Source organism: Cimex lectularius, unplaced genomic scaffold (assembly GCF_000648675.2).
Source record: "Cimex lectularius strain Harlan isolate CLEC.00 unplaced genomic scaffold, Clec_2.1 scaffold26, whole genome shotgun sequence".
Classification (NCBI taxonomy): domain Eukaryota; kingdom Metazoa; phylum Arthropoda; class Insecta; order Hemiptera; family Cimicidae; genus Cimex; species Cimex lectularius.
Genome location: NW_019392721.1, coordinates 2705146 through 2843965, shown reverse-complemented (window position 1 = coordinate 2843965; position 138820 = coordinate 2705146). Strand labels below are relative to the sequence as shown.

Below are 138820 nucleotides of genomic sequence, written 5' to 3'. Positions count from 1 at the left end.
TTTTACACTAAAATTTTCTAGCATTGTATAAATTCATTTTTTTATCTAAAATTTTCTACCATTGTATAAATTTATCTTTTAATTTAAAATTTTCTAGCATTGCATAAATTCATTTTTTTATCTAAAATTTTCTACCATTGTATAAATTTATCTTTTAATTTAAAATTTTCTAGCATTGCATAAATTCATTTTTTTATCTAAAATTTTCTACCATTGTATAAATTTATCTTTTAATTTAAAATTTTCTAGCATTGCATAAATTCATCTTTTTAATCTAAAATTTTCTAGGGTTCAATCAATTCATTTTTTAATCTATAATTTTCTAGCATTGTATAAATGCATTTTTTAATCTAAAATTTTCTAGCATTGTATAAATTAATTTGTTTTTCTTTCACATCCTACATGTATTTCTAGAATTTAAATATTGTTTATAAATCCCAGGCCCTTAAGATGATCCAATAAAGGTCGAAACGTTGGACGACCTCCAAATAATCATCAAGTAACGTAAACATCACACATTTATTCATAAGATTCATCCTTAAGGAGTAAAGTTTATTGTTTAAAGTACTATTATAATTTTAAAATATTAAATTAAGTTTATAGTAGGTACCTCAAGTCCCATGACAATTTAGGTCGCTTGCGGGTAAGGAACCTATTATATTTTTTTCCAGTACAGCTGTAATTTTTATCCTCTATAATAATATAATAGATAAAGGTATCGTCAGCGTTTTAAGTTCTTTGAACGAGATATTTTGTTAACATACGCTAGGAACAGGATGGGTCTCAGGATAGAGCCTTGAGGGCCCCAGGGAAAGTACAATATGCACTGCAGTGCTTGTGAAATACTAACGCAAACCAACATCAGAATTAAAAATCGCTCAAACTCCACTTTTTTTCAATTTATTTTTGCCTTGCTGTTGAGATTGTTTGATGTTTATTTTTTATAAGACATTCTCCTAATAATAAACATTAATATCATATAAAAATCATATAAAGGCATGACAAAAATAATTGTAGTTATCTTGGAACCAAGTAAATAATTTTAAAGAAACATTTATAACAAAAGAAAGCAAAAATTCAGTAAAACATGAAAGACCTCAGGTCATCACCCCGCAGAAAACACGAGAATTCTCACAAAACATTTTATGTTAAAAAGTAGTACAATAACTTCGATCATAATGTATAATTGTTCTTAATGTGAATTAGCACATTATTTTTATATAGACTAATTAACCGCATTAAAGACAACGGTGTTCTTTTTATTTTGCTTCATCGTTCCCATGAGGATTTCAACTTGTTCATATTTTCGCATACATTTTCCAATATTAACTTAATTTTGTTTCCTCCCATATCCGAACGATGACTCATCAGTATATGCAACCACCAAAGCACAAATTTCACTTCCTGGAGAGAAAAACTAATATAAATATCATTTGAAATTGATTAGAAAAGCTATAAATAAATGTGTATTTTCAGAAGACCTATAGTATGTCAATTGGGCAGTTTTTGAATAAATGAAGGGCAATTTTTTTCCTTGTTCGGCAATCTGATCAGGTCATTCTCATGCTTAATAATAATGATCTCCCTGTTAACAAATTAATCACCACGTAAAATTATTCACTATTATTTTTTTTAATTCATTAAAAAAAGACAGACGTAAATTTGTATTCTTTTGTTTCGTGTTGATTTGAGAACCATTCAATCCGACCTTAACTTACATTCAGGAAAAAACTATGTTTTAAGAGGAAAAATGTGTTAAATTACACTGTTCGACCAGAATGGTCAACACGTCACCTACTGACACGAATTCTGATACACCCAGTATATGTGTGCACACTCACACTTACATCTTCCATTTCTCTATTATTCTAATTAGTCTTTTATAGGTCAGGATAGTTTTTCTCTTTGACTGAATAAACTAAATACTCAAGGAGATTTGTATTTATTTATGGTCTCACTCTCTTTCTCTCTTTCTCTCTCTCTCTCTCTCTCTACCTCTCTCTCTCTCTCTCTCTCTCTCTCTCTCTCTCACTCACTCTCTCACTTACAGTTAAGTAGGATCCACCAATTCTAAATTAATGGGCACAAAATCTGGGTTTAAGGATTAATCCTAGTATATGTTGTTATAACGATTGTTCACTAATAAGCCCCTAAACCAACAAGTTTTTGAGAAAAACGCAAAAAAGTCAAAAACATTTTAGTAGTTTTTTCGATATAAAACGATCTGCTGGGTCGATTGGAACAAGAATTACACTCGTAAACAACGTATTTTTGGGGGGGAAAAAACGAGAAAAATTTATATTCTTTTGCGATATAAAACATCCTGATGGGTCGATTGCAATAACAATTCAGTTCGTTCGCAAAGTTGTCGGTAAAAAATGAAAACAAAATGGAAAATATCGTCTTTTTTGATGTAAAACGAATTCCTGGGTCGATTAGAACAGGAATTATGCTCGTAAACGACATGGTTGAGTTTTTGAGAAAAAGGCAAAAGTTTGCTATATTTTTATTTATGTCTATATATCTATTTATTTATCTGATTATCTCATTAAAATTTTATTATTTCTCTCTCTCTTTTTCTCTCTTTCTTTCTCTCTCTTTCTCTCTCTCTCTCTCTCTCTCTCTCTCTCTCTCTCTCTCTCTCTCTCACTTACAGTTAAGCAGGATCCACCAAGTGAAATGAATGGGCACAAGATCTGGGTTTAAGGATTAATCCTAGTATATAACGATTGTTCACTAATAAGCTCCTAAACCAAGTAATTTTTGAGAAAAACGCAAAAAATTCAAAAACTTTTCAGTAGTTTTTTCGATATAAAACGATCTGCTGGGTCGATTGGAACAAGAATTACCCACGTAAACAACGTATTTTTTTAGAAAAAAACCCGCAAAAAACCGAGAAAAATTTCTTTCTTTTGCGATATATAACATCCTGATGGGTCGATTGCAATAACAATTCAGTTCGTTCGCAAAGTTTATCGTCTTTTTCGATGTAAAACGAATTCCTGGGTCGATTAGAACAAGAATTATGCTCGTAAAAGACGTGGTTGAGTTTTTGAGAAAAAGGCAAAAGTTACCTATATTTTTATTTAAGTCTATATATCTATTTATTTATCTGATTATCTCATTAAAATTTTATTATTTCTCCCTCTCTTTTTCTCTCTTTCTTTCTCTCTTTTCTCTCTCTCTCTCTCTCTCTCTCTCTCTCTCTCTCTCTGTCACTCACTCTCTCTTTCTCTTGCGGGCACTCTCTCTCTCTCTCTCACTCTCTCTCTCTCCTCGCTCTCTCTCTCTCACTCTCTCACTCTCTCTCTCTCTCTCTCTCTGTCTGTCACTCCCTCTCTCTCTCTCTGTCACTCACTCTCTCTTTCTCTTGCTCTCTCTCTCTCACGCTCTATCTATCTCTACCTCCCTATATTTTTCTTTCTATCTACCCATTGATTCATTTATTTTCCTGTCTATTTGTTTATCTTTCTCTCTTTTTCTCTATCAATTTTATAATTTTATTCTCTTATCTATATAATCAACTCTATCTCTTAGTAATTTTTTTTCTCGCTCTCTCTCTCTCCCTCTCTCTTTCTCTCTATTGCATCATTTTATAATTTCTGTCACTAAGGAGTAGATAGAGATGGGGAAGGCTGCAAAGCCTGCAAACAGCGAGATGTTCCGGACCAAAGTTAAAACTAATAATCAAACTGTAGACAATAATACAACATATTTCAAATATTTAAAAAAAAATTAACTCAGTTATAACTTGAGTTTAAATACGTGCAAATATTTTTTTCTGTATTCGAAATGAAATCTTTTTTATTGACATTATAACATTATTAAAAAAATTTTATAATTTTTATTTAAATTAATGCATTATAAGTACGTAAAAGTTGCAAGTTGACAAAGAATTGACCAACAAGTACGATTTTATAAATAAGTCACAATCTAACAATCGCAGTCTGATAAAAACGTAAATAAAAGCTGAAAAATAAAAGCGAGGTTATTTTTGATCTCTGAGCTATATTTTATTTATGTATCGCATGTGAATTAGCAAAAGTACAACATAACTAGTGAAAACGTAACGAATGAGAAATAAACTTATAAAAGACTATTTTTGTAAAGCCATTAATATTTTGTTAAGATTTGACATGCGAGACTCATTCAAACTACAAAAGATTTAATTCACGATAGGCAAATTGTAAAACACCCGTTGATTATTCTACATTTGGAAAAATATTTTTTATATTGATACATTTTTTTTCGCTGAGTGAGAACCATCAGACGTGGCTTTGGAATACGAATACGGAATTCCTAAGGATCGTTTTCGAAAGAACGGAGGAGCGCAAGGTTCCGCTTTCACGCCTGTTCGCGCGTACGGAATTTTCACGTAATTCAATCATTTCCCCGGGTCGTAACGTTTTTCCATCTTGTTAAATAAACCACCCGACTGCATTTTGACAACTCAACGGAATCAAATACGAAAACGGCGGACAAAACTATCATCACTGGTGAAACGCTTTTGGCCAAGTGATATAGGATGAGTTGGCTGATTTGATTTTGTTTTTTCGAGTACTTCTTAACTAAACGTTGCATAATAATGCTAATCCTTGTTTCAAGTGCCATCGAAAATCTCAAGACTTTTCTCTTGTCATCCTCTTTTCAAATGGCTTACTCTTGTAGGGACTTGATTAAGTTGTCATCACTCTCGCTTCCTGTCAGAGTACATCACTATTAGAAATTATTCCATTAGTTTAAAATTTTCTCATTTAAGTGATAATATAATTCAGGCTGTCTACTTACTTGTGTCTCTCATGCTTTTTACAAAAAAACAACTAAACACAAAGTAAACAGTATTTTTTAAGCAAAACCACATATTTATAAGAACTGAAAGTCTGTTTCATTCAAAATCATCTAATGGTCATGAGATTCCAGGACTAAACCTACGAATCAGCTGAGTGTTGGTGTTCAAAGAGAAGATACTCGAGTAGGATGTACTCTCATGACTGAGGTGCCTGGAGTCAAATCTGCAGCTAGGTAGAATAAGTAGGCATTCTTTCTTAGCCCACTGTGACTTAAGTTGGATATAAATCAAAGGGCAAGACATTTGAAAAATGGCAAAAAGGAGGGAAAATTCAAAAAGGTGGGGTTGGGATGAGAAGTTAGTGCCCAAGGGAATCGAAGTCACAATAGCTCAAGTGGTAGAGCAGCGGCGTATCAAGCCGAAGGTCGTCGGTTCGAATCCCGCTCGTGACACTGATTTTTTATCTCAACATAAAACCTTAATTAATTGAATAAATCAAAAGGTTGACAAATTACAGATTCTCTAGGTCAGGAATTGTACCTAACCTATGTCTCTTCTAGAGTGAGGTCTTTTTAACGATTGCATTAGCCATCTTATGTTTTGTTGATAAATGCCCTTGTACTCATCTAAACAACACTATTTTGATTTGCTGTCATTCTTTCCACTGAGGACTGGGTGGTACAGAAATCAAATGGTAGATGGGCTAATGATACTGGGAAAGAACTTTCTGTGGTACCACTGATTCGCAGACTATCTTCGGCAAAGGTTGATCGGGTATTGGAAAGAGGTGCTTTAAATATCCCCTCTGGAGTGACGACAGGGTTTACCAGTAAATCAGAAAGAGGCTCCAACACCTCTATGTTCCATTCCGGCTCGAGATAATTTTCTCTTTAATTGGTTGTTGGAAAAAGTCATCGTTTGTAATGTATGTATTTTACTAATCGGTTCTTTATGGATAAAAATAGTTGGGTGTTCCAACAGCAACCTTTCAGTCTACATTCTTTACTTGTTTCCACTTGTACACTGTTTAACCAGCGAATCAGTCACCTTATTCTACTATTGCTACATGCCATCGTTCCTAGGTCAGTCCTAATCTTTCTGTGCGCTGAGGAATAAAACTGAACAAAAATCAAACCTTGCTATAGAGCTTACTGTTCATCTGATAATGCTAGGAAGAACATGACAAAAGAATGTGGTTCATGTTCGCAGATCCTCTTCGGCGAGGCTTGATTAGGTGTTGGAACAGGATACTCTGGTATATATTCTCCAATGAGGTCTTGCGGTGTCTGTTTAGTCAGTGAGTAACTGCTAAAGCTATAGAACACCTATATGCTCCTTTCCAATTAATTTTCAGTTAATCAGTTTTGTAGGGATAAATATATTTGGGTGTTCTATCAGCAACCTTTCAGCCTACATTTTCCAGCGCTTTACTGGTTTCATCTTGTACACTAGGACTGTATAGCCAGCGAATAAAGTCCGTCTTATTCTTTCCATGTGCGTTGAAGAATAAAACTGAACAAAAATCGAACCTTGCTATAGAGCTTACTGTTAAGCTGATAATGCTAGGAAGAACATGACAAAAGAATGTGATTCATGTTCGCAGATCCTCTTCGGCGAGGCTTGATTAGGTGTTGGAACGTGATACCCTGATATATATTCTCCAATGAGGTCCTGCGGTGTCTGTTTAGTCAGGGAGTAAAACCTACAGCTAAAGAACACCTATATGCTCCATTCCAACTAATTTTCAATTTGTTCCAGACCCTAACCGAAGCCAATTGTTTGAACATCAGACGTTCAGCAGCTACTAATATTAGTAAAAAATTTCAGAGAAAATAATTTTTTTTAGCACTCACTTTTTAGATGAGTATATGTAGATGTATTAGTCGGGGTATTGACAGGTCGTACTTGGTATTGTCGCTTCTGTACAGGTACCTGCAGTTAGTCTCACGAGCAGGATTCCAACCCACGACCTTCGGCTAAATAGTCGCTGCTCTAACCACTTGAGCTATTCTAACTTTGATCAATACACCAACTTCCCATCTCAACGTTCAACCTTTCGAATTTTCCCTGTTTTTGGCAGGTTGAAATGGGAAGTTGATGTCCGAGTGGATCAAAGTCACGATAGCTCAAGTGGTAGAGTAGCGGAGTATTTATCCGAAGGTTGTGGGTTCGAATCCCGCTCGTGACACTAACTTTTTAATTGCAACCAAAACCTTCCATAAAAAGATGAAGTAATTGAAGAAGCAAGTTGGTCAATAACCACTAAATATAATGAACTTATTACTTGATTTACGACGTATTCTTTCAATTTTAAGTGGTGTGCTTTTAATGTACATGTTCTTTTATTATACCTAATTTTACCTTAATTACTTTTATATATTCACTTTCACGAAAAAATTTGAACCAATTACATTATTAAGATAAGTATTATTATTTTTTATAAAACTATTATTTTTTTCATTTAATTTACACAACTATTACAATTAATTAAGGTTTTTAGTTGAGATAAAAAAGTCAATGGCACGAGTGGGATTCGAACCCACGATCTTCGGCTAGATACGCCGCTGCTCTACCACTTGAGCTATCGTGACCTCGATCCACTTAGACTTCCGATTACCGCACCTCAATCCAATTCGATTACACGACATTTGAAAAATGGCAAAAAGGAGGGAAAATTCAAAAGGTGGGGTTGAGGTGGGAAGTTAGTGTCCGAGTGGATCGAGGTCATGATAGCTCAAGTGGTAGAGCAGCGGCGCATCTAGCCGAAGAACATGGGTTCAAATCCCGCTCGTGCCATTGACTTTTTATCTCAACTAAAACCCTTAATTAATTGTAATATATTAATTGGTCAAGCGGACCACGAAATTAGAGAATTACATAACTATTTTAAAATTGTTTTATCGTCGATTTTTATACATTTTTAATACATTTGACTAGTTGTATGTTAATATTATTGTTATTATTCTAAATTTATATTATCTTTTTCTAGTTCTATTATTGTAGCTTGGCATCATACTTTTCTTTACATAAAATCTTAACATCATCGAAATTAATTTCATGTTCAGTTTTTATTGCAAGTTTTTTCGCTTTTATTTTTTACATCTATTTTGTGTTGGTTAACTCTTTTATACAAAAACTATCGTTTTTCCAATGTATACCTTTTCGAAAAAGCATTGTAAATTATAAACTACTTTACATTGTTTTAATTTTATTATTGTCTCTTTTATAGAGGGTAAAATGTTATATACTTTTTCACTAATGTACATGTAGAAATTTTTTTTTAAATATTTCTCTTTTCCGATTGGAATTGAAAGAATACGTCACAATTCAAATAATAAGGGTAACCAGGGGGGTTGGTGACCGCAAAGGTTTAAGTGTTGACACGGCGCTCACCACTGTAAGGTAAAAATCCCGGGTTCGAATCCAGCGCCTTCCAAATGGGCTTTTGGGCCAATGACCTCTGCTATTGCGAATCTCGTGGGAAAAAAGGTAACTAGTAGAAATGGTACAACATGTGAACCTTCGTGTTTATGCGGTCCTAAAATTGAAGCCAGGTTATGTTTTGAAATGACTGTAAGTTCTTGAAAAAATATCTAATAAGATAAAGAAGTGGACAACCAAAAAGAAAGAAGAGAAGAACTGCTGCCCCATGCTGTTCCTCACAATAAAAGGATCAGCCTGCATAATTTCTAGATAGAGATAACGGACAATGATATGGTAAGTATGATATAATAAAAGGATATTTTGAAATGGTTGTAATGGTTGTAAGTTCTTGAAAAAACATCTAATAAGATAAAGAAATGGACAACCAAAAAGAAAGAAGAGAAGAACTGCTGCCTCATGCTGCTCCTCACAATAAAAGGATCAGCCTGCATAATTTCTAGGTAGAGTTAACGGACAAAGATGTGGTTGGTGTAAAAACACCTAAATTTTTCGTTTAAGACATTAGTGCAGCATTTCATCGTTTCCCAATTTAAAAGGCTTTCTAAATGCAGGAAATTCAGCATTAAGACCCTCGACGATCTATTTGACGTCTTAGGCAAGTCCGTGGAAGCGCCGCACGCAGTTTTGGACAATGGGCAATTGATTAAGCCGGTTACACACTCCAGCTCCGGGGAACCGAGTTCCATTCAAATCGGTTATCTCTGCTCATCTTTCCCATTCCGTTTCCCCGTAAAACCTCACGTGTGCAAACACGGCATGGGAGATTCGACTCGCAATTCGGGGATTTTGCCAGTTGCAAAACTTTAATTAACAAAACGGCCGCGACAGTGTTTTATTTATCATTGTCCGACGGGAAAAAACACGCATTAATCATACTCAAGGTGTTAAAAAACAACGTATCAGATAACTAAAAAACTAATTTTACAAAACTTTTAATTGCCTGCGAGAAAGGCTATAAGTTAAATCTCTTTTTATTGTGTCCCTGAACAAATAAAACCGTGTAAATTTTTAGCAACTACAACAAAACTTTAAAACGCAAAAACCTACTTTAATTTAACAATTACATTCTCCAAATAATACAGACCGCAAATTGGTATCTATTATCTAAAACCCTGCTGCTCGTCCAGGTGAAACCGTGAAATCCATTCGAAATGGTTCATAAAAGAGCATAACGTCTGGCAAGTAAAAGAACTAGGGCGAAAAACCCAAACCTAAACACGTCCAAAAACTAAGCGACGTTAAATTATGTTTATTGTTAATAAATAAATCAGTTTTTCATTTTGCATGATCTAAACAATTAATGATCATTATCGAATAATTCTTGATTTTTTCCATCATATTAAAAAACCAAAGATAAGGCTAATTTAAAAAAAAATATAAAAAAATTCCTTCATCCTTTCCAAATTTTTTTCTTTTGGCTGGATGTTGAATATTTAAAAAAACATACCCTCGCTTACTATACAATTTATTTGTATATTTGCCTATGTATTTAGGCCTGTACCCTCATCAGGGCTTTAAGGAGCTTCAATCGTACTCATAGTATACAGGGTGTCCCAGAAATGAAGTCAATGCAGTTGGATTAAAAACGTAAAAATTCTTAATTAATAGATAGATACTTTTATTTATAACAAAAGAAAAAGAACTAAAAAAAAAAATTGTAAGTATATACCTGCATGGATTAAAACCTTCTGCCAGAAGTTGTTGCTGGTATCATAAAAAAAGAACATAGAAATTCAAAAAAATATATATGTATAAAGAAAAGAAAAAAATAATTACTTAGAAAGCTAGTAGGTACAAAAAAAAAAAAAAAAAAAAAAAAAAAAAAAAAAAAAAAAAAAAAAAAAAACAATAAAAAGTACAAAGTAAAATTCTTCATTGTATTTGAGATATTCCATTTTTCAGGTTATTTCACTTCAACTTTTCACAACCTTATTTGATAAAGTCCGACGTCAAAAAATGTTAATTGTAAATTTTATTACACAAAATGGAAAGAGGATTGAAAACCGTATCAGATTCATTTGTTTCTATTATTGTAAGTTAAGACAACAAAACACAAAACCACTTATAAAATAAACTTTTACGAGTTTTCAAAGTTCTTGTTTAAAGTTTAAGAAAGGTTAATTAAAAATTTTAGTTGAGATAATAAAGTCAGCGTCACGAGCGGGATTCGAACCCACGATCTTTTGAATTTTCCCTCCTAGGTGGGGTTGAGATGGGAAGTTAGTGTCCGAGTGGATCGAGATCTGGATAGCTCAAGTGGTAGGGCAGCGGCGTATCTAGCCGAAGATCGTGGGTTCGAATCCCGCTCGTGACACTGACTTTTTTATCTTTATTAATCGAAAGGTATTAATTGATCAAGCGGACCACGAAAACTAGTTAATTTAAGAAAGATTTTGGGTTCAGACTGACAGACATAGCGTTTAGCAAAAAAGATGCCAAGCTGCCCTTCTTAATGAGCTATAAAATGACACACTTAATTTTAAAGGTATGTTACTGTTTAAAAAATAATCCATTAAAAAAATCATGAAAGCAGTACAAATTAAACAAAAAAATTTGGGTAAAAACATGGAACACGTAAAAAACAAAAAAGCCAGTTCAATGGCCAGCCCTGATGACAAATTTAAACCAGGTGAACTTCTACATATGGGAAACTCTCAATACTGAAGTCTTTTCCGTTTCTGTCCACAACTAAGGACCAGCTCATAAAAAAGTTGCAGAAATTTTGTGGTTTTATGAGAGAAGAGTAGCAAAAGAAGCTTGAGATCAGAGAAATCAGCAACTGAAAACAGAATTCACTAGTTTTCGTGGTCCGCTTGATCAATTAATATCTTTCGATTAATTAAAGTTGTTAGTTGAGATAAAAAAGTCAGGGTCACGAGCGGGATTCGAACCCACGACCTTCGGCTAGATACGCCGCTGCTCTACCACTTGAGATATCGTGACCTCGATCCACTCGGACACTAACTTTCCATCTCAACCCCACCTTTTGAATTTTCCCTCCTTTTTGCCAAATGATGTATGCCTTCACTAAAGCTCTCCGTGGCCTTTTCATTTGTAGCCGAGAATCAAATAGATTACACGACGTTTGAAAAATGGCAAAATGGGGTTGAGATGGAATCTGAATAGTCTCGGAGTTTTTTGAGTTTTTTCTAATTTTTTAAGATTTCACGACCTTGCTTAAAATAAAAAATGATAACTCCAAAACTAAAAGATGTTGTATAAATCCGTTGATACCATTGAAAATTACGTGAAATTTCCAATAAGATGTAATCGATACTAAACTTGAAAACGTTCGTTAAATAAGTGTTTTAGTAGCGAGAACTTTGGAAGGAAATTTTTTGAAATTCACTAATTTTCGTGGTCCGCGTGACCAATTAATATCTTTCAATTAATTAAGGTTTTTAGTTGAGATAAAAAGTCAGTGTACGAGCGGGATTCGAACCCACGACCTTCGGCTAGATGGTAGACCCTGCTCTACCACTTGAGCTATCGTGACCTCGATCCACTCGGACACACTAACTTCCCTTCTCAGCCCCACCTTTTGAATTTTCCCTCCTTTTTGCCATTTTTCAAATGTCGTGTGATCTGTTTCATTCTCGGCGGATCCTCCTCCCACTCGTGACATTGATTTTTTTATCTCAACTAAAAACCTTAATTAATTTTTTTAAGTTGAAAAACTTACTATGGTGATTCTAAACTACTATTTCCTAGAGACCAGAAAATTTCAGAAAATGTACTGCTTTTAATTTCCTTTTTAATGGTGCAATTGTTTTTTTAAAATTATTTTATTCAAAGATGACAATTGATGAAGAAAAAGAAAAACCGTGGCTGACGGATTGAATGGCAGAAAATTTTTAAAAAAACTTAAGGAAATTTTGAATGAATTTATTAAACGTTTTTTTTATTTATCAAAAAATCATCATTGTTTATTTGAAACAAGAACGTGAAATCTTAAAAAAATCAGATAAAGTGGAATAACTCCGAAACTGCTGTGATTCAGACCATAGTTAATTAGAACTTTTTTGTTCCTTTTTGGACGTAGAATCTACTGGCAAAGTATGTAACATGAGTACCGAACATCTTATATATATATACATATATTTTTTTTCTATATTTTCTATATTCTATATATATCTTTATGATGTAATTCGTCCCTGAAGTTCCTACGTCGCTTATTTGTGCCCCAGTCTGTATTTTTAAAACATAGGGTAAACAGTGTCAGTCTCAAAACTGATCCTGGTAGAATTACATAACAACATTCCTTTAACTTTAATATAACTAAGCGTACAGTAAAGGCCAATTTTTAAACACAAAACCTACACTTTTTTGTGCCACAGGAGAATTAATTTCCATCTTCAAATTTCACGCAAAAATAAGTTACCTTGGTTTTTTTAGTATACACGATTAATTAAGACTTTTTGGGTCTATTTTGAATGCAGAATCTACGGGCAAAGTTTGTAACACGAGCAGCCGAACACCCTGTATAATCTGCTGTATAAGCATAGTATGTTTAACTTAGGCTGAAATGTATAGGCAAATATAAAATATATCTCAAGGTTGATCTCTGACGAGTGTGTGTTTTTGGGAGAATATATTCCTTTCAGCACTATCTTAGTAACTATATGTAACAATTTACAAAATTGAAAAGTAAGTGTGGACGTCAATTTGCATTGGCTAAATAAAAACATAATTCAGAAATTTTGAGAGTAACTGTAAATTTTTGAGTGTTTATTGTAACGATAGTTTATTCAAGTTTCATCGTTTTTTTATCTAAACAATGAGAACAACCATAAAACCAGTTTGTAGATAAAATACATTAAAAAATTGAAGATAGTTGCCCAATAAGAATTCATCTCGATCTCCTTTACGTGGTAAAATAATAAAAACCTGCCGCAATCATATTTTCGCAAGGTAAAAAAATGGAAAAGTCATTGTTTCCGTTTTCCCCTTTGCATTGGTAACAGAATAGACGACTCTTTGGAAACTGTCAGCCTTGAGCCTAGCACAAAGAACGACTGTCATTTGGGCCTGGAAGTACAAGGTGTTTCTTTTCTTATGACCGCTGGAAATATCGACGAGCCAAACACATTGAATTGCAAAACCCCCGTTCAAATTGGACTCGATCCAATTTAGGCTACGATTACTTAAGTTAGACGGACTTAGTTCCAAACCGCGTAGCCGGAGAGCTCGTTACGGTGAAACTTCGCTGTTCTCGACGCCGTGAAATTTGTCTGGATGATGTGCAACTTGAGTAACCGTCGTCGTATGCTATTCACGCTTTTTATTCGTAGTCAGGCCCGTTTTGGTCAATCGTATTAGTTTACCTTCTTGCGATTTCTTACAATAAAGAAACTGCTGATAACGAACAGCCCATTAGCGTTATCGTCATTTTGCGATTTTTGATCTAGTTTCGCGTACAAAATATGGCAGTGGATTCTGAGGTAGTGACTGGGCCTGTTTCATAACTAAAATACTATTTATAACGCTGTACCTTTGTACCACCCACTATATGACAGTTTCTTCCGTCTAAGGCTTACAAACCAACTGGCAATGTTTTCTCGCATCGTCTTGTAAGTCTTCCAACTATCAATGGGAGAGCACTTGATAACCTCCTCAGGACTGTAAAATTCTAATCACAATGAACATACCTAACCATCTATATTTCTTCTGTAATAACCACAATTCATTAAATTGCCGTCATTGCAAAATCCCTAGAGCGTAAGCAGTTCTGAAGTTGTCTTCTAAGTACTCGATAGCTTCTGGTACCAGGGTGTACTGCTGAACCTCTAAGATCCTATCCTCTTTGTTTTACATCAAGCCAGGCTCATTAGTTTTCAGCATATACACGGTAGATTTTCTTCAATAAACAGCACACTACCTCTTGCCTTTTGCTGACAATTCAGAACTTCTGCAAACAAAATCCTGCTCTTGCAGTCCCTCCAAGGCCACCCCTTTACCTTCATCGCAACTTACCTAGAGCGTAAGCAGTTCTGCTCTATAGTTTTATAAGTCACCCATCCCCCCCAGTCTCGTACTAGAAGTAACTGGTGGACTGCTGAAACACCATTACTTTCTTCCTTATTTTCTTTTATTACCTACAATCTCACACTAAACTGTACTTTTTTGCCGTTCTATGTGACTTACCGAACTCCACCTCTAAGTTTTATTCTATGCACTTTGTTGTACCACAAGCATCCTAGATTTATTAATTTTTTGCTTATACACGACAGACTTATTTCACAGTACTTTCTTTTATATTTGCTGACGGTCCAGCAAGCTAGACCACATCCTTACCTTCGTTGCAATAGAGCGTTAGCAGATCTGCCTTGAAATCTTTGTAGACGTATCCCAGACGTTCGATCCTGTTTGGGCCGTACTCAAATTCCACCACCATCATCATCTTCATCCCTATATCCATAGAGCGTAAACAGTTCTGTCTTGCACTGCTTTAGACTTCTCCCAACCGTTCGTTCCCATTTGACCAAGGTCTACACTGGGGAAGTTCAAATTCCTCTAAGACCACCTCCTAGCCTTCATCGCCACATCACTAGAACAAAGGCAGTTCTGTCCTGCAATGATTTTGCCAAGGAATGTTTTATTCACTTAATTCTTCATTCAGCACTGCGAGCTATCTACATGATATGGTATGGTATGGGAAAAAAGTGGGGTTTGCGCTCCCCAGGCACTGCAGCCTGTAATAGTAGTCTATTTTACCTTCCTAGTTCCTTAGTTCAGTGCAATAAACTCTATCCTTCTCCTTAGAAGTATCAGGTATCATTGACTGTCGCAGCTGCAATTTTATTCCCTAAGTTTTTCCGTACGTTAGGTTGAATCTCCATTGAGCTGTTCCTTCGCGTTCGAAGATGATGGTTGTTTCCTCCTCCTCATTACATAATCTGCAGATGGGTTCTCTAGATGTTTTCTCAGATGCCAGTGACCGGTTAGTAGTCCTAACACCCCTCTGATTTTGGCCCTCTCCAATTGCAGCAATGGCTTTGCCAGTCTTGGTGAGGGTTGTTTCATCGTAAGTTTACTATGCATCGCCAGAGTTTATCTACTTCTCCTTTTTTTTTTTGGTTGGATCCATTCTGCGACTGAGGATTCTATATTTCGTTTTGTTATCCCAAGTATAGGTTCGGGGCCTATGTATGGTCTTGCAGATGCTTCTCTGGCCAGACTATCTGCTTTCTCGTTACCCAAAATTCTCCTGTGCCCTGGCAATACCCAAGATATCAGGTTGTTGCGTTTCCCAGATTTAGGAGATTTTAGATGCATTCACTGACTAATTTTGATGTGATTCTTTTACATGCTAATGGTTTAATGGCTCAGATCTTATGAGGATTTTTTTGCCAGTTTAACCTCTTTTAAGATTTTCCAGGGAACAAATATTGATGGCATGTATTTCTGCTTGAAAAACCGAAGTGTAACTTCCCTAATGAGTTTGATTGCTCATGTTTTGGGCTTGTACAGAAAACGCTTGATCCTTCGTTTGTTTTGGAGCCATCTGTATACCATATCATTGCATCTGAAGCTCTCCTGTGTTCTTCCTCTCCTTTATAGCCCGTTGAGACTTTGTAAGAAGTTGTGAAGAATGTTTCCGGGATCATATAATCAGTCCCCATTTCTAAGAATGGGTATCTGATTTGGTTCATTATGGTTGTAAGCCCGAATTGTTTAGTTCCTTTCCAATTTAATTGTTTCTGGAGCCTTAATGAGTTTTTTCTAGCTTCTCTTTTTATGAATATTTCCAATGGAGGTAGGTTTAGCAGAGTTTCTAATGCATTTGTAGAGGTTGTTCTCATTACCCCCCGGATACATAGGTTTGCTGTCTTTGTATGCTGCCTAATGCTTGGCTAGCTACTTTTTGTTCCACCAGATTAAAGATCCAGTGGTTATTCTTGGTCTTATTACTGCGGCGGGTAGTCAATATGCCATTACTTTAAGTACCCGTTTTAAACTCCATTGTTCCTCCAGGTTTAGTGCTCTTTGGGTGAGCTTTTTTAACGTTGAATCGAAGTACAAAAGTAAGCGAACGGAAACGGGTAGTGAATCGGTGTCTCTGTCTCGAGTATGCTTTGCATTGGTATGGTATGACCGCCGTGGTACCATTGGGGAAGCGAAGGATCGGACCACCTAGGCTGAGCCTATGGCGTCCCTCGAATGCGCATGGCAGGTGTAGGCTCGATAAGAGACTTTACCGTAGGCGGTGCTCATCTAGGGTGTGGTTAGCAATTCCACTTTAAACTAAGCCGCTGCCGGGGCGTTCCCGGAAGTTTCTACGCTAGAGGAGCCCCTATACTCAGGGAGATAGAGTGGCCTTCTCTATCTAGGGAGTACGCGGGAGAACAGGCTGATGTATTTCGGCCTGTTAGCCCTTTGCGTGCGGCATACGACCCGATGCACAATACGGGCCCGACCGTTCGGAGTGGACGAGCGGAGAGCGAGGTTGTCTCGGCCCTTCGGGGCTGGGGCGCCTCTACACCAATGCTGCGGCAGTAACACTACCCTGTCGTATGCGGAGGTGCGTCAGCTCTCATCTTGAGAATCAAAACGTCCGATAAGACCGAAAAGGCTAGGTGCGGACTCCAAAGATCCTCTTGTCTTGTTGACGATGAGTTCTCGGGAACGGAATGTTGCATCGAACGGTCTGATGCTTAACGCAGACTCAGCCACTTGGAATGGACAAGCGGGAAGCGAGGTTGTCTTGGCCCTTCGGGGCTGAGCTGCCTCTACACTAATGCTGCGGCAGTAACACAACTCTGTCGTATGCGGAGGTGCGTCAGCTCTCATCTTGAGAATCAAAACGTCCGATACGGCCGAATAAGCTAGGTGGGGACGTTAAAGATCCTCAGAGTCCTTTTTAGGATGACCGAGTATGCTAGAACCCAAATGTTGAATCGAATTTTCCCCTGACTGGTATGGCAATATCATCTGCGTAGCCTTGGGTGTAAATTCCGATTTCATTTAGTTTGCATATGAGGTCGTCCATTATCACATTCCACACCAGAGGGGAGAAGGACTTAAGGATCGAACAGTACAGGAAGGGTAAAGCATCAATCATATCCAATCCGATCACCGATTGATTTGTTAGTAATAATATTTTCAACTCAGACCTCAAAATTCCTTATTTACTGATTCCGATACCTCCAATTCTACTCATATTATCATTTCATTGCTCATTATTGACCTTTTCACTCTTAACCCAACTCCCGGCAAATATTCTTAGAGGGTTGAGACGTCCTTGTGGTCGAGACCAGTTGTTCACCATCTGCGATAGAAGATGTTGCCATTGGTCGACGAAGACGGCCCAAATCCACGTTGAACAAACCACTTTTTTAAATCTTAACCACTAATTGCATAAATCTTAGATTATTTGTAAAAAAAACTACAAAATTTTAACTTCAGATTGACCATCCTAGTATATGAGGAGCATTTCGGCATTTCACAATCTTCAGTGTGTAATTTTTGTAAAATCGTTTCTTTTAAAAGGTCGTGAGGATTAGCTGAGTGTGTTTGACAGACCAATGAAGCGAGAAGGACCAGGAGGGTCGGTAACGACCAAATTACATCTTCATCACCCGGCAGACCGCAGTGAGATATCTTAACGTAATGGTTGTTCATTTAGTCCTATTCGTGATGATGATGACAATATTAGCTACTGTAAGGTTTCCTCTTTGGGTCTGTAATGTAATGAACTTGTAGTTAGGTCGATTCAGATGATTTCGGTCATCCTTTCTACATCAGATGGTTGGTTTTACATCATCTAACGTAGTGGGTCTTTGGTTGTTGATATTTGGTTTTGACTGTAGATGTTGTCATTAACGATAATAGATGTAATTAATAATATTATAATTATTGTGATAATGATGAGGTTTTTAGGACTAAGGCAAAAAACAAGAGTTCGATGTAGTCGTTATTGAGTGCGATGATGGTGGAAATGGTTGCAAATCAACAATTTTAATTATGTTATTGTTTTTATTAATGTTGTTGCTATTCTAATTTATACATATATGATGTCAAAATTGACCACTTAATTTTTTCAATTCATTATTCTTTTTATCTAAGGTCTTGGTTGAAAAAAAAAGTTAGGGTCAAGAGCGGGATTCGAACCCACGACCTTCGGTCCAATACGCCGCTCCTCTAAACAATTGATCGTATTGAGCCGAAGGTCGTGGGTTCGAATCCCGCCCGTGACACTAAGTTTTTCGTCTTAACCAAGACCTTAGATCAAAAGAATAATTAATTTGAAATTCTAATTTATGTTTCTTGTTAGTAAGTGCAATTATGCGATGTTTTAACACAATCTTGATTTAATGAATGGTGACATCAGGACTGTACGATGAGTGTTATAATTATTTGCAATTCTAATTATTTGCAAGCTTTCAAGAACAATTAGGCAAATATTAAGTCATAATTAATTGAAAACAGAGTTGAAACTTTTTATTGCGTGTTACTTCATGTGCTTGTTTATTTTATTTTCGCTCTTTTCACTTCAAATACGAACTGTCAAATATTTGCTCGTACATTTTTTATTGAAAGGGTCCCAGTTTATGTTTATGCGTTGAATTAATAATTTTCGCTTTACAGGATAAACCCTGTAGGAAGTTGAAGGCTAAGCCGAGGGAGTGGACCGCTGGGAACTTGGAGTCCCTTTCCCCCGGGAGATCAAGTCCCCCGGGGGGCATTGGATAAGCCGTACCGCAAAATCGAAAACCGTTCTATCTGAACTAGTGGTGATAACAAATTTTTGAACCTCCGTCAAAAAATAAACTCGCCAATCGAACATATTCCAAAATTTTGGACAATTTATAAAAGCAAAAATTACTCACTAAATTTCTTAAAATTTAAAAGATAACAATCGTAATTGTTTTTTAATTAATTTCAACACAATTACAAAAACGTTTATCATCGATTCAATTTAAAACACGATAAAACTCGTATTATCAAATTGTGATTAAGCTTTTCAAGATAGGTTTATTTTATTATTTTTAAATTTTCAAGCTTATTCTTAATTATTGTTCTTACGCTATAAGTGGCAATATGTAGTAAACCTAATCATAAATTTTAAAACAAATTATCAGGTCATTTGCGCTAAGAAAAAGGTCGTAATAAAATTTTTATATCAGGAATAGTTAAATGTTATGTGGGCCTAAAACATAGAAAATATTATGCTGTCTTTATCGATTTAGAAAGAGCATTTGATAGTGTCAACCATACTAAAATATGGTACAAATTTTATAATTTTGGAATTAGAATTCCTACAGATCATTTGGGTTTTGCATAATGCTGTCATGTTCCTAGACGGAGAATCCTATTCCTCCCAAATTCCGGTATATGGATGGTTTTATAGGGCGACGTTTTAAGCCCCCTTTTATTTTTACTATTCTTGTACGACTTCGCACACATTTTTGCTAACTACATTACCATTATTTAGGGCTAAAGTTTTAAATTTATTGATGTACGCTGACGACTTTTTGTTAACAACTTCTTCCAGCAAAAAATTTCAAGGAAAGTTAAATTTACGTAATAAATACATGGCAAATAACTACTTTTTTTTTTATTTAAATTACCTGCTATCATTGTACATGTGACTTTAATTTAAATGAGCCATATTTTAGTATTAATATTGAAATTAACAAATTAAGACTCAATGCAAAAAAAAAAATTTGCAGTATTTATTTGAACAAAAAAAAATTTGACTTCAATTTCGACCAAATGTGTTTTTTATGTACCTCTCAGGCTCATATTGACTTAATAAACTTTTTTAATTAACTACCTTGTTTGGACTTTTTTGGACCAAAATATTTCTTGCATTCGGACTTAAAAAAAGCAATATTATTACTAGACTTAAATTCTGCTGACTTGAAAAACAAAATAACTGACAATTTTATGTTTTGTGTAGAAAGTTACAGATTATTGGGCTTCCCCACAGGTTAAAATTTAGTTGATTTATCGTTATATTTTTTTATTGCTACTTTATTATACACATATTTTACATACATTTATTAATAGTTATTTGTATTTCATCATTGTGATGAATCATCATAATTGTTATTTTATGTTTGCTTTAATTACATATTATTTTATATTTAACCAACTTCCTCTCTACGCCTTAATTGGATATAACGGAATAATTATAAATAAATATTTGCCTAAGGAAAGAAAAAACTTGTTTTTTGGTCAATCATGAAATTTCAGGGCTTAGGTAAGACTTTCATCTATCCAAGGATTTTTTTGAAATCATATTTTCCATACTATCTTTGAACTTGAATTAATTTTATATATAACCTGCACTTCAATTGAAAGTTTAAATAAACTTGAAGTTATAAGGTAACTTAACATCAATACCTTTCAAGTTGCCTCATCTGTAAGTCATGAGTTACAGTTTGATGAAGGCCCCCTTACGCATATTTTGTCCTTTTGCAACCGAAGGAACTTTGACAAACAAAATCAACACTGAATTTCCGGTAAAATAAATTCCAAACTTGTTACAAAGACAACTTTGATTTTTACTACGTTAATTATTTGTTTTTTTAAACATCAAACCAAGTCGTTGATTAAATACTGGTCTATTGCAATTTTTTTTTTTTTGTTATTGTTCTTTCTTATTGAAACCAAGTGAAAAAATTACATTGCATTTTACTTTAACAAAATTATTTAGCACCATTTTATTTTCATTCATTGATTTTTTTATTGAGATCGATGGTGATGTTCAAAAAAGGTAACACAATTACCATAAATTTAAGTGTCAAATTCAGCATCAAATTCGACTCCATATTTTCTCTTTTCTTCTTTCTTTTTTCTCCATTCTTCTGGTCTACATTATTCATTTCTGTTTCTGCATTTATATTGGCAAAGTTAGTTCTTTTCCTCTATGTACGAACTTTAAACTCATTTCCGCAATATTTTTCATTTTCTGTATTCCAAACTATTTTTTCTCCGGAATAATTTTCTCACTCCCTCTTTCTCTCCTCTATCTCTCCCTCTCCCTACCTCACCCTCTCTCCATTTCTCCCTATATCTCTCTCTCCCTTCCCCTCTCTCTCTCTCTCTCTCTCTTTCTTTCTCTCTCTCTCTCTCTCTCTCTCTCTCTCTCTCTCTCTCTCTCTCTCTCTCTCTCTCTCTCTCCCCATTAATTANATATATTCTCTTTTTTCTTTTACTTTTATAGCTTTCCATTAAAAACTTACATGGGTATAGCTAATTTGAAAGAAACGAAAAACACTTAGTTTCTACGTCAAGATTTCGAGTAATGCATATTACATCCCCTTCGACAAGAATTTAAAACTATTATTTATATTTCACAAGTGAAAAAATATCACAATTTACTTACAGTACTAAAAATTAGTGAAAAAACTTTAGCCATAGTGAATTTCCAATTTGATGGTGGAATAAGATCTAAAGCATGTCAGAATAATGGAATTTTTTAGCTTTACACTGATTGCAGTTGGAGAATGTGAGCATATGTGGTATGTTTGGTTGAATGATAATTTTTAAAAATTGGGGTTTTTTAATGTGGAATTTAAAAATTATGAATCGAAAATTGTCTAAGGAAATTCATTCTCAAAAAAAGCGCTTTGTGTTTAGTACGTACATATAGAAAAGCAACAACTGCTTCCACCAAGGAGGCGCAAATGAATCGAAAAATTATTTTTCTTACAATATTTGTTGTTATATCATTAATAATTGTTTTGCCCCGGAGGCTCCCCTCTCCGCCCGCGACGCCCCTCTACCACCCTCGACGTCTCCCGAGGTATATAACCATCCGGAGCCCACCTCCCCGCATATCTGTGAGTACCTTCTAGTGCACGTGATATCGCATCGTCGTCTCCATTATGAATTTAACAGTAAGTGACGAGAATATTCAACCATCGGCTAAGGAAATTGAAGAGAGGATTTTTTTTTCTTAATTTTGAAAGCGTAGCCTATTGACAAATCGACTCCTTTTGTTGAAAGACTGTGAAATTGGACGACTGGTAAATCCAACGGATTATGCTTTATTAACTTTGATTTTTAAACATGATATTTTTTTTATATTTATCAAACACAAATAAAAACAAAAAGTACTTTTTTACTATATTCCATATCATCTAATACTTCAAAGATGATATGTATTATTTATAAAAATTAACTTTTATTTATTTTGCATTCAATGTCTTCGTATCGCAAGTAATTTTTTTCTAAATTTCCCAATGTTATCTACTGCAGTGATTGAACGTTAAACGGAAACAAAATTATTTTTAACAATATGGAAAATCAACATTAAATCTTATGGTAAGTTAACAACAAAAAATAAGCAAAAGGTGCATGGAATCGAGAAACAAGTTACTGACAGACACTCTACACATATTACGATATTTTTATTTACTCTCGCTGTCAGTGTCGTTATTTAGATCTTTATGATATCGTCTCTTTAGTCTCTCTATCTATTTATCTCTCTCACTCTATTGGTCCTTTTCACATTCAAAATCGTTCTCTGTTTCCTTAAACCAAAATAAAATCAGTTTTAAAAATTTGGAAAATATACGATAAATTTCATGGCAAGTTAACAACAAAAAATAACAAAAGGTACATAGATTGGAGAAACTACCTGCTGATAGAGCTCCATGAGCAGACAAGCAGTCTTTTTTTAATTTACTGTCGCTGTCATTGTCATTTTTTAGACTGGTAAGACATCGTTTCTTTAGTCTCCTCTTTCTCCTCTCTCTCTCTCTCTCTCTCTCTCTCTCTCTCTTTCTCTTTATGGCAATCAACATTTCTCTCTGTTTCTATCTTTCCCGCTATATTTTCCTCTGACTTTCCTTCGATATATCTATCTGTAATTTTTCAAATATCCAATTTTAAAAATTTCTGCGCTATAGTGTTTGAATGTTAAACCTAAATAAAATAATTGTTAAAAGTACGGAAAATATACAATAACTTTTATGGCAAGTAAACAAACAAGGAAGTAAGCAAAACATACGTAGATTGGAGAAACTACCAGCTGATAAGGCTCTATGAGTAGACAAACACTCTTTTTTTAATTTACTCTCACCGTCGTTATCATTTTCATATTTTTCTCTCTATCTACCCACCGATTCATTTATTTTCCTGTCTATTTGTTTATCTTTCTTTCTCTTTTTCTATCAATTTTATAATTTTATTCTCTCTTCTATATAATCAACTCTATCTCTTACTAATTTCTCTCTCTCTCTCCCGCATTCAATATTTCTCTCTGTTTCTATTTATCTCACTAAATTTTCCTCTGACTATCCATGTATTCTTCGATATGCCTACTTGTAATTTTTCAAATTTATTTGTCATAGTGTTTGAATCTTAAACCGAAATAAAATATTTTTAAAAATGGGGAAATATACAATAAATTTTATGGCACGTAAACAACAATAAACAAGCAAAAATACATAGATTGCAGAAACTACCTGCTGATAGAATTACATGAGCAGACAAACACTCTATTATTTTATTTACTCTCGCTGTCATTGTCATTGTTTAGATTTGTAGGAAATGGTCTCTTTAGTCTCTGTCTGTCGGTCTCACACTCTCTCTCTCTCTCTCTCTCTCCTCTCTCTTTCTCTCTCTTTCATTCTCGCTCTTTCTCTTTATCTCTCATTCAATATTTCTCTCTGTTTCTATTTATCTCCTTATATTCTTCTCTTACTATACAACTATTATTCGCGATATGCCTAATGCCTACTTGTAATTTTTCAAATTTCTTTGTCATAGTGTTTGAATGTTAAACCGAAATAAAATAATTTTTAAAAATGTGGAAAATATACAATAAATTTTATGGCACGTAAATAACAATAACAAGCAAAAAAATACATAAATTGGAGAAACTACCTGCTGATAGCAGACAAACACTCTATTATTTTATTTAATCTCGCTGTCATTGTCATTGTTTAGATTTGTAGGAAATGATCTCTTTAGTCTCTGTTTGTCTGTCTCACTCACTCTCTCTCTCTCTCTCTCTCTCTCTCTCTCTCTTTATGGCATTCAACATTTCTCTCTCTTTCTATCTATCTCCCTATATTTTCCTCTCACTTTCCATCGATATATCTCTCAGTAATTTTTCAAATATACAATTTTTAAAATTTCTTTAGAATAGTGTTTAAATTGTCAACCTAAATACAATAATTTTTAATAATGTGAAAAATATACAATAAATTTTATGGCAATTAAACAACAATAAGTAAGCAAAACTTGATAGAGCTCCATGAGAAAACATTCTATTTTTTATTTTCTCTCGCTGTCTTTGTCATTGTTTAGATTTGTAGGACATGGTCTTTTTAGTCTCCGTCTGTCTATCTGTCTGTCTCTCTCTCTCAATTTATGGCAAGCAATGAAAATCATGATTCATTTTTTGATGAGTCCGATTCTTGCTTCTTTTAAACTTAATCTTTTATTCTTTTTATTGTACTAACAATCGATAAATATTTCTTGACATCCATTGTTTTTAGCTTAGGTTCTAATTGTTTGTTATTATTTTTTATTCACTAGTTTTCGTGGTCCGCTAGAACAATTAATGCCTTTCAATTAGTTAAGGTTTTTAGTTGAGATAAAAAAGTCAGAGTCACGAGCGGGATTCGAACCCACGATCTTCGGCTAGATACGCCGCTGCTCTACCACTTGAGCTATCCTGACCTCGATCCACTCGGGCACTAACTTCCCATCTCAACCCCACCTTTTGAATTTCCTCTCATTTTTGCCATTTTGTAATAATTAGCAGGTGTTAATGGGAGTTTCAACATATATTCTCTGAGACAAATGAATCCAGCAGCTTAGTGGGTCAAAGGGTGAAAAAAATCTGGTTGAATCATAGTCTCTGCAGTTGTGGGTTTCTATATATATGACTATTTCAATTAGGTTATTTATTATGGAAGTTTTAATTCTAAAAGTTTTAAACAATTTATTTATGTCCAATGTAAAATTTATGCTAGGGTGTAAAGAATTAATTAATTAGAAGAATTCTTTTAGATCATCTAAAGTTCCCGACCATATACATCGCCTGCATACCGTTTCCAAAATAGGACAGGTTCAATTAACTTGTTATTTGATTTGAAAAGATGTTTTCAAAATTAATGCTGACTATTTTAGCACAAATTGGAGAATGCCCGATTGTTAACAGGCTTGCTTTCATTTCATAAAATTTATTATTAAATTTACAAAAATTAGATAGTAAGCATATAATTAAGAGGTCTAAAATAACTTCTTTTTTTTCAAATTCGTTAGTTGTAATGAGAAGCTGAAAAATGTGCTAGACAAAGCATACTAGCTGTTCTATTCTTTCTTTTTCTTTTTTATTTTGTCTGTGTAAATTTATCTGTTTATTTATCATTCTTAATAGATATTTTTCTCATTCCATCTCTTCTTTAACATTCACTCAACTGTGAATGTTAGCCATTCAAAAATTGCTTGGCTGAATTTCTTTTCTATTCATTCTGTTTTAACTATCTTAAACTATCATTCACCTCTCTAATATTCACGGTGGCCGAGAGGTTGAGGCTTCCGATTCGTTTTTGCCACGCTAGAGGTTCGGGGATCGAATCCCGGCTTAGACATGGAATTTTATTTGAGAATAATGTGAAAAAATATATGTAAAGTGTTTGCATTGCTCGTCCGTTCTTCCGATCTGTCTTTTTGTATCAATTTTGTTTTTCTATGTATCTCTCTTCTCTCTCTATCTCTCTCTTTTTCTCTCTCCCTTCCTACCAGTCTTGCTCGCTTGCTCTCTCTCATTCTCCTTTGCCTCTTCCTTTACCTCACTCTTTCAACCTTTCCTGTGTACAATATTTTTTTTAATTTTCAAAAACGAATACAATTGTATGCACAGTGACCCCAGAACAATACCTTTATTCACCACGCAAATAATTGGCAATTTAATTGTCATTGGTAGTCTTATACAGGGTGTAGTCTAGTCTTTTTGGGTAGTCCGAGAGAATTTCTTTTGAGCAATTCTCTTTGAGCAAGCAAGAGTTTAATATTTTTTAGTCTAGTTTCCTATTTTTGCCTTTTTTGGAGAAAGATTATACAGGTTACCTCAAGCCCACTTCAACTTCAAAATTTCAAATACGACCCTAATCATCCTGACACAGGATTTTAAAAGTTTTTTTACGGTGAAAACAATGGTGCAATAGGATTTCAAAACGGTCAAAAAATGACAAAGTTATGGCAAAATGTTTGAAAAATTGCCATTATTTTCACTAATTTCGTGGTCCGCTTGACCAATTAAATCATTACAATTAATTAAGGTTTTTAGTTGAGATGAACAAAAGTCAATGGCACGAGCGGGATTCGAACCCACGCTCTTCGGCTAGATACGCCGCTGTTCTACCACTTGAGCTATCGTGACCTCGATCCACTCGGACATCAACCTCCTATCTCAACCCCACCTTATGAGTGAAAAATGGCAAAAAGGAGGGAAAACTCATAAGGTGGGGTTGAGATAGGAGGTTGATGTCCGAGTGGATCGAGGTCACGATAGCTCAGGTGGTAGAACAGCGGCGTATCTAGCCGAAGATCGTGGGTTCGAATCCCGCTCGTGCCATTGACTTTTTTTCATCTCAACTAAAAACCTTAATTAATTGTAATTGCCATTATTGTTTACATTCTGTCATTGTTCGTCAAACTCGCCCTATGAAGCAAATCTCAAGTCCTGGAAGTAAATAAATTTGGAAGTAGTACCTATTCGATAAATTTAGAATTCCATTCAAAATAAAGCTAAGAGTTAATTTTACCAATCCACAATTGCGCGTCAGCATCAGAATTGTACTTCCAAAATTCCCAGATAGCCCCAGAGTCAACATAAAACGTTTATTCGTGTTGTTGGCAATATGAGGAGTTACAGATCAGTAGCTGTTCCGTCACCAAGAAACTTGCTCTCATCTTGTTCAGGGACTTCGGGACTTCGATTATGACAGGGCTCTAACGTTCCTTGCACAAATGTTTATTTGGAAATCTGAAGAAGACGTTCTTCCATACATCCTATGGACTGATGAATCCAAGTTCACCTCTAATGACATACTAAACCGTTGGAATTTTAGAACGTGGGCAGAGGCAAATCCGAGAATTCCGTCCTCTTGTCATCATCAAGTGGTTCGCAGTATCAACGTTTGGTGCGGACTTCTCGGAAATAAAATAATTGGGCCTTATTTCTTCGAAAATAATTTCAATTGTGGTCAATTCCTCAATTTTTTGTTGGAAATGTTACGAACACTATTGATGATGTTCTTTTGCAACAACGAAAAGAATGATTGTCCAGTTTGATGGATGCCCCGAACACAATTTTTTGCAGGTGAGACGTCACACCTCGTTCACCCGATTTAAATCCACTTGACTATTTTCTGTGGGGCCATTTAAAAAACAGTGTCAACCTCAGGTGAAGTACTGCGGGAAAGAATAGAAAATTGCTTGTCAATCCATCTTCCTCGACTCTACCGCTCTGAGCACCGGTGAAGAGTGGTTAAAAAGAGCAAACCTTGTGCATCTTTATACAAGGAAAAAAGTTCGAACATGAAATGTAGTTAATAAATTACCAAAACCAAATGACCTTTTCTTCAAACTTTTGCCAAACCTTTTGCCATCTTTGACCAATTTAAAATCCGATTGCACCATTGTTTCAGCGTAAAAAATCCTTTAAAATGATGTGTCAGGATGTTTTTAAAATTTTGAAGTCGAATTGGGCCTGAAGTAACCTGTACAATTTTCCTCCAAAAAAGGTAAACATTTAAAAATAGTGTGTCTGATGATTAGTGACCGTTAGTCGATGATTATTCAGAAATCGTGAGATGTAGGTGTGATGTAGGTACAGGCACAATTACGCAGAAAACAAACACTTTGAGAGAGTAGAAATACTTTGATTGAATATAAAAAATATATTACAATTAATTAAGGTTTTTAGTTGAGATAAAAAAGTCAATGGCACGAGCGGGATTCGAGTGGGGTTGAGATGGGAAGTTAGTGTTCAAGTGGATCGAGGTCACGATAGCTCAAGTGGTAGAGCAGCGGCGTATCTAGCCGAAGATCGTGGGTTCGAATCCCGCTCGTGCCATTGACTTTTTATCTCAACTAAAAACCTTAATTAATTGTAATATATTAATTGGTAAAGCGGACCACTAAATTAGTGAATATAAAAAATATATTTTTTGCATTGTACAAATTCACTTTTTTCCACAGCCTACATGTATTTGCTAAATTTAAACAATGTTTGTAAATCCCAGGCCCTGAAGATGATCTCAATAAAGATCGAAACGTTGGCACGATAAAGAAAAAATTTTTCTGAAACCTACATCACACCATATCGCACCTCACGATTTCTAAATAATATTTTAAAAATAGAATAAAAAATATTAAACCCTTTTTTGATACCGTCATTGGTTCAAGAGAAATTCGGCCATATAAAAAGGACATCCTGTATATTGCACTACTGGAGAAAATTGAAAAAAAAACATACTACAAGTATATTTTTCTCTTTACAAAACTAGATCAGTACAAATTCCTTTATCCCTGTTTCTATTCACCTATATTTCTGTCTGATTGTTCATCTATTTCTCTACCAATTATCATAATTTTTATTTTTCATTTTATATAAATATATATAATTTCCATCTCTTTATTTATTGTCCTCAATGATTATTTCTCTCTCTCTCTCTCTCTCTCTCTCTCTCTCTCTCTCTCTCTCTCTCCTTCTCCTTCTCTCGTATATATGCATATACCTCTCTTAATATTTCTCTTTATATCTCTTATGTTTGACGAAAATTATCAGGAGTCTGGTTCTCCTTAAAATTTAAATTTTGAACAATATCTTTTATTGTGTGAACTTTATAAGATTAATAAAATACCTATAATAAAAATATCTCTTAACGAACTGCTCGAAAAACAAACCATTAAACTGGCCGGTTTTCTATTTCTGGCTTCACCTGAGTGAAAGCATCTTTTCAAAGCGCGTTTACTCTCGACTTCGCGTCGTCTTTTTCCCCTCGGAATGAAAAACACGAGCGTATCTGCATACAATCCTTTTCGGAAATAATCTTCAGAGTAATCAGAAAATGTGAGTCCGTATCTAAAAAATATGAAGCAGTTGTTAAAAAAAAGAACGTTCTTATTTCTTGTTGTCTTGTTTGGTTGTTTTCTATTTTCTTTGTGTTTCTTAAGCCAAGAAATATATTTAACGACAAATAAATAAATATGCAATTACTGTTGATTATATAGGACCTTGCAATTAATGTATACGTTTTGAAAATTCGTATAACTTTATTTTTAATAATATATTCTTACATTATACATTACGGACATAATCTTATCGGAAGAGATAATTATTTTTGTGGAAAGTTGAGTTTAACAAGCAGAATCTTTCCTAAATGGGTCAGTCTGAAAGTGTAGGTGTTTTCGTTAAAAAGTAACAACGATAACGTGAATTTAATTATTCAGAAATCGTGAGATGCTGTCTGGTGTGATGTAGGTTTCAGAAAAACTTCTTTATCGTGCCAACGTTTAGGCCATTATTGAGATCATCTTCAGGGCTCAAAGTGTTTGTCTTCTGTGTAATTGTGCCATTCGTGCGTGTCGTGTTGAGTGTGCCGGCACTCAACAAAACAAACACTTTGAACCCTGAAGATGATCTCAATAAAGCTCGAAACGTTGGCACGATAAAGAAAATTGTTTTCTGAAACCTACATCACACCAGACCGCATCTCACGATTTCTGAATAATAATTATCGATTAACGGTCACTAACCACCACAGATAACGTGAATGTTCGATAATTGAAAACAACCCCACGCACTAGTTTGACAAATTCAGTGAAAAAGAAAAATTCGTTTCGAACCTGATAATATTTTTTTTTAATTTTCTATTTTTATCATAGAAATTTGATGAGTATTATCAAGTTTTGTTCTTTAATAGTTGAAACATAAGAATATTTTTACAGCGAGGGGTTGGAAAATAATTACAAGAGAGGCCGAATCGCCAATTTGCGTCTTACAAAGTTACAAGTCCCTTCCTAAACTTCTAATTGGTCGGCGTAACTTCGGAAATTTCCCGGGAGCATTATCCGCGCACTAATTACAAACAAAAAGAAAAGGCTTACGGCGCTATTTAAAAAATAATTTGGAACAACAGGTCGTGTGAAAAAAAAAATCCAGGTCTAAGAAGTTTAACGATGACTCAACCGTCTTTACAATTATTTTCTTATCGTTAATTATTTCATGTAAATAATTATTCTGGCTTTGATTCACGCAAAAAAATTGCCTCTGTAACCGTCTTAAATATTATTTAGAAAATTAATTAATCTTTTGGTTGCGATAAAAAAGTCAGTGTCACAACGGGATTCGAACCCACGATCTTCGGCTAAATACGCCACTGCTCTACCACTTGAGCGATCGTGACTTGGATCCACTCTGACACTAATTTCCCATCTCAACCCCACCTTTTTGAATTTTCCCTCCTTTTTTGCCATTTTTCAAAATTCATTTTGGTCAATCGGACCACGAAACCTAATACATTATTCAGAAATCGTAAGATGCGTTCTGGTGTGATGTAGATTTCAGAAAAACATTTTCTTTATCGTGCCAACGTTTCGATCTTTATTGAGACCATCTTCAGAGAGCACTCCCAACACGACACGCAAGAATGGCACAATTACACAGAAGACAAACACTTTGAGCGCTGAAGATGATCTCAATAAAAATCGAAACGTTGGCACGATAAAGAAAATGTTTTTTCTGATACCTACATCACACCAGACCGCATCTCACGATTTCTGAACAATTATCGATAACGGTCACTAATCACCACACACTAATAAATTATTTTATATTTATAGTAAATTTATTTATACTAGAAAGACTTTCAATTACATTAAATTCCAATATAGAATGGACTGCTTTAGATCTTATTCCACTATCATTTCGGAAATTCACTAAATTTGAACCATAAGTTTCAAGAAGTACTCTGTGTTTTTTTTTCTTTCTTTTCAAATTGGTCATAGATATGTTTTGTAATACAAAACAGTACATTGTATTGTCAAGGGAGAGTTTAGATATGTTCTGTTGTAGCCTTCTAAATAATCTGTACCGTCAGTTCAGCTGTCCTTTTGAGTCTTGTATGGGTATTCTAGGTCTGTAGCTTGTCCAGGCAGGCTGATGGCGTTTTCGGTACGAAGGTTACATTAGAATAGATTGAAGGTAGAATCATGTGACGAAGGTTTAAGGTTATGTTTAGGAATTTTGTTTTCTTGTGTTTGGTTCGCCAGTTTTTCAACCATTGTTGATGACCACATAGGTGTGGATGGTCCAATAACCTATAATAAGTCGGAGGTGAGGGTTAAATATAGTAGCGTCGGAATGGGTAGAAGTACAATAACTGACTGAGGACGCCCAGTAAAAACGAGAGTGAAAAGATTCGAACCATATTCTAAAGTTGAGGATGAGAAAGTCTGTAGAGGGTAGTTGTTCGACCCCTGAGTAGCATTCCTTCTGTTCATCGACGTATAGTGAAATCGTGACGCCTAATTCAAAATCGACGGTCGGGAATTATATTCAAATATTCGAAGAAGGGGAGTATTTGCTTACAAAGTATTTTTTTCAAGGGGATTATAAGAATTGGCATCTGACGGGACGGTAGGAATTCTTAAAGTGGTGGGTTATTTTTTGGTTTTAGGGATTGGGTGAAGGAGTAAGGAAAATAAGGAAACGTCCAAGAACAGCCCTCAAACTTTCTTAATTACAGCAACTATCTCCATGAAAGGCAAAAATGCTACGTTAGCATAAAACAGAAAAAAATTATTTAGATCAATCTCCCGAAAGAAAATATGTAATAAATTGTAAAGTTCACCTAGAACTTTGCTTTAAGGACTAATTGTGTTCACACTCCTGAAAGAAAAAAAATGTTTAATAGAACTGTAACATACAGAAACCTTTATGAAATACTTTTTTATAGATAAAAAATACTAAGGTTGGCCAATTACGAAAACTTTTCTGTGACATCTTGCACAGATTTTATTACACCTTACGAATCTAAAAAAATATANGAACCTATGGAACTTGAAAAAAAGGTAGCATACAAGAACCTTTATGAACCACTTTTTTATATATAAAATATACTAGAGTTGGCCAATTACAAACAGCCCTCTGTGACATCTTTCGTAGATTTTATTGAACCTATGGAACCTGAAAAAAATGTGACATACATAGAATCTTTATGAAAGACTTTTTTTATAGATAAAGATACTACAGTTTGCCAATTACAGACAGCTCTCTCTGACATCATAGATTTTATTGACCTTATAGAACTTGAAAAACTAAACTTGGAATTCCTTTTGTAAAATGTAACCCATAACTAATCTAGAAACTCGCAAAAAGCCTTGTAATCTAAGTTAGTTCATGGCATATCACATGATAGTTGACTCGAAACTTATAAATATTTCCATAGGACCTGGAAATAAGCCGTCTTTAATACTATATATTGAACTGAGAAAAATAGTAATATTCAATGGTGTCTGAGCATTCAAGAACAGTACTCGAACTTTCTTCATGAAAGCAACCCTCTCTGAGAAAGCTGTTAGTCTGCTAGGTTCACATAAACTAGACAAAATACATTTCATAAAATCTCCTGGACGAGTGATCTGGGAATAATCGAGAAACTGGCCTATAAACTTTAAAATTATTTGATTAAAGCTATTCCGGGTTATGCATGGCATATCAGTTCTCTTAAAACTTACAAAAATTTTACCTAAAACCATGAAATAAAGCATCTAACTTGGAAACATTTCAGTGAGAGTTTCAATATTATGCAAGAAAGTTGGAATTTCATCAAATCATTCAAAACCTATTCTGAAAGTTATTTATTTAGGAGTAAAAGTTAAAACATTAAACAAACCTTCCTGAAAAATATTTAAAAATATGTGTGCAATAGTTGACTTCGACTTTCAAAAAGCCAACCTCAAACATTTTCAAGTAATTTGTTGTATTAGTGAGGAGAGATCAGGAATGAAGTATTTTAGAAAAACACCTTTTACATTTTTTTGTGCAGATGTTTCGACCTTTATTCGGGTTACTTAATGCTCTGAAGATGACTCGAATAAAGGTCGAAACATCGTCACAAAAAAATGTAAAAGGTGTTTTTCTAAAATACTTCATTCCTGATCGCTCCTTACTACTTCAACACATTATTGAACAATCGGTCACAAAAGAACAGATATTTTCAAATAAATTACACATTGCTTTGCTTAACATGGACCTTCCAGTCTTTCTTCCCAACCCTGTGAACTACCTTTGGCAAATTAACAAATATTGAACGGTACAAAAAAAAATTCTTGAATTTGTAGTATTACAAAAATGAAGTATGGACCTAGAATTTTTTTTTAGTTTCCGTTGTTTACTAAATATAGCTCTCACTTGAAACAATCAAACTAATAAGAAAGTTCATTTGGTACTTAAAAATTTGAGCTGAATTTCCCTTGAACCAATGACGTTATCAAAAAACAAACAAAAATTCACCTTTTTTGGAGCAAAATTATAGAGGATGGAAAATGCTTTTCAATCCATCTCCCCTGGCTATCGCCCTGAGCACCGGTGAAGAGTGATTAAAAAAAGAAAATTTTTGCATCTTGGTGGTTAATAAATAGCAAACCAAATGACTGATTTTTTAATTCATACTTTTTGCCAAAACTTTTGCCATTTTTTGACCCATTTAAAATCCAAACGCATCATTGTTTTCAGCACAAAAAAAATCCTTTAAAATTATGTGTCAGGATGTATACGGTCTGAAATTTTCAAGTTGAACTGGGCTTGATGTAGCATGTATAATTTTTCCCAAAAAAAGGAAAAAAATTGAAACTAAACTAAAACATATTAAACACTTATTTTTTTTATAGCATCATTGGTTCAAGAGAAATTCAGTTGGGCCATCTAAAAACGACACCCTGTATATAAAACTGATTTTATGATTATAAATGTTATTAAAAAGTTGCTGAACTTCTTCCACAAGGTCACAGTTGATTTGGTCGCTGAGGCAATACTTTAATTAAATAATATCTGAATGGGTCTTCTTAATTTGAAGTTGTATCTATTTTGTATCGTTTTATTAAGAAAATCCCAAGAAAATTTCAAAAGCGGCTCTAACATCCGAGGAAAAAGCCCACGGGAGCGGAACCCGTCCTCGGACGAAAGAAGAGCATGGGACCTTGGGCCTAACGGGACTTGATAGCCCTCTCTTCACTTTCCTGCTCCTCCTGTTCAAGCAGCCTTTTTATAGTCAAGTGCCTCGAGGACTTGGCCCGTTCTAGTGAAAGTGCCGGCTATCGCCCATTGACATCTCCTCGGCAGCACTGCCGTGAGAAATTAGACGTGAAATTATGAAGAGCCGCCGACGTCGGATTTGTTTCCGGCTCGGATCTTTCCCGTAAGAAGCGGTAACGCAGCAATTTCCCTTTTATATGCACCGAAATTATATTACTTCCGACAATTCCTGCAATTTTTATCTCATAACAAGTCTATCCATACGATTCCTAATCTTAAAATTTAATAATTGAATTTTTTTAAACAATATTAAGTCTTCTCGATAGAATAATCCCTATAAGATCATAATTGACCTATTTAATCATATCAAATATTTATACTTTCTGTCTAACGTCTTGATTGGATAAAAAAATTAATGTGACGAGCGGGATTCGAACTTACGACCTTCGTCTCAACACACCGCTGCTCAAACCACTTTAGCTATCGATCTTCGATCCACTCGGAGCCGAAGGTCCTGGGTTCGAATCCCGCTCGTGGCAATAATTTTTTTATCTAAAGCAAGACTTCAAATAAAAAATATAATTGATTGAAACGTTACAATCTTTGAAAAAAAAATTTCGATGTGCAATCATACGACTATTTATCATAGCGTAATTTTTACATTCATAAAAAGCATATCAAAGCTTTTTATTGAATAATTAACTATTAACCAGGTCTATTTTAAAGACTTACACAAAGCTGTATTAATTTGATCCAATTAGTGCTGCTAGTTTTTTATTTTCAAATGTTTTATTGTGTCTGTCAAGAATAGATGACTTTGTTCTCCGGGCCGTTATAATTAGCGAATTTACAAGGTGTTACGGCCATTATCTTTACCTTCTGTAATCAAACAACTCGGAATTAAGTTATAAAGTCGCCGCTTATCGCTGTCCCATCAAGAGAAAATTAGGCGTTAAATTTTAACAGCCTCTTCACCCGTCAGAAGTACTTCCGGCCCTTTTGTATAGACGGTTTACATTTTAAACAATTTTCGCGACGGGACGTCCTTGCGATTTGAAATTGAGGAGAAAAGACAGTGAGACAAATCACCGGACATAAACGGGAAGTCTGGGAGAAGAACCTATAGGAAATTGCCTTTGCCGGTCTAATTTCCTTGTAAAAGTTTGATGTAATATAAAGATTATAAACTGGTTATTACAACTTTACCTCTAGCTTGTTATATAAAACATAATTCTCATTTTTATAATTAAAATTAAATTAAAAATGGAAAAAAGGAGGGATAATTCAAAAGGTGGGGTTGAGATGGGAAGTTAGTGTCTGAGTGGATCGAGTTCACGATAGCTCAAGTGGTAGAGTAGCGGCGTATTAAGCCGAAGGTCGTGGGTTGGAATCCCACTCGTGACACTGACTTTTTTATCTCAACTAAAAACCTTAATTAATTGAAATATATTAATTGGTCGAGCGGACCACGAAACCTAATAAAATGTAATAAGCTAAATGAAGTATATGTAGTAAGTAAGTAGTAAGTGGTAGAGTAGCGGCGTATCTAGCCGAAGGTCATGGGTTCGAATCCCACTCGTGACACTGACTTTTTATCTCAACTAAAAACCTTAATTAATTGAAAGATATTAATAGGCCACGCGGACCACGAAAATTAGTGAATTTAGAATTAAATTAAGAAAATTTTACACAAGATGAAAAATTCCTGCACATCATTGTAGTTAATTTTAATTATTTTAGTACAAAGGAGTTTGACAAACGAGCTTAATACAATATAAACATTTTAAACTGATTATTTCACAATTTTATCTCTTGTTTCTTTTGGATGTAGATGTAAATTTCAGGGTGTAGTATACTGCGACCTTAAGAACTATTGTATCCCCCGTGCTCTGCCTAAAGCACATCAGTGAGTTCTATTTCATCAAGAAACTTGATTAATAGGCCCGGTTTCAGTGGTTGAAGCTCTTCTATGGTCACATTGTACATCCCAAAACACTTTCACGTGTGGTCTAGTGTAGCTCCGCAGTTTGTTAGTTGATGTGTTGGTGTCTGCCTCTTTGCAGAATGTGCATTCCAATCTTCTTTAAGTGTCCATTTAACTTGCAGTCTCCTGTTAGGAATCCTTTTAGTATTCGCAGTTTATTCCTGCTTTCTTTGAGATATTCTGTAATTTCTTTTCTTCCAAAATTGATTAGGAGATTCTTGGATTGTCTGTGTCCAATGAGTGAATTCCATAGATCCTTCATTTTCTTTTTGTCTTTCTGTCTGAGATAGTCTTTAATAGTGTGGGTTCCTATGCCACAGAAGGGTTCTGGTCCTGTCAGCGGTGTAGCAGCTCCTTGCAGGGGTTTCCGCTTTCTCGTTGCCTTCTACAAGGCCTTCTATGTCCTGGGACCAGCAGAGACTGACTTTGTTCTGCGCACCTAATATGTTTAGTTTGGTTCTGCAGTTCAGCACCATCTTTGGACTAATGATATTTGAGCTTTGATGGCCGCTTGGCTATCTAACATGATAGCTATATTCTTGATTTTGTACCCTTAGTCAGGTTGAGTTGGGTACATCTTTCGATTGCGTGAATCTCAGCTTGGAAGATACTGGTGTATTTTCCCATGGGTTCTGAGTATTTGGTTCCGGGTCCAAATACTCCTGCCCCTGTACCTTCTTGTGTTCTAGATCAGTCTGTGTACCAAAGGATATACATTATACAGGGTGGGCGAGGTTAAATGCCTGGGTAGACTCGTACCCCATCCCTAAAAGGTCCGGGACTTGGTAGGCTCACGTGTCCTGCATAAATCTCTTGGATTTGTTCACAAACCCCAAGATTTTGGACCATTTTATCTCGGGGAGTGATTTGGTGATGTCCTCACCTTCAAAGATTTCAAATCTGGACCTAGCATACCTATCACACTTTTTGAGGTAGTCCCTTGCCGTTTTTATTTTATTTCACAAAAACGGATCTGGTAAAATACAATTACGGAAGGTGTCTTCTCAGTGTGCTGTGGCCCGTCAGGATAACCTCCTAATTCTCTTCCCTGATAGCCATTTTGATTCTGCTGGTTTGATCACCATAACCAACTTTTTCGATTGCCTGTGTCCCGGGGATAGATTCCACTCCGTAAGGAATTGTTTCATGCCCCAGTTATTAATACTCTCTTTCGCTGTGCTCATAGAGTGAGGTAATACCGGTTGTAGTTCGACCATAGTGTCCTTTATGTGCTGGTAACCAAATAAGGGTTATCTTGTTCTCAAATCTGGAAGAGAGCCTATTGATAAGATGTTCCCTCCACCAGTCTTGAGGTTCACAAATCTTTTTGTGATGACCTAAGACTAACCTGACTGTCAGAAAAAATTCTAATATCCTTTCTCTTAATTTTATTTTCCATACGTGTTCTACAACACACTTTAATGGCCCAGATTTCCGCCGGAAAAACGGAGGTGTTATTACTAAGAGAGACTTTCGAGTAACTTATGTTATTGCACTTATGATTCCATGTTGAACTGGCACACGGGCACTACTGGGTCCGTCTTGACTTGCGGGTTTTTTTGTTTGAGTTATTCAAACGCGTTTCGGCATTACGCCATCTTCAGTGAAAAACTGTTTGTCATGTAGTCTGAGTAGGGTTTATATAGTATTGCGTCCGTCTCTTGTCGCTGGGGGCGTTGCGTTAGGGGGCGTGGTTTTCGTGCTCGTTGGTCGGTCTTGGTGGCGGTTTTTTCCATTGTCAAGTATTATTTGTGCGTTGTTGGTTTTTCGTTTTTTCCTGGTGTTGGGTGCGATGTTTTGTTCTTCTGAACGTTTTCGTTTTTTGTTATGAAGTGTTTTTAGTGGTGTGAAGGTGGTGTGTGATTGTGAGTTTGTTTGTGCGTTTATAAGTTTTCCGTCTTTAAGTGTTATTTGTTTGTATATCTCGAGGTTCTCCAGTATGTTTAGTTTTCGTCCTTTTTGTGCGTTGTGTATTAATGTCATGCTTGTTTCTATTGTGTTTGGTTCGTGGTTGTAGTGTATTAAGTGTGTGGCGTAATTTGATTTTCCGTCATTGTCTCTGAAGGATCTAAGATGTTCTTTGAATCGATCTCTTAGTTTCCTTCCAGTCTGTCCGATGTAAGTGTATCCGCATTGACATGTGATGCTATAAACACCGTTGTTGTCAAGCGGGTTAGTTGTGTCTATGTTTCTTTTTAGTAGTTTACCTGTGTTATTGTTGGTCCTTAGTGCTGTTTTCAGTCCGAGTTTGTTGAACAGATTTGTTAGTTTGTAGGTTTCTTTTCCTGTGTATGTGAATGTTGTCCATTTGTTGTTGATTTGTGTTTCGTTGTTTTGTTTTGTTTTTTAGAAGTTTCTGTATGGTGTTTGTTTTGTAACCGTTTTTTGTTGCAATGTTTGTTATTGTTTGCAGTTCTGTGTTGTAGTTTTCGGTGTTGAGTAGGATTGTTTTTAGTCTGTGTATCATGTGTCGCAGTGCTGAAAATTTGTCCTCCTTTGACATAACAAACCTGTACCCATCTATTTCAATCAAAGAGACCATGGATATACTAACAAGCACTCTACACAAAAACTGCGACAAAGAATACGCGACACAACTTGCGCGGACGGACGCAATACTATATAAGCCTTACTCAGACTACATGACAGACAGTTTTTCACTGAAGATGGCGCAATGCCGAAACGCGTTTGAATAACTCAAACAAAAAAACCCGCAAGTCAAGACAGGCCCACTAATGCCCGTGTGCCAGTTCAACATGAGTTCGCCAACTCGCAGACCAAACCCCATCATCTACTTATGATTCCAGCTGCCCTCGTTAATTAACCTGTAGCAGCTGATTTGTACTCTGACCTTAACCTCACTGTGAAAAGGTGTGGTATTGGTTATGATTTCAAGTGGTGGGTGTAGTTGAAAATGCTCCTGTCATCATCAAACAATCTAGTCTTTGCAATGACCATAATTTCTTTCTGTTCCCTTTATTTTCTAGGCCTTTCCACCATACTAAAGCTGCGAAAAATAATTTAGGTAGAATGTTTGCAGTATATAGCCATTTGGCTACCCATGGTTTGATACCCTATGTTTCACCGACAATTCTCCTCCATTGTACCAAAGGATGGTGCCATTCTTAAAAGAGGTGTTTCCCTCTCGTTCCCATTCTTTTTTGGCACCTAGATTTATTTAGAAGTTATGATTAAATTCCAACATTCTGTTCATGTCGTCTCTCGGAGCCATGAGTATCGGATGGTCTTTCCATAGTTTAGTTTTTTTTATGAAAAATAATTATCATTTTTATTCTTAAATTAATAAAAATTTGACACTTTAAGATAGAAGATTTCTAGTTAATTTTAATTATTATAATACAAAGGCGTACGATAAACGAATTTGATGTAATAAAAAAATTGTAAATTGGTATCATGATTTTATCTCCAGCTTCTTGTATAAAAAATTATCATTTTATAGTTAAATTAATTAAAATTTTACACTTCAAGGTGAAAAATTCGTACACATTATTGTAATTAATTTTAATTATTGTAATAAAAATGCCTCTTACAAATGAACACAGAGAGAATAGGCAGACAAAAACAGTAAGAGGTCAAACTGCTGATAAACGAGTGATTCTTTGTTTTAAGAATGCACTTGAAAAACAGAAGGACAAATTATATAAACATTACTCGTATAGGATCACCAAGAATATGCGAGAAAAAATAGACACGCTTATATTACTAAAAAGCAATCATAACGTAACAAATGAAAGAGTTAACTGATATAAAATTTGTCTGAGGAAAATATGCGGACATCCAGCGACACCCTAACGGCTTATTATGTAAGTTATATACAGGAAAAATCTTAAACCCAAGCTGATCTGAGGCTTATTTAGAAAATGCACCTTGAAACAATAAATTGGTTCAAAATATCGTTTGTGGAAAATATTACAGCTAATTGATAACTGACGTACAGCACGAATCGGTGAACCAGGATGATCAGAAGAGATCAAACTTCGGAAAAAAACAAGTGAGACTTTTTTTTACAACAGCACTTTAAAAACAGTTTGAGTAAAATATTCGGACATCCACCAACACCCTACACGAGAATTAGGAGATGTAAAGCGAGGATGACCACCAACGACTAAACTTCATGAAAACCAAGTGATTCTGAAGGTTTTGTGCAAAATTCAATTTAAAAACAGTTAAATGACCAGTTTGAAGTAAATACAAGGACATCCACCGACAGCCAAAGCGTGATAACTGACATACAGCAAGAATCGATGGACCAGGATGATCAGAGGAGTTTTAACATGTGACAAGTGATTCAGAAGCTTTTGTGCAAAATTCAATTTAAAAACAGTTAAATGACCAGTTTGAAGTAAATACAAGGACATCCACCGACAGCCAAAGCGTGATAACTGATATACAGCAAGAATCGATGGACCAGGATGATCAGAAGAGTTTTAACATCTGACAAGTGATTCTGAAGCCTTTGTGCAAAATTCAATTTAAAAACAGTTAAATGACCATTTGGAAGTAAATACAAGGACATCCACCGACAGCCAAAGCGTGATAACTGACATACAGCAAGAATCGATGGAACAGGATGATTAGAAGAGGTTTAACTTCTGACAAGTGATTCTGAAGCCTTTGTGCAAAATTCAATTTATTTATTTATTATAAAAATTTATTGACCAAGATGGCCAGAAAAGATCGAACATTCAGAAAAAAAACGAGTGATGAAGCTTTGGCAGAAAACGCATTTTAAAAACATTTAAAAATAGTTAATTAAGTAAAACTTGTTTGAGGAAACCTAGTGGGAAATTAAAGAGAGCAGATAAATAATTTTATGCTCTCTATCGTATATATTTATCTAAAACGCGAGAGTATCATGTGGACACACATCTAATTCCGCCTTAAATGTAACTTTCATAGTTTTAATGATTTTGACCAATGTAAGCACAAAAATGTCTTTTACTAACAATATGAAAAATTAATTCATTTATGTTTAGTGGTCTAATTTACAAAATTACTTAGTTCAATTAATTATTCTTTTTCTGTAAAGTCTTGGTTGAGATGAAAATGTTAGTGGCATGAGCGGGATTCGAACCCACGACCTTCAGCTCCGCTAGCTCAAGTGGTTAGAGCAGCGGCGTATTGAGCCGAAGGTCGTGGGTTCGAATCCCGTTCGTGACACTAATTTTTCATCCATCATAATTTATATGATCAAATAGATCAATTATGATAGTTTAATACGCTCCGCCGCTGCTCTAACTACTTGAGCTATCGTGACTTCGATCCACTTGTATACTAACTCCCGATTAAAGGTTCAAGGTTAAGTTTATTAACTGTTTTTAAAGTGCATTTTCTAAAAAAGCTTCAGAATCACTGGTCCAACTATCCTTGTTTGAAAAATTGCAAAAAGAGGGAAAATTCGGAAGATCGGTTGAGATGGGAAGTTGGTGTCCGAGTGGATCGAATTCACGAAAGCTCAAGTGGTTAGAGCAGCGGCGTCTTAAGCCGAAGGTCGTGGGTTCAAATCCCGCTCGTGACCAACTTTTTCATATAAACCAAGTTCTTACATAAAAAAAATAATTAATTGAAATATGAAAAATATAGAATTCAAAACATGCATGACTTCAGTTGTCCATGTCTATTTTTGATATGGCCAGAAACTGAAATTAAAACTTTACTCTTTTGACATTTTTTCAAAATTTATAATCAACAATCGTGTACAATTTTGAAATATGCTTAAATGGGATGACAATCATATTTTTTTATTTCTTGTTTGTGTAACTTACATTGATGATTAACATATTTTGTACAAATTGTTTTGTTAAATCACTTTTTTCTTTTTTTTCAGTTTGGTTTTATTTTACTACTATGCACGAGCGTTCTCGCTGAATCTGTCAACAAGACGAAACGAGACGGTAAGTCCTTTACGTAAAGTATTAACAAGATGATGCTTCGCTGCCTTTAAAAAACACTCCACGCCCGACGCCAATTATTTTCCCTTTCAACTGAACACAAAACACATCCGAGATTTCTTTTTTAAATCAATTTAATTGTGTACTTTTAAAGTCTTCGGTTTGTACAGCGATAAGTTGGTTCGTCTGTCGGAAAAATCCCTTAGCTTTCTCGGAAAAGCTCACTTGTCTCGATAAAGCTGCATCCTTTTCACCAAGTGACGTTACAAGGCAATGCTTTCAGAGCATGTCGCGACTAACAATTATGCAATTGAAGAATGGAACAATGGTAAAAACACGCAGTTTAACATTACCGAGAGTAAAAACTGTCAGGACGATTTTCAAAAACTAAATTAAACCAAAATAGACGTTATATACAGAAATATTGTTTAAAATTATATATATCTAAAACCTTTTCTTAAGCTAGATAAAATAAACTACTTAAAAAACAATAAAATCACTGAAATAAAAGTAAATGTTAATGCAAATTACGAAAGCCGGAACGTCTCACCCTCCCGACCGACCATCGCGATCAGGCCCTCTGACGCTAAACGAGCTGCACAAAAGATGATAAGGGATAAATGGCAGGGTCAGTGGGCAGGGTCATCCCAGATGCTTCTTCATGTTAAGTGCACGACATGCAGATACCCCCCACGCGAGGATCTGAGCCGTAAAGAAAGAATAGTTCTTACCAGATTAAGAATAGGTCATACTCGGCTGACACATGGGTACTTGCTGGTTCGCCAATCCCCCCGCAGGTGTTAATTATGCAGGGAAAGGTTGATCGATGTGTCCCACATAGTCGAAACGTGTCGAGCCTTGGCTCCCCATAGGGCGCGAGTAAGCATGCCGCCAGATTTAAAGGGGGTTCTCGGACAGCAGCGAGTTTCAGGGTCCCCTATTCCGCTTTTTAAGGGAATTGGGGAATTTTTTTTATATAGAAGTTGTGTGTTTTCTGTTTCTGTGTCTTGTATGAGTGAATGTATTTATTGGTGTGAATGGGGAGGGGCTGATGGCGAAGTAGCTTCTCCATCGCCTCTCAGGTTGTGTGTATGACTTGGGCCGACGGCGGAAAATTTATAAAAATATATCATTGACCCCAATTTAGATTATTTTATTGTAGTGAACAGGTAGATGGAGGACTATCGAGTACTCCATCTACCAAACGGAAAGAGTGTGATTAATGTATGTTGGAGTGAATGGGGAGGGACTGATGGTGACTAGCGTCTCCATGTCCCTCATGTTGAGTGCGACTTGGGTCTACGGCGGAAAACTTTTAAAGCACCCATCGACCCCAAATTAGAGTAGTTTATTGTAGTGAACAGGTAGATGGAGGACTATCGAGTACTCCATCTACCAAACGGAATGAGTGTGATCAATGTATGTTGGTGTGAATGGGGAGGGACTGATGGTGACGTAGCGTCTCCAAGTCCCTCATGTTGAGTGCGACTTGGGTCTACGGCGGAAAACTTTTAAAGATCCCATCGACCCCAAATTAGAGTAGTTTATTGTAGTGAACAGGTAGATGGAGGACTATCGAGTACCATCTACCAAACAGAATGAGTGTGATATATGTATGTTGGTGTGAATGTATTTATTGGTGTGAATGGGGAGGGGCTGATGGTGACGTAGCATCTCCAACGCCTTTCATGTTGCATGCGTAGATTTAATAAAACTAAATGTTAATGCAAATTAATAATGCTTTGTTATAAAACTAGACTTAAATAGAACCAAATCAAGCCTTTTACCACTAGATGAATTATTACTACTGAAATATTGAAATTTACGACGAGGTATATCATACAAAGACTTTATCTTACAAACTATGGATTATCGTAGGGTCGTTTGTGTAAAACATCGGTGTACCACGAGTTGTAGGATTGGGGTCAGTTGATGATGATCAATGGTCACCAATAAAACCGAGTTCTATTATTCTGGAAACGCTAAATCTCAAGATGCTTACTTAAACTGTAACAACAGATTGTCAAAAAACGTAGAATCAGCGTAAAGAACAACAAAATCAACCTTAAAACCGATTTTTATTATAAAAAAAACATAAAATAAGAAAAAAAAATCTTTAGCCGTTAAAAAATGGGTTAGTTGTAAAAGGCAAAAACGAATGAAAGTAATTTCAACGACTATCAAACAATTAGATTTCCCACATTTAACTTAATGTTGTATTCATTTTCTTTCCCGTATAGAAAGTTAAGTTGATTAATACAAAAACCGGCCTACTGCAGTAATTCTAGTTTTGTTGCAGTGTTCAAAAATCCGCAAAAGTATTTCATTCGGGGATACCAATTTGTAAGCCATGTTTTGCAAATTTAATCACATCTTAACTGACCCAAGGGGATCGTGTCCATTATCCTCCCTCCATGCTTATTTTGCATAATTTACACCTTCTAAAAATAAATTCAACAGTAAACCTCACGTTGTACAAGTTGATTTATTTGCATAAACAAATTGGCTATTTTTTTGTTTTAATATAGGTCTTCAGGTTGAAAGAGGCAATAAAGAGATATTAATTTGTTGCCATGGCGATTAACTAATTAAAGAATGAGTTTAATTAATGTAAATTTTCTTTCCTTATTTATTTCACTCATTCAATTTATGTATCGGTTTATTAGTTGTAAATTTTTCTATTATAGCGTTTGTTTTCTGATAAATATATTACTGCATTGATCTTCCTTTATTGTTTTTTATTTTCTTAAAGCAAGAAACAAGTCGTATATATATATATATANTATTATATATTTTTTACTACTATGAAATGTAAAATTTTGGTGAATTTTCTTCTTTTTTTCATACAATGCAGTTTTGAGGGCGGGATTTCAATTTATATTATTGCAAAATTAAATAAATTTCCAGTTAATCACAGTTTAACTGACCCGAAGGGATCGTTTCCATTTTTTCTCTCCATGCTTATTTTTTATGCAAATTATGATTTATACCTTAAAAAAATAACTTCAACAGTAAACCTCACGTTATACAAGCTGATTTATTTGCAAAAAAAGCTTTTCTTTTAATATGTCTTACAGATTAAAAGAAACAATAAAGAGCTGTTAATTTGTTACCATGGTGATTAACTAATTAAACAATGAGTTTAATTAATGTAAATTTTCTTTTCGTTTTTTTTTTATTTCACTCATTCAATTCATGTATCGGTTAATTATTTGTAAAATTTTCTATAATAGAGTAACAATTCCAATGTTTGTTCTTTAATAATTACATAAATTGCTTGATCTTTCTTTATTGCTTTTTATTTCAAAAAAGCAAGAAACAAGCATCTACTTGTGTTTAATAAAACATTTTTACGACTAAAAATGTGAAATTTTCTGTTTTTTTCAAATAATGCATTTTTGAGAGCGGAAAGTAAATTTATATTATTGTTAAATTACGTAAATTTCCAGTTAATCGCAGTTTAACTGACCCGAAGGGATCGTTTCCTTTTTTTCTCTCTCCATTCTTATTTTGCATAATTTACACCTTAAAAAAATAACTTCGACAGTAAACAGTAAACGTTATACAAGTTGATTTATTTGCATAAAAAAATTGCCTAATTTTTTTTTGTTTTAATGTAGGTCTTCAGATTGAAAGAAACAATAAAGAGATATTAATTTGTTACCATGGGGATTAAGCAATGAAACAGTGAGTTTAATTAGTGTAAATTTTCTTTTCAATTTTTTTTTTATTTCACTCATTCAATTCATGTATCGGTTAATTATTTGTAAATTTTTCTATAATCGCGTAATAATTCTAATGTTTGTTTTTTGATAAATATATAAATTCGTTGATATTCTTTTATTGATTTTTTATTTTATTAAAGCAAGAAACAAGTCTTGATTTATATTTATTATATATTTTTTACGACTATGAAATGTGAAATTTTGGTCAATTTTCTGTTTTCTCATAAAACACATTTTTGAGAGCGGAAAGTAAATTTATATTATTGTTAAATTACGTAAATTTCCAGTTAATCATAGTTTAACTGACCCGAAGGGATCGTTTCCATTTTTTTTCTCTCCATGCTTATTTTGCATAATTTACGCCTTACAAAATTATTTCAACCAGACGTTATGAAAGTGTATTTGTGTACACAAAAAATAGACTAATTTTTTTCTTAATATAGGACTTCAGGTTGAAAGAAACAATAAAGAGATATTAATGTGTTACCATGGTGATTAATTAATTAAAGAATGAGTTTAATTAATGTAAATTTTCTTTTCTTTTCTTTCACTCATTCAATTCATGTAATATAATGAAGTTTATTAGTTGAAAAAAATTTTATAACAGCCTAATAATTTCAATGTTTGTTCTTTGATAATTATATAAATTTCTTGATCTTCCGTTATTGCTATTTATTTCAAAAAAAGCAAGAAACAAGCCTCTACTTCTGTTTAATAAAAAAAATTTACGGCTAAAAATGTGAAATTTCCTGTTTTTTCAAATAATACATTTTTGAGAGCGGAATGTCAATTTGTATTATTGCAAAATTGAGTAAATTTCCAGTTAATCGCAGTTTAACTGACCCGAAGGGATCGGTTCCACTTTTTCTCTCCATGCTTATTTTTATTTACCTACACCTAAAAAAAACTTCAACGGTACACCACACGTTATACAAGTTTCTGTATTTGCACAAACAAAGGTCTCATTTTTTTAATATAAATAATTTAATATATACTTTTCAAGTTGAAAGTAACAAAAAAAAGATATTAATTTGTTACCATCGTGATTAACTAATTAAAGAATGAGTTTAATTAATGTAAATTTTCTTTCCTTTTTTTATTTTACTCATTCAATTCATGTATCGGTTTATTAGTTGAAAAATTTTCTCTAATAGCTTTATTGCTTTTTATTTCAAAAAAGCATAAAACAAGCCTGGATTTATGTTTAATAAATATTTAATCAATGTAAATTTTCTTTTTTTTATTTCACTCGTTCAAATCATTTACCCTTTTGTGAATTGTAATGTTTTTTATCATAGAGTAATAATTCCAATTGTTTTCTGATAAACATATAAATTTGTTGATCTTCCTTTACTGATTGTTTATTTTATTAAAGCAAGAAACAAGCCTTGATTTATATTTAATGTAATTTTTTTCACGACTATGAAATGTGAAATTTTCTGTTTTTTCAAATAATACATTTTTGAGAGCGGAATGTCAATTTATATTATTGCAAAATTAAGTAAATTTCCAGTTAATCTTTAACTGACCCGAAGGGATCGTTTCCATGTTTTTCTCTCCGTGTTTATTTTGCATAATTTACACCTTAAAAAAATAACTTCAACAGTTATTTAAAGTTATTTATTACACACGTTATACAAGTTTGTGTATTTGCACAAAAAAGGTCAATTTTATTTAATATAGGTCTTCAGGTTGGAAGTAACAAAAAAGAGATATTAATTGGTTACTATGGTGATTAACTAATTAAAGAATGAGTTTAATTAATGTACATTTTTGTTCCTTTTTTTTATTTCACTTATTCAATTCGTGTTTTGGTTTATTAGTTGAAAAATTTTCTATAATAGCATAATAATTTCAATGTTTGTTTTCTAAATAATTACATAAATTTGTTGATCTTCCTTTATTGGTTTTTTTTTTTTCAAAAAAGCAAGAAACAAGCCTCGATTTATGTTTAATAAATATTTTTTAGGACTCTCAAACTGTGAAATTGTCTGCATTCTCGTGAAATACAATTTTGAGAGCGGAATGTCAATTTATATTATTGCAAAATTAAGTAAATTTCCACTTAACACTTTAACTGACCCGAAGGGATCGTTTCCATTTTTTCTCTCTCCATGCTTATTTTTGCATAATTTACACTTTAAAAAAATAACTTCAACAGTACACCACACGTTATACAAGTTTGTGTATTTGCACAAAAAAGGTCTAATTTTTTTAAATATAGGTCTTCAGGTTGAAAGTAACAATAAAGAGATATTTATTGGTTACCATGGTGATTAAGTAATTAAAGAATGAGTTTAATTAATGTAAATTTTCTTTCCTTTGTTTTATTTTCATATATTCATGTATCGGTTTATTAGTTGAAAATTTTTCTATAATAGTCTTATCTTAAAAAATAATTCCAACAGTAAACCAAACCCATTACAGTTCGTAGTCCGATTGACCAATTAACATTTTTCAATTAATTAATATTTATGAAAGGTATTGGTCGAGATAAAAAAAGTCAGTGTCACGAGCGGGATTCGAACCCACGATCTTCGGCTAAATACGCCGCTGTTCTACCATTTGAGCTATCGTGACTTAGATCCGCTCGGACACTAACTTCCCAACTCAACCTGAAAAATGGCAAAAAGGAGGGAAAATTCGAGCGGTGAGGTTGAGATGGCAAGTTGCTGTCCGAACAAATCGAAGTCACGATAGCTCAAGTGGTAGAGCAGCGGCGTATCTAGCCAAAGATCGTGGGTTCGAATCCCGCTCGTGACACTGACTTTTTTTATCTCGACCAATACCTTTCATAAATATTAATTAATTGAGTAAACCAGACGTTATGCAAGTTTATTTATTTGTACAAAAAAGGTCTAATTTTTTTAATACAGGTCTTCAGGTTGAAAGAAACAATAAAGAGATGTTAATGTGTTACCATGGTGATTAATAAATTAAAGAATGAATTTAATTAATGTAAATTTTCTTTTTTTTTATTTCACTCGTTCAATTCATGTACCCGTTTATTAATTGTAAATTTTTCTCTTATTGATTTTTCATTTTATTAAAGCAAAAAAGTCTTGATTTATATTTAATATGTAAAATTTGTGAGAATTTTCTGTTTTCTAATATAATACATTTTTGAAAGCGCAAGGCCAATTTATTGTAAAATTAAGTAAATGTCCTGTCAAAGGAGGGCTTAACGTCAAGTACCAATTGGGTATCGCAGACGAGGGTTCATTTCAACTTTACAATACTTTGGCTATATTAATGTCAAGCTTCCATCTGCTACCCTCGTTGGGTCTGCGAGATTTTAATGAAGTCAAGTCTTTTTTAAAAGTTCGTGAAGGACGAGTGTAAATTTATGTAAATAAATCGAGGCAGATCATAAAGTATGATCAAATTAATCAACATCTTTAACGTGATTTTTCCATATTAACTAATAAGTGGCATTCATTTTTAATTAAATTTGATAATAATACATCACCGTAAACGAAAAAAAATTATTGCGTAAAAAGGACTTATAAAGACTTCTTCTTCGTATAAAAGCTGACAAAAGGCCACAATTACTAAGTCAATTATTAACTGATTAAGTGGCTCATCCAGGCTAACAAGTTGTTAACGTTACCGTTGAGATAGTGCATCGAATAAATTTTACCGACGGGTTGTTCCGTACATGCTTTGAAACTGAGATGCTTGGCATAAATTTTCGACGAGTTACTTTATCATATAAGCTTACCGCGTGTTATTTTTCAACGAGTAGAATTTTACCAAACACATCTTCATTTTTGTTGTCTTTTTTTTTCTTAAGGATAATCTGCTCTTTTACTCTCCCAGGACGTACAGGGTCTTTTTTTGTCTTTTCATGCTTTTTAACACCTTTACTGTGACCTTGAGTTGTTCTTAGTTTTGTTACGGAATAGCAACTCTCTTGTTAGACTGCAGTCAGACACAGAGTTCATAAAAAGATTATGACATGCCGAAAAATCAGAGTGAAGTAAAAAAGGAAATTACCATAGGGTTCCGTAAGAATGAAGATAAAAGTACAACATGATTAATGCGTTAATTTTTGTTAAGAATGGAATGACGTTGTTCGTGGGAAACGGCTTTAACTAGCAGCAAGGGAATGAAGGCAATTGAGTGAAAGTTACATTTCAGACAATTATATGACCGACCGACCTGATTGTTTTTTTGCTTTGAGTTAAACCTTGCGTTAAACTCGACCAACTTTCCAAAACTGATGTGCGATTATGTTCCAGCTCCACTGGCTGACGGTTATAACTACAACAGGCCGACAAATGGACTGCAATTGCCTGGAGGAGGCGGTGGAGGTGGTGCGATCCCGCCAGCAACGAGCTACGGAGTGCCAGACAGACCGGCTCCGGTTCCTACCGCGCCTTCGGGAAATTACGGAGCTCCGCAGTCCCCTTCGACGAATTACGGTGCTCCGCCGCAGCAAAGTTTTGGACCTACTCCTTCACCATCTGGTAGTTATGGCGCTCCGCAAGTAAACCGCCCTTCGCCGAATTATGGCGCACCTCAACAGCCATCGTCAAACTACGGTGCACCTGCACAAACGCCCTCGGTTAATTATGGAGCACCACAAAGGCCTTCATCCGGTTACGGCGCACCTTCTAGACCTTCGACATCATATGGAGTTCCATCCCAATCATCTGGTTATTCATCTCCAGCTAGACCCTCAAGTAATTATGGCGCACCATCACAGACCCCATCTTCGAATTATGGACCACCATCTCAAACTGGGACAACTTATAATGCGCCGGCTCAACGACCATCTTCAAATTATGGAGCACCTTCCCAAGGTCCCTCATCGAGCTATGGCGCTCCTTCCCAAAGTCCTTCATCGAGCTATGGAGCTCCTTCACAAGGACCTTCTTCTAGTTATGGGGCTCCATCACGGCCTTCCACAAATTACGGAGCGCCAAGCCAACAGTCTTCATCAGGCTTCGGAAGTCCCCAAGCCCCATCGACTTCTTATGGAACACCATCACAAAGACCTTCGAATAGCTATGGAGCTCCATCACCTGGTGTTTCTAATAGTTATGGAGCTCCGGTTTCTCAACCTTCTTTTGGCTATAACGCGCCATCTCGACCTTCAACAAGTTATAGTGCCCCTTCCCAACAACCGTCGACAAATTATGGAGCACCTTCTAAAGCACCATCTTCAACGTATGGTGCCCCTTCACAAGCTCCTTCTTCTAGCTATGGAGCGCCTACAAGACAGCCATCTTCCTCTTACGGAGCACCATCAGGAGGTCCTTCAAGCTTTGGAGGTCATTCTAACGCTCCTTCTTCTAGTTATGGAGCACCATCACAAGCACCATCTGTCAACTATGGTGCACCTTCCCAAGCCCCAACACGTCCCTTTTCTCCATCATCAAGTTATGGCGCTCCTCAGGCTCCGTCTTCGAGCTATGGTGCCCCTTCTCAAACACCATCTTCTAATTATGGGGCCCCGTCTAGACCGTCTGCTCCTCCGTCAACCAACTATGGTGCTCCTTCAAGACCGTCAGCGCCTTCGTCGAGTTATGGAGCTCCATCATCTGGAACCTCATCTAGTTATTCATCTTTTGTTAGACAAAGTTCTTCTTTAAGTAGTTCTTCAAGGCCTTCTTCCTCTTATGGTGCGCCAGCCCAGCAACCATCATCTAGCTACGGTGCACCATCTCAACCTTCCTTCAATTACGGAGCACCATCACAAACACCATCATCTAACTATGGACCACCTTCATCAAGACCATCAACAAGTTATGGCGCTCCAGCTCAAACACCGTCTTCTAGTTATGGAGCACCTTCTCAAAGGCCATCTACAAGTTATGGAGCTCCTGCTCAAGGACCTTCCTCTAGCTTTGGTACGCCGTCACAGGCTCCTTCCTCTAGCTATGGAGCTCCATCACAAGGTCCTTCTTCCAGCTATGGAGCTCCTTCCCAAGGTCCTTCTTCAAACTATGGCGCTCCTTCTCAAAGTCCATCGTCAAGTTATGGAGCTCCTTCACAAGCGCCTTCGTCTAGCTATGGCGCTCCCTCCCTGGGTCCTTCTTCAAGTTACAGAGTTCCTTCACAAGCGCCTACGTCTAGCTACGGAGCTCCTTCACAGGCTCCATCGTCTAGCTATGGAGCTCCTTCACAGGCTCCATCATCTAGCTATGGATCTCCTTCCCAAGGTGGTTCATCAAGCCACGGAGGTTCTTCACAAGGGCCTGCACCAAGCTACAGAGCTCCTTCACAGGGTCCATCTTCAAGTTATGGAGCTCCTACACAGGGCCCGTCAAGTTATAGTTCCCCCACACAGGGTCCATCTTCAAGTTATGGAGCTCCTACCCAAGGCCCATCTTCCAACTATGGAGCTCCTTCACAGGGGCCTTCGACTAGCTACGGAGCACCTTCACAGGCTCCTTCGTCTAGTTATGGAGCTCCATCGCAGGGACCTTCTACAAGCTATGGTGCTCCTTCACAAGGGCCGTCATCTAGCTTTGGAGCCCCTTCTCAGGTGCCATCTTCAAACTACGGAGCTCCTTCACAAGGACCTTCTTCAAGTTATGGAGCTCCATCCCCGACGCCGTCTTCTAGCTACGGAGCCCCTTCACAAGGATCGATTTCCAGCCTTGGAAATTCACACGTTCCTTCTTCCAGCTACAGAGCGCCTACAAGACAGCCATCTTCCTCTTACGGAGCACCATCAGCAGGTCCTTCAAGCTTTGGAAGTCATTCTAACGCTCCTTCTTCTAGCTACGGAGCACCATCACAAGCACCATCTTCATCCTACGGCGCGCCTTCCCAACCCCCATCAACCAGTTACGGCGCCCCTCAAAGCTCTTCTGGCGGTTCTTACAGCAGAGGCACCTCTCAGAGGAACCCTTTCGCAGGGCAGACTCACCAAGTATTTCCAGCAGTCCCTTCAATCAGTTTCGGCCTTCCGGCTCAATCTTCTCAAACCGGACAGTCATACGCCTCCAACGGAGGATATTCGTACTAACACTTAAACCACCTGATATTAACCTTTTAAGAACTGTGTTTAGAAAGCCATTTTTATTTATAAATACTACTTTAAAGGAAAATAATTTATAGATTTTTTTGATTACCATTGGATTACTTGTCAAACTTATTTATAAAGTTATGTAAGTTAAAGAATATTTTTACTGTAAATTATTTTTGTAACTAGCTTTATTTAGAGTATAAGATTAAACAATTAAACATGTAATATAAAGTTTTGTACTTTCATTTCTGTTTTTATTTTCACATCGACCCTGTGAAATCCAGTAGACATTTCTTATTTTTTCCTGTTTGAAGCATGAAAGAGATGAACCATATTTTATTTTATGGGTATACATGGATTAAATGAGACACATGTACAATTAGATTTTTTTTATTGCCATATTTTATCTGTAACACCATTTTTTTACTTCAATCTAAACCCTATGTCTTTTTTCATTAAATATATATATTTATACCGCTAATATTCAGATTACACACTTATGTACACTAGAAACTTATGTTTTAAGTAACACTTAGAATGATATGTTTGCGTTTACATTAGTCATTTTTGTTTTGTGGTCAAAAACTCCATTTATAAACATCGATTATATCAAGGACTTAAATTCAGCACTAAAATAAACGTACAATATACACTTTGTCTTAAAACCTTATATTATTTAACAAGCACAACAAGGACGACTACAACATTCATAAAACATATTTTTTATCAACAATGCTCAAAAAAGGTTTTAATTTATTATTTTTTTCTATAAATGATATCAAGGTTCAACATAGATTCCTAACTGTTTTTTCCAATTCATAACATTTTATCAATTTTAATTTTTTAACGTATTCTTAATTTATACAATTAATTAAGGTTTTTAGTTGAGATAAAAAAGTCAATGGCACGAGTGGGATTCGAACCCACGATCTTCGGCTTGATACGCCGCTGCTCTACCACTTGAGCTATCGTGACCTCGATCCACTCGGACACTAACTTCCCATCTCAACCCCACCTCTCGAATTTTCCCTCCTTTTTGCCATTTTTCAAATGTCGTGTAATCGGATTGGATTTTCGGCGACAAATGAAATGGCTCGTGCCATTGACTTTTTCATCTCAACTAAAAACCTTAATTAATTGTAATATATTGGACAAGTGGACCACAAAATTAGTGAACTTAATTTATACACTGAATTAATAAAGAACAATTTCCTCAATAAAAAATAATTATAAGCATCAACAAAAAATTTTTATTCTTACAAAGTAAAATATTATATTTTTTCAATGATAAACCTCTCTTCTAAATAACAAATCAATATATAACAAAATATGTACAACATGTACGAAATAATATCAAATTCTAGCGAGTTATGTGTGCGTTCTACATCTTCTGGACGACTATTGTGCCGTTCCGGCCTATTTCCAGTCGATATGACACGTTTTGGTGCGTACAGCATTATGTTTTCTGTTAACAGCATAAGATGTTGGCACATGTAAGGAGGAGAAATTGTTCTCGAACGACCAGGCTCCTTACCAAAAGAGAGAGGTGGTTTATGTACCATGGCAGCACTACTCTCGTCTAGATTACACTCTTTTTTTTTATACAGCTAAAACTATATACAAAAAGGTAACTAACGTGTTTTTTATTTTCTCACAGAAATGGAGTCAAGGAAAATACGTTAAAATAAAAGCTCCACATCTTTTTCCTATTTTTTTTTTCTTTTTTGAGGTATGGTATTGTCATTTTTAGATTTCCTTTACAAGAAATATATAATTTTTTGTTTTATAAAATATTCTATATAATAGATTTAAAATCATATAAATTCTTTGAAGAACCAGCGGTAACTATATACTATCTCCATTGCTTTTAACAACAGACTAAATTTTTTATACATTTTTAATAATTATTCGTTATATATACATTATTCTGAACTTTACATTATTTTAGAGGGCTCATAACAATAGAAGAAAAAAATAATTTCATCCCATAATCAACATAATTAAAACAATTTAACAGCGGACGGTAATAAATAAAAAATATCTTTTCTCAATAAATTGTGTGTTTAAACATTTAAATATATTTAATACTGATTCAAACACGTCTTGTTTACATGTAAGAAGCACAAAGTTACACATATAATATTAATAGTATTTTTTTTAGTAATTTTTTAAGAGGTAAGTACAACACCTAATATTTATAATCCGGATTTAGGCCTATCATGATATGTACGGTTACGATATATTGCATCAAATATAATCTAAACTCTCTGAAGAGTGTTATATCGAATAATCCTATCGATACATTCCTATCTGATTAAAATTTTCCAAATCACTTGGCAATAAACATGTTTTTACTGTGACTACTATTGAACATTTGCTAAAAAACATAACAGCTTGGTTTTTTTTTTTTAATTGATAGGCTTTGAAAGACCAACTGCGATTCAATAATAATAAAATTTTATTAACAATGTTTAACTATCAATAAGGAGGTAATGATCGATTAATTCTAGACGGGGATCAGGGATATGGTTCAATATACACTGATTGATTTTTTACCCATTTTTTGGACCACATCCCTGATCCTCTTCTAGAATTAACTTCGATCACTACATCCTTATTGTTTATCAACGCTGTGTTGCTTTCTTCTACCTCCATCATGACATTCTACTTGGACATACAACATTTTGGTAACTTATTATGTTTTTAACAATAAAAATTTGCTCAGTCGACTTCGTACGACAGTGAAAAAAAACCTTTCAAACAAAATTTTGACCAAATCCTGCCTCAAAATGTTAATTTCTATCAAAAAATTTTTTAATAAAAGTGATTGATTAATACAATAGTTGATCACGAAAAACGAAAATTTCTCATAAAGATCTAGATCGATTAGTCAATAGATTAATTAATAATTAACAAAATCATCAAAAACTTTTTTTTTAATTGAACCAATAATTTTTTGGTTTAAAATGTTTCGCCAAGGGCTGACAGAAAAAATTATGGATTTTGACAGTCCTCAGAATACATAATCATCAAATAATAACAACCAACATAAACTCCCAGTCAAATGTATTGCAACACCCTTAATTTTCTAGATTTTCTTGGTTTTGACCTTACTCCATACTTTGTTTATATTTACAGTATTATTATTTATTAAATGAGAGACAATAGAAATTAGACACATCAGTTATTTTGTTTATCAACAAACAATGGAATTTTTGTTTATTCATAACAAATTCCTTTCAGTCCATGTTTATCTTTCGTTTGCCTGAAGTCTTTTCTCTCTTTTGTCTCTTTAGTCTAGTTAGAACAACTAATTTTCACTATTAATTCACAATGAATCGTTTAAGCCATGATTCTGTCAGAATCATCGATCTCTCTGAAGAAGGCAAATTATTGCGTTGGGATTCATTATTATTCCGTTTAATTCCACTAGTTTTCGTGGTCCGCTTGATCAATTAACATCTTTCAATTAATTAAGGTTTTTAGTTGAGATAAAAAAGTCAGTGTCACGAGCGGGATTCGAAGCGGGATGCTCTACCACTTGAGCTATCGTGACCACTAGAGCCCGAGTGGATCGAAGTCACGATAGCTCAAGTGGTAGAGCAGCGGCGTATCTAGCCGAAGGTCGTGGGTTCGAATCCCGCTCGTGACACTGACTTTTTTATCTCAACTAAAAACCTTAATTAATTGAAAATTATTCCGTTTCAAGGACCATAAAAAAGTTCTGGGAGACTAGGAGTCATTTGAGTCCACCAACGTCAGGGCATCCCATAGATGACCGCTTCATTAAAACGCAAGCACTTCGGAAGCGTAATTCTACAGCTACTTCCGTTAAAAACTTGATCGCTGGTGTTCGAGGGATTCCGTTCGCGAGAACTCATCGTCAACAAGACAAGAGGATCGTTAGCGTCCGCACCTGGCCTATTCGGCCTTATCGGACGTTTTGATTCTCAAGATGAGAGCTGACGCACCTCCGCATACGACGGAATGGTGTTACCGCCGCAGCATGTCGCTCTCCGCTTGTCCACTCCGAATGGTCGGGCCCGCATTGTGCATCGGGTCGTATGCCTCACGCAAAGGGCTAACAGGCCGAAATACTTCAGCCTGATTCCCGCGTACTCCCTAGATAGAGAAGGCCACTCTATCTCCCTGAGCATAATCAACCTCGGGGTCAACGGTCATTAGAAGACTGAGAGAGTCAAACCTCAGCTCAAGAAGGCCAGTAAAAGGTCCCCTTCTCACCGCAGAACACCGCATAAAGAGATTGAAGTTTACAAGGGAACAACGATCTTGGACTGTGGGAAAAAATTTATTCACTGATGAGACGAGAGTGGACTTTAACAGTCCAGATGGCATGAAAGAGTTTGGACAAGGCCTGGAGAACGGTCAGTGCTGCACGTTAGAAACTGAGCCACTATCATGTTCTGGGGCGGCATATCTTGGGAGGCACGTACCGAATTAGTGCCAATGCTGTATGTAGAAATGATTCCTCAAGATCATGTAGTGCCTTTTATGTCGTTCATCTGAATCGTTGCTCATGCATGATAATGCCCGTCCTCACAAGGCAAGATGTGTTTCTGAGTACCTCAACCCCACAAGATTTTCCAGCAAGAATTCCTGACCTTAACCCAATCGAGCACGTTTGGGATTATCTCAAAAGAAAGGTTGACCCCCTACTACCCTTGAAATGCAAAAGGCAGTTGTATTGGAGGAGTGGGACGATATACCCCAAGATTTTCTCCAAAACCTTTTAAGTATGCCAAGACATGTGGAAGCAGTCATTAAAACCAGAGGGGGCAATACGTCTTATTAAATGTAAATTAAACATTTAATTTGTAATTTAAAAGTTAAAATTGTAAAAAAAGAAAATTTTAAAAAGTTAGTTTTCTAACTTTTTTGTTTATTGGTAGGAATGTTGTAATTTATTTTAGTAAAACTTGTTTATGTTTAGTTTAAAAATGTTTATTATGGCCTAACACTGTGTGAAAACTTACCAAAAAATGAATGACTTTTCAAGTTTTTCAAAAAACTAACATAAGAGGCCTTTATTGTATTGATAAGCGTGGATTATTAGAAAGACTGTATGTCGCAGGAGGTCGACTGTTTTTAAGCAAACTTTATCGTTTTACAATTTTATCAAGGACTAAAATCGCAAGACCCTTTTTGTTTTATTTTAATTCTGCCTAACACGTGCGCGTGAACCTAATCTATAAATGCAATTCGGTGTTTTGACTACCTTTCGGGTCGAGCACGGGGAACTTAGAGTTGAGTCTGAGAATTGGGCTGCTGCGACACGCTGCCGGCCCGTTTTTTCATATCGCCGAGGTCGAGGGCCGGATCGTCGTCGTCCGTCTCCAGGGCGGGGTTTATCCTGCCGTTCATCTCGTCCTTGCCGACAAGCGTGGCTTCAGTCGATGTGCCGTACAGGGGACCCATCGAGCCGGAGGTCATCACGGCCATCTCGCCCTCCGCAGGTTCCCCGACCCTAACCACGTCCTCGGGGATGTTGACGACGCATCTGAACAAATCGTAGCCAGGGCTCAAGTAACCAACCTCAAATACGTGCCTGAAAGTAGAAAACAAAATATAATCAAAGTTTTAACTTTGGCATAAAAACAACCATAGAAAGTAGCATGGAGTAGATTTAATCCACCCAGCCCATCCAGGACTATAGGTCATTTAATTTGAGCACACTCACTCATACATAAGTAGATTTTTTTTCACTCAGTAAGTCTATGGAGTATTAAATACACATCACATAACTCAATGTTTCACCATAGACTCACACTATGCATTCTCGCTAGTAAATACATTCAACCTCACGACCCATTTATCACAAACCTATTAATTATACAAAACAACTTTATACACTTACCAACACATCTCATATGAAGCAGCATGCCTACATGCTCCCTATATTGAACCACTCTTCAATTATGATAGATACACCGAGTATCACCAAAACACTTTCATTAAAATCGGTGATACCACTTGTACAGTCCCTTGTAAGTAAAGTTTGATAAAAATGTACTACAGACCCTCTCACACAAAACATTCACGCTAATAAATACATTCAACCTCAAGATTAATTCAAACCAAATTAATTAATCGTATAAAACAAATTTATAAAGTTCTCAACAGTTCGTGCATGAAGTAGCATGTCCTATATCGATCCAACGTTCAATTAGTGCACAAAGAGTATCACCCAAAAAAAGTTTCATTAGAATAAGTGATCACATGTCCTCATAAGTGAAGTTGCATAAATTGAATTATATAAAACAACTTTATACAGTTATCAACACATGTCATATGAAGCAGCATGCCTACATGCTCCCTATATTGAACCACTCTTCAATTATGATAGATACACCGAGTATCACCAAAAAAACCTTTATTAAAATCGGTGATAACACTTATATAGCCTCTTGTAAGTAAAGTTTGATAAAAATATTCCACTACAGACCCTCTCACAGAAAACATTCACGCTAATAAATACATTCAACCTCAAGATTAATTAAAACCAAACTAATTAATTGTACAAAACAAGTTGTTAAAGTTCTCAATTGGAGTAGCATGCCCTATATCGATCCAACTTTCAATTAGTGCACAGCGAGTATCACCCCAAAAAAATTTCATTAGAATCAGTGATCACACGTCCTCATAAGTGAAGTTTGATAAGAACCCAATATTTTACAATTAAAATTCTAGCACAACGCATTCGCGCTAATAAATATTTAATCTCATGAAACATTTAGCACAAATCTATGCAAAAAAAAAATTTATGCAGTTCTCATATGTAGTGGCTTGTCTTCTCGCTTCTTATATTGATCTACTCTTCATTCGCGCTAATAAATGCATACAAGTACATTCAATCTCACGAAAATTTAATAAAAATTCATTAATTATATAAAACAAATTTATACAGTTCTGGACAATATTGATATAGTATGGCATGCCTACTCGCTCCCTATATTGATCTACAATTCAATTACTAGTGGTCCAACTAGCAAAGTTTATATAGGTACTAGATATTACTTTAAATACCTTCTGCTAACTATCTGGTTTAAATCTAAAAATTATGAGCGACATAAGTCTGAAGTCCGTCAGGTCGATTTCTCCCAGTCCAATTGAACAAAACTTTGGTTGGATTTAACTACTATTTGGTGAAGTTTAATCTAATTATTCCCCCCCCCCGGTTATCTTACGAAACAAACTTTGAGAACGGGATCCTCCCAACTGATTAAACTTACAATTTGTTACACCTCTAAATGGTCAATAATTATTTGGAATCAACATTCATACATTTTTCAATTAATTAAGGTTTTTAGTTGAAATGAAAAAGATAGTGTCACGAGCGGGATTCGAACCCACGACCTTCGGCTTGATACGCCGCTGCTCTACCACTTGAGCCATCGTGACCTCGATCCATTCGGACACTAACTTCCCATCTCAACCCCACCTTTTGAATTTTCCCTCCTTTTTTCAAATGTCGTGTTATCTATTTGATTCTCGGCGACAATTGAAATGCCCACGGAGAGGTTTAGTGAAGATATATACTTTTTATCTCAACTAAAAACCTTAATTAATTGAAAGATGAATTCATACATTCGTTTGAAAAGTAGGCAACTTTTTTTTTAAATCATACAAAAAATGCATAAAAGTGCCAGGATTTCTGTGGCTTAGGTAGGTTTTTTCAAGTTGAAACCATTTTTATATTTTTATAAAACTTATCATCGTTTCTTGCTACCTTCATTGCTCTCCAAGATTTATAATTGTCTTTTACCTTTTTGTAGTTGTTTATAAGCTTTTGTTTCGTAATTAAGGTCCTGTTTATATGGTTACGTGAAAAATATGTTTGTTCTTACTTTGTTCCCCAGGAGACCCCGATAAGCGTAATTAGCGAGATGAGCATGGCCATGGTCCTGAAAGGGAAAAGCTGCCGTTCGCCGTCCCATCCTGGAAAATGTATAAGAGCGGGAAGTCCCAGCAAAGGTTCTCCTCCAGAGACCCTGACCAAAAGGGCCATGATGTACGCAGCCAAGGAACCGTAAGTATTGCAGTTGTCCTTAAAATGGACGACCATGAGCAGCTGTGGAAATAAAATGACGTAGACGAGATCGGAACACATCGACCTGGAAAAAAGTTTGGTTTATGTCGTCTTTCTATTAAAAATAAGATTATAAATACTCACCAAAGGCCGTAAATCGATGGTATTGTAAGAGCCATTATTGTAGCCAGGATGCCGACGACGAATATAGATATTCTCATCACCCAAATGATCTCCATCTCCGATGCCTGGAAAATCAGGATAGATTTAATATTTGTCCTACGAGGGAATGTTGGGGAAAAGCTCGAGAGCTTTTCTCTTTCAAGTAACAAGTTGTAATTTGATCGTCACGATAGGACACTTCCGGCTGGCCAACTTATAAAACAGGAAACTCCGACGGGTCGATGCACTAAATTACAAAGAAGAAATCTAAACTCACCCTTTGGCGGAATATGAGTTTGTAAACGTTCCTGGCGAACATGGAACTGGCGGAGAGAACGCTGGAGTCGGCGGACGACATGACGGCCGCCGAGACTGCTCCGAGGCCGAAGAAGGAAACGAAGTCCGGAGTCAGGTACTGAAGTACCATCGGCAGTATCATGCTAGTCTCAGTCGCCGTGAGCGGGTACGGCCCTTGATAAGCTGTTTCGTTCCATGCTGAAAACATTCAATTATAAAATTAATTCATTAATCTTTACGTAAGGTATTCGTTGAGATAAAAAATTCAATGTCACGAGGGGATTAGAACCCACGACCCTCGGTTCAACCCCACTTTTCGAATTGTGAGGTGGGAAGTTGGTGTTCGAGTGGGTCGAATCACGATAGCTCAAGTGGTGGAGCAGCGGCGTATTAAGCCGAAGGTCGTGGGTTCGAATCCCGCTCGTGACACTAACTTTTTTTTATCTCAACCAATACTTTACATAAACATTAATTAATTGAAAGAAGTTATTTGGTCAATCGGACCACGAAATCTAATGGATTTAATAGCATTAATACTAAAATTACCATTTCGTTATAAGTAATATTAATTAAAGTTTAACAAGTAACCAAAATATTGGTACAAAATTCAACCTGGAGCACAAAACATAAATGTAAACAAACTAAATTCAACTGTCTAACAAAGAAAATAGTGAGGAAAAGGACAACATTATAGACAAATTTAATAAAACACGAGAAATAATAAGCAAACAAATATCAAAGAAAGAAGAAGAAAAAATGCGAGAAAAAGATTAACAAACATAATAAACGAAACTAAGAATAAAAAGAACAAAGAACAAAGAGTTGACCATGAATAAAAACATGTAAAAAATAATTTCAAAAAATACCAAAAAAATAATTAGCAGTATAAACAGAAAGATTCAACAACCATCAAGAAAGCCTCGGAAAAATTGAAAGATAAAAACAACAAAAGCAATGTAGCAGAAGAATGGAAAAAAGAAAATCTAAAACAATAATGAAAGAATTAAGTCAACAACAGAAAAGCTCGGCCAGGATATGTTTTTGATCTGATACAGATTAATGAAAAAACATAATATTTTAATTGAAGGCAATTAACACAGTTTATAGATAGATTATACTAATCTGTACCATACAAAACATCCGGGTCGTCATCATACAGGATAACATTATAACATTAAAAACTGTTCGTAGTGCAATTAGAGATCACGCAAACGCAGTCTCGCACAGTTTGATCGATTTTAATTAACAAGGAACATGTAAAATTTAAACAACGCGAGGTAAAAATGGTAACCTGCTCACATTGTGGCTTCTTACATGATTAAAATTTATCATCCTTGGAATAATTTATGTTTGTTTTATAAAGTTCACTTTAAATCCTTAGAAACATAATTTGATGTAAAAACAAAAAGAGAAAAAATAAAATACAAAAATAAGGGTCTGAAGAACTTGAAAGAAAAACTTGAAAGAAGGAAAAAACAACAAAAAGTTGAAATAGGGTAAAATCAGCAAGTACAACAAATAAGAGTTTTAAAAAACAAGGACCTGAACGGCAAATAAAAGCAATTAGAAGTAAAGGAAGAGAAAAAATAATAAATAATAAGAAATATAGCAAGCAAGAAACAGTACAAGAAAAAAATATCATAACATATTAATTAAATCTGTGCTATAAATCAAAGTTCCACTAAAGGGAAAATGATTAACTTTAGATTATTTTATTACATTAAACATTAAAATCATCTTATATAGCCATATATAGCATTTTTCAGTCAAATGAAACTTTTTTTCAACCAAATGAAACTTTTTTCAACCAAATGAATCCTTTTTTCAATCAAATGAAACTTTTTTCAATCTAATGAAACCTTTTCTCAGTCAAATGAAACCATTTTTCAATCAAATGAAACCTTTTTTCAGTCAAATGAAACCATTTTTCAATCAAATGAAACCTTTTTTCAATCAAATGAAACTTTTTTCAGTCAAATAAAACTTTTTTCAACCAAATGAAACTTTTTTTCAATCAAATGAAGCTTTTTTTCAATCAAATGAAACTTTTTTCAATCTAATGAAACTTTTTTCAATCAAATGAAACTTTTTTCAATCAAATGAAACTTTTTTTCAATCAAATGAAACCATTTTTCAATCAAATGAAACCTTTTTTCAAGCAAATGAAACCTAAAACCTAATGAGAATAATTATCTACAGGAATAAATAAATGACATTATAGAATATTTCGTTATCTCGTAGGAGTGGAGTAATAGAAACCCCATTGGTAACCTTTTCATTACGTAAAATGTATTATTATTAATTTATTATTTATTATTAATAACTCACCGATGCTGAACCCAGCTGAACACGCCTTTTCAAAAATAAAAGCAAGTGCGAGAAGGATGTTAAGCGATTCTACCAACATCAACAATGATCTTCCAGAGATCATTAACTGCAGTGTCAACACATATATAAATATATACATTATATAACATTATATATTTATAATCTTCCTTTATTCATAATCTTCCTATATTGAATTTGTTGAATTATTGAATCGTAAATTATTGTAATATTAATATTCAATCCTCATAAAAATTATTATTAGTACTATAATATCATTTATTTATTCCTCTACATAATTATTATCATTGGGTTTTAGGTTTCATTTGCTTGAAAAAAGGTCTCATTTGACTGAAAAAAGGTTTCATTTGATTGAAAAAAAGTTTCATTTGATTGAAAAAAGTTTCATTTGGTTGAAAAAATGTTTCATTTGACTGAAAAATGCTATAAAATCAAACAATGGCAAACAAAGTCCTGGGCCAAAGCCAGCATAGGCCATGCCTTGGCTCCTTACAGAATGCGTGTAGGCATGTCGTCGAATATCGGAATGGTTCCCCGGCACAGTAACGAGTTTCTGAGTCCCCTTTTTTGCTTTTTGGAGTGGGGTTTTTTATCGAATATAGATATTTTATGTATTTTGGGTATTTAATGTGAGAAGTGTGGCTGATGGCGTTACTATCGCACTTCCAGCAGTGTGTGTTTATGTTTGATGGCGGAATATTTATAAAAACATCCCGTCGATCCTAATTTAGATTAGATTATTAATACTGTATGTCGAGAACTTCACCGACTAATCAGTGTGATGTACCTGCGTGTGAATGTATTTATTTGTGCGACTGTTTTATAGAATTTAGTGAGTTTTAAGCTGGATTTTATTTTGCATGCTTTGGGGCTGAAATGGTAGGTCATTTGGATTTCTTGGGCATCTTGGGAGATATTAGTGACCCAATAGCTTAGCCAGATATGTGAACATTCCTGAGGTGTAGACCCCGAAGGTCAGCACATCGCGGAGTAACAACCCTTCGGGATCAAATTATCCATAGCAAACAAGTTTGATGCAGGAGGTGTTATTTCTGGCTGATTATCCCATCTATTTTCAAAGAAATAGAGTCCTTGGGATAGCCGGGAACGAAGAACCATAAAGGGCGGCCAAAGAAGCAGCCAGAGCCCAGCCACGACGCTTCCCAACCTGTACACCCAGCGGTCTCAAGTTATTAATTTCAAATACGATAAAAGAAGGATGGAAAAACCGCTTGGCTCGGAAAAATAGAAATAATCCTGCCAAACTGTGGCAGATTAAGAAAAACGTCGGTCCCTTGGACGGAAAAATGGGTCAAAAATGGAAAAGGTCATATTGACAAGACTACGCATAGGTCATACAAGAATTCCTTCGCTAGCAGGAAAGCAACCACATAGGTGCCCATTATGCAAGGATAGAGTAAAAGTCGAGCATCTTTTCAATTGTAGAAGGCTCGATGTTTATAGGCAATATTTTGGAATATCATCAGAAGTGTGCGTAGTCTTGGGGCACGGCAGCGGGCACAAATCGCTGTACCAGTACCTCAGGGCTAAAGGGACTTTCAAATGTATATAGTTTATGTGTGTTTGTGCTGTGCTTGTGTTGTGTGTGAAGTGTTTGTGTCGTGTTTGTGTGGTGTTTATGTTAATATATTAGGATGAATGTAATTTATTAGCGTGAAAGGAAGGGGTTATNTAGATATAGAGAGAGAGAGAGAGAGAGTCCTTGGGAGGTATGGTAAATAATGGAACTTGTCAATCTTGAATAAATCAAAGGTTATGATTTTCAAAAACGGTTGAGATCAAAAGAGAAATAGTTTCCCGAGCGGAAATTGTAAAGGAATACACATACTTGGGTATGTTTATTAACTCTGCTGTTTTGATATTTTAAAATAGATAAAAACACTAGGCTTTTTTAAGTTTTTTCTTGGCTTGGAACTAACAATCACTGTCAATCGTTTGTAAGATCCAATTCGCAAATAGTAATCTAACTCAAACGAGATGGAAATCGCATGGCAACGTGTCACGTCGGCTGGAAAATTCAATCCTTCCAACATATTGCCTCGAAGTTCTGGAAGAACAATTCCAGCGGCGGATGAACGTTATAAAAGGGAACCAGCTCGCACAGTGGACATTCGGGCCAATGGCTAATTTCGATAAATACGCAATTGGTACGCTTCGAACCTATAAAAAAAAATTCCGGACCTAACCTTTGAAATGACCATACCCAGGCTTTCTTTCAACTCTAACGTAAAAAAAAATAATCCATTTATGTTTAGTGGTCTAATTGATCATATTAATTATTTAAATTTATTGTGTCCGTGTGGATCGAAATCACGGTAGCTCAAGTGGTTAGAGCAGCGGCGTGAGGTCGTGGGTTCGATCCCGCTCGTGACACTAACTTTTCAACTCAACCAAGACCTTACACAAAAAGAATAATTAGTAAAAAAATTAAGTACAGTACCTATTTTAGATCAAACGACCGAGTTATAATTTCAAAACCACACCACCCCCCTTGTAAAGATTTTAATATTTTTCTTTTGATGACTTAAAAACCTTTGAAATTCATTCAGGCTAAATCCGTTGCTGTCATGAACAATACAATTTTCCTGTTTTCCTTCTTACTGCCTTTTTTTTATATTCATACCAATTTTTTAAATGCCAACGCTTTCCCTGAACGTAGGACTTAAACTACACCGTTCATTTTCCGTAGGAAAATTGTTAAATCCTAACTCAAAGATTAATCCTTATTATTGGATACATTGACTAATCTCTCATTCAACTATGTAGCTGTGTACTACACTATTAATCAAACCGTGGAGTCCAAAGGTAACACTCCTAGGACATATTATATAGGAAAAGCTGGGCAACAAGAAAACTCCTTTTATTTTCCGAAAAATAATAAACACTTCCAGTAAAGTAAACAAAAAAAAATTCTACGACCAAACTACAAATATATATACTATATCTGGATATAAAAATAATCAACATTTTTAAGGTACAAATTAGCAACGAGAAAAATTTGTTTTTGACCAGAAAATTTTTCTAAAATGTTGGATGTTTTTACATTTCAACACACCTTTCCCTAAACTCTTTATCATATTGAAACGATCCTCTTTTCATTTTTTAGAGCAATAATAAACAAACAATCCAAGAGAGAGAGAGTTGATAAAGAACCAGCCAGATGCCAAGATATAGTTTAGATGCAATTTTTTTAAATTAATATTTGTTTTGCGCCAGTTATTGTTTTATCTATTTTAGTTGACAGCGACCTGGACCTACAAGATTCCAAGTTTTTACAGAGCTTAAAATAATTTTTGAAAATTGGTCTGTCATGCCTACATAAACATACAACCGTCTATCCATTATGCTAACATAGGACTCTTATCGTTTATGTATATTCTATGTTGAAAAACACCTATTTAACTAAAATATTGATCAACTTTCTACCACAAAAAAGAATTTTTTTTTAAGAGCAATAATCTATCCATTATGCTATCTTAGGACTCTTATAGTTCATGTATATTTTATGTTGAAAATACCTAATTTTTTTTTAAGTAAAAAACTACCCAGATGCCAAGATATAGTTTAGATGTAGGAAATGCAATTTTTTAGATTAATATTTGTTTGACGCTAGTTATTGCTTTATCTATTTAGATTGGCGACCTCGACCTACAAGATTCCAACTTATTACAGAGCTTAAAATAATTTTGGAATTTTGATAATAAAACGTTCTAGTCTATCTAACCTACATAAACATACAACCGTCTATCCATCATGCTTAGGACTCTTATCGTTTATGTATATTCTTTGCTGAAAATACCTAATTTTTTATATTAATTATTATTTTTTTAAGAGCAATAATCCTAGAGAAAGATACGGTAAAAACCACCCAGATGCAAAAATATAGTTTAGATGTACGAAATGCATTTTTTTAGATTAATATTTGTTTCGCGTTAGTTATTGCTTTATATATTTAAGTTGGCAGCGACCTGGACCTACAAGATACCAAGTTTGTACAGAGCTTAAAATAATTTTTGGAAATTTGGTAATAAAACCTTCTGGTCTATCTAGCCTGCATAAACATACAGCCGTCTATCCATTATGCTATCTTAGGACTCTTATCGTTTATGTATATTTTATGTTAAAAATACCTTTATATATATATAATTNTTTTTTTAGAGCAGTAATATGAAGGTGAGATGTGGGAAATAACCAGCCAGTTGCCAAGATACAGTTTAGATGTAGGAAATGAAATTTTTTTACATTAATATTTGTTGGCGTTAGTTATTGTTTGATCTAGTTAAGTCGGCAGCGACCTGACTTACAAGATCCCAAGTTTTTACAGAGCTTAAAATAATTTTTGAAAATTTGGTAATAAATCGCTCTGGTCTATCTAGCCTACATAAACATACTACCGTCTATCCATTATGCTATCTTAGGACTCTTATCATTTATGTATGTACTATGTTGAAAAATACCTATTTAACTGAAATATCATCGATCAACTCTCTACCGTATTTGTTTTTCTTTTTTTGAAGAGCAATAATCCTAGGGAAAGATTTGGTAAAGAACCACCCAGATGCCAAGATATAATTTTTTATTTAAAACAAAGGTGTGCAATTTTGTCACAAATATAAGTTGTAAAAAATTAACAAATTACGATTTCTATTGAACAGTTGCTGCGAATAGATTGGTTATATTATACCAAAGAGATTGGGGGAAACTGGTATGTAAATATGGCAACTTTTTGACCTTCTGTTGAACAACCAAATGATCTTAAAAAATTGCAAAAATTCTATGTTGAAAATACCTAATTTTTTATTTTTATTTTTTATTTTATTTTTATTATTTTAATTATTGTTTTATTTTTTTATTTTTTTTTTAAGAGAAAAAATCTTAAGGAGAGATGTGGTAAAAAAACCACCCAGAGGCCAAGATGTAGGAAATGCAATTTTTTAAATTAATATTTGTTTGGCGCTAGTTATTGTTTTATCTAGTTAAGTTGGCAGCGACCTGACCTACAAGATTCCAGATTTTTACAGAGCTTAACATAATTTTGGGAAATTTGGTAATAAATCGCCCTGGTCTATCTAGCCTGCATAAACATACGACCGTCTAGCCATCATGCTATCGTAGGAATCTGATCGTTTATGTATATTCTATGTTGACAAATACCTATTTAACTAAAATATCATCGATCAACTCTCTACCACAAAAAAAAAATTTTTTTAAGTGCAATAATCCAAGGGAGAGATTTGGTAAAAAACCACCTAGTTGCCTAGATATAGTTTAGATGTAGGAAATGCATTTTTTTAGGTTAATATTTGTTTGGCGTTAGTTATTGTTTTATCTAGTTAAGTTGGCAGCGACCTGACCTACAAGATTCCAGATTTTTACAGAGCTTAACATAATTTTGGGAAATTTGGTAATAAATCGCCCTGGTATATCTAGCCATCATGCTATCTTAGGAATCTGATCGTTTATGTATATTCTATGTTGAAAAATACCTATTTACCTAAAATATTATCGATCAACACTCTATCACAAAAGAGATTTTTTTATGAGCAATAATCTTAAGGAGAGATGTGGTAAAGAACCAGCCCGATGCCAAAATATAGTTTAGATGTAGGAAATGCAATTTTTTAGATTAATATTTGTTTGGCGTTAGTTGTTTTATCTACCGACCTGGACCTATAAGATTCCAAGGTTTTACAGAGCTTAACATAATTTTGGGAAATTTGGTAATAAAGCGTTCTGGTCTATTTTTAGTGCATAAACATACAACCGTCTTTTCATTATGCCATCTTAGGACTCGTATCGTTTATGTATGTTCTATTCTAGAGAGTCGGTACTTTCTTCTTAAGCATAAAATTTGAAAAACCGAATTTTAGCAATTGCTTAAGATCGTTTGGTTGTTCCAAAGAAGGCCAAAAAGTTGCTATATTTACGTTCCGTTTTCTCACAATCTCTTTGGTATAATATAACTAATCTTTCTTTATTTTATTTTTATTACTATACTTAACATTTGACAACATGTTTTTATGTGTTTTAAACCTTTGTTTTAAATAAAAAAATATATCTTGGTATCTGGATGGTTCTTTACCAAATCTCTCCCTAGGATTATTGCTCTTCAAAAAAAAATTTTTTTTTTTTTTTGTCGATTTGCTGTTTGCTATTTCAGTTTATTTTTTTTTTGAAGAGCAATAATCCTAGGGAGAGATTTGGTAAAGAACCATCCAGATACCAAGATATATTTTTTTATTTAAAACAAAGGTTTAAAACACATAAAAACATGTTGTCAAATGTTTAGTATAGTAATAAAAATAAAATAAAGAAAGATTAGTTATATTATACCAAAGAGATTGTGAGAAAACGGAACGTAAATATAGCAACTTTTTGGCCTTCTTTGGAACAACCAAACGATCTTAAGCAATTGCTAAAATTCGGTTTTTCAAATTTTATGCTTAAGAAGAAAGTACCGACTCTCTTGAAACGGAAATGAGTATGAAAATTATGTCTAAAGAGGAAATGGATTTTTTAAAATGAAAAATAGGATATGTGAGCTGTTCATCCGCAATAAATTTGATAAACCATTAACGATTTAAATCAAACTGTTTTTCTTTTTTTATCAAGCTTGACAGATTTCTATAAATAAGATTATCAGAAAAAATGTCTAAATAAAAAGTTCATTTAATTTATATTAGTTTGTAGGGGGGAAAAATATAATCGGCTTAAGTTGAAGGGAATTGCATATTCTAAGTTAGCCTCTCCCGTTTGAATAATGCTTCAGCAGCCAGTTTGAAAAGTTTTGTCATTTATTGAGATTTAAATTCCCCAGGCGAATTAAAGGTACCAACTTAGAAAAAACGCGGATGAAAGGGATGAAAAGTCACTGTGAAAAAGGGGTGGGAGGCACGAGCGAAACAGGTGGAACGAGGTACCACTGACTTAGCGAAATTTCCTCGTTTCCGACATAAATTCAAAATTATTATTCAGAAATCGTGAGATGCGGTCTGGTGTGATATAGGTTTCAGGAAAACATTTTCTTTATCGCGCCAACGTTTCGATCTTAATTGAGATCATCTTCAGGGCCTGGGATTTACAAACATTGTTTAAATTGAACAAAAACATGTAGGATGTGGAAAAAATCGAATTTATACAATGCAAAAATATTGTATAAATGCCCCCCCTGCAATATTTTTTTATATTCAGTCAAAGTATTTCTACTTACTCAAAGTGTTTGTGAGTAGAAATACTTGGATTGAATATAAAAAAATATTTTTTTGCATTGTATAAATTTGATTTTTCCCCATCCTACATGTTTTTGTTAAATTTAAACAATGTTTGTAAATCCCAGGCCCTGAAGATGATCTCAATAAAGATCGAAACGTTGGCATGATAAAGAAAATGTTTTTCTGAAACCTACATTACACCAGACCGCATCTCATGATTTCTGAATAATCATCGACTATCGGTCACTAATCACAACACATAAATTCAAAAATTCCACCCCCTGTCTAATTCAAAATGGCCATTGTTCGCCGGCAAACTAAAACGTTTCGCAGACGCGATGACCTTTACTGACCCATTTAAAGGTCAACGAAGGGCGTATTCGCAATTCATGCCCTCCTGTCGTTTTTCCGTGAAATAAGAAAAATTCCGTCTTCTAAATACCCGGTCTGCTCAAAAATTTATTTTTAGAAAAATACCTACAAGAAGAGAAAAATAGAAAAAGGCAGGATATTTTTTAGACCTTTATAAAGGCAGTAAATCCAATTTGTCATAATCTTTCTATTTTTTGTTTTGACAAGATAAAAGCGCCAATCGATTCGGGCTACATACAAAATTCAGTATTACCAGCAAGAAGATTAAGAACTTGCTGAATAAAACAAATCCTGAAAGGAACTCAGCTTAATCCGTTCGGTTAATCAACAAAATCGTATTTTAATCCCTCTATTACGCTCAGTTCATCGATTCAGTTGTATTAATAGAAACAAAAACAGAGGATTAAACAAAATTTTCCCATTTAATCCGTATATTTTTAAACGCAAATTTTATTGATAACACGGAAAAAAGCTACGAACGAAAAAACTTTGTTGAAGTTTAAAAATTAAAAATCACGTTTTGCAACCTTAGGAACATTTTTTTAATATTTCGTCAGGGTGACAATTTTACCGAGATTGTATTACATTTAGTCGCTTTTAATGGCTGGGTCCGCCTGCTTTCGCCGTTTCTTCCATTCACGCGACGACCGTCAGACACGGCAAGTTGCCCATTTTCTTAATGGACGGTTCGTCGCATCAATGAATGAAAATCCGTCTCACATACATTTCTACTTACTTCATTTCCCATTCGAATACCTCTTTCCATTTAATAAACTAACGTCATGACTTTTGTTAATTAATTAAAAATAAATTGGTGAGGATTTTCTATAGACATGAGAAAACGAAAACTAACAAACTCTTCTGTAAATACTGTCTGAACTGTTGCTATTAAAAGTGTTAAAAATTAACGCCATTACAATTCCATTGTGACTCATGATCAAGAAACAAATTTAATAAACTTTTAGAATGTTTAAAAACTCCTATTCAAAATTAGTGTTGAAATTCTTAAAGAAATAAGTTACGATAATTTAAAGTTTTTAAATAATATGTCGTTTAACTTAGTCCAATAAACGGCGAAGCGATTGCTTAAATGAAAAACAATAGGTGTCTTAGTATTTACCCTTGTGATATAAAACGAAAATAATGTCCAATAGTGAAAATAAATATTTCAAATAGTACTTCATAATCATAGACTAAGAAAAAATAGCAATCAATTCTGTGAAAACCCGTGTAAGTAGGAACTTCTGCAGTGGAGAGGTTCAACTCCTGCTGAATCCGATGAGGTTAGCGCAACCCGGAAGGTCAAGTGGTTCCCTTTTCCGCCGTTGAACCCAATGTGATGAAGGAAGCTAACTGAGGAGAGGCGGATATGGCTTGAAAAGGGGAACTTCTCTAGTAAAGTACCTATGCATCTTTCATAGAGCATTGGCTATTATTTTGGCAAAAGCGCCTTTACTTTTTGAGCCTTCTTCCCGTCTTCATCTCAATTCCCAATTACAAGTTGTCTTGGAAATAACACGTTAGCTATCTTTAGCGGCCCGGCGACTGCGTGGTTGGATCAAACGTGTAAGGAGCAATTGTTTTACGTGGTATGCAGATAATTGCCCGAGCCCAGGGCTTAGCGAGGACTTCTACTCTTAGGGAGCTTACGCTTAGCTTACTTCCAATATTGAATCCGCTAAACGATTTGATTCTGCTGAGAAGACTGGGCCATCGCTTATGCCAGCCGATATCTTTGGACTATGGTATGTTATGGCGGAAAGGATACTAGGAAGCGGGGTTTGTATTCCCCAGGCACTGCAGCCTTCTGGCTTATTGTACCTTCCTAGTTCCTTAGTTCAGTCAATAGACTCAATCCTTCTTCTAAGAAGTATCAGGTCATTGACTGTTGCTGCTGCAATTTGATTCCCTAAGTCTTTTCGGTACGTTAGGTTAAACCTCCATTGAGCTGTTGCTTCGCATTCGAAGATGATGTGAGTATTGAGCTCCTCCTCATTACATCGCTGTATATACCCATGTTGTGTAGATGTTTTCTCAGATACCAGTGACCGGTTAGTAGTCCTACGACTCCTCTGAGTTTGGCCCTCTCCAATTGCAGCAGTGTTTTTGCCAGTTTCGGTGAGGGTTGTTTCATCATATGTTTACTATGTCTAGCACCGCTAGAGTTTGTACACTTCTCCTTTTGTTTTGCTTCGATCCATTCTGCTTATATATTTGCTTTTGTTATCCCAAGGATAGGTTCGGGGCCTATGGTCTTGCAGATCCTCCTCTGACCAGACTGTCTGCTTTCCCGTTACCCAAAATTCCCCTGTGCTTTGGCACCCAAGGTATCATCAGGTTGTTGTGTTTCCCCAGGTTTTTGAGATTTTGGATGCATTCACTGGCTATTTTTGATGTGATTCTTTTACATGCTAATGCTTTAATAACTGCTTGGATGTCTGATCTTATGAGGATTTTTTGTCAGTGTACCTCTTTTAAAATTTTCCAGGGAACAAGCATTGATGGAATGTATTTCCGCTTGAAAGACCGAAGTGTACTTCCCTAATGAGTTTGATTGCTCATGTTTTGGGCTTGTTCAGAAAACGCCTGATCCGGTTCCTTCGTTTGTTTTGGAGCCATCTATGTACCATATTGTATCGGATGCTCTCCTATGTTCTTCCTCTCCTTTATAGTCCGTTGAGACTTTATAGGAAGTTGTGAACATTGTTTCCGGGATCATGTAGTCAGTCCTCATTTCTAATAATAGGTGTCTGATTTTGTTGATTATGGTTGTATGCCCGAATTGTTTAGTTCCTTTCTAATTTAATTGTTTCTGGAGCCTAAATGAGCTTTTCCTAGCCTTTCCTCGTATAAATATTTCCAGTGGAGGTAGGTTTAGCAAAGTTTCTAATGCGTTTGTAGAGGTTGTTCTCATCGCCCCTGTGATACATAGGTTTGCTAGTCTTTGTATGCTGCCTAATGTTTGGGTAGCTACTTTTTGTTGAGCTTTGTTCCAGATTAGTGATCCATAGGTTATTCTGGGTCTTATTACTGCCATGTATTCCCAAGATTTGCCTAAGGTCCTTCTTATGGTCATTAGAGATATTTTACCTTTTCCTATAGTATGTTGTAAGTGAGGATTCCAGGTTAATTTCTTATCAAAGATTATTCCAAGATATTTGACCTCATTTTTTAATAGCAGCATTTTGTTATAGAAGGTAATCCTTCTTGGTGAAAGCAATTAAGGTGGTTTTTGAAGGGTTTACTTTAAGTTCCCGTTTTAAACACCATTGTTCCACCAGGTTTAGTGCTCTTTGGGTGAGCTCTTTTAATGTTGAATCGAATTTTCCCCTGACTAGTATGACAATGTCATCTGCATAGCCTTGGTGTAAATTCCACTTTCATTTAGTTTGCATATGAGGTCGTCCACTACCACATTCCACAGCAGAGGCGAGAGTATTCCTCCTTGCTGACACCACCTCGCCACCACTGCTTCTACTTTTTCCCTTGGACTATGAAAATGGGTCAAATGCTTTGGGGATGCCAGGCTGGTGAGGGCGCGATGATCCATTTGACGTGAGGCTGGGAATAGACATGGCAAAGATCCCGACTCGGCGGCGTCTTTATCGAAGGTAGTTAAATGAACGAGGGTACTGTATTCCAAGGCGACGTGGAGGATTGGGTGAGATTTTGACATGGACCAGTGGTTTGTTAAGAGAACTAGTAGTAGCAATTTGGAATGGTGTTCTTATTAGGTCCGTCTGAAAAAAATGTATAGTAGTTCTTTATAGTTATTGTTGTAGGGGTACGTTGAGGATGCGACTAAAGACCTTGAGTGTTGTCAAATTCAGCTGAGCTCCACAGCTCCTAAAATTACTGCGGATTAAGGTCCAAGTGGGCATCTGAGTTGTTATTATCGTTGAGTGTCTTGTTAGACTAGTGTATGGGTTGTCACGAGAGTGCTCCGTACCCACAGCACACTGTAGACAAACACAAAGAGGACACACACAATTCATTCTTCCCGAAGAAGTGCGTCGAAAACCAAGAGATGCCCAACGGGCACAACCCTGACTCGATGGATGAACTGTCAAGGTCGAAAGATTTCGATGAACTTCAGGAATCAACTGAGCCAGCCGGCTCAGCAAAGATGTGAAGGAAACAAGAACCACCTCGGGAGTTGGATTCGCTTCCGCAGCAGAATTGACGTGTTTGACAACTCGAGGATATGCGACGCAAGCCATGAACCAAAACGAGGTAGCAATGAGTTGGGGGATGGAAGGTATGGAACAAAGTTCTAAACTGGACCGGAAGAGTAATGATCTACAGTAGAGTAGCGTACTGGGCCCATAACCCAGAGGTCCGTGGATCGAAACCACGCTCTGCTACCACGAGGCCCACTTCAAACGATACCACAGATATCGCATGGGGGGAGAACAACCTCGTGGCAGACGTTTGCCATGGTACCAACTCCTAGAGACGTTTTTCTACCTTCGAGGAGGGGGTGATGTCACGGAGGACCCTCATGACAAGAGGACTGAGCCCAGGATCGGCGGTACGGACAGGCGCGAATTGAGAGATTAGGAGTGTTTCTCTGGCCCTCTTACTGGAAGGAAGAATTTTTAAACTCAGATCGCGGTAAGGCCTATTGATTGTTGCTGCCATGTTTGAATGTTATTATTTTATTTTTTCCGCTCTGGAAAGCACTGGCTCAGTAAATATTTTTTCCCTTTTGGTAAATTTAAAACCTTTTTTTAAATCAGTAAATGTAATCTTAGACGTAAAACCGTTCCCCTTTTCAATCCAGATGGATACCACTTTTGTTTATTTCCCCTAAGTTTGTTGAAATTACCCAATGATTGTTTAAAATAAACACCTCTTAATGTCTTTGACTAATTTGTGTGTCCCAGTTTTCCCCTCAAAAAAACCCTTGTCTTTCCACAATAAAAGGACAGGCAATTAATGTGACCAAACTGAGTGGTCACAGGCTTCTAAGTCTACTGTCCAATAAATCCTAATCTAGCGGGTTAGGTTGAATTATAGGACCTTCGTTGAATTGGTTAACGTCACGTGATTACTCTTTTGTTCATTTTACTTTACTACAACAGTCTGTAATGAAATCATGATGTTCCATCTGCTATATTATGGCCTGGGTTTGATTAGAGCTGTTAAGGTGTATAGGCGTATCAGCGGTGTAAACTTTCTAAATGATTGGTCCTAGCATACTCCCTTGCGGAACGCCGACCTTGATAAGCTTCACGATCAAAAACTCTGAATTTATTCTCACCTTAAAGCCGCGATTTGAGATGAAGGACATTGAGATAAAGTAGAGCTGTGTGAGAGAATACTTTTTTTAATTTTACAAAGTAAAACGGAGAGCCAGATGCTGATTTTCTTAAACTGAAGATGTAATAGTTTGCCATTTTAATGATTCCAGGAAGAAACCTAGTTTAAGTATAAAACCAAATTCCATTGTTTCTCATTTTTTCCAGAGCATCTAAGGAATTTTCTCGTGGGCAGTTATAGAACTTGGTTATATATTAATTAAAAGACATAAAAAAAGTTTTCCTGTGGTTCATGCCAAAAGTTGTTCAACTTTCAACTTGCTGTACACATACTTAAAGTTTCTTATACGACATTAAGCATGAAAACTGAAAACTTTTGTATACTATTTTGTACTGTGTATAAAATGATAAATACGTTTATCAATTTACATTTTATTACTGCTACATACTTGTTACTACTACTAGTAGTACTTTTGTTACGGCACTAATTGTTCTGAGCAAGAAAAATAACGAAAAAGCATTCTTAAAGTTCATGACAGTAACTGCAAATCCATTGGCTTGAATTATATAAAAAGAAATATATATTTTCTCAGTTTCAGTAGAATTTGAAAGAAAAACACGATACTAAAATAAAAACCTTGATCTTTCCTAGTTTACCATGCAAATAAAATATTTCCACCCAGTCTAAAAATTAAATATAATCAAACAAGACTTTTTATTCAGTCCGTTTTATGTCGAATGGCTTGATAAAGTTTGAGTGAAGAAATTACAAAATTGTTGACTGTAATGGATTTCCATCTTGGTATCCGATGAAGCATGAGAGGCGAGAAGATATTCCCCATTTTGGATCGTATAACCGTCACGCCTGTTCATGTTAGACTGATACACTTCAGTACGACTTCAAAAGCGAAATAAAAACAATAAAAAGGTGTATCATTATTAAATGACTTCCTTTAGTGCTTTTTATAACCTTATCCTTACATATTTTCTGTCTTGTATTTTCTTTTATGGCCTTGGCTGTGAAAACGCTCCCACGGTGAGCATAAAGAACAGGAACTTCAGTTTGAGAGATTGGAGAAAAGCAGTGGAAAAGCCCGCATTAAAGAGCTAAGCGAATCCTGGTGATTTCTTGATTTACTGGAGCAAAAATATTTAACCTTTAACCGAACTTTACTGGTTACCTATTAAATGTTTATTTGTAACACTTCAGACGCCTCTCTCTCTCTCTCTCTCTCTCTCTCTCTCTCTCTCTCTCTCTCATTATCACTCTCATTTCTTTCTCTTTCTCTTTCTTTACTCTAAATACCATGCTACGGAGTGAAGAAAATGGGATGTCAGGCAGGCCAACATGTTTTAGGAGACACTTTTAAGAATCTGGACCAAGCAGTCGAAGCAGTGGAAGTCCGTAGAGTACTTTCAACTCTAATGGCTAAATACATTTCTCTCTCTCTCTCACCCTCTCTCCCTCTTTCTCTCTTTCTCTTTCTCTCTATTTTCTCTCTCTCTATCTTTCCCTTTCTCTCTCTCACCCTCTCTCCCTCTTTCTCTCTCTCTCTCTTTCTCTTTCTCTCTCTCTCTCTCACTCTCTCTCACTCTCTCTCACTCTCTCTCTCTCTCTCTCTCTCTCTCTCTCTCTCTCTCGTTGTTTCTTTCACGTGTGCACAGCCTTCTTCCCCTTCGCGTTCTTCACTGATTTTTACGATAAGATAAAATATTAACGTATGCTGATGTTCATATATAAATACGTTTTGCTTAAAAACGCCTTGATTGTTTCCTTCTTTTTTATCACATAGAGACCACTGAGAATCACGAAAAATTCATGCTCACCTCATCTTGATATATTGTTTTTAATATTTTTTGACTTTTGAGGCTTATAAAAGTAAATGTTTTAGTAGATACTCATAATTTTTGTACATGTGTTCGTGAATTTTTTGATTAATTTTATGGTTTTATTAGATATTATGGTGGAAATATGGGGTTCATTTTTTTAAATAAATAAATTTAAATGTAAAAGTTGATTATTCTGTTTTAGGACAAAAAACTTTCAACGTTTTTTAGTTATATAGCAATCTTAACTACATGAAATCATTTTAAATTCTTGTTTCTTCGATACACCTGGAAGTAGGTATCAAAGGTAGTTTTGCAAGAATAGTTGGCTCCGCTACCCGCCACCTCTTGCCAAAATCTATAATATCGACCGTTGACGTCAACCTAAAGGCCCAATGAAAATTCAGGCTAGGTCTTGTTTCAATGAGAAAGGAAAAACCGGAACAAAGCCGGAATTGGATGACGTTAAGAGAAAAGAGCGTAAACCCCCTGCACGTACTCCTCATTCATCCATTCCACAGCCCTGACCCTGATAAACTGACACGACGGCCATAAAAAAAACGATAAGGCTTTGTTTTTAATTAAGGGATTGATATGAGCGATCTTGGAAGTATAAACGTGTCTGGATGAATACAAACGAGAACGGACATGTCAAATTTAATCCAATCTGCATATCATCCCTGATAAGTTTAAAAAATAAGCTTTATTATTAAACAATGTCATTTGTAATTTTTTTGTAGCATAATATGTTTACTGAATGTACGACAATAAAATATATGTTAAAAACATTATTTTAACAAAACAGATTGAATATGAAAAGTATAATTGTTTAGTAATCTGAATTCATAAAATCCATTCATTTTTTTCTATTCTATTTTATTGTAAAGCGTCATAAACATGCAACATACACATAGAAGCATTCAATTAAAGGCTTTTTTAAAAAAATACATGAGCTATTTCCAGCTCGTCAAAATGCACGATAATCAAATGGCAAAAAATTAAGGTAAAAGATAAGAAATTTATGTTTATCAAAAGATTGTTAATGTTTGACTAGATTTTATAATCAAAAAAGAGCGTAGAGATGAAAATAAACTCTACAGATAACAAAGATTTTGGTCAACCCCTTCAACTCCTTGACCACGCCCAGCGATCAAACGGCGGATTTAGCCACGCCCACATGTGTCATGAAGCGATTTACATCGACCTAACGATAGAAAAAACTTCGCTTGTATCTGAAGTAGAAAAATGAATAATAAACTCAGTGACCAAAGTAATTCTTGGCTAATTATGGCATCTGTAAGACTATGTATTTCCCTGATATATAAATTTTCTTTTAAATTTGGCCAATGAAAACGTTTAAATTTTGATTTGATTTTGTTTTAATATATCATGGAGAAAAACTCTATAGGAAAAATATCGGATTGATATCAACAAAATTATTTTAAAGATTGGAGCAAATAGGAAAAGAAACGCCAAGAAAAATTTTTTGGAAAAATTAAAAAAAAAGCATTTCGTCCAAACTTCTCCCATTTCCCTGAGTCTCTGCGTAATTGCGTATTACACAGTATCTTTAAATTGTATACCAAATTCTGAAATTGTATGTCATCTACGTGTGCCAGGCAAAGCACATAATCTTGGATATTATTAACAGATGAAACAAGCGCTTCGGAAAATCTCGTTTTATTCAATCTTTTAATCCCAAGAAGATTAGAATCTGTTCTACAATAACAAAATTAAAATTTCCTTTTTTCCCGTCGAGATCAAAAGACTTCCTTGTAGAACGCATACACAATTTTACCTCTAGTCTCTCGTTTTTAATTAAAAAATAAAAACATTTAGGACAGAAAAAATATTAATTATATTTTTAATTCTAAATCTTTTTAAAATCGTTTAACTTATTTGCATAACAAAAGAAAAGTTTAGGTAAAATCTGATAACGCATTTCAATTCAACGATGTAGGCTTTTAAATTGTGATCCAATTTAACTTTTAGTTATCGCTGAAGAAAATTGGACATTTCTACCCCAAGGTAAGCATAATCTGGTTGAGAATAAATCTTTTGTTATATTTAAAAACCATTTTTAAAATAGATGCATTTTACTTGTAATGTAATTACTGTGTTTTTCGTATTTTGATAAATATGGGTTACGAGTCAGTTCAGTCAGTTGCATGGAACGGTAGAGCAAGAAGAAAAGGATGTCCGTTAGTACTTCTTAGATCTTCTTAGAGGAAACTTCCAAGGGTTTTCAGTTTTGTTTTGCGCTTGATTTGATTCAGTGCTTTTTGCACCGGATACACACCAAAACGGCCGCGATTCTTAACATCTTAAGATTTCGTCACGGCAAACATGCCCATCCAGCCCAGAAGAATAGTATTGCCAGCGGTTTCACCTTAAGGGAAATGACTTCGCCCTTGACCCACCTGCTCCTTCGCCCACCCCACACGAGCTACCGGCTAGTTCGAAATGGATCCAAATATAATAGGCACGATTGTTAGGGAGACTTTCGCGTGATAAATCCAGATCCAGTCAATCTTTCTGGATTAATAGACCTCTTTATGCGAAAAGTCGTGAGAAAAACATTCAAACCGGTATGCTTTGCCTATGAAATTTGAGCTACTTTTGCCATTTATAAATCATGCAAAACACTTTATCTTGGCTAGGTTGTATTGCTAACAAAATATTTTTTTGCGTTTCAAAGTGAAAAATATGGTGTTATCGGGGTAGCCAGTTCAGATGTTTTTCTAAAAGAACACTACCAAACTAAACTTTCAATGTTATAGTTTAAATTTCTTTTTATTGAAATAAAAGGTATAGCTAAATTATATAGCTTCATCATAGCTAAATTGCCATCCGAATTTCAAAAAATACATTAATGTTGTTGCCCGCTTCCGATCATCTGTACCAACCCATTCTGTTCTGGTCTGAGACGTGTGTTGGCTTCAGTCCTATTCAATTTTGTACTTGTTTAAAATTTTTGTCTTCAAATCATCAAATCGTGCCCCAGATCGTGGGTAAGCTAGTTGAGTAGTCATTAGAGGTAGCTAAGCTGTTTGTCGATCCGCAGGTCGTGCCTATGGTTTACAATTTGCTAGGCGATGCTAACAAAGCTTACTAATTTTACTAAGCAGAATAATCATTAGGCGTGGCTGGATTGGTTGACCAGTTTATGGATGTGACTAAGTTGGTGGTCGATTTGCTGGGCGTGACTAAACAACGTGACTAGTCATAGGGCGTGGCTATACTTGCAGATTAATCACTGGGCGTGGCTTTCTTGGTCGACAGACATTGAGCGTGGCTCTGTAAGAAAAGTTGGTTGACTAGTCGACGTGGAAAAGTTGTTTGGTCGTGTCTCACTTGGTTTACAATTTGTTGGCCGAGATAATTAAGTTTGCTCATTTTACGAAGCTGATTAATCATTAGGCGTGGCTACGTTGATTGATTGAAGTGACTTGGCAAAGTTGTTGGACGATTTGCTGGACATGGCTAACAAACTTGACTAGTCATTGGGCGTGTCTATATTTGCAGTCTAGTCATTGGGCGTGGCTATGTTTGGAGGTTAGCCATTGGGCGTGGCTATGTTTGCAGGTTAGGCATTGGGCGTGCCTATGTAAGATGAGTTGTTATTGGGCATGAATAAGATGGTTGTTCTTTGGACAAGGCTAAGTTGTTTGGCAATCCGCTGGTCGTGTCTCACTTGGCTTACAATTTGCTGCCCGATGCTAATTAAGCATACTAATTTTACTAAGCTGATTAATCATTAGTCGTGGCTACGTTGGTTGATAAGTCATTAGACTAGACAAAGTTGGTAAACGATTTGCTGGACGTAGCTGACCAACCTGACTAATCATAGGGCGTGGCTATGTTTGCAGGTTGGGCATTGGGCGTGGCTATGTTTGGAGGTTAGCCATTGGGCGTGGCTATGTAAGATGAGTTGTTATTGGACATGGATAATTCGGTTGACTAGTCATTGGACGTGGCTAAGTTTTTTGAACATCCGCTGGTCGCGTCTTACTTGGCTTACAATTTGCTAGCCGATGCTAATTAAGCTTACTAATTTTACTAAGTTGATTAATCATTAGTCTTGGTAAAGTTGGTGGACGATTTGCTGGACATCGCTAACAAACCTGACTAGTCATAGGGCGTGGCTATGTTTGGAGGTTAGCCATTGGGCGTGGCTATGTAAGATGAGTTGTTATTGGACATGGATAATTCTGTTGACTAGTCATTGGACGTGGCTAAGTTGTTTGAACATCCGCTGGTCGTGTCTTACTTGGCTTACAATTTGCTAGCCGATGCTAATTAAGCTTACTAATTTTACTAAGATGATTAATCATTAGTCTTGGCAAAGTTGGTGGACGATTTGCTGGACATCGCTAACAAACCTGACTAGTCATTGGGTGTGGCATTTTTTACAATTCGTTTACTCTTTGCTGGGGCCGGTTACGTTGATGACAACTTGCTGGTTGGCAACTTGGCTAACTTGATTGACAATTTGTGCGTGGCTAACTAAGCTGACCAGTCGGTCGGTCACGTGGGCACCTCTAAAGCCAAAACCACAATCAAAAAACAATAAGTCAGTTCGGTGTGGTCCCGTTACATGTCAATTGCTGGGCGTGGCTTTGCAAATTGACTAGCTATTGGCGGCCAAGTTGGTGGACGATTCGCTGGTCATGGCTAACTTGTTTGACTTTTTTGACGTGGCTATTAGCTAACTGGTCAATGGGTGTGACTTTGTTAGTTGTCTAGTCACAAATGAATTATCTTCTATTTTTATTTTCGATCTTTTTATATATAATTGAGCTATGAAATTTCGGAATTTAAACGTTTTCTATAATTTGGCCTTTGTGTAATGGCGTTTGAAATTGAGTCATAAACATGCAAACTTTCATTTTAGTGCTAATACGGTAACATCATCGTTGATCATGTTGAAGCCGATTCGCGAACGAATGAGATTTTTTTTAAATTGACATAGTCTCCGTCATAGTTTCGACTTGTAGAGTCAAGAGGAAAGCTGGGATATACGCGGGGCGTAGCTAAGTTGGTTGTCATTGTTCTAGGCGGGTCTAAGTTAGTTGACTATTGACGATTGAAACGTCTGGTATTTTTGTTTTTCATCCATCTCAGTGTAATTGGGCAGTTTCAGATTATAAGCGTTTCCCATATTATTTATTGGTCTTTGAAATTTCGTCATAACCACGAAAACATTCATTTTAGAATATTCTACGCTGGCAATTTTTATTTCTTTAAACCCGATTTGCGAGCCAATGAGATTTTTGGCAATTTCAAGTTGTGTTCATTATTTCAAATGAGTCTAATTGCAAAAATCCGGTTAAAAAACTTTTGATTTACAAGGTATGACTTGGTTAGTATATACGTTCATAGGCATAAAGATTGGTCTTTTTGTATTCTGTTTCCCTATTGATTTTTTTTTGTACTTATTCGATTTGTATGCTCTCCCTTGTTTTTCTTTTATAGAAACCAGTAGGATATTGTTTCTTTAGCCATTACATGCTTCTCGTTTTCTTTTGTATTAGATTTTTCACGTTTCTTATTTGTTCTGCTATTAAATAAAACGAGGTTTTCCATGCGCTGTCGATTTCTCGGGCTCATGCTTTTCTTGATAGCACGGGATGACGTAAAGTTTAAAAAGTTATTTACAATGCAACATAGTTTCATCGGAAAGCATTAATCATTGATAAATATTTTTCACTGAGAATATATGACTAGATCTGTAAGTTTTATATATTTCATTCGTTTTATCTATTAAATGAAATAGCGCATAAAAACCAAGATACAAAATTAAATGGAGGATGTCAAAATGAATGAATTTATTTTTTTTAAATTATTAAACTGAGAATAATATACCTGAAATGAGCAACGGAACTTCATTAAAGATTTACTGCCAATTACAAGTTTCTAGTCGTTAATTATGAAAAAGCTAGCTGTGATTTGGAAAATTCGTAGCGTCAATTAAGCTCGTTCAAACTCGATTAACCGAAACTTACGACTTTTGGTGGGCTTTAGTAGCGAAATTGCACCATTCTGAAGATTTAATGAGAAAAGGCGTGATCATCGGTGATAGTATCAGGTAAGACGCCAAGAATGACATCGATTGCAGGATTTACGATAAAGTGTAGCAAACATTAAACTGAGCTAAGAAAATAAACCTTCGAAATTTTTTTTGACCGGCCCAAAAAAACAATCCAAAACTTAAAATTCCTGTTTTCTTGACGTAAAATAATAAAATCTGAAATCAATAACTCTGCACCAAGTTCGTAATTTTTCTCAAATGTGAAAACTCCTTCCGTGTTAATTTTTAAAAAACAAATCCAATTTTATTTTCCTTACCTGTGGATCTGGCAATAGCTCCGATCAGGACTGGAGGGATGGCCATTATGACGCAGCCAAAAGCCGCGACGTACGACAAGATCTGAGCTCTGCTGGCCGATTTGCTGGACAGCACCCTTTGAAAATACACCTGCGAAAATAAATAATTATTCATACATATTTCTTCGAAAAAAAATATGTACGTTATTCTGAACTTGGAATTTACTAATTGTAAATATGGATTATCGCTGAAAAATTATTTTAAAAAATGCAAGATAAAAATTAAACTTCTATTTTAACCCCTAAATAACATGATTTAAAAAATATTAATATATTTAACTACCTACAGCGATATTTAAAACCAAAACGCTTTTTATTTATTTTTTTTCCTGTAAACGTATAGAAATCCAAAAATTACATTTTTACATTTTTTCCTTATTCACTTAGTACTTTTTTTAATAAGCTAGATACCAAGTATAAAATTCACGAAATGACGCGATTTGCCTTCTAAATTTGGGCGAGTTAACCATTGCAACACATCAACTGTGCTGGTTTGCCTAGTAGAAAGCAACAGAAAATGACTTTCTAGTTTTGTCATAAAAACTGGCCTTTTTTTAATTGTGTTTATTTTATTGATGATTTTCTTCTGAAACTTCCTTGGATTATCTTATGCCACGTTTTTCGGCGTAATTCGAGTTGTTTGTTTAATTTTTTATTTGTTTATCGCTATTTGTACAAAAATATACATTGAGCAGGTAGGAAATTTGCCAGACTATGAGGCGGTGGGAAATTAGCCAGCCTGTGCTTTAATTCTCTGTTTTGTCAAGGAAATTATCTATTTTCATCCTACAATTAATTATAATTTTAACCATGTTTTTATTGGACTTTTATCGTTAGAGGCCGGATCGCGGTGGTTAGGTTCGGAGGTTGGGCTTTAACCAACTCGTTCGCATTATCATTACTCATAGACCTATGTGCCATGTGCCAACCACCAAGGCGATGCAGTTCATGGTATGGTCCAGCAAAAGCACTACGAGAGGGTCGACGGAAAACCTGTCTCGGACAGCAGTAACCGCGCTGAAGGAGTGCAGATTAGGTAGGCAATCGAATCACCCCAAATTGCATACAGTCCTGCCGTCTAAACGCTGTTGTACGATCACGAAGTATATGCGGTACACACCACATTCGTAATTCTTAGACCGACTCTCTCTTTCGACACGAGCCGAAAACAAGGATGCCAAACTTAAGCTTCAAAAATTTAACTCGGTAAAAGTGGGGCGGAATACTTTCCGGAAGGGTACAGCCGGGAGGACACATGGCGGAGCAGCCTGTTGCCAAAGTATCATCGCTGTCCTCAGGTGACATCTACCCAGGGAGTCTTGGCTCGCTTAATGTGGAACTACGACGACTTCGGGTGGTACAATGTGGTTAAGACTCGGGACCCAAGAATGGTGTACCTCATCCACGTCACTTTCTCACTCTAGGTTCCTTCATTGGTCCCTGTGACCCCTCTCAACCCTTGTCTACAACCCTGTCTAGGCGCAAAATAATGGTTCAGCCCTTAGGGCGTGGAAACCTCTGTGAAACACAAGCTGTACTCGTGTTGGCCTTGGGTCGGCATGGAGCGGCAGGTACTTTACCAGAGGCACACGTGGGTTACGGTACCAGATCCAGTCTGCATATTCGGAGGAGGGTGCACAACCATCTGTACTACGGGGTAACAGAAATATACCAAGGTTCAGCCCCTGTTACAATGGGTATGGACTCGTAGTTGGACGTGGTGAGACCCCTGGCGGGTACTTAGAAAAGAGGCTGTCACGAAACTTGCGCATGACCATCGTTATACACCCGGCCTCATGGGATACGGCGGATCGGACGGCAGCGTATAAGCGTTGAGGACGCTATGATTATGCTGAAAAGTCTCTCGAATGCGTGAGTAGTGGCGGATGGGAACGGGTAATGAATCGGTTGCTCCTACTCAAGTATACTTGCACGTAGGTGAAGGCTGAGCTCGATGGGAGGCTTTTACCATAGGCGGTCTCCTCAGGGGGTGGTTAGCAATTCCACTATAAACCAAACCGTGACCGGAGCGGATCCGGTAGTTTTTACGCTGGGGAAGCCCTAATACTCTTGGGGGTAGAGTGGCCTTCTCTATCTAGGGAGCGCGCGGGAGACCAGGCTGATGTATTTCGGCTTAGGTAGGCAGTAACAACCTTCTGTCGTATGCGGAGGTGTGTCAGCTCTTATCTTGAGAATCAAAACATCCGATAGGGCCGAATAGACTAGGTGCGGACGTTAAAGATCCTCATTGCCCTTTTTAGGACGACCGAGTATACAGGAAGCAATGTACTACGGGGTAGCAGAAATGTTCCAAAAGTCTAGCTCCTGCTACCATGGAAACGGACTCGTAGTGGCTTAGTGGTGGGGCTCCTGGTGGGAACATAGAGAAGACGCTGTTCTTTTAGGTGACCTCCGCCCAAGCACTTACGTATGACCTTCGTTGCAACCCCGGCCTCACGGGAGACGAAAGATCGGACCATCGAAGCGTATAGCGTTGAGGACGCTCAGACTACTCTGACGGAGTCCCTCGAATGCATGAGAAGTGGCGGATGGGAACGGATAGTGGTCGGTAGTGCCTACACGAATGGCGTCCTATCCCGAAGGCGTCCGGTATGGCCAAAATGAGCAAGGTACGGACGTTAAAAAGTTCCTCATTGTCCTTTTCAGGACGACCGAGTATATACGAGAACCTTATGCCCTCAGCTTCGCCGAAGCAAAGTCGCGTCCTGGCCTGTCTAAAGTTCCGACTTTGGAGGAAACAGGGTTGTTTTATTGTATATGATAATGATAATTTTGTGTTAAGAGTAAATGTATTTATTAGCGTAAATGTATAGTGTATACGTTGATCCTCAATTAGGTTAGTTATATAATAGGTGTAAAGGGTCGTGGAGGAGTAGACGATATTCCTCCACCACCCTGAGTAAATGTTATGTAAATAAGAAAGAATGTATTTAAGAAGAATAAATGCATAAAAGGAAGGTGTTAGGTGTTGGTGGCTGAAGTTACCTAGTTGTTGGTAGCCCAGAGGCCAACCTGGGCGTCTGGATGGATAAGATCGATTTCTGACATCCAAAACCCAAAGTGAGTGATTCTCAAAGCCTACCGGTAGTTTATTGTAAATTACAAAATCTGGAATTGCCGGTGGACTGCGAGAAGTGATAGGCTCAACTGGGTACATTTGTGTACATATGTGCATGTGCAGATTTGAACATAGTCAGATGAGTCAATAATCAATAATAAAACCAAATAAAATCAGGCTTGGTTTAGTGTGATTAAATTATAAATTAAGGCTTACCTGCCATGGAATCCCACCGAGAATGAGGAGGAGGCCGTAGTCGAGGTAGAAGCCGTACTCCTCAGGCTTCACCGCTCCGATCCAGTCGACTTCCTGACTAGAAAGAGGCTTGACGTGCTCATTTGCCCACGCGAACGGGACGCACATCCACTGAAATAACAAAAAAAAATTTAATTAAAAATACATTAAACAAGAAAAATCGAGTTGGGAAAAATCTTTTTGCATCGATTCAGAAAATGTAAATATTCAATTTAACTAAAAGGTTATGCTATTTTTGTTTCCATCTCATTTAGTTGTAATTGGATGTGGAAAGTTGAATCTAAACATTTTTCTTATATTTGTTTATTTGCCTTTGAAATATTTTCATAACCACGCAAAACTTTCATTGCAAATATAAAACGTGGTCAAATTGGTTTATGTTGAACGATTTCAAGACAAAATGAGATTTTTCGACATTAGAGGATTGACATGGTTTCGAATCGATCTTAAGAGTCGAATAGAATCAAGAAAAAAGCCGGGAAAATAAATTATGATTGGTTTTTTTCGTATAAAAGAGACCTATTTTCAATCAAACAGAAATATTCGAAAAAAAAAATTCAAAAATAAATAAAAAACAGGGAAAACATGCCTGAGATATATATATATACTTTTATTTTTTATTTCTCCCGCAATATCTGGAAATTATCCTTTGATATTTGAAGCACCGCATAATATACAGAGAAAAACGTTTACGAGAATTTTTCAAAAGAAACATTACTCTATTATTTTATATATATTCCTTTTTCCCCTTATTAAGTTTGCTTCTCTTTAATAATATTTTATTATCAAACCGCTTATACTAGAAAAAAAGTTAAGCAAATTTTAATTTAAAAATGGCAAAAAGGATGAAAATTCAAAAGGTGGGGTTGAGATGGGAAGTTAGTGTCCGAGTGGATCGAGGTCACGACAGCTCAAGTGGTAGAGCAGCGGCGTATCTAGCCGAAGATCGTGGGTTCGAATCCCGCTCGTGCCATTGATTTTTTTATCTCAACTAAAAACTTTAATTAATTGTAATACCAGGAAATTAGTGAATTTTTATTTAAATTTGCATAAACTGCTTGTAGAGACCTCTCAGGTTTCTTACTGGCAAAGAAACAGGATTAATTTCGGCCAATATCTTAAGATGTAAACCTTAGGACGATAGATCCAAGTAAGTGAGTCATTTATTTTAATTTTGGAAGTGTGATAGACGGTCCATGATAGATAATCCACGTCTTTTAAAAAATCCGTTTCAGATTTTTTCGGAACAGTCGCCTGCGGTTGGGGTCCTTCACTAAGTCCTGGAAGATTGCGGAAATCGTCATGCTCCAAAAGCCTGGACAGGACCCAAAGTCGGTACAAAGCTACTGACCGATAAGCCTATTTCCTATTTTAAGCAAACTTTTTGAGAGCTGCTTAAAAAACCGAATCCTTCCTTACGCGGTAGACGTTATACCGCTACACCAGTTTGGCACTGCGAACTCTACATGCCACCTTGATTACATGAAGATATGGTCCGAGGATTCGAACAAAAGAAGCACACAGTGGCAGCTTTTTAGGCCTAAAGCAGGCTTTTGACGTCGGGTCTGGCATGACGGTCTACCGTTTATGCAAGTCCCTAGGCCTGCGCAATACTTATACGAGGCGCTAAGTTGCTTTCTAACAAACAGGGAGTTCAGAGTAAAGGTCAACAACGATGTATCTGCCAACAAGCCTATATTATCAGGTACGCCTCAAGGGTCGGTTCTATCACCGATACTCTTCAATATCTTCATGCACAATTTCCCCACCCCAGAAAATGTCAATGTTGCAACAAATGAAGATATTGATGAGTCGCATGACTGTGTTCAAGCAGCGTCACAATCACTTCTTTCTGTATAGAGTGGAAGCTGGTCATCAATCCCTCCAAATGTGAGGCGAAAGTTTTCACGCTAAAAAGACCCAATATCCCCCCCGTACTCTCCATAGAAGAAACAAGCATTTCATGGAACCCGCCTGGCAGCCATCAAGTTCTTGGGTGTACATAGATAGAAAACTCAAATGGAATTTTCACATCAACAAGAAGCTATCGGAGGTGTACGCTCGATTGGCCATGCTCTACTGCATGATAAAGTCCAAACTAAAGCCAGAAATGGAACTCCTGCTCTTCAAGTCCCTAAGACATAAGACCTTTAATGCTCTACGGTAGCGAGGTCTGAGGAGCGGTTTCCACATCAAAACTAAAAAAGATCCAAATCCTGCATACTCCTAGGTCGCTACGGATGCACAGTGATTTGTCCGGAATGCCCAGTTTCACCGCGAGTTTCAACTGGAGCGCATCGAGGTGGCCCCAGGTCAGTCCACTTAACCTAGGCAGCAGGGTGGCCTCCCGTCTAAGACCAAGAACATTGCTAGACGTCTTCAGGTGATATGTGAAAATTTCCGTCATATGTGATATTTCCTGTGAAATGCGATATGTTCTGTGATATTTAAATTTATATTTAAATAGTAGTATAAGTGTTTAAGCTGTTACAAAAGCTGCCAATGCCAATGGGTTCCTGTGGACCAATATCACTAACACATGCCATTATAAATCTCTTCAATCTCAGAAACACTAAGATAATTGTTGGGCTAGTGAAAATTAAATTTAAGAAAAAATTAAACAAGATTTTTTCGAAAATCACGCTCAACCGATCCACAAGAAACTTTAACTGGGCTTACAACAATATAAACTACACGTAGTGACATAAAAATGAACTTCGAAAATAAATGAAAAGCGGGGACATAAAATAAAACGTTTAAAGAGTTTTTGTTCATTTCATTCTTAATTTTAAAATAATCCAGTTTTTCAACAGTTGTTATAACCATTTAGTGGTCAATTGATCAAGTTACTTCTTTCAATTAATTTATTCTTTTTATGAAAGGTCTTGGTTGAGATAAAAAAGTCAGTGTCACGAGCGGGATTCGAACCCACGACCTTCGGCTTAATACGTCGCTGCTCTACCACTTGAGCTATCGTGATTTCGATCCTCTCGAACACTTCCCACTTTTTGCCTTTGCTTTGTCGTTGAGAATCCAATCCTGATTACGTAAGTTTGAGATGGAGAGTAGGTATCAGCCGAAGGTCGTGGGTTCGAATCCCGCTCGTGACTCTGACTATTTTATCTCAAACAAGACATTACATAAAAAGAATAATTAACCGAAAGATTGTTATAACGTTGATTTTGAATAAAAATTTATGGATTTTTAAGGGGAACACCAGTTATGGCGGAACGAAATTGTCCCCGGAAAACCAGCCGAAAAAATTTGTCCTTTTATTGGAGAAAATGGTGCTCGAACTAATTCGTATAGTTTTTTTCTCAAACAAGAAATTTTATTGTTCTACTTAAGCTTCTTTCGACGACTTTTGTAATTTTTTATATTTTATATTTATATTTTTTATAAATATTTTCAAGTTCAGGTAATATAATCCTGCATATTATATTTTTATCCTACGTAATAAATTATTATTTGGAAATCGTGAAATCCGGTCTGGTGTGACGTAAGTTTTAAAAAAATATTTTCTTTATCGTACCTACGTTTCGATCTTTATTGAGATCATCTTCAGAGCTCAAAGTGTTTGTTTTCCGTGTAGATGTGTCATTCTTGTCTGTAGTGCTGAAAGAGCCACTACGTAAAAAAATTGACTGATATNATATATATATAATCGCCTTGAAATACATGAACCGGCTGAAAACCATATTAAAATTTATGTTTTAATTTTTGAACTATTGAAATAAACTTTTCTCCGAGTCTTTTTGTTTTATCATTTGTTTTTCTTAAGCCACTTATCTTTCCTTGACCAGCCCTAATAAAATCGACAAAATGCCATCATCCCATTTGGAGTTTTGATCGTCTCATCGTAGAAAATGTAATTAAAAATATAACTCGTAAAGCTTAAGCGTAAAATAAGTTTGCTTACCAGGCCGATGAAAATGCAGAACAGCTGGATGACATCGGTGTAGGCGACACTGTAAAGTCCGCCGAAAAGGGTGTAAAAAACCGCTATGCACGAACTCAGGATGACGCTCGTCCTGTGGTCCATGTCAATGATGACGCTCAGGGTAGCTCCTACGATCAAACAGAGTCATCATAAACACTTGCCATAATTGTTTTCAATATAATCCTCGAGCCCGGCTTGTAAATATTTAATAACAGTGTCTAGTCTAGCTAAAACGCAAAGTGCTTTTTATGTCTAGACAAAGGAAATAACATTCAATGAATTAAGGTTTTTAGTTGAGATAAAAAAGTCAGTGTCACGAGCGGGATTCGAACCCAGTATCTCAACGATGCACTCGGAGACTCTTTATCTCAACTAAAAACCTTAATTAATTGAAATATATTAATTGGTCAAGCGGACTACGAAAACTAGTGAATTTAATAAGTAAAAATGATGTATACCTTCACTAAAGCTCTCCTTGGCCATTTCATTTGTCGCCGAGAATCAAATAGATTACACGACATTTGAAAAATGGCAAAAAGGAGGGAAAATTCAAGATGGGAAGTTCAAAAGGTGGGGTTGAGATGGGAAGTTAGTGTCCAAGTGGATCAAGGTCACGTTAGCTCAAGTGGTAGAGCAGCGGCGTATCTTTTTATCTCAACTAAAAACCTTAATTAATTGAAAGATATTAATTGGTCAAGCGGACCAAAAACTAGTGAAAGGAAATAACTTTTTTTTAATTCAAGACGGAAGACAACTTTGTAATTAAGTCAATTTAAGGTTTTTAACTATGTATTATTGTTGTCATTAAAGGTCTGGGATTCATCGAAATATTGCATATTTTCATCCGATAGTGGTTTTTTAATATAATTCCAGCATATAAATAAAACATAAATAACTAATACCCTCTCATCGCCCAATTAAGAACAGGACCTAAAACCCTTCAAGAAATTTTTTTTAAATGCTGTTGAATTTAACGTTTCTCGGGCAATTTGGATTCTGTTGCTTGTATTTCTTTAATAATACATTTTTCTTCTCTTTACTCCTGAAGACAATTCTTAGGGGTTTTCCTAGATATAGCTTTTTTTTATCGGTTATTAGTCCGATCGGAAAGTTTCTTATCCAGCGTATTTATTTAAGTTGAACTGATATTTTTTGCTAGGTCTATGCTCGCTGGTGTTCTGAAAAACGAGAGAGAATGTACGGACCTAGAAAAGTGATGTGCCAATTAGTTCAACATATCTATATACTCGACAAAACAAACTCACTATTTTTCTTATTTTTTTTTAATTTTACGAGGGTTCATATAAACCCTCAGGATGCCGGTGTTTTTGAAAAATAAACCATTTGTAAGTAATTCGGGTTCCAATGCAGGGACGGTGGATTCGAACCCGGGACTTTCACCTTACAGTGATGAGCGCCATGTCAACGCCTAAACCGTTGCGGCCACCGACGCCCCTAATTTTTTTTTCTATGCACTTTTTGATTTCGTACATTTGTACATTTCAGCAATTATACAAAAAAACTGTATATGAATTTCTCTGAACCAATGGCGCTATAAAAAATAGTGTTTAATATTTTGTTTTAGATTAGTTTCAAATTTTTACCTTTTTTATGGAGAAAAACTATTCAGGGTACCTCAGATACAATTCAACTTTAAAATTTCAAATACGACAGGATACACATCATTTTGACGGATTTTGTACCCTGAAAATAGTAGTGCAAAATTTAAATTTGTCAAAAAATGACAAAGTTATGACAAACGTTTTTCTCCAAAAAAGGTAAAAATTTGAAACTACACTAATATTAAATTAATTAAGGTTTTTAGTTGAGATAAAAAAGTCAGTGTCACGAGCGGAATTCGAACCCACGACCTTCGGCTAAATACGCCGCTGCTCTACCACTTGAGCTAACGTGACCTTGATCCGCTTTGACACTAACTTCCCATCTCAACCCCACCTTTTGAACTTCCCATCTTGAATTTTCCCTCCTTTTTGCCATTTTTCAAATGTCGTGTAATCTATTTGCTTCTCGGCGACAAATGAAATGGCATGGAGAGCTTTAGTGAAGTATACTTCATTTTAACTTATTAAATTCACTAGTTTTCGTGGTCCCCTTGACCAATAATATCTTTCAATTAATTAAGGTTTTTAGTTGAGATAAAAAAGTCAGTGTCACAAACGAGATTCGAACCCACGACCTTCGGCTAGATACTCCGCTGCTCTACCACTTGATCTATCGTGACTTCGATCCACTCTGACACTAACTTCCCATCTCAACCTCACCTTTTGAATTTTCCCTCCTTTTTGCCATTTTCCAAACGTCGTGTAATCTATTTGATTCTCGGCGACAAATGAAATGGCCGTGGCTCGTGACATTGACTTTTTATCTCAACTAAAAACCTTAATTAATTGATAGATATTAATTGGTCAAGCGCACTACGAAAACTAGTGAACTAATATTAAACACTTTTCTTTTTTCTTTTCTTTTTTTATAGCGTCATTGGTTCAAGAGAATTTCTGCCGGGCTATCTAAAAAAGACACCCTGTATAGGTATATAAAAGAAAAACAATTAGATTTCATTAGAACATGAAATATCACAGTTCATTGTGGTTGTTGGTCGAGTGTTTCAGGGAGTTCAACCAAAATCAAACAAAAATGAACTTAGCTCAACGGCCACATCGTTCAGGGCTAAACAGATAAAATGAGTTTAATCTAAAAGGTCAATTAGTTTGGAAATTTCCTCCTTCGGTAGTTTGGAAATCCCTAGGGTCAAGTGGACAATAGCGAAGTACCTTAGAGATCGATAAGTATCAATCTAGCTGTAATTGCAGCCTGACAGATAAGTATCGATCTATCACCTGTGTCCCAATGGAGTGGAAGACCGAACAACCCAAAGGTACATCTTGGATGTGATTAATTAAACGGTTTGAGGATCAAAATGTGATTAAGTTCTAATAAACTCAGAGATCAAACGTAAACTTTATACTGGTGTTAATAAAAGACGCGCAATTTGTTCCACTTCAGTTAAAACTCGTTCTCTATCGAAGATTGATTGCACGTTGAAACGGTCAATAGGCGCTCTCGAGTTGTCTGGGATAATTGAAAACTCACCCAAAGCTGCGAGAATCCCAGCAGCCCAGAAGACCTCCCCGCACAGAGCGGGAAGGAAAAGCAGACCGCCCATCCGACCTCCGAAGTTGTCCTGGAGAGGATCCAGCATGGTGACATAACCCTGCTGCCTCATCTGATTAGCGAAGAACACACCGCCTGAAAAAAAATCCTTGTTTATAAATATTGCAGGGTCCACTCCGCTAAAAATTAATACAAAGTCTTAAAATCTAGAGCATATCTTTTATTTTTCCCAACTTTTTAAAGCCCATATTAACTTCTATTTATTTAAAAAAAGGTAAAATAAAATGAGTTTAAAGAAAAGAAATTCAGCTTTCTATTCATGGTGAATCCACAGGGGTTCTAAATCGAAATTTTGAACTTTTGCATAACGATAACCATAATTCTTATGTAAGACTCTTTTCGACCCTAACTCCAGAAAAAGATACGCCCTCCTGAGTACCCGTACGAGGCCGCTGGCCTAAGAGCCGAGGAAAAATTAGCGTGGGGAGTAGAGCTGAACCAGGGGGGCAGAAAAGCTACCTGAAACGTCGAACAGTGGGATATGGCCGAGGACACCCTAATACATAAGGTAAAAGAACAGTTAAAAAGGATCGCAATTGAGAAGAAGGTCGTGTTGGCATGGGCTCCCGTCCACATAGGAATAGCCGAAACGAAGAAGCAGACAGGGTTGCCAAAGAAGCCGCCGAAAGCCCCTCGACTCTTCCCAACCTGTACTCCTAGCGGAACTAAAACTATTAATTTTAAATAGTTCAGTAAAAAGAGAATGGAAAAACCGCTTGCCTCGTAGGTTAAGAAAGACGTCGGTCCTGGTTCGAAAAGGGAAAAGGCCATGCAGATAAGACTAGGCATAGGCCATACAAGAATAACGCACGGGCACCTCTCAAGCGACGGGGTGCCCGTAATGCTAGGGTAGAACAACGGTCGAGCACCGTTCCAATTGTAGAAGGCTTGACGTATATAAACAATATTTTGGCATATCATCGGGGAGTACCTCAAGGCTACATGGATTTTGGATTTTTAAATGTGTGTTTGTGTTGTGTCTATGTTAATTCGTTAACGTTATTAAATGTTTTTGTAATAATAGGTCGAAAATATCAGAGACGTGTTCATGCATTTTTGCCGATCGAAGTCAAGCTCAAGTGATTTGAGCGTATTGAGCCGAAGGCCGTGTGTTCGAATCCCGATCGTGACACTAATTTTTCATCTCAACCAAAAACTTTAGATTATAAAAATAATTAATCGGAATAATTAAACAGTCAATTATAACCAATAAGGCAAATATGAAGTAATGAAAAGAGTTCACTAAGCATTAATTTTAATAACGTCCTTACTGGTCTGGGGACAATCTGCATCTGCTAAAAATTTCTTTGAATTTTTGGTCTTAACAATCTTGGGTATCAAAAAAATGAAAAACGTTTTGTTAAATTACGACAGCTCACCCTATTATGCATTTATATTTGTTATTGAGTAATTTATTTACATAAAAATGGGGCTAAATTTGACAATTTAAATAATAAAAAACCTTCTACTCGTTTCATACCATTGACACAGTCAGAAAATTGTACCAATTACTGGATGCCCAAACTTTACAATTGTTTGACCAAATTCAAATCCTTGTCTTTTAATATATTGTTAAAAAAATGTTTTTAACATGTCGATCAGGTTTCGTGGTACGATTGACCAATTATTGAAAAATGGCAAAATTCAAAAGGTTGGATTGAGATGACATGCTGGTGTCCGAGTGGATCGAAGTCACGATGACTCAAGTGGTAGAGCAGTGGCGTATTTAGCCGAAGGTCGTGGGTTCGAATCCCGATCGTGACACTTACTTTTTATCTCAACCAATACCTTACTTAAAGAATAAGTAATTAATGACCTTAAAATACTTGCTTTTCGCTCAATAATTATAGTACTTAACCGGTTCAATTTTTATGATTATTATTTTTAGTATAATTTTGTAACGTCAATTTTTTCTATGTACATATAGTAAAGTGTATAAATAGAGATTCAGGTTTAATTTTAGAAATAGAAGAATAATTAGTAAAAACTAATTATTGATCTTAAAATACTTGCTTTTAACTTGATAATTATAGTAATTAAGTGGTTCAATTTTTTTGATTATTATTTTTAGTATCTTTTTTAGCGTCAATTTTTTTTCTATTATGTTTTTTTTTTCTAGGCGTGTATTATATTATTTTTAAACAGATATTCAGATTTAATTTTAAAAACAGAAGGATAATTGGTAAAAACTAATTAATCACCTTAAAATACTTGCTATTCACTTGATAATTATAATAATTTACTGGTTTAATTTTCATGATTATCACTTTTAGTATAATTTTTTTAACTTCTACTTTCTTAGCGTCAATTTTTTTCTATGTATGTATAGTATAACGTATAAACAGAGATTCAGGTTTAATTTGAAAAATAGAAGGATAATTGATAAAACTAATTAATGACCTTAAAATACTTGTTTTCACTTGATAATTATAGTAATTTACTGGTTCAATTTTTATGATTATTACTTTTAGTATAATTTTTTTAACTTCTATTTTCTTAGCGTCAATTTTTTTCTATGTATGTATAGTATAATGTATAAACAGAGATTCAGATTTAATTTGAAAAATAGAAGGATAATTGGTAAAACTAATTTATGACCTTAAAATGCTTTCCACCTTACTTAAAGATTTAATTGAAAAGTTTTTAATATGTTGGTAACCCAGGCTTTTATGTCTGTTAATGAATTTAGTAAAATAGATTTTCTGATTTAGATAAAATAATAAAACAAAATAGATTTTACAATATTCTTAAAAACTGAAATTTTTAAGAATTAAATTCACGAATTTTCTGGTACGCTTGACTAATTAATATATTACAATTAATCAAGGTTTTTAGTTGTGATAAAGAAGTCAATGGCTCGAGCGGGATTCGAACCCACGATCTTCGGCTAGATACGCCGCTGCTGTACCACTTGAGCTATCGTGCCCTCGATCCACTCGGACATCAACTTCCCATCTCAACCGCAAGGCGTATCAAGCCGAAGATCGTGGGTTCGAATCCCGCTCGTGCCATTGACTTTTTTATCTCAACTAAAAACCTTGATTAATTGTAATTTTTAAGAATATTGTAAATATTCTACTAGTACTAATAGTGGGTTTTAAAACATGCATTGAAAATTTCTTTTGCCCCTAAAAAAAGAAAAGTTTTATTTTTATATGTAATACCCCGATATGACATATCCTTAGGACGTATCTGTACCTACAACATGAAATGTAAATTCTGTGATATATCTTGAAAAATTATTTTAAATTGATAGTCGTATAGGAAAATTTATTATATTATTTGTCCACATTTCTCTTCAAATGAAAACCTTTGGTGTTGTTTTTTTCAAATATACACTACGCAAAATCGACATTTTAAGGAGTGGATTGTGTGGATAAATGAAAATATTTCAGTATTAACATTTTTGCGAGATTCTACGAGTAGATGAACCTGTATTTTCGCCGTTATCAATCCATCAGAGGCACCGAGAAAAAAAGATAACGAAGACAGATGCACCCTAGTCATCAAAATCTTATAAAAGAGATGCTACTTTACAAAAATCACATAGATTATCACTGAAGATGACGAAAGACTGAAATGCGTCTCACAAACCAACGCAGCAGGATAGGCAGACGAGAATTGTTTTTAACGACCAAATTACACGTTTATTACCCTGCAGGCCACATGGAGGTATCCCACAATTTAAGCACGAAACGTTTTCATGGCACATTTATTAGCCTAATTAAGAATATAACAATGAAAATACCACAACTAATCGGTCAAAATAAAAGAAAAGTTCGTAAATCTACAGTTTGCAAAAATATCGAAGTGGCATTGAAAAACCTTTCGGGTTGCTCAACGTCCTCACACAGTAGCAAAGCAATGGCAAACAATCCTTAATAAATAATAGCACAGTTAGAGACTTCGTGAAAAAGCTCATTCAAGTTACATGGAACAATAAAGGCGTTAAGCACCTCGAGCTTGTTCCGTATCGCCAAGTTACTGAGTCAGAACTTTATACTCGGCAACATAGAGTTTTAAAAGCAAAATAGTTTCGTTTGAACAAACAAAAGTTGGAACTGTGCCTTTGTGGTTTAAAGGGGCTTAACGAATACTTTGCCAAACGGAGAAAAAAGACAAAAATTGATAAAGAAAGTCACGCCAAACACAATTTATATCACTTTTTTATTCGGAGATCGTGATATGAGGTCTGAAAAACATTTTCTTTTTCGTGCCAACGTTTCGATCTTTATTGAGATCATCTTCAGAGCCAGGGATTTATAAATATTGTTTAAATTTTACAAATACATGTAGGATGTGAAAAAATGAATTTATACAATATTAGAAATTTTAGATTAAAAAAATGAATTTATACAATGCTAGCAATTTTTTCACATCCTACATGTATTTGTAAAATTTAAACCATGTTTTTAAATCTCAGGCCCAGAAGATGATCTCAATAAAGTCCGAAACGTTGGCATGGTAAAGAAAATGTTTTTCTAAAACGTACGTCACATCAGACCGCATCTCACGATCTCCAAATCATAAATCATTGACTAACGGTCACTAAACACCACACATTTACATCTCTTTACTGCATTTTTTCTATATCGTCATCATCATATCGCCATTTGCAGATTCGAAGTATAAGTGTGGAAAATTATTGATGATTTGTTTAAAAATACCCATGAAACCGGAATCTAATTATTTATCAAAACGGTTTTTATGTTCAAGAACTTTTCGTAACAAACTAGTATCTATTTTTCCATCTTAAATTTTATAGTTTTTCCTTATTATATGATCTTTCAAAACTGATAAATTTTATTGTTTTGCAGTTGTTCTTATTGATTTCCGTTCTACTTTTTTTGTTATGTTAATTTTTTTACGAGGGTTCGCAACAGCAGAGGTTCAACCCTCTGGGTGCCGATGTTATTGAGAAAAGCGACCCTGCATTCGAACCCGGGACCTTTACCGTACAGTGCTGAGCGCTGTGTCAACGCTTAAACCGTCGCGGTTACCGATGCCCGAGTATGTTAATTTTGTTAAAGAATTTTTATTTCTTTTTCACGCTCGTTATTGTTGGTCCATGTTGATATTGTATTAGGATTAGTTAGTTGATAAAAGGAATTGTTATGGATAGTAAAGTTAGTGTTGTAGTAAGGAACTACGATAATTTCTGTGAGGATTTGGAATTATTAAATGCCCTGGATATTGTTGTAGGTTGCTTGAATACGATTTGTTGGCTTGCGGTTTCAACCTCCAGTGTGTTAAGATGAATGGAAAAGTGAGGAATATAAATGGTATAAAGGATGGGACAAAGAATGTTCCCTTGTGATACACCAGTTGTGATTGAAAATTCCACCTGTATGCCGCAAGGCTTGTCAGACCATGAGTTGAGTTTGGTCGGTCAAAACAGATGTCGATCCTAAAAGTCTTCGTAGTTATCCAAGTCTTTTATTTAAGTTTCCTCTTAAGTCTCGTGAAGCTATTCGTAGTGGAAGTAGCTCCTTGTTGATCTTCAGTAGATGGCAAGTGTAAATGTACAATGGGTACAATTTCCTCTTTTGCTCTTGTCCTCCTCTTTTGGCAGTAGTCTTTTATAAGCTCAGGGTGTTCTTTCATGTTGGAGGTTGGTTGAATACGATTTGTGTTAGGAGTCTTGCTGTTTTAACCCCATAGTGTTCTGATGTATGGAAAAGTGAGAAGTATAAATGGTATACAGGATGGGACAAAGAATGTTCCCTTGTGATACACCACTTGGCTTGATTGGATTGCTTGGCTGCATTCCAAAATTCCACCTGTATGCCGCAAGGTTTGTCAGACCTTGAGTTGAGTTTTGTCGGTCAAAACAGATTTCGATCCTAAAAGTCTTCGTAATTATCCAAGTCTTTTATTAAATTGTCTCTTAAGTCTTTAAAGCTATTCGTAGCTGTCTAAGTCGTAAGTATCTAACTCTAGTGGAAGTAGCTCCTTATAAATGGTATACAGGATGGGACAAAGAATGTTCCCTTGTGATACACCAGCTTGTATTGGACTTTATATCTAAATATTAAAGCTTAAAGGCGATCCTCAGTTATATAAATATTATTCAGGTTAAGGTATGTTCATAAAGGACCCTATCAAAATCCCAGGCAACATCCAGAAACATACCCAATGATATTTTTTGTTTTTTAGAGTCAGCTACTAATGGGGTCAACTACTCTGAAATTAAATAATAAAATATAATGAAGTGGTGCTTACCAAAAACGAGACTTAGGGCATAACCGAACGGGGCTTGGCACCATATGAGACCGGATGTGTATATGGCTTCTGCGGTGCCGTTTATATATCCACCACCAACCCATGTTGCTGAAAAAATTAAAATATATTTATTAATTGTTTTTAATTTTAATTATTAAATATTTTCTTATTAGATTGTTAAACTGCCTAGAAATAACTTGGAATTCCGTAAGTAAACCAAAAGAAAAATAATCATGTAAAATGTAACGGATTATTTTAATTTATATTTGATTAATTAAAAATCGACTTTATAGCGGATTTTTTTAATCAATTTAAGTTTGTTCTTTTAGGCTCGACCGGAGTCCAAACAATTGAAAATGATCGTTAAATTTACCTGTCATCGTGAATATCCCGACGAAAAGGCCGATGCTCCTTCCCGCGAGCATGACCTCCTCTTCCGAGTCATTTCCGGCCTGTTTTTTCCTCGCCGCCCAAATCCCAACACCCAAAATGAGCAAGTAGAAGAGTACGACGGAAACCACGCCGCTTATGTTAATCATGATCTGAAAATTTAAAAAAAAACATGAATAAATACGAGCTGTGTCCTTTCGAAAAAACTTTACAGACATCAGAAGCAAGCCTGAAAATTGAAGCTTTCATACAATAAATCAAAAGTTTGAATGTTGTTAAATAAAACAAATACTAAAGATTCTTCAAATAAAAAGTAGTGAAAAACAATTTTTGATTCCAACAAAATTTTCCTCCTAGGATAATAAACCATTATTTAAACGTTTGGTACATCCCATAGACCAATAATTTAGGAATGGTTAGGTTTAAGGTTAGGTTAGGTTTAGGTTTAATGTGGAACTACAACGTCGACGGGTGGTACAATGTGGTTAAGGCTCGGGCCCAAGAAAGGTGTACCTCGTGTCCTCATCCTCGCCCCTCCCTCACTCGATTTCCTTCAGTGTTCTCTGTGACCCCTCCCAACACTTGGCTACAGGAGGGGGGTGTCCTGGCGCAAAATAATGGTGCAGTCCTGAGGGCGTGGCATCCTCTCTAAAGCACAAGCTGTACTCGTGTCGGCATTGGGCGGCGGGTGCTTTATCAGAGGCACACGTGGGTTACTGTACCTGATCCTGTCTGCCTAGACAGGGGAGGGTGCCTAACCATCTGTACTACGGGGTAACAGAAATGTTCCAAGGTTCAGCCCCTGTTACGCTGGGAATGGACTCGTAGTGGTACGAGGTGACGCCCGTAGCGGGAACATAGAGAAGAGGCTGACTTCTATCTGTAACCTTCGCACAAAACTTGCCTATGACAATCGTTATAAACCCGGCCTCATGGGATACGGCGGATCGGACGGCAGCGTATAAGCGTTGAGGACGCTATGATTATGCTGAAAAGTCCCTCGAATGGGAACGGGTAGTGAATCGGTTGCTCCATTGGTACAAGGGGGGTATCCGGGCGCAAAATAATGGTGTAGCCTGAGGGCGTGGCAACCTCTGTGAAGCACAAGCTGTACTCGTGTCGGCCTTGGGTCGGCATGGGGCGGCGGGTGCTTTATCAGAGGCACACGTGGGTTACGGTACCTGATCCTGTCTGCCTAGACGGGGGAGGGTGCATAACCATCTGTACTACGGGGTAACAGAAATGTACCAAGGTTCAGCCCCTGTTACAATGGGAATGTACTCGTAGTTGGCCGTGGTGAGACCCCTGGCGGGTACTTAGAGAAGAGGCTGTGAGACCATCGTTATACACCCGGACTCACAGGATACGGCGGATCGGACGGCAGCGTATAAGCGTTGAGGACGCTATGATTATGCTGAAAAGTCTCTCGAATGCGTGAGTAGTGGGGGATGGGAACGGGTAGTGAATCGGTTGCTCCTACGTGTATACTTGCACGTAGTGTGTAGGCTGAGCTCGATTGGAGGGTTTAACCACAGGCGGTCTCCTCAGGGAGTGGTTCGCAATTCCACTACAAACCAAACCGCGGCCGGAGCAGATCCGGTAGTTTCTACGCTGGGGAAGCCCTAATACTCTTGGAGATAAAGTGGCCTTCTCTATCTAGGGAGCGCGCGGGAGACCAGGCTGATGTATTTCGGCTTAGGTAGCCCTGTGCGCGCGGCGTACGGTTCGTTGCTTAATGCGGGCCCGACCACTCGGAATGGGCAATCGGAGAGCGAGGTTGTCTTGGCACATCGAGGCTGAGCTGCCTCTACACCAACGTTGCGGCAGTAACACCCTTCTGTTCTATGCGGAGGTGCGTCAGGTCTGAACTTATACATCAAAACGTCCGATAAGGCCGAATAGGCCAGATGCGGGCGTTAAAGATTCTCATAGACCTTTTTAGGACGAACATAACAACAATTTAATATATATAGATATGAAAATTTATTGTAAATCTAAAAGATCTTAGTTATTATTTAAAATTGTTTAATATAATTATGTTTAATTTTTTGCAAGATTAAGTCGGTTTCAGTGTGAGGGATGAATAAATTGCCTAGGTGGAAATCAATTATTCTACTATTTCAATCGTGTCTAAATGGCCTATAACTAATTATAATTGAATAACTAGTTTATCTTCAGGATTTTCATATGTCACAATTGAAAATTTTCAAGGATTTAAAATTCGTAAAATTGGGTAAACATTTTTTTTAAATTTCATCAGCCGTGAAAGACGGCGTATTTTTCTTTTTTGGCGTGTTTTAACATATCATTTATCGGTTAATGAATAGGGGAAAAAATAAACAAAACCGCGTGTACTTAATTGTCCATCGGTTCGAATGTCGAACGGAATCATTGGCACCAATTGTCCCGTTTAAAAGCAAAGCATAACTGAAATCACTTGGAAATAAACAACCTTCGAATCGATTTCAAATCATTTGCAGATTCATAAAATCCAGTTCGATTCAATTTTTTAAATCGAAATTTAGAAAATCGAAGGATAATTGGTAAAAAAAATTAACTATTAACCTTAAAATACATGCTTTTCACTCGGTACTTATCGTAATTATCTAATTCAATTTTTACGATTATTTTTAGTATAATTTTTTAATGTACATTGTTTTCTATGCATCTGTAGTAGAGTTTGTAAATAGACATTCAGTATTAATTTTAAAAATAGAAGGGTAATTAGTCAAAATAATTATTCGTCTTAAAACACATGCTTTTCCCTTCATAATTATAGTAATTAACTTGTTCAGTTTTTCATAATTATGATTTTTAGAATAATTTTTTTAACGTCTATTTTTTCTTTGCGTGTATAGTGTAGTTTATAAAGACTAATTCAGGTTTAATTATAAAAAATAGTAGGATAGTTGGTAAAAACTAATTAATGACTCAAATAGGTTTCGCGATCAGATTGACCAAATTAAATTATTTTCAATTAATTAATCTTTAAATAAGGTATTGGTTGAGATCAAGTGGTAGAGCAGCGGCGTATTTCTTCGAATGAGTTCGAATCCCGCTCGTGACACTGACATGTTTATCTCAACCAATACCTTACTTAAAGAATATATAATTAATGACCTTAAAATACTTGCTTTTAACTTAATAAGTATAGTACTTAAACGGTTAAATTTTTTTGATTATTATTTTTAGTATAATTTTTTTTAGCGTCAATTTTTTTCTATGTATGTTTTTTTCTAGGCATGTATAGTATTATTTTTAAACAGATATTCAGATTTAATTTTAAAAACAGAAGGATAATTAGTAAAAACTAATTAATGACCTTAAAATACTTGCTATTCACTTGATAGTTATAATAATTAACTGGTTCAATTTTTCTGATTATTATTTTAAGTATAATTTTTTTTAATGTCAATTTTTCTAAGTATGTATAGTATAGCCTATAAACAGAAATTTAGGTTTAATTTTAAAACCGAAGGATAATTGGTAAAACCTAATTAATGACCTCAAAATACTTGCTATTCACTTGATAATTATAATAATTAACTGGTTCAATTTTTCTGATTATTATTTTTAGTATAATTTTTTTAATGTCAATTTTTTCTATGTATGTATAGTATAGTCTATAAACAGAAATTTAGGTTTAATTTTAAAAACAGAAGGATAATTGGTAAAAACTAATTAATGACCATAAAATACTTGCTATTCACTTGATAATTATAATAATTAACTGGTACAATTTTTCTGATTATTATTTTTAGTATAATTTTTTTAATGTCAATTTTTTCAATGTATGTATAGTATAGTCTAGAAACAGAAATTTAGGTTTAATTTTGAAAATATAACAATATTTGATAAAAATCAATTAATGTTCAATTCACTAATTTCGTGGTCCGCTTGACCAATTAACAAATTACAATTAATTAAGGTTTTTAGTTGAGATAAAAAAGTCAATGGCACGAGCGGGATTCGAACCCACAATCTTCGGCTTGATACGCCGCTGCTCTACCACTTGAGCTATCGTGACCTCGATCCACTCGGACACCAACCTTCCTTCTCAATTCAAAAAGTGCGGTTGAGGTGGGAGGTTGGTGTCCGAGTGGATCGAGGTCACGATAGCTCAAGTATTAGAGCAGCGGCGTATCAAGCCGAAGATCGTGGGTTCGAATCCCGCTCATGCCATTGACTTTTTTATCTCAACTAAAAACTTTAATTAATATTAATTAATGTCCTTAAAATTCTTCCTTTTCAATTGATAAACATAATAATTAACTGGTTCAATTTTTATGATTATTATTTTTAGTATAATTGTTTTAACTTCTACTTTTTAGCGTCAATATTTTTTCTATATATGTATAGTATGAGATTCAGATTTAATTTTAAAAATAGAAGTATAATTGTAAAACTAATTAATGATCTTAAAATAGATTTTTATTAGATAATTATAGTAATGAATTGTCCAATTGTTCGTAATTGTGATTTTAGCATAACTTTTTTTAATGTCTATTTTTTCTATGTATGTATAATATAGTTTATAAACAGATATTCAGATTTAAGTTTAAAAATGGAAGGTTATGTGATAATTGTAGTAATCAACTTGTTCAATTTTTCAGGATTATGATATTTAACATAAATTTTTTTAATGTATATTTTCTTCCAAGTATGTATACTATAGTTTATAAACAGACGTTCCGATTTAATTTTAAAATAGAAGGATTTTTGAAAATTGTAGTAATTAACTTGTTCAATTTTTCATAATTAAAATTTTAAAAAAAATTTTATATGCATGTATATTATGCTATTTTATATTATTACTACTTATTTCTATATTATTATACTATATTATATGTATCGTATATTAGTTTATAAACAGACAATCAGGTTAAATTTTAAAAATAGAAGATTGGTGAAAACAAATTATTGACCTTAAAATACTTGCTTAATTATAGAAATAATTATTTTAATCAATTAATCCTTTCGTGAAGTTAATGTTAAAAAGTTATATCGTTTGAACATCGAACAAGTTGAAATCGATTTAGTTTAATGTATTTTTATTAACGAAGACCTTAAAATATTGTAAGGTCATACGTTAAAATATTTTACCATACGTAGGTTGTTTTTAAAGCTTTTATCAGTTTTTAAAGTAATTTTTTAAATGTCATATTTTCCTGTGTATTTTTTATAATTATAATTTTGAACATATAAACGTGTAATTTTTTTTCACTAACTTTCAAACTTAATAGGATTTTTTTTTAAATATTCATCTAATGGAGTTATTTATATTCAGTTTTTAAAAAAAAATATGATAAAGTCCGTTTATATTTTAAATTTAAAACAAAATACATTTAAAGACTATGTTTTAAAGTCAATTTAAAGTCTAAGAAAATTAATTTATAACCATGTGATTATTTTACAAATCCTTTGGGGAAAATTATCGTAACCAAGAATAATTTTGTTTGACAGATATAAAGGTTTCGTTTTAGGCCAATTTAGGAATTTACAATAAAATTGAATAAGTCAAATTTACAAAATGGAAGCATTCCTGTGCTAGGATTTTCTTAAGGCTAACCTTGATGAACACCGGGTCGTCCCAGTCGTAAGTGAAATTTCCGTACATGTTGTATCCTTCCAGGTGCAAGGACGGCCAAAAGGAAGAAAAAAACAACCGACACTACATAACAACCGGACAAAGGAGGCACACTGCCTCGGATTGAACGGCGACAAATTGATTCATGGCTAGGGGGTCAATGAGTTTGACATTGTCATAGAACAGTAGTCCGCTTCTCCCTTGGCTCGTGTTTCTACGAAAATGATTAATGAAGAATTATTGGTCCTAGAACGTGGGACAATAATCAAGAAATCTTGCACCAGGACCTTTTCGAAAGAGGATTATCACCGTCATCAAAGAAATTAAAACAATCTAAATAAAAAACAGTACATTGTTATTTAATTCCCTAGCTTTCGTGGTCCGCTTGAACAATTAATATCTTTCAATTAATTAAGGTTTTTAGTTGAGATATCAAAAGTTAGTGTCACGAGCGGGATTCGAACTTACGATCTTCGGTTCAACACGCCGCTGCTCTACCACTTGAGCTATCGTGACCTCGATCCACTCGGACACTAATTTTCCTTCTCAACCCCACCTTTTGAAATTTCCCTCCTTTTTGCCATTTTTCTAACGTCGTGTAATCAATTTGATTCTCGGCGACAAATGAAATGGCCACGGAGAGCTTTAGTGAGGTATACTTCATTTAAAATTATTAAATTCACTAGTAGTCGTGGTCCGCTTGACCAATTAATATCTTTCAAATAATTAAAGTTTTTAGTTGAGAGTTAGTGTCACGAGCGGGATTCGAACCCACGATCTTCGGCTCAACACGCCGCTGCTCTACCACTTGAGCTATCGTGACCTCGATCCACTCGGACACTAACTTCCCATCTCAGCCCCACCTTTTGAATGTAGGAAATGAACACCAAAAAAAAGATGAATACAAGTTAACAGAATCATCAGAAGCAGCAAAAAGACGAGCGTCGAAACTAGCAGCGTATTTTATAATAAAAAACCATTATTCAAAGTAAATATATAATAGAAACCTTAGCATAATTCAACGAAACGATTTATTGGAGAGAATTGATATATGAATGAAAATCTTTTTGTTTAAAAAATCTCGCAAATTTAGGTCGCGAACGACCACCCTTCCAAACGAGAATTAACGAGAAAAGAAAAAGAATGAGAGAGAGAGAAACATACAGAAAGGCAGACATATTAAAAAATAAATTAACAGCCAATAAGTGAAATTATGCAAAGTAAGAAACCTAGCCCCTTCTGGTTTTTTTTTTTTTTTTTTTTTTTACAAATTGTAAAAATTGTTCTTTTTAATAAGAGTTTATATGTTTATTTTTACTTATTGAACTCAAAGAGATTCTAAAGTTTTAACATGTTAACGGAGCCCCGGCCCCAGTTTAATGCCCATAAAACAGTATAAACTTTCCAGTATCTTCGAGCGATCGAGCTTCCAGTCGGTTTGCAACTAAGTTGTCACGCCGTTCGGAAACGCCAGCGTATGAAAAGGCCTTGACCTACGTCTTTTGTTATTTTGAAGGGATTATCGATTATACTGTCAGTTACCTGAAGGCCATGCCGAACCGGCAAACTGTACCACCGTGAAGACAATAACGAAAGGATGAACCTGAAAAAGCCTGGATAACGATGTCTTGAAATCACCGAAGTAACAAAGCTTCATCATCACTACAGAAAATCTACTGGCCATTCATGTTCTTGGAGGTCTTCAGCAGCGTTTTTATATATAACAGAAAGTTCAAAAAAATTTAAAAATAATTAATAAAAACAATTTATATTTTATTGAATCAATAGTTCTAATTAGTACGATTGCTTGTAATTATGTTCCTATAGTGAAATTAAATTAAACTCATTAAATCGAAGAATTTTTTAATAAAAAAAATATTTTAAACATAATAATTGGTTTACTAGTTTTCGTGGTCCGCTTGACCAATTAATATTTTTCAATTAATTAAGGTTTTTAGTTGAGGTAAAAAAGTCAGTATCACGAGCGGGATTCGAACCCACGACCTTCAACAAGGCTTTTGAAATAGATTACACGACATTTGAAAAATGGCAAAAAGGATGAAAATTCAAAAGGTGGGGTTGAGACGGGAAGTTAGTGTTCAAGCGGATCAAGGTCACGATAGCTCAAGTGGTAGAGCAGCGACGTATCTAGCCGAAGGTCGTGGGTTCGAATCCCGCTTGTGACACTGACTTTTTATCTCAAATAAAACCTTAATTAATTGAAAAATAATAATTGGTTTTAATCAATTTTAGAATGTTTCGTTTTCCAACGTTACTAATTATTATTTTCAATCACTTCCCAGATATTCGTATAATTGGCCTTCAAATTTAAATTTTCTTTCATTCTTACTATATTAACGACATTGAAAAGAATGGTTTGAGAAATTTTAAGTTTTAATGAGGCAGGAATTGCCTTAGAACTTTATTAGAAAATATAATTTTTTCCAACTCAAATTGAGATATTTTTGGTTATAAATTTTTTTGACATTAAAAAAACATTTATATATTTATTAAAAGATTGGTTGTATGCTGATGATATTTGACATCTTGCATGACTAAGACAGTTTAATGTGATTTATAATTAAATACGAAATTTTTTTGACTTACTTATAAATTTTTTTTTTAAATTATTACTGTTAAATTTCTCCTGGTCTGTCTACGCTCGCTGTGTTGGTCTTTTTTTTTATTTCTCGTGTTAGGACTTGGTGAATTCTGTCACTTGAGACAAAAATCACACAGGTTTAATACTGACGATGTAAAAATATAGAAAATGGTCTGACAGGCCAACCCAGCGAGGATAGGCAGGTAGAAATAATCAATAACGAACAAATAACATGTTAATTCTATTATAATTACATTCTTAAATTATTACTTATTAGATTCAGCTATCAATTGCTTTGAATAAAGTGTGCTGTAAAATCTCAAAATATAAAATGTGATAGAAGAAATCAAAACCTAAAAGAATTTAAACACTTGGGCCTTTTCTCTTCCATCACATTCTGTATTATTACAACTAAAATTATATCAAATAACATAAATAATTTCAATTAATTCTTCTTTTTCTGTAAGGTCTTGGTTGAGAAGAAAAAGCTAGTGTTACGAGCGGGATTCGAACCCAGGACCTTCGGCTAAATACGCCGCTGCTCTACCACTTGAACTATCGTGACTTCGATCCACTCGGACACCAACTCTCCATCTCAGTCTCAAATGCGAAAGGTTGAGGTTCTCAATCAAGACGTTAAATAAAAAGAATAATTATTTGAAATAATTAATACGGTCAATTAGATTACTAAGCATAAATGGATTAGCATAAATAATGTTGCGAATGAAAAAAAATGTCAAACTTATAGACTAATAGTGAGCAAATTTTTATAAAAATATAGTTTACAGTAGTGAAACCGCAGTTGCCACGTGGTTAGAGTAGTCTTGTACTAGCCAACCTAGCGGTCCTGGGTTCGAATCTCGCATATGCATTGCTATTTTCAAATCTCTACAATAAACCTTTAAGGTGGAATAAAATAAAGTTTTATTGCGCTCTAACTTTCTATTAGCATTTTATTTTAACATTATTTACAAAAACCACATAACATGTTTTGTTGTTTTTTTTGTGTTTTTTTTTTAATGAAAACATTAGATTAAACGTCAGGCATTAAAGTTTATGTTTTGATAAAAAGCGATTTGTTTATATTTCTTAAGTACGGTGACATAAATTTATATTTTGAAGGAGTTGAGTCTAAATTTCATCTCAAATTACAGTTTAAGTAGAAACTTGATTAGAAAACTTTTTTAAATTTAATTAGGATTAATTTTCTATAAAAACCAGGTGTAAGGTAAACTGAAAAAAGAAAAGAAGAAAAACATTCAGTTGCTTCTCATGTTTTTGATAAATATATCCTTTTCAACAGGACTTTTAAACTATTATTAATAATTCACAAGTTTAACAAATATGAACATACATTTAGAATCCATTATATTTCGAGGTCTGATTTACCAAATAATTTTTTTTAATTAATTAAGATTTTTATGTAAGTTATTGATTGAAATAGAAAAGTTTTTTTAATTTTTAAAATTCACTTATAGTATTGAAGCATAACTGATGTGAATGATCAGTAATTATGATTATTAAAAGTTATGTTGATTAAAGTTATATTAAAAGTTATATTAGTTGATCTCTCAAAAATATTTTTTTTAATTTATATCGCTTTCGTTTATGTCCGTCGGGTAGAAAGAATTCTTTTTTTTTTGCCCTTCTATTGATTTTTAAATTATAAAGATTATAATTTTTCGTTGTTTAAGAAAATCCACTGAAATTGTAACTGCGTAAGGATTCAATTTCATCCTTTTGCCTAATCAAACCACTTTTAAAGGGTAGCGGGATAAAACCGTCGGCGAAGCCGGTTTCGCCGGATCTTTCCACCCGGCATGTCAAAGTAAATCTTCCGACCGTAGCTCACGGCGATGCCGGGTCATTTATGCTTTAACGCTAGAGTCGGAAACGAATTATTTTTCGATTGGAAAAACACTGTTTAGTACAGATGACGATGAAATTCAATATCGTTCAGTTCTTTAAATGGATTTTTTTTTGTCCGAATTAAGCATTTTTATATCTTTCAGGGGTTCACGGTGATGACCTTACTTTAAAATGTATTTCATATAGAACGGTTTAATTATTGTCTAAAATTACTACTAAGTCACTCTAAAAGAGAGAGAGAGAGAAAGAGAGAGGAAGAGCTATTATTTGGCTAGAAAGGTAGAAACATTGAAATAGAAGAGAAAAAGTAAATGTTTGGCTAATTTACAGTTTTTATAGCTGCCATTTATAAACGAGCCAACTTATAGAGCACAATTGACTCGAAAAATTGAAAAACCAACGTAATTGTACTAAACAAATAGCTTTTGTATGTAATACTTCGAATTTTACAACTTTATTTCGATACCGTTTAGTCCAACTACCTAGCAATATTGAAGTTTAATTTTTTTTGTAAAATATGAGTGATAAATGCACATATATAATTTTTACACTGTGTTCAAAAAAAGGGGTCAACGCTGACCAAGCAATTTTTACAAAAAACGCATATTTTCAAAAAAGTGACTAGAATGTCGATTCCCACCGTCGCCTCTGGCCCTTTTTTTCCCGATAACCCCCAATTTGAACACACAAGAATTCGTACCATGGCTAATATGCAAGATCATAAGGCCAATAATAAAAAAAATTTAAAAAAATAAAAAAATAAAAACTTCATTGAGCAACCCAAATTGCTCAGTTTCAATGTTCAATTTATCATAAACAAAATTGATTTTTTCTAGATTGGGAAGGTTCTGAAAAAATCAGGGGGATGTTGAAAAAATAGATGTGTATGTCAATATGTAGATATATGAAAGACAGAGAGAGAGAAAGAGAGAGCGAGAGTGAGAGAGTGAGAGAGTGAGAGAGAGAGAGAGAGAGAGAGAGAGCTATTATTTGGCCTAGAAAGGCAGAAACTTTGAAATAGGAAAGTAAGAGTGAATCTTTGTCAAATGTTATGCTAATTTATAGTTTTTATATTTACGTATCTATAAACGAGTCAACTTTTAGAGTACAATTGACATGAAAAATTGAAAAGTAATGTCATTTTATTAAAGAATAGTTTTTTTTAATTTTACAAGTTTATTAATGTACGGTTTAACCGATTACCTAGCAATATTGAAGTTTATTTATTTATTTTTTTTTTTTTTTAATAAAACATGGAATGATAAATGCACTACAAATAACTTTGGCACTGTTAATATTTTTTTATATACTGAATCCGAGGACTACGTAATCTCGACATTTGTACACGAAGTTTAAAAAAAAAAAAGAAAAAGAGGTCAACGCTGACGAAGCAATTTTCACAAAAAAACGCACATTTTCAAAAAAGATACTAAAATGTTGAGAAACTTCATTGATCAACCCAAATTACTTAGTTTCAATGTTCAACTTGCCTTAAATAAAATTAATTTTTTTCTATATCGAAACGTTTTTGATCAAACCAGGAGGCTGGACAGTCGTAAGTTTACACCCGATACATGGGTATGTAGTGTATGTGAACAAGAGAGACAAAAAGGTAGATAGAGAGGGAAAGAAAGAAAGAAAGAAATNAAAATTTGTTTTGTACAGATTGAAGAATTTTTTGATAATTTAGATAGAATGGGTTCCAAACAGGTGTAGCATATTCTAGTATGGGTTGTACAAAAGTTTTATAAAGATGGACAAAACAGAGGATTTTTAAATTCATAGGTGTTCCGAATGATGAAACCTAGCATCTTCATAGATCTATTTTTTATTGAAGAAATATGTTCTTTAAATATGCAGAACATATGCAAAAGAGTGACAACAGAAAAAAATAGATGATTTAAAAATCATAATCAGCAAGGATAAGTAAACCAAAAAAGAAGGTGTTGACCTACAGTTATTGTTCATGAAAATGTTTTTATAGATGTAGATGCTGTGCCATTTCAAAGCTTATCGTCTGTTCTGAACCTGCAGCACCTGTAACTGCTAGAAATCTGACTTGGTTTCAATGGTTGAATTTTTTCCTCGCTTACGACGTACATCTCAAAGCACTTCGTCCTTGCAGAATGTATAGAGCAAGAGCGTTGATGGTGAAATGTCAAGTACCTATCGACCCTCAATTAGACAAGTCAGTGTATGTCTAGTTAATTGCTATAAGTGTAACGGGTACTTGAGTGAATGCTATGTAAATAAGAAAGAACGCTTTTAAAATTGAGTTAGTGTGTTTAGGTTAAAACTGCTTATTATGTTGAAATGATCTTGTTGATAACCTAAATTTACCGGTAGCAAGGATATAAGGAGTTACCTTCTCGTCTTCCAAGCTGAAGTTCACGCAATCGAGAGATTTACTCAATTCAACTTGACTAAAGGGTACAAAATCAAGGACGTAGCTATCATCTCAGATAGCCAAGGAGCCATCGAAGTCTGCTGGGTCCCAGGACGCTTGGGAGTAGAAAGCAACGAGAAAGCGGACACCCTTGCAAGAAAAGGGGCTGCTACACTGCTGATAGGACCTGAACCCTTCTGTGGCATAGGAATCCACAGGACACATGGGAGTAGAAGGCAACGAGAAAGCGGACACCCTTGCAAGAAAAGGGGCTGCTACACTGCTGATAGGACCTGAACCCTTCTGTGGCATAGGAATCCACAGGACACATGGGAGTAGAAGGCAACGAGAAAGCGGACACCCTTGCAAGAAAAGGGGCTGCTACACTGCTGATAGGACCTGAACCCTTCTGTGGCATAGGAATCCACAGGACACATGGGAGTAGAAGGCAACGAGAAAGCGGACACCCTTGCAAGAAAAGGGGCTGCTACATTGCTGATAGGACCTGAACCCTTCTGTGGCATAGAAATCCACAGGACACATGGGAGTAGAAGGCAACGAGAAAGCGGACACCCTTGCAAGAAAAGGGGCTGCTATACCGCTGACAAGACCAGAACCCTTCTGTGGCATAGGAATCCACAGGACGTGGGAGTAGAAGGCAACGAGAGAGCCGACACCCTTGCAAGAATAGGGGCTGCTATACTGCTGATAAGACCTGAACCCTTCTGTGGCATAGGAACCCACACTATTACCGAGTATCTCAGACAGAAGGACAAAAAGAAAATGAAGGAACGATGGAATTCACTCATTGGACTCAAATCCAAGAACCTCCTAAAAAATTTCGGAAGGAAAGAAATAATACAATGTATCAAAGGAACCACGAAAAACTGCGGACTCTTGACTCTAAGTGGACTCTTGACAAGGCATTGCAAACTAAATGGACATTTGAAGAAAATTGGTATAATCCAAGACAGCTCATGCAGATCCTGTAAAGAGGCAGAGAAGACACCAACACATCTATTAACCAACTGTAGTGCCATACTTGACCGCATGAGGAAGTGTTTTGGGATGTCCAATGTGGCTGTAGAAGAAAAAAAGCTAAAACCGGGCTTAATCAAGTTCCTTGATGAAATAGGACTTACCGGTGTGCCATAGGCACAGAACGGGATACAATAGCTCCTAAAAGGGTACAGTACATTACACCCTGACTAATACATCTACATCATACAACTAAGGATATCAGACCGAGGTCTGACTCCAGCATGGCAAATGATCGCATTTGCAGATTATGTAATGAGGAGGAGGAAACAGCCACTCATATCATCTTCGAATGCGAAGCAACAGCTCAATGGAGGTTTAACCTAACGTACGAAAAAAACTCAAGGAACAAAATTGCAGCAATAACAGTCAATGACCTGATACTTATGAGAAGAAGGATTGAGTCTATTGACTAAACTAGGGAACTGGGAAGGTACAATAAGCCAGAAGGCTGCAGTGCCTGGGGAATACAAGCCCCGCTTCCCAGCATCCCTTCCACCATACCATACCATACCAGCATGGCAAAACAACAAATCGGGCAATGCTCGCAGCAGGTTTGATTCTGCAGATATGTATGCAACCAATCAATAATTTAATAATTAAGCCGGAAATGAACGGTCCTTCGACGTAATAACAACACATTTATCATCTATTAATAATTAAGTCACTTATTAACAATGTAATTAATTAATGCCCTCATGGTCAGCAGGTGGCAATCAGAGGGTCATTCGAAGGATCCTAACTCGACTCAGAATCGGCCATACGCGGTTGACACAAAAACTTATTTTTGAGCCGAATCCAACATGTTTTCAGCATGAAAAAAAGCTTGCTCGATGGTATAATTCCAGGATGTGATTCCTAGATTCCTAGGCTCCAGATAGAGAGGGGGTAAAACTGCCACCCCATACGATAACTGAGCTCAAGTCCGGTAGTAAATCTTTAATTTCTGTCTTCTGATTCTCGGTAGAAACTGTGGTACGTTTGTACTTAAAGCGTTTTTTATTGCAATAAATCTTATTCACTATTTTTCGTGGTCCGCCTGGCCAATTAATAACATTCAATTAATTAAGGTTTTAAGTTGAGATAAAATAAATTCAAAAGGTAGGGTTGAGATGGGAAGTTAGTGCCCGACGGGATCGAAGTACGATAGCTCAAGTGGTTAGAGCGGCGTATCAAGCCAAAGGTTGTGGGTTCGAATCCCGCTAGTGACAATGACTTTTTAATCTCAACTTAAAACCTTAATTAATAAATCTTATTATTGTATATATAACAAGTTTGATGAAAGATTTATTCGATTAATATTTCTTGAGAATGTATTTATAAGCGTAAATGTTGTTTGTATAGAGTACTCCTCATCACTCGAGTAAATAATACATAAACAAGACAAAAATGTATTTAAGAACGAATAAAAGAGTAAGTGCGATTCTGTAAAATCAAATCTCTTTTATCAGGAAGTGAGGGAACCAAATAAAATCACATAGACACACTGAAGATGGTAAAGTGTCGAAAAGTGTCTCTGTCATACTTTATAACGCTATATAATAGCCCATCAATTATTATTACCAATAAAATTTCAAATTTTATAGTTGATAACTTTGATAAAAATCTGACCATGAAATTTAATGTTCAATCTGTTCTCCCAAGCCGCTTTTTAAAGCTGAAAGGATTGGGAAATAAATAATCATCTCTGAGAAAAGCTTCAACCTTCATCGCTTTATAAGTATTATAAAACTAAGCTGAATTTTTTTTTTCATAAAAAAATAGAAATTTATTCAGATACTTACTTAGTCCTGTTTAACGGCGATTCTTCTCCGAAGGTATGGAAGAACTATTTGGGCAATAGACTAAGTCGCTAAATTATTTTTGTTAATTTGCTTAACAAAGACATTAAAGAGTGAATCAGATTAATTTAAATCTTGACTAATAAATACTTTTTTAAATCCTCTCTTGTTAATATAGTGTCCTCAACAAAAAATATATCTATCAATGCAATAACAATGAGTTTAACAGTCGTCGTTGGCTATTTATCACACTAATTGTGGCTTAAAAGAGCTCGGAAACAGCAGTCGCCCCACCTGAGTGAAGTCTTTTGTGAAGGGCTGTTTCGGGTTTTAAATGCCAAGCTGTACATGAGTGACCGTTTTAAGAACCATGAAAGCGAGCGAGAACCCCGAACTAAGGCCCCCGAAAAATCACTACAGCACCTGAAACAAACAAAAAACCAATAGGTTTAAAAAAATGGTGAAAAATTCAAAAACATATTTCAAAAATGTCAGGAGGTTATGCTGACGAGCGTTTACATGAAAGGAATTGATGGGGGTTTTTCAGACCTCGACGCGACAATTTTTTCTCATAACACCTGACAAGCCTCTTGTAAAATGTCGCACAAATATGTTCGATACGTTTTACGATGTTTGACAACATATCATTATTTTAAATATTACTTATCAAAAGGAGGGTAACGACATGAGTTCATCTAATTCAATAAAACTTTTGTTTTTTACTAAAAAATATTTTAAACTGCACGTAATGACTTGAACTTGGCCTCCATAAACAAATGGAAACCGGAGAAATGAAATCAAAATATTTTCAATTTTTTATTGGTTCTGTCCTTTTTTAGAGAACAAGCTTTAAAACGGTTTAATAACTTTCAATTAATTAATCCTTTAAATAAGGTTGAGATAAAAAAGTCAGTGTCAAGAGCGAGATTCGAACCCACGACCTTGAACTCATGTGGTAGAGCAGTGGCGTATTAAGCCGAAGGTCGTGGGTTCGAATCCCGCTCGTGACACTGACTTTTTTATCTCAACCAATACCTTACATAAAGATTAATTAATTGAAAGCATTTATTTGGTCAATCGGACCACGAAACCTAATGAAGGTTTTTAATAACGTTGAATTTAGGTAAAATTTAAAGGAATTATGAATGTCTAAGTGCAAAACGGACGCGGCTAGAAAATAATTACCACGGCTGATCCGGTTCAAAAATGTACATTTTTTTGTTACAAATAGTACGTAGATGAGTCAAAGAGTATGAAAACAAATCATATAACATATAATTTTGCCTTAACTATGGCGTAGTTTAAGTGCACCTGGATGTGAAAACACAAAAACGTCTTTTACTAACAATATGGACAATTAATCCATTTATGTTCTAATTGACAAAATTACTTATTTCAATTAATTATTCTTTTTATGTAAGGTCTTGGTTGAGATGAAAAAGTTAGTGTCATGAGCGGGATTCGAGCCCACGACCTTCGGTTTATACGCCGCACCGCTTTTCTAACCGCTTTTTTCGACCCACTAAGATACCAACTCCACATTTCAACCTGAAGGTTCAAGGTTAAGTTTATTAACTGTTTTTAAAGTGCATTTTCTAAAAATTCAGAATCACTTGACCATCCTGGTCCAACGTTCTTTGTTTGAAAAATGGCAAAAAGAGAGAAAATTCGCAAGGTTGTAAGTTGAGATGGGAAGTTGGCGTCCAAGTGGATCGAAGTCACGATAGCTCAAGTGTTAGAACAGCGGCGTATTAAGCCGCAGGTCGTGGGTTCGAATCCCGCTCGTGACACTGACTTTTTTATCTCAATCAATACCTTATTTAAAAGATTAATTAATTGAAAGAATTTATTTGGTCAATCGGACCACGAAACCTAATGAAGGTTTTAATAACGTGTGGTGATTAGTTTTAATAATGTTGAATTTAGGTAAAATTTAAAGGATTTATGAACGTCTAAGTGCGGAAAGGACCGCAGCTCGAAAATAATTGCCCCGGCTGATCCAGTTCAAAAATGGACGTTTTTTCTTTGCTAAAAATGTTACGTAGATGAGTTAATGAGTATGTAAAAAAATCAAACTTACTTTTTTAATAAATTCGCTTTTTATCTCAATTTATTGAAACCATGTTTTGCTTCTTGTAAATTTTTATCTGCTTAATCTCATTTATTGTAATAACTAGGCTTTACGTAAGGTTACAGGTTGAGATTAAAAAAATCAGCGTCACGAGCGGGATTCGAACCCACGACATTCGGCTCAATACGCCGCTGCTCTACCACTTGAGCTATCGTGACCTCGATCCACTCGGACACTAACTTCCCATCTCAACCCCACCGTTTGAATTTTCCCTCTATTTTGCCATTTTTCAAGAATTAATTAAAAGATGTTATTTGCTCAATCGGACGACGAAATCTAATGAATTTAATATTACAATAACATACAATCTAAATCGTGTTGACATGGCCTGAAATAAGACAATTGTTTAACTTAATAGAGTTTCATTGCAGAAGTAACAGTCGGATAAAATCAATAAGAGTTGTGATTTTGATTGAATTTAGTAAAGAGTTGTGAAATTCCGGATATCGGAAAAAAATTAGTCGAGCCAAAAAATGTGGATTAATGTTTGATCTAAAAATGGTTATTTATTGGCTAAAAAATGAGCCTGAGATGTTTTTATCAAAAATATTTTTGACTTATTTTACGTCTTTTTCTAACTTTTTATACAATTTATTTGAAATTATACGTAATCTCATTTAATATGATCTTACATATTATTTTCTTATCGTATATTTTTTAAAAAATCTACTGATATACGATAACTTTGAAATATATGCACCACAAAGACAGAAAATTACATTAAAAAATTATGTAAATTACTTAAAATATGTTTTTTCTACGGTTTTAGTGCTCATTGGCAAGAACACCCGAATGAATTTAATATATTTTGGCCAAGCATCATCAAAAAATATTTTATTAAATTCGGTAAACCCATGTCCTCTTGATAAGTAATATTTAAAATAATGATATGTCTTCAAACATCTTAAAATGTATAAAACATATTTGTGCGACATTTTCCAAGAGGTTTGGCAGGGGTTATGAGAAAAAATTAATATGCCGAGATCAGAAAAAAGCCCATATACTTTTATGTAAAACATGCTTGTTGGATTAACTAGGTTTTCTTGATATTTATTTTCTACTTGTGATATTAATTATTAATTAAATATTATTTCTAAAAAGAAAGAAAAGTAAATTTTTTTTAATAGTGTATTTTTACTGTTAGGACCAACGTTTATGGTCGGTCCTGGAGAGGTAAGCATTGTCGACAAACTTTCCAGCAAACTCCTCCTTGTAATTGAATAAAGTTCAGGTTCAGACAATTTACCCGATTGTCTTCAATTCAAACAAAATTGTTTAATAATATTTAACTTAAATGCTTATAAACATGCTTTATTGAATCATGCTATATGTTAAATACATATTATACACGGTGTCCCGTGAATCAATACTTCAGGAGGTCATCCTAAGCGTCAAATTGGACTAAAAAGCCCCTATTGTTCAAAACCTGATTCAAAATTGTAATCGAGATATTTCACTTTTCAGGTAATTTCAATCTTCTATATCTTTATTCTATAAAGTCCCTCGAGTCTCATCAAATGTAAATCCCTCGGTAAATTTAATTATATCAATAGAAAGAGTATGTAAACCCCTATAACATTCAGTTGTGATTTTATTGTAATCTTAAGCAAACAGAATACAAAATTCCTTAAAAGATAAACTTTTACTAATGTCTAATTTTTTTTAAAGTTTAAATAAGATTTTTTAATTATGTAAGTATTGGCAGATATGCTTACACAAAAGTTACCCCTAATATTGAGCTGTAAATACATACAGATATGTCCTCAAAAAACAAAAACATTTAATGTTTAATTGTTAATTATTATATCACAACCGGTTCAAAAAAATATTAGTCATGTAACTTCAATTAAAAAATAATGAAAGTATAAAAGATAAGTTAGTACAAAAGTGAACTTAAGAAAAAATATAAAGGTTCAAAGCAGTAAAATCTGTCAGGGAAAGTTGACATTTTGAACATTTAATTTAATCTTTTGAAGCTTTGTGTTTTTTATTCAATTTTGTACGAAAGCACCATTTTTGTTTATTTTTCAAAACTGTCTGTCTAGTTCATTGCATTGGTGTAATCAAATTTACAATAGGATTGACATTTTAAGAGCTTAGAACTTTGTGGAATAAATTTGTTGGAAAAGTGAAATACGTCCATTACAATTCAAAATCGGACTATGGACAATTGGTATGTTTTAGTTCAATTTGACATATAGGAAAACATCCTGAAATATTGATGTGAATTCACGGGTATCAAATATGTAATATATACTTTATTATTTTTCTCTATTTATTTACGTTAAAATTGTCTGAAATTATATTACAAAAATAACTTGACGTAATTTATCTACATAAATTAAAATTTAAATAATTATTTGACCGAAATTGACCACGTTTTGTCGGGTCACACAGACAACTTCAAAAAAACAATAACGGGAAAATATTAGGTTCTGAAATATAAACATTTATTATTTTATCCACCTTGCATTTCCCGCTATGTTTTTCCACAACGTTCAATTCTTTCATTTTGTTTTTGACAAGTTGTTAATTAAAGTAAACTGAAAAAAATATTAACTGGAAAAAGGGGAATATGTAAATTTAAGGTACACTTTGTTACAGTTATAAGAAGAATCTGCCAGCCCCAATACCCCTTTCCTAAATAGGCAGCTTGCAACTTTTAATAGTAAAGGTAAATTATTGATCTTTTATTATTGACAAGAACGAATTCACTTCCCTAGTAAATAGTAAAAGTTTGTAAGATTTGTTAAACAAAATTATGTTAACTCACTCAATCATTACTAACATTAGATCCAGAACCCGTAATTCTTCAACAACAACATTTGTTAGTACATAAACTCGAGTTAACAAACAAAGTAAAATCGATCAAAGTTTTTTTTATTTTTTATTTGCGGACTTCGATCTGTTTTAAGAGCTTAGCCAGTGTAAACCCGGTAAATCTAGTCAAGTCGTTTCCGTAAATAGAACGGTCAATTTTACTGTTCAATAAAACGGACTTTGTATTGTAATTTTATGTTAAAATAACGAAAATTATTCTTTTATTAGCCGTGTAATTATGCAGTAAAATTTCTATCAAGCTTATTTCGACTTTATTTCATTATTATTGATTGTTTTCTACCGTTTTATTCAATAATTGAGTTTTGAAATGGTTCTGAATTAAGAACAAATCGTTCATTGATTAAATTTTTAATTAAGTTAATTATTAGATCAAATTAAACGGCTAAAACGAATAAAATTTAAGAAATATTAGAACATTTGTACGGCGCTACGAATGCTAAACCAGCAAGAACGTTGAGTCGTGCGGGTCGGTCACGCCTTAACTTAACCCTAAACTACCTATTGTATATATTTTTCTCTAATTATTTCTTTTTTTTTATTTTTTTATTAATTTGACTAACAATTAACTTTTTGAGAGACATCCGTTTTAAAGTCAATTACAGATACACCGGTATGGAAGATTTATTTTCTTATTATTATGTTTACTATAACAAACACTTCGACCCGCCAAAGATCGGTTTTTTACCTTTATCCTATGGTATCCGGCCACTGTAATTTTACAAGGACGACGGCCGCCGTGACCCCAGCCCCCGACCGTGACCGCCCGCTGCCGGAGGAGAAGGGGACACTATAAAAAACATTGTAACCTTATTTTTATACTGTGACCCCTTTGGGGATGTGGAAAAAAACCATTACAACTAGATTGGCACACAGTCAACATCCCACAGGTCATAGGGGTTAACATGCCTCTCGTCCAGGCCCAGGTGACCACTTCGATTCGTCCCCACATGCGAGGTGACTGAGATATCCTGTACACTCTCTCAAAAATCTAAGGATATACTGATACGCTGATAAATTGCCTGAAGCGACAATTGTGTTAAAACTGTTAAGTTTTATATCTCCTTACATAGCACTAAAGATTTGAAAAGTCGTTGCCTTTGTTCATCATGTTACGCACACAGAAAAAATTAATATCATAATATTCATTTCATTTGGGTGACTGGCGATAAGTGTCGAAAATTTCAGATGTTTCTACTCACTATACAAAAAACTTCCTATAAATCCCTATCCAAATCTCAACTTTAAAGAAGCAATTTAAGGTTTTGGGGTTTTATTTGATTTTTCGACTTAGGTCCACTAAATTGCTTATAAACCTCCGAATTACTGGCTGTAGAAAAATCTGGTTTGTACCACCTGAAAGAACGTTAAAGTTTCTGTAAGAAAACTTATTTACATTCCAAAATTGACGGAAAAGTTCTGCACGAAAAATTCAGACTTTTTCCAACAAAATGCAACATTTTTTGGCCTTCCAAAAGCGCAATCAAAAAAGTTGTACCGCTGGAAGCGAATGGAATGGGAAACTTTTAAGGGAATTTGCAAAGATCCAGGAGTATGTAGTTATTAAGTTACCAATCTAACATTTTCAAAAAATCCAAATTTCATTGTTTTTGTTTTTTTCTGAATTTTACGTGCAGAACTTTTCCATCTATTTTGCAATGTAAATAAGTTTTCTTGTAGCAAATTTAATGTTCTTTCAGGTGGCACAACCAGATTTTTCTACAGTCAGTAATTCTGAAGTTTATAAGCAATTTAGAGAACCTTATTTGAAAAATACAAACAAACCCAAAACCTTAACTTACTTCTTTACGGTTGAGATTTAGACAGGATTTACAGGAAATTTTTTGTAGCATATAGTGAGTAGAAAAACCTCCTGAAATTTTCGACACTTATCGCCAGTCACCCTGTATATCGCATGTGGTGCAATTAGGGGTAGATCTCAGGCCGATGAGGTCGTCTTTAAAAAAAAAAAAAGTTTTTGATTCTTACGAAAAATTTGGGATTTTTTTAAATATTGTAAAATCTTATAAAACACATACGTCTACACCTTATATATAGTATCTGGACAAATTTGCAGCTGTATGTTATCAGATGATAAAAATCCCTGTTTAGAGGACACCGACCGAAATAGGACAAAACTAGTGACACCTTGATTGACCCTTAATAATGGGTTGTCTAGGCAGTAAATCCTTTAGTTAGTCTTTCTAAACTACATATTAAAATTCATCAATAATTATTGCATTATTAGTGTTTAATTGGGAAAATGGCAAACTTCAGCTTTTAACCTGAACTCTGAACTCGTAAATGATCTACATAAATTGCTTTTGGGAAATCGATTCTCTTTGAATAAAGATAAGACAAATATTATGCCATGTATGAAAAAAAAGTGTCGGAAGCTGTCTTAGTACTGGATGTCATGATTGACCCAAACCTTAACGTAAAGTTCACACTGTGAAAGTTTATCAATAGCTGGCTAGCAAATAGCTTTTCCTTTTTTCTTCTTAAACTTATCCAGTAAAGTACTTTTAACTGTGTACCTGACCGCTTCTATTTTCACAGTACAGTTAGGCATTAACTCCTTTAGAGGTGTTTTGTATTGGTTTGAAAGTTGGTCGCCGGCTAGGATACATTTATAATTAAAATAATACATTTGTTTCTGTGGATTTACAACGTTGTCCAATACTAACTATTACATGTCAAGACCAAAATATCTCAAACTTTCAAAAAAATGAATAATGAATAAAATGATTTCACCTAATCGACACCCGTAAGATAAACGTACGGCGGTGTTTTTTCACAATTACTCTTATATATTTATCCCTTCCACGAGAAAACGACTGGAAAAATTCGTCAAAAAATAAGAAATATTGTTACACTAGTTATAATAATAAATACTCTCCCCTTAGTTTAAAGACAACGAAACTAAAAATATTAATCTATTCATTGATAAGAAAAAACATCCAGCTGTAAAAGTTAATTCCGTCTAATCTGTATTAGGTTTATTAGTTAAAAACGTAGTTCAAATTTTATTACATTAAGAAATTGTGAATACATAAAATTACATACAAATATTTACATATTTACATTAAGGGGAGAAAATTATTATTCTCCCACTTCACAGATTGGTCAGAGTTAAGAGATTTTTATAGGAGATTTGCTTCGGAGTGTAAATGTGACATAGACAGACTGCTATACACGTGATATGTCTCTAAAGACCTTCCGAAGCAATCGCAGGATCGGGGTCAGAGTTTAGTACAGCAGGGTCATCGTAAAAAGATGGAAGGAGGGTGGTAAACTATTTATATTACCATGTTCCTCCTTTTAGATTAGCCCTTTTTTATTTAAAACTGAGATTTATTCATTCTTTCAGCTAGAAAGCCAAAATTCAATTTTTTCATTTAAATCACTGTGAGGTTTGTTTTGTAATTTACTTTATTAAAGTTAAAAAATAAAAAAGTGCCCTGAAACTATGGTTTTCCAAAAACAAATTTATTTGGTTTGAGGCAAGAACCATTACTTTCTACACATTGGGACATTGCTAGTGTATTTTACTTACACTCTTTTAACTCGGAGTTAAAAGTCAAAAAAGGTAACTTAAAAAACCTAAAAAAGTTAAAGTTAGTTTTAACTAACTTAAGTTTAACGTAAGTTAGTTTTAAAACTTTTAAAAACTTAAAAAAGTTGAAAAATAAAAAAGGCCCCTGAAAGTATGGTTCCCCAAAAACAAATTTATTTGGTTTGCGGCAAGAACCATTAATTTCCACACATTTTGACAATGTTAGTGTATTTTACTTATACTCTTTTAACTCGGAGTTAAAAGTTAAAAAGTTAACTTACAAAACCTAAAAAAGTTAAAGTTAGTTTCAACTGATTTAAGTTTAACTAACTTAAGTTAACATAAGTTTAACTAACTTAAGTTTAACGTAAGTTATTTTTAAAAACTTAAAAAAGTTGAAAAATAAAAAAGTCCCCTGAAAGTATGGTTTTCCAAAAACAAATTTATTTGGTTTGAGGCAAGAACCATTACTTTCTACACATTGGGGCATTGCTAGTGTATTTTACTTAAACTCTTTTAATTCGGAGTTGAAAGTTAAAAAAGTTAACTTACAAAACCTAAAAAAGTTATAGTTAGTTTTAACTAACTTAAGTTTAACATAAGTTTAACTAACTTAAGTTTAACGTAAGTTATTTTTAAAAACTTTTAAAAACTTAAAAAAGTTGAAAAATAAAAAAGTCCCCTGAAAGTATGGTTCCCCAAAAACAAATTTATTTGGTTTGAGGCAAGAACCATTACTTTCCACACATTGGGACATTGTTAGTGTATTTTACTTATACTCTTTTAACTCGGAGTTAAAAGTTAGAAAAGTTAACTTAAAAAAGTTAAAGTTAAAGTTAGTTTTAATTAACTTAAGTTAATTTAAAAAAGTGAGTTAAAGTTAGCTTTAAAAAATAAAAAGACGCCTGAATGTATAGTTTATTATTTATTATTTATTTGGTTTGAGGAAAGAACCATTACTTTCCACACATTAGAACATTGTTAGTATATTTTACTTATACTCTTTTAACTCGGAGTTAAAAGTTAAAAAGTTAACTTAAAAAAGTTAGTTAAAGTTGATTTTAAAGTTAAAAAATAAATCGTCTCCTGAAAGTATGGTTTCCCAAAAACAAATTTATTTGGTTTGCGGCAAGAACCATTTCTTTCCACACATTGGGACATTGTTAGTGTATTTCACTTATACACTTTTAACTCGGATACTAGGGCTTGCTACGCTTCAGAAGATTGCCAGTTGAGCTTTAAAAGTTTTTAATTATGTAACCCTTTTTATGAATATGAACAATTGTATGTACAAAAGAAAAGAAATGCAAAAAGTGAACGCTAAGGCTAAACACTGTTATGTTTGTTTATGCTTTATTTATTATTGATTTGTTTTACATTTTTTACCAAATAATTTGTCTTTTAAATCTTCTGACTCGGGAATGAGCTATTTTTTGATCAAATTCTTAACTGCTTTAATTATAAGATCATGTTATACAATTTTATTACTAAAGCTAGAACAAATTTAAGAAATATTAGAACATTTTGTCATCAATTAAAACACCAATTAAAATCCCACATTAAAAACCAAACATCAATTAAAATTTAAATAATTAATTGTCCGAATTTGACCACGTTTCGTCGGGTCTCAGAGACAACTTCAAAAAAACCATAACGGGAAAATATTAGGTACTGAAATATAAACATTTATTATTTTATCCACCTTGCAATTCTCGCTATGTTTTTTTCCACAACGTTCAATTCTTTCATTTTGTTTTTGACAAGTTGTTAATTAAAGTAAACTGAAAAAATATTAATTGGGAAAAGGGGAAAACGTAAATTTAAGGTACACTTTGTTACAGTTATAAGAAGAATCTGCCAACCCCAATACCCCTTTCATATATAGGCAGCTTGCAACAATACTTTTAATAGTAAAGGTAAATTATAGATCTTTTATTATTGGCAAGAACTAGAAGAATTTACTTCCCTAGTAAATAGTAAAAGTTTGTAAGATTTGTTAAACAAATTTATGTTGTCACTCAATCATTACTAACATTAGATCCAGAACCCGTAATTCTTCAATAACAACATTTGTTAGTACATAAACTCGAGTTAACAAACAAAATAATCGATCACGGTTTTTTATTTTTTATTTGCGGACTTCGATCTGTTTTAAGAGCTTAGCCTGTGTAAACCCGGTAAATCTAGTCAAGTCGTTTCCGTGAATAGAACGGTCAATTTTACTGTTCAATAAAACGGACTTTTTAGTCTAATTTTATGTTAAAACATCGAAAATTATTCTTTTATTAGCCGAGTAATTATGCAGTAGAATTTCTATCGAGCTTATTTCGACTTTATTTCATTATTATTGATTTTTTTACCGTTTTATTCAATAATTGAATTTTAAAATGGTTCGGAATCAAAAACAAATCGTTCATTTTATAAATTTTTAATTAGGTTAATTATTAGATTAAATTATACGGCTAAAACTAATAAAATTTAAGAAATATTAGAACATTTGTACGGCGCTACGAATGCTAAACCAGCAAGAACGTTGAGTCGTGCGGGTCGGTCACGCCTTAACTTAACCCTAAACTACCTATTGTATATATTTTTCTCTAATTATTTCTTTTTGTTTATTTTTCTATTAATTTGACTAACAATTAACTTTTTGAGAGACATCCGTTTTAAGGTCAATTACAGATACACCGGTATGGAAGATTTATTTTCTATGTATTTAACACTACTTTTTTCTTGGGTAGCATAAACGATCTCTCTGTGTTAAAACGATTTCTAATTATGCTTACAATTACTGATTCATTGAATTTGCAGAGTTTCCATTTAATCATATATTCTCACCTATATTGTTAACATTTCACGATTTCGAATTTTTTTTTATTTAACATGTCTCCGATCCAAGACAGTCTTTAAAAGAAAGAAGAGGTGTTCGATTCTTACGAAAAGTTTGGGGATTTTTAGAATGTGTGGTGATTAGTGATCGTTAGTGGATGAAAATCGTGAGATGCGGTCTGGTGTGATCTCACCGGCACTCTCAACACGACCTGCACAATTACACAGAAAACAAACACTTTGAGCCCTGAAAATGATTTCATTAAAGTTCGCGTGGCGCGATAAAGAAAATGTTTTTCTGAAACTTACATCACACCAGACCGCATCTCACGATTTCTGAATAAACAATTTTTAGAATATTGACCGCTGAACCAGTATCCGGGAAAGTCCTTTTGACTGCTTAAATTACCGCTTCTATTTTCACAATTCAATAGTTAGAGACTTAACTCTCAAGAGGTTTTTGTTGTTCAAAGAACGTTTTTAAATTCGGCAGTCGGTTAGGATAAATAGATGAATGAAATAGTAAATTTATTTCTCTGGGTTTACAACATTATCCAATACTAACTATTACATGTGCACAAGAACCAAAATAGCTCAAATTTTCAAAAAAATGAGGAAAAGAATATAAGGATTTCACACATGCGACACGCGTAGGCTAAACGCTTTATACTGTGAAAACAATGTATAATTCATGTTCGGCATAAAAGTATGGCGATTTTTTTAATACTTTTATTGTGTTTTTTTAACTCTTTCACTAAAAACCTAAAAAACAAGTGATAGAGTTCGTCGTGTAACATGTTTTGTAAGTTTTTTGTTAGTTTAAAAAAAATTAGAAAGTCTTCGCAAAGTAGTATTTTACGATTTCCCAAAAATAAATTCATTTGTTCCAGGGAAAAAACCACTACTTTTCACATATTGGGGCATTGTTAGTGTATTTTACTTATGCTCTTTTAACTCAGAGTTCTATTATATTTTAAACACAACCATTTAATAAATCAGGGCTTGCTAAGCTTCGGAAGATTTCCATTTAAGCTGTAGAAGTCTTTAATTATATAACTCTTTCGACGAATATGAACACTTGTTTTTGTACAACAGAAAACAAATACAAAACATGACAATAAAATCTCTACCTCTCTATTTAATATTGATTTGTTCTACATTTTTACCAAATAATTGGGCTTTTAAATGCTTCGGACATACAAGTTATATGGCAAGTTATTCTTTGATCAAATTATCAACTTCTTAAATTATTAGATCATGTTATACGCTTAAAACAAATCAAATTAAAAAATTATTACATTTTACGGCGCTACAAAATGCTAAACCTGCAAGAACTTTGAGTCGTGCGGGTTTGTTCCGCCTTCACTCAAAAATTTTATTTATGGTTGGCCATATTTGTAGCTTCACTATTATAAAAAGATAAACTGACTGTAATTAATTCGAGACTTAGTAATCCAATTTTAAGAGAAGTAAAATATTTTTTTATATTTAAAAAACATAAAAGTAAAAAGGAAATGTCGAGAAAATCCAAGGGTCTATAGCCGGACAAGAAATCTAAAGTCGGTATTCTGATTGTACCGTCCATAATTCATGGTCCCATGGCATAAGATTACCATTTATATTTAAGTCGCGCGACGCCGTAAAGTTTCCGCCGAGCAGCGGCCGCCTGGGACCAGCCAGCAGCTTGTAATACCCCAAAGGAAAAAAAAAAGAATGAACAAATTTGTCCATTACTTTATCATAAAAATAACAATTTAAATTAAACACTTAAATTTATTTAAACTCGATCATGAGTTTTAGACAGCATCCGGATTCCGCGTATAAATACTCATCATCAGAAGGTACAAACACTCTATGTGATTTTTCTTATGAATTCATAAAAAACTTCTGTGAGGACAAATTTTCCAAAGAATTTTTACCCTTTGATATAATTCAAACAATGTAAGTAAGCAATGGAAAAAAGGAATAGGCAAAAAAAGATTAATAGACGCAGCGAGAAAATCTAAGTCCTTCAAGGCGATATAAACTCTTTACTTATCATTTTTTAAAGTAAAATTTATTTTTAGTATTTTTATAACCTAATTATCTGTTAAGTCAATAATGTCGAACCTTTTCCTTCCAAGACGACTTTGGATCAATAAAGGTGAAGACCCTTTTTGTATTCTTTGTAATTTTCGTTCAATCCTAATTGTTAAACAAATGATATCTCGTAAAGCGTATGGAGAAAATCTCAGTAGGCTTTGTGCCAGGGATGGTTTGTCGGAATAAAATTTATTTCATCTCGGAAGATTTATCAGGGAATAACACAAAAACGTGAATTGTCAATACATGAGAAGGAATTAGAGCTGACTTCTGATACCATTTTAAAAGATATCTCCAATAGAAAAATGAATTTCCAATTTCCAACCAAATTTTTCAAAACTGTGTCCTTCAATGCAACCTCAAAAAATACTTATTCAGAAATCGTGAGATGCGGTCTGGTGTGATGTAGGTTTTGGAAAAACATTTTCTTTATCGTGCCAACGTTTCGACCTTTATTGAGATCATCTTCAGGGCTCAAAGCGTTTGTCTTCTGTGTAATTGTGCCATCCTTGCGTGTCGTGTTGAGAGTGCCCTGAATAACTATCGATTAACGGTCACTAATCTCTACACACTCAAAAATACATTAATTTTTTTCTATTGAAAATTTTGGCTCAATTCCTACGATATCGGTTCCAAGAAAATTCGTTGATAATAACTCTATTATAATACCCTGTTTTAAAAAGTTTCTTCACCATGTTCATTTCATCAAAAATACGTGAGTGAAAAATAGATAAGTTTATTTTATTTTTATTATTATTCAGCAAATAACATTCTTCTGGGCATATGGTGGTAAAAAGTGGGTATGAAGTATGAGTTGAATTTTGTATCGGGTTACACTTTGAAGTTGTGAATCAGAAAGGAGTAAACGGACTTGAAAAGGCTGAAAATCACTGGGTTAGATGTACGAATTCTTCCTGAGAAAAAAAAAACTAAGTGAAATTGATCAAATCTCGTTTTCTTCTTTCGCCAAAGATTCACCAATGAAATATTAATTAAAAAATTATATTACTCATAAAGAAATTAAAAAGGGATAATAACAAACCCAAGTTAAAAATTTTAATGAATGGATTTGTTTTATATAAAAGGGAATGTTTAAAAGTTGATTCTATTTAACAATTCATTTAGTAGTGATCGTGATAAAAAAATCCATCAAAATAAATCACTTTAAATCGTAGATTTCACTTGAAACCAGGCTTTTACTGAAGTTGGAACTTTTTTCATAAAAATAAAGGTCAATTCCATCACAAAACGAACTATATTACAATTCTTTTTTTTTAGAAAACTAATGGAAAAATTAGAAATTGCAAAAAATCTTAAGTTTTACGAGAAAATCCAACTTAACATGACTGGATTTTTTATTTCATATTAGTTTATATTAGTTCATATTAGATTTATGTTTATTGTTTTAAGGGTTAAAGGTATATATAAAATTCCTTTATATAAAAGGAAATGTGTCGTGGTTAGTTACCGTTAATCGACAATTATTCAAAAATCGTGAGATGCGGTCTGGTGTGATGTAGGTTTCAGAAAAACCTTTTCTTTATCGTGCCAACGTTTCGACCTTTATTGAGATCATCTTCAGGGCTCAAAGTATTTGTCTTCTGTGTAATTGTGCCATTCTTGCGTGTCGTGTTGAGAGTGCCCACATAACCACAATTTTGAATTGAAACCAGAATTTTACTGAAGTTGTAACTTTTTTCATAAAAATAAAGGTCAATTCCATCACACAATGAACTATATTACAATCCTTTTTTTAAGAAAGCCAATGTAAAAATTGGAAACTGCAAAAAATCTTGAGTATACTGGGTGATGTTAAATATACATCCGTTTAAACATTTTTACGAGAAAATCCAACTTAACCACTTGATATGACTGGATTTTTTATTTCATATTAGTTCATATTAGATTTATGTTTATTGTTTTAAGGGTTAAAGGTATATACAAAATTCCTTTATATAAAAGGAATTGTGTCGTGGTTAGTGACCGTTAATCGGCAATTATTCAAAAATCGTGAGATGCGGTCTGGTGTGATGTAGGTTTCAGAAAAACCTTTTCTTTATCGTGCCAACGTTTCGACCTTTATTGAGATCATCTTCAGGGCTCAAAGTGTTTGTCTTCTGTGTAATTGTGCCATTCTTGCGTGTCGTGTTGAGAGTGCCCACAATTTTGAATTGAAACCAAAATTTTACTGGAGTTGGAACTTTTTTCAAAAAAATAAAGGTCAATTCCATCACACAGCAAACTTTATTGCAATATTTTGTTTTTAAACCAATGGAAAACTTGGAAACTGCAGAAAATCTTAAGTATACTGGATGATATTAAATATACATCCGTTTAAACATTTTTGCAAGAAAATCCAACTTAACCACTTGATATGACTGGATCCTTTATTTCAAATTAGTGCTTAAAATAAATAAAAGCGCTGACACAATTTCCTTAACACCATAAATGACCAATTCAATAAAAGAAGTAGATTTTTTGTTTCGTCAAATCCAGATTAATCACATTTTGTCGTGCCAGAGGCTATTTTCATTTCAATAGATGGTTAGTTATATTAATTAAAATCTATGTTAAATATGCCTGTATAGCAATTGATTGATATCAAGATCACATCAAATTAATCAGACAAAAATGCAATTTAAATTAAAATAGTATTTCTTGTAATTGAAAACTAAAACCTAGTTTTTTAGAAATGATTGGTTAAAAAAACATATTCAAAATTGTATCAATATTTTAATGTAATTTAATATAGCGATGAGTACATTTTTTTACCTTATTCTTGAAAAATTGTAAGTATACAGATGAAAATAAATATGGTCTCTTGTAATTAATGATATTTCCCTTCATTATAAGCGTTTTTTTTTTTTTTTGGGTAGAGAACATAAAACGTACATTATTATTGTTCTTCTTTCTCCTTTAAGTTGAAGAACGTCCAAGGAAGTCGGGTTTTATTTCTTTTATGATATTCATACGTACTGATAACATTTTAGAAATGGTTTGCCCCTTTGTGGCCCAAAGGTTCACAATAAGTCGTGATTCGAGTCATAATAACATTACAGATGTTCCAAACGTTTCACATCGCTTGTAAATTTATGTAAATTTAACTTTTGACGAAGCAGGACCATGCCGAGGAAATAGAATCGATAAAATCAACAAAAATTGAGCCACGATCGTTTTTAAACTTTATTGTTAAATTTCAAACATTTCATTCCTTTTTCTAGTTTTTTAGCAGGTATCAGGTCTAGTTGTGCTTTAAATTATTTTTATTAAAAACCACGTGATCGTAGATTTTTTCTGTTTCAATAAAAACACCAAATAGGCTTTAAATTTGCCGAAATTGGCAGTTTAGACCTATTTAAATTTATTACAAACCATCCAACTTGTAATCCAATAATCCAACTTGTCGATATTGCCTCATGAAATGGTTTAAACCACCTCATTGCCCTCGAAACCACGTCAAATTGTATCTGTAACTAGACATTTAGATTCGGACTAATGGGAAAATTCTAGTCTATTTGGATATTAGCTGGTCTTAAATTAGTGGAAAGAAAAAAATTGAGGAAATGCCCAGTTGGCATTAATTGAGCTTTTCCCTTACAACGTACACGACCTGGAAATCCACGTTCGGTTTTGAAAAAGTTCAACAGTAATTACACAGAGATTATTAGAAATAAAATGTATTATAAAGTAATATATCATTTTGATGATTTGCTAGAAAAATAGCTTAATTCTTTAAGAAAAAACTGTTTCGTTTTATTCATACTTTCTTCACGAAGACATTAACATCCAGAAAAGGTTAGTCTTTCAAGTCAATTCATTCAAAGTCATTTATTTTTATGTTTATTATTTTAAGGGTAAAAGGTTTTCAATTTGCATAGTTGTTATGATTATCATGGGTATTTTTAAATGTTTCATGAAAATACTAGTTGAATATTTCTATTTGCTGTCCTTATTAATTGTTAATTTTTTAAAAATCAACCTTATTTTTTAAACACCAATTATTCATTGTTTAAGGACAATTTTATGTGTTTTTAGGGTGAGAATGATCAGATATTTTCTTACTGTACAAGAGTTCAGGCAGTGTAGATAAGAAATACGTCATTTTTGTTATTTTATTTCACTTAGAAGAATTAATTATTTATATTATATATGTCAATTTCTTTTTCGGCTCTGGATCGGTTCGTTTCGGAAACTATTGAGGGTAACGAGGTGTTCGTGGAGGTGCTTCGGAAAGAAAATGTGCGTATTGGTTTGATCTCAGTTGAAACTTACCGAACGTGGAGAGAGCGAGGAACGTGTATGGACTCACTCTCATTCCCACTCCCTCTAACCTGGATATTGATCCCGGAGTAAGCGAGAGGGAGAGAATTGGAGCAGGTATGACGTGGGGGCCGCGCGCAGGGCAAATCCGCCCCCGAAGCTCCACCCCCGCCTACCACCCCCTTGATATGAGCACGAATAAATAGTTTAGATCCGAATAAAACTAACTCCTATAATAGATGCAACGCTATTTAAAAACTTAATCGGCGCTTTTTAAGAATCGATACACAAAGAATTCCACTTAGGACAAAGTTCCAAGATCTCTTTCTCATCTAGCAAAAGACAACACAAAAATCTTATGTCTGGCTAAAAACGGAAATGGCTTCCTCTTATGGAATGGAAAAATGATAAACAATATAAATTTGAAACAGCATAAATTTCTGTCGTAAAGCATAAAATAAATTTAGTCGTTTCAGATGAAAACTAAAAAACATCAATCCTCAATTTATCCCCAGTCTCTGCGGTTTAGATAATTACAAAGTTCAGAGTCTGAAAAATTAACTTTTTTTTAAATATTTTATTCTTTATGGCTTTTTTCAAGTATCTAACAAAAGCATGTTTATTATCTGTCATCAACAAAGTGTAAAAAATCCAAATTAATTATTATAAGAAAATCCATTGTGTTTAGTGGTCTAATTGTCCAAATTACTTCTTTCAATTAATTATTATTTCTATGTAAGGTCTTGGTTGATATGAAATTATATTAATTATACGAAAATACACTGATAGGCAAAAAAAATTCCACCCACTTGTAATATAACTTGTTTTGTATATTTTTTTATACATTAATCAAAATTTCACGTTTTTTAACGTTTAATAATTGAGTCTGTCTAAAAAAAAAGTAAAAAAATATAAATTGCTAAGGAAAATGAAAAAAAAGATGGGCAGATAAAATTTGTTTTAATTTTGTTTTAGATTTTTAATTAGCATCGAGGCGCCTCGGCATACTTTCTACCAGTCTGGAAATGTCTTTTTGCTGGAAGTTAGCCCATTCTTCACGAATAATCCTTTCAAGACCGTGCATCAGGAAGTGATGGACGTGCTCTTATTCGTCTTTTGAGGTTATCCCATAAACGTTCAATGGGGTTCAAGTCTGGAGAACTGGCTGGTCAGACTAAGACCCTGAAGTTATGCTATTGAAGGTTTTGTACTATGCGAGCGACATGTGGACAGGCATTATCGTACATAGATTATGATTGTCGCTAATTTCGTCGAGGATAGGCAACGCATGACGTTCCAAAATTTCATCCACATAGCGAGTGGCCGTCAAAGATCCTCCATAAACAACAGCCAACTCTATGCGATTCTTCATTGAAATTCCCGCCCACATCATCACTGAGTTACGTTGAAAAGGTTGGCTGGGGGGAAAATAACAAGCTTCGTACTTTTCATTTCACCTTCTCCACACTCTTTCACGTCCATCTGGAGATCATAGAGTAAATCTGTAAAAAGTACAGCAGACAAATCGTCCAAAGATCAATGGTTGTGTTCTGGAGCAAATGCGCGCCGTGCAACTTTGTGTGTTCTCGACAATTCTGGTCCTCTTAGGAGGCAAAAAGCCATCTGTCCATTTAATCTTTTTTGAGCAGTGCGTTGGAAACCTCGAACTTCCTGGAGCTGATGGATCGCTTGAACAACAGTAAGGTTTTGCAAAATTCTCAAAGTCAAAAAATGATCATCCTGTGGTTCTGTTACCCTAGAGCGTCCGGGCCTTCTATGGTTGTACCCAGTTTTTCGAAAACTTGATCTCGCAGAGTTTCGTATGGAACTACGATGGCAATAGCCGCATACCTGATGGAACGTCCATCATCCATAAGTGCCACACCACCACACAACGCGCAACATCCTCAGACAACATCCTAGACTGGCATTTTTAAGTTTAACAATTGAAATTAAGAAAAAAATATGAAAGCTAAACAGTTTATTGCTTCAGAATTCAAATGAGACTGAATAAACATTTTAAATTCCGTAAAAATTAAACATTGAAAAAATCATTATTCAGAAATCGTGAGATGCGGTCTGGTGTGATGTAGGTTTCAGAAAAACATTTTCTTTATCGTGCCAACGTTTCGATCTTTATTGAGATCATCTTCAGAGCTCAAAGTGTTTGTCTTCTGTGTAATTGTGCCATTCTTGCGTGTCGTGTCGAGAGAGCCCACGAGAGTGTGAGACCCGACACGCTAGAATGGCACAATTACACAGAAGACAAACACTTTGAGCCCTGAAGATGATCTCAATAAAGATCGAAACGTTGGCACGATAAAGAAAATGTTTTTCGGAAACCTACATCACACCAGACCGCATCTCACGATTTTTGAATAATTGTCGATTAACGGTACCTAACCACGACACATTTCCTTTTATATAAAGGAATTTTATATATACCTTTAACCCTTAAAACAATAAACATAAATCTAATATGAACTAATATAAACTAATATGAAATCAAAAATCCAGTCATGTTAAGTTGGATTTTCTCGTAAAACTTAAGATTTTTTGCAATTTCTAATTTTTCCATTAGTTTTCTAAAAAAAAAGAATTGTAATATAGTTCGTTTTGTGATGGAATTGACCTTTATTTTTATGAAAAAAGTTCCAACTTCAGTAAAAGCCTGGTTTCAAGTGAAATCTACGATTTAAAGTGATTTATTTTGATGGATTTTTTTATCACGATCACTACTAAATGAATTGTTAAATAGAATCAACTTTTAAACATTCCCTTTTATATAAAACAAATCCACCAAAACCAGACCGCATCTCACGATTTCTAAATAAATATCGATTAACGGTCACTAATCTCCACACATTTGATATTATTCTTATTTTTAAACCTTTTTCAAAGGCTCCAGTCAGGTATTTGAGTATGACAGTGTCAGGGTCTTTTATTATAGGAAGGATATAGCCAGTATGAAGTCGTCAGGAGAGTGTAAATCACTACACAATAGGAAGGATTCTTCGGCGCATCAGACGAATAGGGCTTCATACCAGAAGGGTCGAGGATCTTCAGACGAAACCTCAGCATTACGGGAAATGAGATAATAAATCTGATAAAACAAGTCCGAAATGTTTCGATTTCTTCCAGGACTGAAAGAAGAAGGCTGAATGAAAATAACCTCAGGGCCCGGCACACGGTTCGTGGACCTGTTCTTACCACAGCTCAAGGGAATATGGAGACGCTCTGGAGAAAGGCTCCATGCTGTACGGTTCTTCAGGTGGCACTCCATGGAGGGTCATTGTTGATCTGGGGTGGAATTTCCTTGGTCGCTCAAACCGAGCTGTTGTATGAGGAAGATCTTTAACTTCACAGATATAACCGAAGAACGTATAGTGCCATTTGCCCCATTTCTGTGATTCTTGCTAATGCGGATAATGCCAGGCCCGGTATAGCACGTATTTTGGATGACGATGTAGCGGCCACACGTTACCGCTAGATGCCACTACCACTTATGGAATGTTTTCACCCTCCACTCTGCAGCCAATCCGAGTAGAGCTCTTCCCTATATAAGCCAGGGCACCCCGCTGAAATCTGACTCGTCAACCCGACGACATATCACAAATCATTAATGTAATCGACATCAGCAACAACGATAGCAGACTCGACACGACGAGGTGTCATCCATCACTAATCGTCAATGACAGCAGACTCGTCAACCCTGAGCTATCACTAATGGAACACCGTCGACGACAGCAAAGGTACTCGCAGCATTAGCCTGATTCTCGCCTTCTA

General features: G+C 34.8%; 2 protein-coding genes and 2 non-coding genes across 4 annotated transcripts; 1 reads left to right on the top strand and 3 right to left on the bottom strand.

Moving 5' to 3' along the window:
• Positions 1 to 22027: 22027 nt before the first annotated feature.
• On the top strand, positions 22028 to 53258 carry LOC106664030 (pro-resilin). Its single transcript, XM_014389389.2, has 3 exons — positions 22028 to 22080; positions 42299 to 42365; positions 50329 to 53258. Exons 1-3 carry the CDS (start codon positions 22069 to 22071, stop codon positions 53064 to 53066), a joined length of 2817 nt encoding a protein of 938 aa, XP_014244875.1. The 5' UTR covers positions 22028 to 22068; the 3' UTR covers positions 53067 to 53258.
• A 4721-nt stretch (positions 53259 to 57979) lies between these two features.
• Positions 57980 to 135089, bottom strand: LOC106664045 (high-affinity choline transporter 1). Its single transcript, XM_014389415.2, has 12 exons — positions 135047 to 135089; positions 117342 to 117761; positions 102059 to 102227; positions 101686 to 101793; positions 95383 to 95538; positions 92251 to 92399; positions 88293 to 88442; positions 84959 to 85088; positions 61553 to 61770; positions 61258 to 61361; positions 60932 to 61198; positions 57980 to 58632 (listed from the first exon to the last, which is right to left on the bottom strand). The coding sequence occupies exons 3-12, from the start codon at positions 102222 to 102224 to the stop codon at positions 58326 to 58328; spliced, it is 1755 nt and encodes a 584-aa protein (XP_014244901.1). The 5' UTR covers positions 102225 to 102227; positions 117342 to 117761; positions 135047 to 135089; the 3' UTR covers positions 57980 to 58325.
• On the bottom strand, positions 60413 to 60485 carry Trnad-auc. The gene has a single exon. It is a non-coding gene; the product is annotated as a tRNA-Asp (tRNA).
• On the bottom strand, positions 108413 to 108485 carry Trnan-guu. Its single transcript has one exon. It is a non-coding gene; the product is annotated as a tRNA-Asn (tRNA).
• Positions 135090 to 138820: the final 3731 nt, after the last annotated feature.

What these genes read in the sequence shown, in the direction of transcription:
- LOC106664030 (XM_014389389.2), top strand. An exon ending in CAACAAGACGAAACGAGACG is followed by an intron (nt 42,366 to 50,328) that starts GTAAGTCCTTTA and finishes ATTATGTTCCAG; the next exon opens with CTCCACTGGCTGACGGTTAT.
- LOC106664045 (XM_014389415.2), bottom strand. Translation starts at nt 102,224, where the DNA reads ATGATTAACATAAGCGGCGTGGTTTCCGTCGTACTCTTCTACTTGCTC. An exon ending in CGGGATATTCACGATGACAG is followed by an intron (nt 101,794 to 102,058) that starts GTAAATTTAACG and finishes TAATTTTTTCAG; the next exon opens with CAACATGGGTTGGTGGTGGA. An exon ending in AACTCATATTCCGCCAAAGG is followed by an intron (nt 61,362 to 61,552) that starts GTGAGTTTAGAT and finishes CTGATTTTCCAG; the next exon opens with GCATCGGAGATGGAGATCAT.